The sequence below is a fragment of the Danio aesculapii genome, chromosome 14 (genome assembly GCF_903798145.1).
Source record: "Danio aesculapii chromosome 14, fDanAes4.1, whole genome shotgun sequence".
In the NCBI taxonomy this organism is placed as follows: Eukaryota; Metazoa; Chordata; class Actinopteri; order Cypriniformes; family Danionidae; genus Danio; species Danio aesculapii.
This window is the reverse complement of record NC_079448.1, coordinates 28,516,645-28,660,823: the sequence shown is the minus strand read 5'-3', so window position 1 is coordinate 28,660,823 and position 144,179 is coordinate 28,516,645. Positions and strand designations below refer to the sequence as shown.

General features: G+C 34.7%; 2 protein-coding genes across 3 annotated transcripts; both read right to left on the bottom strand.

The window, feature by feature from the left end:
- Positions 1–48,451: 48,451 nt before the first annotated feature.
- On the bottom strand, positions 48,452–113,821 carry arap3 (ArfGAP with RhoGAP domain, ankyrin repeat and PH domain 3). Of its 2 annotated transcripts, none has more exons than XM_056472238.1 (34): positions 113,690–113,821; positions 92,293–93,305; positions 89,924–89,970; positions 88,522–88,604; positions 88,369–88,430; positions 85,362–85,568; positions 85,018–85,087; positions 83,271–83,391; positions 81,307–81,491; positions 80,992–81,098; positions 78,887–79,086; positions 76,866–76,951; positions 76,600–76,782; positions 74,405–74,546; positions 72,995–73,099; positions 71,747–71,903; positions 71,559–71,661; positions 71,269–71,467; positions 71,074–71,137; positions 66,573–66,736; positions 66,252–66,464; positions 64,419–64,524; positions 64,191–64,338; positions 63,922–63,990; positions 62,812–62,886; positions 62,378–62,495; positions 62,124–62,252; positions 60,984–61,120; positions 60,671–60,753; positions 60,555–60,590; positions 59,161–59,224; positions 58,906–59,049; positions 56,266–56,304; positions 48,452–52,080 (listed from the first exon to the last, which is right to left on the bottom strand). In XM_056472238.1, the coding sequence occupies exons 2-34, from the start codon at positions 93,234–93,236 to the stop codon at positions 51,679–51,681; spliced, it is 4,992 nt and encodes a 1,663-aa protein (XP_056328213.1). In that variant the 5' UTR covers positions 93,237–93,305; positions 113,690–113,821; the 3' UTR covers positions 48,452–51,678. The 2 variants fall into 2 exon arrangements, with proteins under 2 accessions (XP_056328213.1, XP_056328214.1); XM_056472239.1 differs by having other exon boundaries at positions 71,747–71,900.
- Positions 113,822–120,479: 6,658 nt separating this feature from the next.
- Positions 120,480–136,517, bottom strand: stard15 (StAR-related lipid transfer (START) domain containing 15). Its single transcript, XM_056472253.1, has 6 exons — positions 136,156–136,517; positions 132,309–132,456; positions 128,926–129,029; positions 126,310–126,427; positions 123,800–123,852; positions 120,480–121,960 (listed from the first exon to the last, which is right to left on the bottom strand). The coding sequence occupies exons 1-6, from the start codon at positions 136,300–136,302 to the stop codon at positions 121,742–121,744; spliced, it is 789 nt and encodes a 262-aa protein (XP_056328228.1). The 5' UTR covers positions 136,303–136,517; the 3' UTR covers positions 120,480–121,741.
- Positions 136,518–144,179: the final 7,662 nt, after the last annotated feature.

The window sequence follows — 144,179 nt, the reverse complement described above, 5'->3', positions numbered from 1 at the left end:
CATTCATTCACACATATATTTAACATCTGTGCATAATACAACCAACACTATATTATTTTTAAACTTGTTTATGCAGAACATGCAATAATAAATAAAAACACATACACAAACCAGTCTGCATAATACATGCCAACTAACAATTGAAAAGATTTCTTCACATTTTAAAGCTCTGTATTGAATGACTTGAGTGATTTTATTTTTGCAGAGACTCGTATACAGTGTTTCCTCTAGGATTTTTTCCAGCTGTGGCGGCAGGCCTTTTTTTTTACACAGATCTACCAACCACCTGTGGCGTTATTTCAATGACAAATGTCGTGAGCGCAGTATTAGAAGTCGAGATCGCATTTATGTAATAGCCTACGAGCATGCAGATCTTTTTGCTTGCGCGCCGATTTCCTCTGGACGTGCACAAAACTTCTTGCACGCGCCCCTCAAATATAAGCCACTTCAAGAGCGCGCAGATCTTCTTGTGCGCTCTCAAATAAACGCTGCTGAAGTGCGATGTATGTAACGAGTATGTCTCCAGCCTTTATTAGATTTGCTAGAAATATTTATGAATGTCACCAATAGACCTACAGGGCTGCATTAATGCGTCCTGAAGTAAAGTGAAACGGCTATACGTCGTGTTTGCTGGCCTCGCGCACCTGTCACAGTCAGTCATTCAGTCAGCACGTAACCTTAAAGGGTTAAACAAATGATGCACGGCACTACTACGATTACAGAAATGTTTGCGCTATTATAATTCACTTACCCTTGAATACGTTTTAGTGCGATTATCACCCGGTATTAAAAAAAATGTAATGTTTTGAATGAGAAGCTGTAATGTAGCCGTGGTGGGATGAATTTTGGCGTGGCGCCCCGCCATGGAAGAATGAATGTAGCGGAAACCATGATATAATTACTGAAATCCTGCCCCACTAAATGCATCAATGTACAAAAATAAGCATTTTAACCATAGTTTTGCACAGACTGGACTAAATACATTGAAACCATGGGTCTGAGTTCTTAATGGACACAATACATTTATTTCCAATCACATGCTGACTGACCAATACACTCCAAGAAGAGACTTTTCAAAGTATACAATTAATAAAAGATCTGATTGCTAATCAAATCAAAATTGTTTTATGAGCATGCAAATACAAAATTACCACATTATTTTATTAAATGAGAGAAAAAAAAAATCGATCATGTTGATCTATAATGTATTGTTGGCTATTCCAACACAATCTCACGCCAATTCGTAACTTTTTTTTTAGTGGCTAATTCGTACGAATTCGTACGATCTAATTCGTACAATTTAGTACGATTTGCTCATCCTCCAATGACGGTTGGGTTTAGGGGCGGGGTTAGGTGCCACGCCTCCTTTTTAAAATCGTACCATTTCGTACGACTGAACTCGTACGAATTCGTATGAATTAGCCACTAAACTGTCAAAACGTAAAATACTTACGTTTTCTCATAAGATCAGGCTGGCTATTCCTACAATTATAGCCGTGCAACTTAAAGCTTTTTGTGGTACAGGGTCACACATACATTGAAGAATACTATGGAAGTCAATGGCTACTATTGTTCAACATTCTTCACAATATTTTGTGTTTAACAGAAAACAAAGTAACCTATAAAGCTTTGGAGGCACTTGCAGGTGAGTAAATAGTAATTCAATAAATATTTTTGGAATGAACTATCCAAGTAACCCTTAAATGCATTTGTGCATTTTAAAACAGACCTTAGAAAGATGTAGCTAAGCACACACATACAGAGATATATCTGTAAATAAAGAACTGTAAAAAAAAAGGGTTTTCAGACACAGATCCCCTTCATGACCACTTTTTTTTTTACTGTCTGATGGTCTCAATGGGCTCGGGCTATGGGCTTTTTATGAGAACTCAATCAGGGCATTGGAGGTCAAGCCCTCCTCCTTGTCTTCAACAATTACCATGAAATTCTTAATGTCCACACAGTGGAGGGATCGCCGAATCTGAGAGTGTCATCTAGAGGGCGAGGGCTCTGGCTGTGCGTCTCTCGCTCTGCCCTGATGCGGTGCAGAAGTTGAAGGTGCAGTCGGGCTCTAGCTGAACCCATGACCCCTGCAGACTGTGGAGAGCAGCAATTTCCAGGGCAATAAAACCCTCCATGGCAACAGAGATGCTGTCTGTGACTCATGGCCTTTAAGACCGCTTGATATCCGTAAAGAGGTTTTTTTTTCATAACCAAATGCTCATTTGCATTTGTGATTTTTATTTTAGCTGAAAAGCCTGACAGAAATGTGTTCTTTGACAAATGAAAACATTACATTTTGGCTATTCTTTATGTTTAGTTCATCATTCATTTCATTATTAATTAATTTTTGGACATAAAACAAAAGCAAAAAGCGCACAAATACGTCTTTTTAAAAAAATATTTGACTTATTTGCACAATAAAATTATTTAAAGCTCCTTCGCTTAAAGACTGCGTAATTAAAGTATAAAGAATTATGTTTATAACTTTATTTTACAGTCCTGTTGTGAGCATACAATGTATTTAGGCATTATATAAACTAAAAATGTGCTATCCCAAAATCTAACCTCATTGGTTGTAGTTATCTAATATAACCAAGTAATTACTTCTGTAAAAATAAAGTGCAAGCCTGATATGCCAGCCTGATCTCACGAGAAAACGTAAGTATTTTACGTTTTGACAGTTTAGTGGCTAATTCGTACGAGTTCAGTCGTACGAAATTGTACGATATTAAAAAGAAGGCATGGCACCTAACCCCACCCCTAAACCCAACCGTCATTGGAGGATGAGCAAATCGTACTATATTGTACGAATTAGATTGTACGAATTCGTACGAATTAGCCACTAAATCAAAAAGTTACGAATTGCCATGAGATTGTGTTGCATATGTGTAATGTCTTGCATAGCAGAAACAGCTACTTCAAATAAAATATGAAAACCAGACTTTTTTTTTTCTCCCAGCCGAGTGGGTTAATAATGAAGGCCATTTTCTAGCATATAAAATAAAGCTGAATCACTCCATTCATCAGCATGGTGCGTCTGGTTTCTGAAATTGTGTTTTTGTTGAAATGCACCATGAAGAAAAGTATAAATCAGACATTTAAGTTGGCCTGCTACATGGCAAAACAATGCCTCGTGGAGAGGAGATGAAGAGGGTAACGCCATAATGTAAAATAGTTAAAAGCTTATTAGAGCCATTGAAAGGCAGCGTGATTTCCACTTTGTTTCGGAACACCCTGAGCTCTGCCTTTCAAGTGATTGTGAAGGGGGCAATTCAAATCTCTTTGGGTCCATATGAATGAAGGCCTCTTAAAGCTCTTTTATAAGCCAGCAAATTCCCCACAGGCTATGCCCTTTAGCTCTATTACTGATTTACCAAAAGCATTCATCTCGAGCCTTCTGCTTCTCTTCTCCCATTGTTCTCTCCGGTCACCCCAGCACCTGACAACTCTAGCACCAGGCTTAAAACGTGCAGGCCAAAACAACTGCGAATATTGCTATATATCTTTGGAGGCCTTTGCACTGCTGCACATTTTACAACAGTTAAAAAGGAATGAGGACAGAGTTGGAGTGATTGATTCTGCTCACCCACAGGGTATAACATTCGGCAATGTTAACATAAATGGCTGAATGAGGCGGACTCCTCTCTGGACAGAAAGGGGAGGCCTGATCCCTTTCTTTTCTTTCTGCATAGAGAAAAAAATTCCAAGAGGGCCCATTGCCTCTATACTTAGATTAATTAGGCCCCCTTTAAGAGCCATTCAAGCCTGTTCTAAAATAGAGCTCAGAGTTACATTATGTAAAGTTTTCGCACTGATTTGCATTTGTTTGTGCGCCTGAGAGTTGTGTGGAAGAGCACTTGGAGAGAGACAGAGGAAATAAAAACAATGACAGGGGCAAAATATTCTTTTAATGGCTTTACAATGCTCTATGCTGTTTTTCTTGCTCATTGAAGTTAATGGCGCTCAGAAATAGAAGTGCTTTGAAATGGAATTGGATCGGAAAATTAGGCCTATTGTAGTGTGGAGGAAAGCACGTTCTGCTGTCTGGTGCAAGAAAATGTCCTTTTAGGCCCACATTTAGATGCATATGCAGTTTTTTTTCTATAATATATCCATTTTGTCAAGATAAATCCAGTATTTATGCAGTGCGAAACTTCTATTTTTTAAAACTGGGTACCAGACCAGATGATGCCAATGATGCCATAGCATTTTCGTGTAAACAGCTAATCCGTATATACAGTTGAAGTCAGAATTATTAGGCCCCTAAGATTTTTTCAACACATTTCTAAACATAATAGTTTAAATAACTAATTTCTAATAACTAATTTATTTTCTCTTTGCCATGATGACAGTAAATAATATTTGACTAGATATTTTTCAAGACACTTCTATACAGCTTAAAGTGACATTTAAAGGCTTAACTAGGTTAATTAGGTTAACTAGGCAGGTTAGGGTAATTAGGCAAGTTATTGTATAATGATGGTTTGTTCTGTAGACTATTGAAAAAATATATATATAGCTTAAAGGAGTTATTTAATTTTGACCTTAAAATGTGTTTAAAAAAACAGCTTTTATTCTAGCCGAAATAAAACAAACACGATTTTCTCCAGAAGAAAAAAAAATTATCAGGCAAACTGTAAAAATGTCCTTGCTCTGTTAAACATCATTTTGGAAATATTTAAAAAAGAAAAAAAAATTCAAAGGGGGGCTAATAATTCTGACTTTTTTCTGACAACTGTATATTGTGAAACTATGATGTCAAAAGCCAACATATGAATCATAGTCAGGAACTGCTACATCATATAAGAGCAACAAAAACATTAATGCTGCAGAAGCTTAATGTTTAAAAAAAAAAGCATTTATAGGCATAGAACATGCAAGGTTTATGCACTGTGCCACATACAGGTCTGGCATGTATACCATATTGTTTTTAGTTGGTTTCAGTAGTTTGATGTGTAAGGAGACATTTTTGAGGCAAGGCGATAAAAGATTGGATAGGGAACGTGAAAATCCCAATATTCAATCACAATATTTTAAGTCTGTCAGAGCAGAGTTAATTTCAAAATTTATATAATACAAGAATGTAAGTTCAAGAAAAACAAAGGAAACTGTTGTTTTAGGGACTGAAACATGATTTGATTATGAACCTCATTTTAGCTGCTCAGTTTGACCAAATTATTTATTTATTTAAATACTTAATATTTATTTAAATAATTTAAAATAAAAATTCTATTCAGAAAGGCCACATTAAATTGATTGTAGTGACAGTAAACAGGCAACATTCCTATTTTTACAAACAAAAATAAAAAAATTAAAAAACTGTTCTTTAGACACTGGTGTTCAGCAAATCCTAAAAATCATTTTCTATTAAAAATATTATATTTGAGATGTATTACAATGATTGTGACTGAACAATGACTGACAAATATGCCTGGAATAAATTCCATTTTATAAATGCGGCCTGGTCAGTTGCCATTTCTGTGTGAAGTTTGCAAGTTCTCCCCGCGTTGGTGTGGGTTTCCTCTGAGTGCTCCGGTTTCCTCCACAGTCCAAAGACATCCAGTTTAGGTGAATTGGGTAAGCTAAATTGTCCGCAGTATATGTGTGTGAATGAGAATGTTTGGGTGTTTCCCAGTAATGGGTTGCAGCTGGAAGGGCATCCGCTGCTTAAAACATATTCTGGATAAGTTGGCGGTTCATTCTGCTGTGGAGACCCCAGATTAATAAAGGGACTAAGCCGAAAAGAAAATTAATGAATTTTTCTAATGCCCGTCTTGAATTTGTTTCATTTTATCAGTCATTTACTCATTTATTTAATGAATAAAATTTTTTTTAATTTACCCAATCTTTCTCATTTCTGGGTTGCGGCTGGAAGGGCATCTGCTGCGTAAAACATGCTTTGGCGGTTCATTCCGCTGTGGCAACCTCCGATGAATAAAGGGACTAAGCCAAAAAGAAAATGAATGAATGAATTTACCCAGTTACTCATTTCATTAGTAACTTCTGTAAATGTTTGCAATGGACATAGATTATACATCATCATCATCTGCCAATAAATAAATGATTATTTATTGCTTACCAAGCAAACTCTTTTATTCTTAATTCATAAAAGAAGAAACATTTGGCCATTTAATGCACAAATGTCTGCAGAGTTGCATTAATGTTTTGCAGCATTGCATGTGCATGTTGACCATCCACAAAGTTGGATAAGATTTGACTACTTGTTGGTCTGACGAGCCCCCTTTCTCGGTGTCTGCGGGTACACAACTGGCACGTGAAGCGACATGGGATAAGCCTCTGTCCGTGAAGGAGGGCCTCTCAGGCAGGAGAGGGGCAGCACGCAGCCCAGCGGACGGGGGTGATGCGCCTGTGTCTAACAAAGCGCCAGGCCTGTGTGTTAGTAAGGGGATTGGCCTGCCAAGGCTGCTTAATACTGAGGAACGATTAAGAACACAAAAGAGCAGGATGAAGCGGTGTGAAAGGGAACCGTGTGTCCCAGATCACATAAGGGTCTTAAAGCTGGGGGATGGATTAAGCTCTGAGTGAAAGTGTCTGGAACGGAGAATGAGAAGGCAGCCTCTTTTAATTGCATTTTGTGTGGAGCTATTGGTGTGCCAGGGATGAGCCCAGACTGGGCAGAATCTCAAAGCAAGGGTTAAATCAAAGGAGACCAAGCACAACTTTTTACTCTTCACCTTGCTGCTGAATGAGACACAATGATGGGTTTAGTTTGGGCTTTTGGATTTGGGAAGAGCCAACTGTTGCACATTTGTTACTGCGTGTTGCGGCTGATGTCGGGGATTGGTGGCTTTTTTGATTTGGCTCATAATGGAGAAGTGTGTGACACCTGCTTCTGTCACGATCCTTCCTCAAACCGCTGAAACTCAGCATGGTCACTCCACTTACATGTTTACATGACAACGTGTGAAAAACTTTTTCCTTTGCATTATTAAAAGTCTTGTGTACAGAAAAAAATGGTGTCTAAACAATCCTTGTTGACACAGATCAACAAAACAAACAAAAAAAAACGCTGTATTCTTCATATCAGATCAGTATTTGGAAACGTCAATTTTTAAAGAACAAAACACACTTGCACACAAACATTCCTGTGGTCCTGCCATTGTTGTTTTGGTTGTCAAGTACTCACATGTGTCTAGACTAAACATGTCAATAAACCAAATCAAAAACTTTGTAGTTTAAACAAAGACGATAATGGTATGAGTTTGGAAAAACAGTTTTTAAAAGTGCATTTTCAGCTTCTCAAATGCAGATCTCAAAATAATGTTGTTCATTCATTCATTCTTTTCAGCATAGTCCCTTTATTAATCTGGGGTCGCCATAGTGGAATGAACCGCCAACTTATCCAGCACGTTTTTACGCAGTGGATGCCCTTCCATCTGCAACCCATCACTGGGAAACACCCATTCACATTCACACAAATACACTACGAACAATTTAGCTTACCCAATTCACCTGTACCGCATGTCTTTGGACTTGTGGAGAAAACCGAAGCACCTGGAGGAAACCCACGTGAACACAGGGAGAACACAAACTCCACACAGAAATGCCAACTTACCCAGCCAAGGCTCGAACCAGCAATCTTCTTGCTGTGAGGCGACAGCACTACCTCCTGTGCCACCGCGTCGCCAAAATGCTGTTGTCTAAAAGAATATACTATTGTTTTCTTCAGATTTTTGATATCAAATTTGTTAATGACACAGTTACTTACTTGAGTATCAGGAATTTTGCTATTCTGTGATCGAAGAATTAAATGCAAAATCAAGCGAATGTCACAAAATTTAGTTCGAAATGCACACTCTGAGAAAAAAAGTGACATCTTTACCATCAACTGGTTAAATTTATCTACACCTCTGTGTGCTGCATACAAGAGGCTTGCACATTGACTGAACGCATGAAGGAGATGCAAATGTGAATCCAGTCTTTGACATCAGGAAGCTTGCTTCTGACATCACTTCTCAGATTTTACATGTGTTCATATAGCCAACAAGCAACAAGAAAGACCCTTATTTTAAAACATTTGGTTTCATTTGAACAATTAAATCTGGACTAAAACATTTAATAATAAAAATTATAATACTTGATAATGACCCAATTAATACACGTTGAGAATATGAGTGGGGAGTATCAGTGCACAACATCTGAAAAGGACAATTGCTGATATCTTTGACTGGTTTGTAAACTACCTTTAACAACCCAACACATGCAAGCAGTGAGAAGTAATACATAGGATCATGCAAGTGACAAGACTTTAAATGCTAGCTTAAGTTCTAGCCTGATCTCACAAGGTAACAACTATTTTAATGTTTTGTCAGCTTGGTGGCTAATGTCTGGTGTGTGACCAACTAAAGTGTGAGATAGTTGTTCAAATACTTTTTGTTGCCCCTCTAATGTCCTGATTACATTACGGTACCATACAGTATGGTAATGTACCATGATATGTCAAGTTACCTTGTATTGGTAAGTGGCAAGATGTGTCAAATTGGATTGTGGCTAAAATTTACATCCTTTTAATTTTTCTGCCAAATCCATGCTTCTCATGAAAAATCAGTCGACATTCGTTCATAGATGACCATGGAAATGTATTTTTAAAGTTTCACCATTATTACTCAAGTTCTGACAATAAAGCAGCATTAAGTATGTGATAATGCTCACACACAGCTCCTTTAAATTGAGAATGTGGGTTAAATTCAACATAAAAAATGAGTTGAATCTTAGAATATACATAACACCAGCAAACCTGATTTGAAACATTGTAAGTTGTGCAAAAGGAAACATTCAGTGAAATATAGAGCACATTTTACATTCAAGCTCAGAATCCAGATACTCTCAATCCTGACTGAATTGACTGAAACTCTTTTCATTAATATAAGAGAAGGATATAGAGGCACAACACAGTTGCACAAGGAGAAGTAAGACAAAGAGAGAATAGGCACTGTGTATTAGAGCCTTGCAAAACAAGGAGGTCGCCTTGTGGACATTAAATCTTTCTGCTGCTCCGCTTCTCTCATGTGTCCGATGACAACTCCCCTGGTTCACCTTTGTGCCGGGTCCTCACCCCGACCGCTCCTTGGGGAATGGCGGTCATGCGAGTCTGAACCTTGCTTCCCTCGGACGACAATACAGAACGCCCAAGATCCCTCTCCATTTCCTTGAAGGGCTAAGCATGTCCACAGTGAGGTCAGAGGGGGCATCCCAAAGTGGATAACAAAGCTTTGAAAAGCTTTGCCACTTGAAGATTGCCTGACAGAGCTGCTGCTCCCTTCCCCCCTGCCATCTGAAAGTGTGGGCTGTCAGATTTGCCCACCCTCAGATCAAGCCCTGGAGCTCTCTCTGTGGCCGTCAGTGATACAAAAGAAGCCCTCGCTGCGAAGAATGAAGCCACTTGTCTATATACAGTACATGCTGTAACAACAGACGTGGCAGGACTGATGAATGAACAAGTGTTCGCGCTCTTGTTATGGTAACTTTTGCAGCAATGGCGGAGAATGGCTTGAGGTAATTGCCCTGTTCCAATGTGAATGCCAGGACACTACCAACAAACAAATTCAATTCATTATGCTATAATTTCATCAAATGCTTCTTTGGATGTCACTTTGACTGTTTCACTCAAATAAAATTATTTGACCATAATTCATGATATAATTAATGAATGCTTTTTTGAAAGAATGTCCTGACATACAGTATATGCATATATAAGCATTCTGTTTTTCTTAGTGCAAGGTTTTCAACTCAGTTTATGCACTTGTTTGGATGTTTCATAATTAATATTCTTTAAAAAGTACAAAGTGTTATCAGAAATCACTGTCAGGCCAGTATCTGAGTCAGACTGTACAGTTATTATTCAGTTTTGGGTTAGTTTTGAAATTTGAAATCTGCCATAAAATTTAAATCTATAATAATATACTCATCCGTCCCTTGTTTAAAAGCTCTTTGGCATTATATCTTCTGTTGAACACAAAATAAGCAGTTTTTAAAGAATGCTTGTTGATGGTACCCATTGACTTCCATTGTATAAGTTTACCTACTATTGAAGACAACTGGTACCATCAACAAGCATTTTTAAAAGATCAAGATTGAAATGATGTTTTGAAATGAGAGAAAGTAAATGGTGAACTATGAATTTTTTTGGGTGAACTATCCCTTTAAAGGGTCAAGACACCCTGGAGTACTGTTAACATTTTAACAGGTTTGTGTTGAGTGTGTTGATATAACAAATTGTGGTTATACATTATATGAAATTACAAATAGCCTATCGTATATGTAACAGAATTAAGTTACTTCCTGTTTATTTCTTTGCATTTTAAGTTTGTGAACTATTAAATCATGCGTCTCCTCACATTCTTTATTGGATTTTTTATTTATCTTGAGCTGGTGAGCCAACTGACAAAAGCCCTTCTTTTTCCCCTGCTCTGCTGGCCACAACCACTCCTCCCTATTCTCACAGTGCTCCGCACCCATCTCGGAGCATTTTTTGAAAAAATTCTGAGGTAGACTTGAACTGAAAGAGGGGGTGTTCATGACTCTTTATCAGTGTGTAATATACAATTAAACAGAAACAACTTGTTTATTCCTTTACAGTAAACAAAATGTCATTTTGTATATTGATCAAAGGTTTTGTAATGCTCAAAGTCCCCATTGGGGACGACTTGAAATATTCAAAAAGCTGAATCTAAAACCAGAACTGGAATGATTAACTATATTTTGGAAAACAGTACCATCGCTGTAGAAACTACTAAAATACAGTTTTGTGAATATGGTAAACACATGCATGTTACCATGTTCAGTCAATATGTGTATTTATATTATGTGTACAAAGTGACATCAACAACTACTGGCCTGGCATGTAATAAAGCATGTGTTTGTTGTTGATTTAAGAGATGCATGCGAACAGGGATTGTTTTGACTGTTGTTGCCTGAATGCAACCTTTAATGTTTTTAGTACACACTGTTGTTGTTTAAAGGTCATTCACACCACACAGATGTCAAACGCAGACAGTTGCCAGATACAACAGCACAACTTTATAAGAACTGACAAGCACTGATTCATCAGCATTTTCAATGGATGAAGATGAGAGATGCTAAGCTAAGGCTGCGCACACAGTACAATCTAATCAGCTGTTTTTGAAATCCTAGGTACTGTCCCGATTATCTTTAGTGCTTCTAAAGATTATAGAATCAGATTTTGCTGTGGTGTGTTGTATGTTCTGATATTGTGTTGAACTTGTTGAATATTTGCGATCAGAAATCCTGATTTGTAAGGGAAATCTGAGGACAAATGTGCATACGAGCTGGATGAAATGAAAAATGTCAATCGGTAAGCAAGCTGACAGGAGACAGAAGCATAACAAGCATCGTCATGGTGCAGCGCAAACTGAAATGGATTTGGACAGCAGAGATGGAGGGTCAGCTTGTTGATGTCTCCATGACTTCACTCAAAGCCTTTCCTTTTTTTCGTGAATTATCTGTTAAAATCATTCCAAACCCTCTCATCTTTTCTTTCTGCCTATTGTCTGTCATATACAGTATATTGTCAAGGCTTGAGAGATTTAGTGAGATTTCCTGTAACTTCACATTTGTAACTGGTTTAAAATCTACTGATGTGCGGTGTGCTGTCTTTGAATTTTAGGACTTTTTTTGTCCTTATTTTTGTGGTCACTATCATTTTAAAAATCTTTACAAATTATTTTAATGTGCACCCAGCCTAAGGAGGGTGACATGCTGATCTGGTGACAAAAATTATGAATTGTTCGTTTCCACCTTTCAGCATCTGTTGGTGCATTTGTCTGTGCATTGTCCTTTAAATGTACCATTAAAAATGTATGAATGTTTTTGCTTCAAAACAAATCATTAACTTTAATGTGATGAGCTACACCTTTGGATACTCTTCTAGATTTCTGAATTTGCTTTAATAAAAGAAGTAGTTTTACAATACAATAGTAGTTTTAGTAGTTTTAGTGAACCCATTTGAATGGATATCATTTTGATCCCTTTGCTGTCTACAGCGGGAAAATGAAAATAAATATTTAACACGTCATCATTTTTCTCAGAAAACATATTTCTAAAGGTGCGGTTGACTTGAATTTTTCCCGAGATGTTGGTAACAACCAATGACATACAAGGGCCCTATCGTAAACCCGACGCACTAAGGTGCAAGACATGTTTGGCATGATTTGTTGCTATTTTCAGACCAACGCAACCCTAATTTTCTTGCTTTGCGTCACGTTGTGTAAATAGTAAATCCATTTGCACCACTTTGTGGACTCATGGATGTTTCGGTCTATAAGGGAGGTGTGTTAAGGCACATTGTTGTGGGTGCGGTGCTATTTTGAGGAACTAAAATAAACTGCACAATTGACAAGCGCAGAGTGCTTTAGTTGTGCGCCTTAAACGAGTACACATTGCTTAATACACACAATATGTACAGCAATACGCAAATATCTTTACAAATAAAAAAGAATAAAAGGATTAAAATAACAAAAATGATTATTTTCAACATAAAAATAAAAACCATTACCTCCATGCCTTTATCTGGGGGGGGGGGGGGGGCTTTTTTCAGTTTATTCATGACAACTTGCTTTTGGATGATATTATTCATCAATTCATTTTCTTTTTGGCTTAGTCCCTTTATTAATCAGGGGTCACTACAGCAGAATCAACCGCCAACTTATCCAGCATATGTTTTACACAGTGGATGCCCTTTCCAGATGAAACCTATCGGTTTCAATTTACGCAGTGGATGCAACCCATCACTGGGAAACACCCAGACACTCATTCACACACTTACACTACAGACAATTTAGCTTACCCAATTCACCTACACTGCCTGTCTTTGACTTGTGGGGGAAACCGGAGCACCTGGAGGAAACACGCCAAACAAATGGAGAGCATGCAAACTCCACACAGAAATGCTAACTGACCCAGCCGAGGCTCGAACCAGAACCTTCTTGCTGTGAGGCGACAGCGCTACCCACTGCGCCACTGTGCTGCCCAATGTTGTTATTATTATTATTATTATAAGTTAATTATTTATAAGTATAATTATTTATTATTTGCATATTAATATTTGTTTTAATACAAAAAAATGGTTTTGGGGACATATGCATTGCCCTATGGGGCATAAGAGTAGGATGTGTGTTTGGATATAATTCAGTTTTTTGACCACACATCGTTATTATTGTTCATTTATTATAAGTTCATTAATTTTGCAGCAAATTAGAACTGAATTTAGAAATTGTTTTGAAACAAATCTTTGCACTTAAACTAAATTAAATATATAGGCTGATGGATGTCTTCAGTGGAGTGTGTACAACACCGTCATCCACGAGAGTAAAGTAAATAGTATAATTAAAGTAAAGGTAAAGAGGCTGAATGGAGGAGGCTCATTCTTAATCCTCGCGTTGCAGATGGTCTGTTTAACTTGATAGTGAAGCATTCAGTTTTTCCACTTACAAAGTCCACCATGTAAATAACAAATGCACCTGACTCTTAAAGGGAATTGGAGATGAGACTCTGATTGCTCAAAACATACCCATAATGCATTAAGAGAATAAGCACAACCTTGTTAGACCATGCGCTGGGGCGCAAAGCATATTTTTTCATCTTTAAAAAAGCAAAAAATTGAATTTTGCGCCTAGATAATTAAAAAAAAGCCCCATATATGCAATGAAAACAAATCTAATTAGTTTACAATTTAAATTATGTGTAATAAAATGAAATGACGCAGGGAAAAAAGTATTGAGCACATGAAGAAAGTGAGGTGTAGAAAGGCAGTGAAAGCCCAGACAGCAGCTGAAATCTCTCAGTAATTTTTCAGCAACCCTCTGCACTTCATCATTGTACATTAATATTAGTTTCTTCAATCCAACATCTGCATTAGCAGGATGATGAGGATGAAACCAGCATTTCAGCAAGACAATGATCCAAAACACAGCCAAGGAAACTCTCACATGCTTGCAACATCAAGCTGTAAAATGGCCCAGCCAATCACCTGACTTGCTCCCAATGAAATACAAATTAAAGATTTGATAGACGAGACCCACTGAACCATTAGGATTTTTACACTCAGTTGAAGTCTGAGAAGAAAGTCACATCTGAGTCCATATGAGAGACGTATTTAATCTGCCATCACCAAAACAAACTTTTATATAAAGTATTAAATAATTTTCAGTAGTTCAGTACTTTCTCCTTGTGTCATTCTACTGTTGTTACACAACTCATATTTCAGAATTTTTGTGTTGTTTTATTTTCATGTTTGTATTGTTTGTACCAAAATCTGGTTCCATTCCATTTCAACAGCTCCTTTAGAAATATTATTCCCAGGGAAAAAAAATGACATGTTCAATACTTATTTTCCCAGCTATATATAAAAAACTCTTCAAATTCTTGTTGTCATAAACATACACTTATTTTTGTTTTTTGTAATCTATGAAGTAGCATTAATGCATGCAACTTGAATGTCCATAATGTCAGAATATCAAAGTATCGTGTCATTTTCATATGAAACCACTAAATTATTGTTAGATCTTTTGGCAGCATATGAGGACACATCAGTCATACCCTTAAGTGACCCAACACTGCAGATCTGCAAAATCTGATATACTGCCTGCATATTCAGTCTAATCAGTCTAAGCTGCACAGAGTTGTGCATATGCAGTGGTTCAGTGCTCAAACGCTAATGACATGTCCTCTGTCCATTAGCATCACCTGTAGCTGTGACCTCAGAGAACCGCTGATCTGCTTTTGCACGGGGGGCCTCTCGATGTGCACCAAGGAGAGCTGGGGGGCTGAAGTGTGCCGTCCGGCTGCCAAAAGACTCTGTGAATGGGCATGCAGGAGATCAATGCAAGCCCCTGAAAATCCCATTAGTCCCAAAGGCACTTGTTGCCTTGGCTTAGACCTTTGCTAGCCATCCTGCCCAGGGCTACATCTTTCTCTTTGTCTACCTTGTCTTTTTCTTAGATTTTATCACATTAGTTCCAGGGGAAGTTAGAAAACGGCAATTATTGCAAGTTCTGTGATGCTGGCAGGAATAATGGGAGGAGGGAGAGATCAGGGCAAAAGGGCACATGAAGCAGGGGGCAAACGGTACATGGTAAAATTGGAAAGGCATCTCTCTTTTCCACAGTTAAAAAAGTGGAAAATGAATTGAGACCACATATCATGACCAAGCCCAGCTTTCTTTGTTGCGGTGCAGGAGATTTGTCACACTGAACCTTTGAGTTGAAGGTTCTAACAGAAGACAAATAAAGACTCTGTTCTTCAACCGGATCAGGGATTTAAAATGTGTTTGTTTGTTTTTTTTTCCCCTGTGAAGATTAAGAAATTATTTTTAAAATGACATAGATCCAGCCATGCAGACAATCTATAGTTAGGTGTGAACAAAATTATGGGAGCATCGTGTAAACGCACTTTAATGTAGGAAAATCACATTAAGAAATGCATCTTCAAGATGATAATTTGGTGAACAGATGTTGGCTAAATTAGATGCTGACAAAAACGTAGATAAAACGGTTGCATTTTTATAAGAAAATCCTCCTCATTTTTGTTAATTAAGGTGCAAGAACAGCTGTTTTTAACTCACTGGCGTTACACTGATATCCATGCGGTTTAATAACGATGTGCATTTAGAGTGCAGATCTGGCAACCCAGTACGTGTTACTGTTAAAGAGGTGGTCCACTACGATATCATATTTTAAACTTTCATGTGTAATGTAGCTGTGTGAATATAAACAACATCTCTGAATGTAAGACGTTTTTACAGAGTTAGCTTAGCAAAGCCTCCAGCGAAAAGCGAAGTTTGGGGAATACAAAAAATACATCTGGGTTAGTGAAATCACAAACGCTTGAGGTTACGTGCATTCACCATGTGCACACACCCTGCACAGTGAAGGGGCAAGGCCAGAAAAGCTGTAATGTTATAGCAGAGAAAGCTAAAATGCCGTCCAAACGCTGCTATTTCCACAGAGCTCGTTCTGTTTCTGTATTTGGGTTTCCAAAGGACACAACAGAGAGAAGCGCTTACAATTTAATTTTAATTGTGTTTCAGAGAATTATATAAAATATATAGTTAGCGTTTGACAAAGGAGAGCTTCCAGAATCTCTCTCTGTTCCGTGCTGGATTCGGCTAAAAATTCCTCAAAAAAGGAGCAGCTCCAACCATGATAGAAGCAGCTGTGGATTGTGGGCCACAACATGAAAGCATTTTTATTTGTTAACATTTTAGCTACAAATTCATATTTATCCGTCAAATCACTGTAAACACCCACAATTTTCCCCAGCACTGCAGCATCTCACTGTGCGCCTGTTTTCAATGTCTCTCTATGCGGAAGCTTTCAGTGTCTCTCTATGCGGCTGCTTTCCCCGCAATCTACATCTCAAATAAACTCGGAAAAGATATGTGAACTTTTCACATTACTTACACATGCTTATAATTCAAACATATGTGAAAGACACTTGTTAGATTTTATTTTAAAGAGCAGGCTTGAGGTTCAGCTGTGTCATTTTCTGTCTGATTCAGGCATGACATATTACTCAGACTGACAGTATTTACACAGCAGAGGTAAAGCGCGTGCTTGTGGAGGTGTGACACTTTTCCTTGTGACGTGGAGCCGATCCGCAAATCACAGCACATTATGTTAGCTGACCAATCAAAGTCCCTCGAGGGTGGGCCTTTTAGAGGAACTAGGAAATATAGGAGTCGTTTTCATGTTAACTGAGTAGCAGTATATAGTCAAAGTAAGATATATGATATATGAAATCTAAATAATTAGATTTTTTTTTTTTTTTTACAAATGAAGCATGAGCACACATTTGCATCTTATAAACACAACCAAGCCTTAAAAAATACACCGTGGACCACCCCTTTAAACTAAAAAAACAGTAACAGATTTGATCTAGCATCTCTAGGAACAAGCCATGAGCCTCAATTATGATTACCATATCACGTAAGACCATACTGCCAATTTAATAATTAAGCTGAAAGGAATAATGCTTCTTTAAATATAACTGACATGCAACGAAAACATTTGCATTGGTCATGTTACATTCTAATTCCTAATTTTTGTGTTTTATATTACATTAATTTTACATGAAATACTGTTACATGTATCACCACATGTTACCAGTATGTCATTACAATCCTTCATGAATTCATTTTTGAATATCCCAATGTATCACTGCATCATACTATTGTGCATGCTGATGTGTTGACAAAGTGAAACTGTGCATGTGTCACATTAATTTAAAGATTATTGTTGCTTTTACTAATGTTTTGAAGTGATGACCTGAAAGATTTGTTGAATAACAGTGTAAATAACCAATCAGTTTATGTTAGAGTGGGTGGAGTTACAGCAATGGGAAAGATTATTGCTTATCACTTTTAAGTGAGTCAATATTTGTGCATTTTTTACTATATTGTAGTGTAATTTCAGTGGCAGTACTTACATTCAAAATGTAACAAAAGTAGCAGTAGAAATTAATTAAAATATTAAGATTATTATAATCAGATTAAAATGGATTATTAAAAAGAGAAAAAACACAGGAAGGGGTCTTGGTCCTAAAAATCATTTGTTGTCTGCACAAAGGCAGAAATGTATGAAAATATAGTTAATTGTAAAAAAGAAGCAAAGTTTAAGCAGACTAAATAGTTCAACACAGGCATATATATACATACAGATATAGATACATACCTCTGTTAATTTCTAGAGACCATGTAATATGTACCCAGAGGTCTGTAAAACATATGTTATGCGGCAGTATGACACCGCTGACAGTTTCAACTACTTTTTGCGTATTACTGACCGCTTACCTCCGTATGGACGGCTTTTCTGGTGTTACCAGTTTTCCCAGTAGCTCGCCACGTATGCTGATGGACTTGGGATGCTGAGCGGAGTTGACAGTGACAGTTAGGTTCCAGTCTGGCAAAGAACGTTTGCAGAAACCAGGACAAAAAAAAAAAAAGCAAAAAAGTTAAATAAATAAACAACCAGTTGAAAACGTGGTGAAATTATGTGGCCGCGACGGCTTTTTTTTTTCTAGATTGCTTTTGAAAACACTTTCGGTTGGGTTTAGGAAAGGTGGTTGGTGGGTCAGTCAGTTAGTCAGTAGACTGGCCTGGTTGGCTGAAGTGTATTTTGTTGAAGTGTATTTTTCTGGTAGTTTTATGCGAGAAGAGTACACACGATTGAAATTTGAAATCATCAAAAAACATACACAGTGGCCTCTGTTGGATTTGCAAAAACAAAAACTGTGAGCAGACGTACCTCCGGTTACGTATTACGATGTCCCCAGAAATGTAGACCTGGGTACGTATCCACAATGAGCCTTGGTTGAAATAAATGGATTGATCCAGCATACTGTACATCAGAGAGGGCTGTCATTTCACAAATGCCCCTGATTAGGTAACACACAAAATTCTCAAATAAATGAAATGTCCCATAAAATTAAAAGAAAAAAATTTGATGTTAGTTTCAGTCTGTTCATTTTAAGGATATCTTTTAGCTAGTTTGCTCCAAAACAGTGACAAAATTCAAGTTTAGATAATATAAAACTGATTTAAACATCCAAAGCTTACAGTTCGGCCTAAATCCATCAACAGTTTTTATTTCACGTCACCTCATACGTCAGTTTCTCATCAAATCTTTACCAATCTAACATGCCCTGCCCCTTTAAGAAACTTCTTATTCTCAAACTGACTTCATTTATATTTGTTTTATAATTGACATCCATATTGATCAGCAACCTTATGTTAATAAGTGAAGTCAAGGTTTGGATTGTGACTGTATTACTATGGTATTACTGCATTTTATATTACAATATATTTTTTGTTAATTATACATGAACCAGAACAAGAATATATATATATACCTATGGTACAATATTTGTATACGCATTGTTCATGTGTGTTTTGTTTAAAAATATTATTTTATGCTTTTTTTTAAGACTGTATAAACTGTAATGCATCAGTAAAAAAAACAAAAAACACACACACTGGATTTATTAATTTATTAATTAATATTAATCAGATAAAATAATAATGCATTTTTTTTTGCATGCATTATTTTTTAAACGGCTTTATCTCTTTTGTTTTGATCTGAATGAAAATGTATTCTGTGGGTCTCCAAACAGTTTTATTCCTTTACCCTTAACATATACAGTTAAAACACTGCAGTCTGCCATATATATGGGACAAGCTAGATATTAATCTCAGACAAATTTACACATAATTTGTCTCTGTCAATGAAAAGTATTGGCATGTGTGAGGATCTTCAGCATTTTTATCCATAATTCCTTTTCAATAGTTTGTTACTTTGCTGAATCCTTGTGTCTGTGATTTAAAACAAAATCATACTACTAAAAAAACATGTTTGTTTAAAAAAAGGTTGAAGGACACATCTTATTTTATTACTACTTTAAAATCCATGTAAAGCATGATTAAGATAGGATATATAATGAATTATAATTACTGTTGAATATAATAATTACTTTACTGGGCAGTGCTAATATTGCACATATATATATATTATTCTTCAGTTACTTTAATATTTTGTTAGATGCTATTTTTTCTATACCTTGTATTTGCGGTTTTCTTGTTTGAATTGTTTGATTGATTTCATTTACATAACACTTTTGTTGCATATTCTTTTTATCAACATACATGTTTCTTGTTAATTCAAACCCAAAACTAAGTGCTTCACAGCATTTAAATTGATACAAATACAAAATAAAAAAAATCTAAACATTCTACGGCCTCCTCATTTACATTAATTTTTAGTTATCAGCATGTCTAATGCATACTAAAGAGCGTAGTTAATCGTCCTGTCAGAGTGATAATGTAAAAGAGTCCAGCACTGGTGTCTGACGGTGGCGTAACGCCTCATCTGCCCCGCTCACTCCTTCAGACTGGAGCAGCAGTGGGAGAAATTATCAATAAAGCTGCTGATCAATCGCGCCCTCTCTTTTTCTTATTCAAGCCTGGAGATCCCACTCTGCTCTTGACGTAGCACTTCTTTTGCAATCAGGGCTTCCTGTGCTCATTATTGTAAAGGCAGAGGAGATGCTGATGTCTCCTGTGGAAGCTCAGAGAGGGGTGAACATCAATCACAGGGCCAGAAGACTCGACACTCAGGCTTTTGATAGGTTTCTGCCAGTGCTCTGTCAGAAGAATGATTAACCTACTGCCAAAAAACCCTTTCCGACCTAACTAGAGCTGTGAGTGCTCATTCACAGGGTAATGGACAGCAGTCATCACTTCCATAGTCTGTCTGTGTCACGCTGCAGATGAGGATTTGCATGATACATTCAAAATTTTAGGGTCAATTTAGAACCTGAAACTGACTTTATTTATATTTGTTTTATATCGACATCCATATTGATCACATGATCAGCAACTTTCTGCTAATGAGTGAACTCAAGGTTTGGATTGTTACAGTTGTACTATGGTATTACTGCCTTTATCTTTTTTATAATAAAAAATATTGTTTATGTATATGTATATGTATATATATATATATATATACACACACACACACACACACACATATACATATATATGTATATATATATATATATATATATATATATATATATATGTATATATATATATGTATATATATATATATATATATATATATATATATATATATATATATATATGTATATATATATATGTATATATATATATATATATATATATATATATATATATATATATATATATATATATATATATATATACATATACATAATTATTATATATTTTTAATACATATGGTAAAAATACATATGGTACAGTATATTTATATGCATTGTTCAGTGTTAATGGATATTTTATTTAAAAATATTATTTTATGCTTTTTAAGAGACTGTATAATTTGAACAGTATCAGTAAAAATCACAATGGAATAAATAGATATTCCATACAATAAACAAAGATATAATATTACTAATAAAAGACTATCGTTTTTTTTTTAAATGGCTATATTTCTTTTGTTTTAATCTGAAGGAAAATGTATTCTGAGGGTCTAAAAGTTTCATTTCCTTACCATTATGTTTTAATAAACTTTACATGTCTCCTCTCAATAAAAAGGTGTATGTATTGTGAGCACTACATACATACATAGATACATACATATGTACAGTGCTCAGTATAACTGACTACACCCTATTTTGAAAATAAATATTTTTATCCATTTCTCAGTGAATATAGGCAATGTATTTTGGTGCATTTAAACAAAATGGATTTATTAAACAGATATATTTATTAAAATAATATTTTAGTCACCAAACATACTGAGAAATTGAAAAATACAATTAAATTCAAGCAAAATATTGCACAAATAAATTACAACCTACAAAATTTCAACTAAATTTTTCTATTTTTTTGCTTCTCTTGATATTTTGTCTTTTTAAAAAAAATTATTTAATATTTTTCTATAACATAAACTTGGGTGTACTAGTTTTTGGATCGTTATCGTAAGTTATTTTGTTAGATAAGCTCCAGATTTGCCTTCAGTATTGACTAATCTAATGTATATTCACAAATACAATATTGTATAGCTTCCTATTAAAAATATGAATTTAAAAGAGAGATTTGTGGGGTGTGTACTTATATATGCTGAGCACTGTATATAAAATAATTACTGTTTTCATGTGATGTGCTTATGTTGATTGCAATAAAACAAACAATATTGGATGTCTAAGCAGTGAACGAATATCTGATCAGTGATTTGCTTATTAAATTATAGTCTATTATGTTCTAATTTCCCCTTAGGGCTAAATTTCATGGTTCTAATCTACTGTAATGTATTTAACACATAATTGCATTAATTAAATTTATGTTAATTGGACTTGTAATGTAATATAGAAAATATAGTGCGAAAAAATGTTTAGTTTTTTTCCTCTGGCATTTTAGTAGTTTATCAGTTAATTAATCATTTTAGTTTGCCTGCATCCTTTTATATCTTAATACTCTTTATTATAAAAGCCCAGAAATGGCAAAGTCAATATGTCGGCATGAAAGAATTATAGTAGAGAAAAGGAAAGTGTCATATTTATGATTCCCCTTTACCCCCTCTAACAATTGTGGACTGCCTTCGCAGGTCAGGTTTATCTCCTGAACTTCTGAACCCTTTATTTGGACCACAAAGCACAAACTATTCTGATCCCATGGAGACACCAATATTGGTTATGTAATGTCTAAAAAAGTTTAGTTGATTCATTTGGTTTTGAATTAATTTCTACAACACTAGTAGCATGAGATGTTCAAAACTGGAATATCACCCAGAATGCTACACAGTATGAAAAAAAAAACTGTAAATGCAAAAAAAAAGGACTGTATAAAGTGTAACAACATAATTCATTGTAAATAAAAGTATAAGACAACACAAAATTATCAATGTAATACAGCAAACTTTACTATATGCATATTTTTATTATAGATGCATTATAAAATTAAACTGTAATTTATTATTAAACTACAACCCCAAATCAGAAAACATTAGGACAGTTTTGAAAACGCAATAAAAAAGTAAGTAGTGATTTCCAAATTTAGTTTGACTTATTTCATTTCAGACAACATGAACACAAAATATTTCATGTTATGTCTGGGCAACTTCATTTCATTTGTTAATATACATCCTTTCCTGTCGTTGTAACACATTCCAAATAAGGTTGGGACAGGAGCAGTTTAGGGCTAGTAATCAGGTAAATTGGTTAAATAACAATGTGATTTAAAACAGGTGATGTCAACAGGTGATTGTAATTATGATTTGGTACAAAAGCAGCATCCAAGAAAGGTCTAGTCCTTTAGAAGCAAAGATGGGCGGAGGATCGCCTGTTTGCCAACAAATATGTGAGAAAATGATTGGAATGTTTAAAAATAATGTTCCTCAAAGACAGATAGGAAGACATTTGGATAGTTCACCTTTAACAGTGCAAAAGATAATTAAAAGATTCAAGGAATCTGGAGGAATTTCAGTGTGTAAAGGACAAGGGCACAAGCCTAAGTTGAACAACTATGATCTCTGATCCCTCAGGTGGCACTGAATCAAGAATCGTCATTCATCTATAAGCGATATCACCACATGGGCACAGGACTACTTTGCCAAACCTTTGTCAAGTACCACAATAGGTAGTTACTCACAAATGACAGTAAAAACTGTACTGTGCCAAAAGAAAGCCGCGGAGGCATCTGGCATGGACCATCACACAGTGGAAACGTGTACTGTGGTCGGATGAATAAGTATTTCAAGTATTTTTTTGGGAGAAATGGACACTGTGCGCTCCTAAGCAAAGAAGAAAATTATCACCCAAACTGGTACCAGCAACATGTCCAAAAGTCAGGGTCTGTCATGGTATGGCAATGTGTCAGTGCCCTTAGCAAATGTAGCTTCCACTTCTGTGATGCACCATTAATGATGAAAGGTACACAGAGATTTTAGAACACAATACACTGCCTTCTTTTCCAGGGACGACTATGCGGATCCTTGACTAGCCTGTCTGCAGTGACAACCTGTCTCCAACAGAGAATGTGTGGTGCATTTTGAAGCACAAAACGCTACAACGAAGACCCCGTACTGTTGCCCCCTTAAGACTTGTTTGCAGGAAGAATAGGACAAAATTACACCTGAAACACCTCATCACTTGTTATCTTCAGTCCCTAAACATATTTTTAAGTGTGAAAAGGAATGGCAAATATACAAAGTGGTAAATGCTTCCAACTTTTTTTGAAATGTGTTTTAAGTACCAAAATTGGAGTATTATCATGACGCCATGACTAAATGTGAGTGTCTACGTTAAATCCTATGGGACCCCTGCAGAAATTATGCTCAAGAATGAGCTGAAGTATTCAAAATTTAGGGTGTGTGTCCACCAACGTGTTTTTTTCTTGAGCTAAGCATTTTTTTTCTGTTGTTGTGAATAGTAGTGCTGCATTTTCTTAAGTAAACGTTATTAAAAGTTGTTAATATTCAACTTTAAGAGCAGAACATTCAGGTTGACCAAATTAAGATTTGCGGTTTCAAGTTAGATTCAAACAAAAGTGATTTAATCTCATTGGTTCAAAATTAATTTTGCACTAAATTAAGTTGAAAGAACATGATTTAAATGTTTGAAAATAATGATAATTAATTTTAGATATATGCTTTTTTCAGTGTGCTTTCTTTTGTTTTGCTTCACAGGCAATATCCGAACACACTGATCAAACGAAAACTGTAAAGCATTCAGTTTTTAGCCGTCCTGGCTGATTCCTGGCGATCCTGGTTTCCTCCAGTGAAACCTGACCTGTGTGCATTGGTCCAGAATGCTTGGTTTTATTCTGCAAGGCTTCAGTGGTGCCACCTTCTTACCAATCTATTGTGTGTTCAGAGAGGGAAAGGATTATGTGGTCATGTTTTAAAAGCTGGGGAAACAACTCCCCTTTGCGAACTGCTTAAATGGTGGCCATAGAATGGGATCTTGCTTTTTTCAGCACTGGAGAACACTGGGCTTCAACCTACAGGTTGCTGGAGTCACCTGGTGTCTTTGCCACCCAGCAGGACACGCTTTCATCTTTTGTTGAGAAGCAGGGAAAGGGGCGGCGTTTTGCCATGCAGCTGGTTGAGGCCGCCAGTTCCCAAACCTCCTTCCACCCCATGCAGCCAAAGCAACCTCCAATATTCAGCCAACAAACATCACACGAAATCTTACACTGCAATAACAAAACCTCAGAAAGATCAATAGAAACAGGAAACAAACAAAGACTAAATGCAGTATCATTCATTATCCTTCAGTCTTCCAGTATCCAGGATATAAAATAAAACACAAACGCACATACACACACAATCATATACATAAAACTATATCGATTCAGATGCAAAAGTCTTCTTAAACTAGCATTTTTCTCATGCTCATGTGTGTAGGTTCAGTCATTTCACTTTTATGGTGGCGAATAAGTTCTTTTCATTACTGTTAAAGTGAAATAACTGACCATAAATATAAGAGGGAGAGGAAAATGCTAATTTAAGAAAACAAATTCTGATATTTCAGATCATTTTAAACTACACTAAAAAGTTTAAGACAATTATTAAAACAATTATTTAAGACAAACGTTACTAAAAAAATTACACAGCTAATATGTGTGTGTCTGTGTGTGCGAGTATGTGTTTTACAGCATTTTAAATCATATAAATGTACTCTTTCTGAAAATATTTTCAAAAACTTCACCATCTTCAAACTTCTTGAATATTTTCGTATAACAATACGGAAAAAAAATCAAATCAAAACAAAAAGCATAAAAGTTGAACATAATTGCATCTCAAGTGTCCAAAGACCCTTCATGCCACCAACATCTACCTCCAACAAGCTACGGATACAGAATGTGAGTCTCTTTATTGGATAAGTGGAGCTCTTTTGTGCTTTTGAACTGAAGATGCCCGTTGGGATCTTAATCACTGGCTTTCGGAGGTAACCAGTGTTCAGAGGCGCAGGATAAAGAAGCCGCAGCCATTCAAGGAGCTGTTGATCTAGACCTCATTGTTCTCAATACTATGGCTTGAGTAAGCAAGGTAAATAAATGGCAAACAAAAGGCGGTGCTTCACAGTAAAGCGGGCTCTGTGGGGCTTCACTGGGCCTCCATTATGAGTGCCAGTGCCACTCGCACCTATGAAGGCGGCTGTATGTCCCATTTGTCCCTCGCCAGACGCCTGCCGGTCTGAAAGTGGCACAATTAGCACTACTCTCTCCCTCGATAACAACACCTGTAGGAATACAGACTTAAAATGTGCTAGTCGTACTCCTTAGACTTTACAGTAATGAGCGCTTATTGTTTGTTTAGCATATAGTGGATAAGAATTATGTTTTTAAGTTATGTGGTTTAAAATTGATGTATTTCATCATATCTGAGACTCAATATCAAGCCAAGTGATAACTGTGGTTCAATACTAATAAGCTGGTCTTTTAACTGGATGGCTATTAAATATATTTTAAATATAATACGTTTTATTACTGCTTGGTTAGAACTGGCTGAATTGTTTTATCTAATCATATTTTTAGTCTTCATTATAATTATTTGTACTTTTTACATTTAACCTTTGATTTCAGTTTTAGACTTACTTTATTTTGAGTTTTTACTTATTTACAGTCAAGTTTAAAATCTTATTTTCATTTTTTACAAGAAAAAAAAACTACTAAAACACAAAAAGGTACAAAAAATACATACACTGTAAAAAAAACTATTCAACTTTTTTTTTCTTAATTTAAAATGTTAATCAGTTGTACAAAGCTTAACTTAATATTTTTGTCAGTTCAATTGATGTAAGCTGAGATCACCAGAAAAGTTTATTTGAGTCAACAAAAAAAAGGCGAAAATATTTTTTTTACAGTGTACATTTTTAAAGCAACATTTAAAAAAAAGACTTTTCCCCAGTGATAGGTTGCTGCTGGAAGGGCATCCACTGCGTAAAACATATGCTTGATAAGTTGGCGGTTCATTCCGCTGTGGCGGCCCCAGATTAATAATGGGACTAAGCCGAAAATAAAATAAATGAATGAATGAATGAATTGGCTTCTCTTTTTATATTCTCAATTTTTATTAGAATTTTAACATTTCTAATTTATATTCGATTGTAATCAATCATTCATGGTGTCTTGGAGCGGTAAAGTGACCCAGTCACAAAATCTTGCTACCGAGTTGCCTCTAGGCTCTGTTCTAGGGCTGCTTCTCTTTTCCATCTTCCATCTCTTGAGTGTGTTATTTAGAAACACAGGCACATTGCTTTTTCTACCATTGCTATGCTGATGACACCCAACTTTACCTCCTATCTCTGCCAGACAACCTGACAACTGCTGCACAAATATCAGCATGTCTGACAGATATCTCTGGTTGTATGATGGACCACCACCTTCCGCTCAATGAAGACAGATCTGTTGGTAATACCGACCTCACAATCCAGCTGGCCTCAGCCATCACTCCTGACAGGATTGTAAGAAACCTAGGACTGGTTCTTGATGACCAGTTGACATTTACTGACCTCATTGCTGCAGTTGCCCAGTTGAGCAGATTAGCTTTGTAACATTTAGAAAATCAGACCCATCCTATCAGAACATGCTGCGCAACTGCTCTTTCCAAGCCCTTGTCCTTCAGGCTAGACTACTTGAAATGAACTCTTGGCTGACCTCCCATCCAATACTATCAAGTCATTGCAGCAGATTCAGAATGCAGCAGTGAGAGTGGTCTTCAACGAACCTACAACAGTGCATTTCACGCATTTATTCATCAATCTATACTGGTTACCAATCACTGCTCACATCAAATTTAGGTCACTGTAATTTGCCTAGAAAACAGCTGCTGTCTCTGCACCCCTTTACCTGAATCCACTACCTCAGGTGTATTTGCTCAGCAGAGCTTTGAACACTGCTGCACTCTACACCGAACGTCGCTTTGTGGTCCCATCCCATAGGCCCATAAAAATCGATCACAAATACTTTTACCTTTAACGTCTCATCCTGTTGGATGTACATGAAACAAATACTGTTAAGTATAAAAAAAACAGAAGTCTATAAGAACCCTCAACACAGAAGGCTTTCCTTACAAGATGTGCATGACAAGAAAAGTGTTTTTAATTGCTAATGCAATTTTATGTGAATTTTTTATCCAGCCCTAACCCCTAAATGTACTATCCCATGTAACCACAGGAGAGGAGTTGTAAATTGAAGTGATGTAACATATTGTAAGTGATAATGTAGGTCATGTAAAAGGACAACATAGTCGATGTAATACATCTGAGATTTTCATTCACATTATTCATATTCATACTATAGATCATACACTCATTGGCCACTTTATAAGGTACACCTGTCCAACTGCTTGTTAACATAAAATTCTAATCAGCCATTCACATGGCAGCAGCTAATTGCATGTAGACATGGTCAAGACGATCTGCTGCAGTTCAAACCGAGCATCAGAATGGGGAAGAAAGGTGATTCAAGTGACTGAACGTGGCATGGTTGTTGGTGTCAGATGGGTTGGTCTGAGTATTTCAGAAACTGCTGATCTACTGGGATTTTCACACAATACCATCTCTAGGGTTTACAGAGAATGGCCAGAAAAAGAATAAATATCCAGTGAGCGGCAGTTCTGTGGGAGCAAATGCCTTGTTGATGCCAGGGATCAGAAGAGAATGGCCAGACTGGTTCCAGCTGATAGAAAGACAACAGTAACTCAAATAACAAGTTACAACCAAGGTATCCAGACACACTTCGGGCCCATTAGTACCAATTGAGCATTGTGTCAATGCCACAACCTACCTGAGTATTGTTGCTGACCACATCCATCCCTTTATGACCACAGTGTACCCATCTTTTGATGGCTACTGCCAGCAAGATAACATGGCATATCATAAAGTGCGAATCATCTCAGACTGGTTTCTTGAACATGAGTTTACTGTATTCAAATGGCCTCCACAGTCACCAGATTTCAATTCAATAGAGCACCTTTGGGATGTGGTGGAATGGGAGATTCACATCATGACAAATCTGCAGCAACTGCGTGATGCTGTCATGTCAAAATGGACCAAAATCTCTGAGAAATATCTCCAGTTCCTTATTGAATCTATGCCACAAAGGGTTAAGGGAATTCTGAAGGCAAAAGAGGTCCAACCCAGTACTACTGTGGGAAGGTGTACCTAATAAAGTGGCCAGTGAGTGTATATTTAATGGTCACAAAAAAATCGAATTTAAATGTAGTATAGTACCTACTCAGATACTATGACACTCGAATACACAGCAAGTGTTTTAATAAAAACTAAGCTCTAAATAACTAATTTCTAAATAAGCTTTAAAAATGTGATTTTGATGTTATGAATATGTATATGTTAATGCATACACAAGTACTTTACAACCAAAACAATAATCTCAAGCAACATCTGAATAAGTAGGGATGTAGGAATGTTCTTCTAGAAATTCAACTAAAAGGGTTGAAATAAATAAACTGAAACATTTCAGAAATTCATTCATTCATTCATTCATTCATTTTCCTTTGGCTTGGTCCCTTTATTCATCAGCGGTCACCACAATGGAATGCACCGCCAAACTATCCAGCATAGGTTTTACACAGCGGATGCCCTTCCAGCTGCAACCCAGTATTGGGAAACATTGATACACACTCATCCATACACATACACTACAGTCAATTTATTTTATGCAATTCACCTATACCACATGTCTTTGAATTGTTAGGAGAAACTGGAGCACCCGAAGGAAACCCACGGCAACACGGAGAGAATATGCAAACTCTACACAGAACTGACCCAGCCAGGGCTTGAACCAGCAACCTTATTGCTGTAAGGCGACAGTGCTAACCACTGAGCCACCGTGTCACCCCACTTCAGAAATACAAATTACTTTTTTCCTTTTGTTTAAAAAATTTGGCATGGAAAATATTGTATTTTTGTCAACATTTTTAAACTCCTTTTGGCTGGGTTGATGCTGAAATCTTTTCTATAAATGTGTATCCGAGTTTTCTGATGAACTGCATCTTGGATGGAAATTAGCCGCGCCCACTTATTTACATTTTGAGGTATACACAAAATAAAAAACTATTACAGCTGACCATTTATTGCAAATTATGAATATGCTCTACAAACATGTCTACTTTCATTCTATATAGTAGAAAAATGTAGAAAACTGTATATTTTATCTGCCAGATTGGGGAAATTAAAAAGCTTTTGTATGGATAATTTGCATTGGTATCTAGTTACTGTGTGTGTGTGTGACAGGAAACTCTGATATATGGCAAAAATGTTGCTGTTTTGATCTATGCAAGTAACTGACAATGATAAAACGTACAGAAAAAAACCTAGCAATCATTAACAATTTGTATTGGTACCTAATTACCTTACCTTTTCCGAATTAGATTGTAATGCAAAAATGTGCACCTTTGAAACAACAATTATTGTGAAAAGCACCACACAAATAAACTTGAATTGAATTGATTAAAACAACATGAGATACATAAAAATACAGATTTTTTTATTTTTATTTAACCAAACCTAAATTTTTGAACAGTGTATAAAAATGTGTACAAAATAAACAAAAGCAAAGTATAATAATGTTGGTATTATATAACAGTGCTATCCTAATCTAATAGAATCTGATTACAGTGAAGCTATTTTATTAGATAGTATAAAGCGTCATTACTGCATTAATTTCATGGTTTATATTTCATCAAAACTGCATTCATCACAAATATCATTAGTCTAGCCTTAGGCGACTTCATCATATCACTCCTAATAAATCACTGTTTAAATGGATTATGATGCTACCTGTGGGGGTTTACTAGAGCTGCAGTGGTTATGAAGCCTTTATTTGTCAATTACATCATCCAATAAAAGGAATTAAACTGTGCCATCTGCTAGTGCCAGAGTGCTAAAATCACAAATATGAATGCCAAAAAAGGAGTCACATGATGAAAAGCCGTGTTTGAAGAGCAGCTAAGAACAGCTAATGAGCTCATTTAGGGTGTAAACACATTTTGAACCAGTGCACAGATAATTTGTCAAAGTTTGAACGAAGTTGGGAAAGAGGCAGATTATTGATGTAATTAAATGGATGCCACATCTTTTATACTGATGGAAACCCTTCACAGATGGCAGAGATGCAGTTTGCAAAAAAAGGCATTCAGTTTAATACAAAGGCATCTAATTGAGAACAAACTGTGCCTTATTTAGAAAGGACCATGACGAAGGGCCGAGCTCCAGTTACTGTGTGTGTGTGATAGGAAGCTCGAATATATGGCAGAACTATTGCTATTTTGACCTATGCAAGTAACTGACATGATAAAACCTACAGAGAAAACCCTAGCAATCATATAGAAACTTGCTATAAAGGACTCACAACCAGAGTTAGGAACAAGTAACACATTCAACCAGCCGCCATCAGTCGAGTAGGAGTCAAGTCTCAGTTGCACACAAAGCAAAGCAAGTCAACTATATATATTTCACCATTAACATTTATTACTTCAAGTTATTCTGTAGTTTGGTACAATGTGGTCCACTTGTAATCAGACTGATGAAAATGACCCTTAACCATTCACCCTTGTGTATTACTAGAGACTCTACAGTTGACAAATATTGCTGCTTTTGGACAAAAGAAAAAAAAATTACTTTTGAGGCTTTTTTAGCCAAGAATGTAGTTGTTTATATTGCAACTGTGCAGTTTATTTATAAGGATAGTGCCTATTTTTAAATATTTATAATTGCTGAGAGACAGCGCGTCGGCGGCCATTAGTCTGTCATTAGGCAGAGAAAAGACAGTTCACAAAAACAGGTAAATTACATTCGAAGTCAATCTTTCTTTTTTGTGCTGCAGTGCTGTATTTATACCATATAGCTGTAGTGTATGGAGTCTGAGATGGGACTCGCATATCTGCAATGTATGTATTTTGTGCCACTGTTTGTATAACCCTGACTTACATTTTAGTTTGGCCATCTGCTTGTTTCTAATGAGTCTCCTGTTTTCGTTACTGCAGACTAGTTCAGTAAAAAGAAAGAAGAAATGCCCGCATGTGTTTAGTGTTTTTCCTTATCGCAAACACAACAGTAATCTTGTAGTGATTGCGCTGCTTTGGCTTTTTTGGGGTTAATTATTGTGATCTCCCGATTGCAACAGAGAAATACTGGGAAATGTCTGTAGACTGATCCCATTTCATGCCGTTCAACCTTATAATTTTAAAATTTCAAAAATTTGTTTGTCATCACTTTAGATATTATGCTAGAGAATCATTCAAATATTAGCTCTAAAGTGATGCTGGTGAATTAGCAATGGTTTCTTCTGTTCTGATATCAGCTGCAGATGTGACTGAATGGCGGTAGAAAGTAGTTGCTCATACAAAAGGTTTCTGAGACTCTCAGTGTTTGATTTTATTTATTATATACGCGATTTTGCCATGGAACTGTTGTATAAAAGCAATATCAGACTCTTAGCAGTGCAATGTGGCTGTATATCATCACTGGTGGGACACTAAGTCACTCGGCCAATGCACGCCTTCCACCAGTGCCGATATACAGCCACATCGCTACTTGTGTGATATTGCTGATATTTTATATATCCTAATTTATTTAATCATATAATACATTTGATCTAGCATGCTGTGCAACAGGTTTGCTTTACACACATACTGCCAACTCTGAGCTGCACAAAAACCCAGAGGCAGAGCTGACTGAAACCTCTGACACGATTCTACCTGTCATTTACACAAATTTTTGCACACAATCATAATATATTTTGAATTAGATTTTAAATAAAACGAAGAAAACAAGATCATCTGCACCCATGAACTGACACAAATGCTCACTGAACCCTCCATAATAAGGGTTTGCACGGCTGACAGTGGCTTCACTCATCTCACACCCTCATTTTAGTTGAAAGACAAAAAGTCAAAAAAAAATAGAAAGAGCTTTGTTTGACAGAACAAAAGTGGTCTCTCAAAATTATGAAAATGCACAAAAAAGGGAGTTCCCTTGTCTTCCAACAGACCATCAATCATTCCCAACTCTCAGTGTCCACTCCAATGCAATCTATGGGCATTTTGGAGTGGAGATGTCAGTCAAAATGCCTGTTCTCTTCATCTGTCACTTGAAGAGTAATTGCCCTGTCTGTCTGTTTTTGCATGTAATAAAGGTAACCTTCTATTTGGACAGTCCTCTTTTTGTTGGCTTCTTTGCAACTTCAAAAGTCACTAGAATATTAGTAAATGGTCTTCTCAATATCTGCTAACACACAGACATTTTACTGACCCTGAGTAACTTTCATGTCAGTTAGTTGTAAAATTATGTAAACGATCAACAAAATGTCTAAAGGGAAGCACCAAAAGAAAGTGTAACTGAATGTCATTCTCTTTGAGAACTTCTGAATATATCATCTCTGAAGGAATAATAAAATAAAAAAAGCCATCTGCATTTGCTCCCCTACAATGTGGAAATAGCCAGACTCGGCGCAAGTCCGGGGGGAGGCCGCCCGTCGCCTGCCTTTGGCCGAGTGTCACACGACCCATTGAGAGGATTTATGCTTGTGTACTTTATTTTGTTTTGTATAAACAACGGCGCTACGCACTACCTTTATCGGCCGCAGCGCGTTCTGATTATTCCTCCCTAAAGTCCTCCCATCTGTCCCCGATTCTGTAGCCCGAGCCTCTTTCAGAAGCCTGACAGGGAGTAGCGCTGGAAAAAAAGTAAACTGGTAGGGGGCCCTCATTTCACACCAACCCTCGATTGTGCCCTTCCGAAGCAAAGCACTCTTCTATAGCTTTTTGATAGGCTTTCAATCCCAGCCCCACTGACAAGGTTTTCTTTAGGAGGAGTAGGAGTTGTGGCTTTTTTTGGCTCTGGGGTAGGGGGGCTTACCGCAGAGACTTAAGCGAGAGCAGAGGTGATTTCTTCAGGGAGGGAGGGGGCGCCGGTGGAAAGGAAAAACTGCAGCAGATGGGGCTGATTGTGCTCCCTACGCAAATTAAGGAGAGAGACATCTGCAGCCGCAACATACTGGTGGTCCGAGGCAATTAAGGCAGGGGTATGAAGTGAGTGGGGGGGGGCAGAGGACAGAGGAAAAGACAGTCCTGCCTGCCGGTGCATAGAGATGAAGTCAGGCTCACATTACAATGAGCCGAGCTACAATAGAGGGAGCCGTCCAAGAGGAGATGGGGAGACGAGCGGGGGGTTGAAGATTAATGTACGGAGAAGCCGGCAACAACACTTTGTGCAGCCAAAATAAGAGGTGGGGCCTTCGGGGCTGAATTGAGCCTGAGTTATAAAGTGTGTCCTTTTCTGCTGTCTTCCCTATTCGAGGCCTGAGGTCATTTACAGAGGTGACAGCTTAGACGTGCACTGTTGTGGATTTAATGTGGAGCGTTTTCCCCCATTTTTCTCCCCACCCGTCCCCCTTCAGCTCTGGAGAGGTGACGTGACAAAGCGGGGTCATCCCCAGGATTAGACCCCTTTAACGTTGCCTTTATTTGTCGGCTGGGTGCTGAGGGGGAAACTCGGGCAGAGGGAAGAATGCCGCCATGGTGTTTACAGGCTCATCCCTCCAGGGATATATGTGTGCAACAATGCAATCGCCATGCAGATTTGCATAACTCAGGCGCATCTAAACAGGCTCAAGTTGTTTCAAATAACTGGGGCAACTAACAGGATGCAATTGTTTTGTGGGGGTTTTGTGTTCTGTCTAACTAAAGACAAATCGTACTCTCATTAGTGAGTGGGCATGCCGCGATCATGAAAAATGCGCAGGTGCACTTTTTCAAGTTCACCTAAAAATAGTCAACAAAGTCACTTGTTTTATCGTTAAAGAGCCATCAAACTGGGCATTTTCTTAAAACTATTTGTTTTTGCCTTATTATTTTTATTTATTTTTTTTGCCTTAAGACAAGGATTGGGAAACGTCACTGACTCAAACCCAAAGCACAACCAAGCTATATGATGGACTGCTGCCTATGAGGCTATTGAAAAGTCTGCATGCTTTAAATTCAGCTAAAAGGTCACAATATAATTTTGCAGGGTTCACGAAACTTGAACTTTGGGAACACATCAAAATGCATAAGCGTGCATTTCTGATCTCCAAAATTTGCATGCTGCAAAAGAATGCAGATTAATATAACATTAAGTGTATAATAAAGCATATATAAAGAATTTACATTAAAAAAAAACATTTTGAGCTGCACCTTTATTATGCTATCAGTGCAAAAAAAAAAGTTTAAAGTTTTTCCCATGCTTTGCAAGGAAAAGTACATGAAATATTTTGTTGGAGATTATTAGAGTTCTTTTATGAACTGTATGGACTTGTCAATGTTGAACAACAAAGTACTCACTTGATCTCAGCCTGCCACACATTTAATGAGAGAATTGAATTATTATGTATGCAGCACTTCTACAATGGCATCAGTACTAAATGACCCAGTAGAAATCCTAGATGACTTTCATTTTTCTGAAATGCCTCTCCAAAAGCTTACATTCCATGAACCTCTGAACATTAATTCAATTGAATAAAGCATATCAACTAGCAGCAAAGATAAAATGTATGAGAAAATTAACTGAAACAATTAATAACATATTCATTTGACTGACTAAAGCATATTATTCTACAAATCTGTAACGCTGGTTAAAACAATACGATAGCAGGCAGATTTTAGCACAATCCCTCTGACATACAATATTGTAGTGATTTATTTTCAAATGACTGGCATTGGGATTCAAAAAAACTATTGTTAGATAATGTGCTCAAATAACTGATGCTCAAAAGGAATACCTTATGATGTCTTGACAGAAAGAGTAGTATGTTTCTTTCTTTGGATCTCTCACATAGCCCAGAAGCTCCTTGTGTCCTCCATTATATAGAATGATCCAATGATTTGAGACCAAGGTAGCCAGGTTTGCTAAAAAATGCATAATGGACAATCAGAAATAGCCCAATATATATATTTACCTAATTACCTAATATATAGTCTGGTTATTATAAGTCTAATATCAAAACTCAAAACATTTCACTCTTATGTTAATTGTGCACCATCTCTACAATGTACAAGTAATCATTAAAATATAGTGATGTAAACAGCATATACATAAGTTAATCTATATGGAAAAACTCATCATCTAGAAAAAAAAAGTAAAATAATAATATGAGCTAAATAGTTCAACAAATATTTCAGTCTAATTAAATGTGCTATCTTTTTAATGCAGGACACAAAACAGCAAAACTATAAAGTAGTGGAAAAAACAGAGATTTGTCAACCCTGTCTTAAGGCAAGGACACACTAAGCCAAATATCGGCCATTGGGCAGTGTGGACTATCGGTCAGTGTCAGTCCGGCTAGTTAGTTTGGCGTGTACCACACATCGCCTCTTGTTGGGTTAACATCAGAGCTTGTTGGACTGACTCAGCATGTAGAATCTGGCTGGTTATTCAGCAATGAATCAGAGAGCAACATAAAAAACTACAATAGAGTGTCGTACAAGTGTCATAACCAAGAAAACAATTCAAGTTAAGAAGGAACACACTGAAACGGCTGTAATTTCGCTGCATTTCTCAAATATTTGCGAACAGTGTGGCTTATTAAGTTCCGGTTTCCCTTTGTGGAACAAGAAATCGGACTACTACTTTCCCATGCAGGTGGAGAAAAATCACATTTTTTAACGCAGGTGCAGAACACATGCTCTTGTTTCAGTCTGCTGCTGTCCATTTGGGGTGTTCATGGGCAGTTTTTGGGTCCAGATTGGACCAAACAAAGTAAGCCAACAACACAACTGGTTTTCATCCTGGCCGTTGGTCCTCACTGAAAATCTAGGATTCAAAATAAATTTTTAATCTGAGCTTTAATTAGAACTTTTACTCCATTACTTAAATCTATTTAGTAAGTATGTCATATTTGTCAACCCTGACAACAGACTTTTGAACGCTGCTTTATGTATGTGTAGTAATATTTTACTGTTATAATCACGTCATGTCATCCAAAATGAGTCGGACTGTACTCCAGCCAGGGTCATATTAAACGAGTGCTAAGGGTTTGGTTTGTGACCATCTAATTCAAATCCTAATTACCAGGCCAAAGGACAACTATAATGGTGGTTATCCGAGAGGCTCCCTCGCCTTTGAAGAAATGCTACTCAGACAAAAGTCCCAATTACACCCAATTGTCATGGGGGCTCGGAAACAGGCAGTGCCTCCTCAAGACTGAAACAAGATCCTGTTCTGTGGCAAGCCTGCGGTTTCTTCACCTTTTTTGTAGCTCCTATCTCTCCATTGGGTCAGACACCCCGAGTGTGAGGCTTACTCCAAAAACACAGCTAAATGGGTGTAGAGTCCCCCTTCAGATTCACATTGAAGGAGTCTGCTTTCAAAGACACACTAGAGGCTCCTTTTGAAGAGCCAGCGGCCCGAGGTTACTCATCCATGGACTCAATGAAGCCTTTCAGAGCGGGGTACTCATACACAGACAGACTCAACAATAAGTGTTTGCTCACAAGAGGGTGCCCAGTGCAAGAAGACCGAGCAGTGTCATCACTCCACAACTGTCCATCATCTCAACACTTGCTTTCAATGCGATTCCGCAGGCCAAAAGAGAAAGAAACACTTGATAACTGGAGACTATAGAAGCATTCAAATGATGACGTGTTGCATTCGTTTAATAACTATTGTTGGTCTGAACTGAGATATTGCTTGCTTAGACATGATTTTTGTCCCTTCGGCAAATAAATGGGCAGTTCTCAAAAAGAAATTAAAATTCAATGTCAATTTTCTCACCCTCAGGTCATCCAAGATGTAGGAGACTTATTTCGGTCAGGAGCATGTACACTACAGTGCAGTACTACAGAAAGCTCCCTGTCACATAACATCAAATTATATCAAATATTAGAAATCTGTGAAATGTGAATTGTCCAGGGGTGCGTTTCCCAAACAACGACCTAACTCGCGCCTGAACTATCATAGTACGATGCATCGTTTGGGAAAAGAACGATGTAGTGACGAGTGTTTCTCTGTCGCAGATTCATTGTTTGAACCACATTAGTTATAACGTAAAATGCCCATAATGATGCTCTAAACGGGGTTGAGTAACTACTTCTTTAGAGAAGAACCCTATAATTTCTTTGTGCAAATTATATTGTTTTACATGCACACGCTAGGGTTGGGCTAGCCAATTGTCGACCAATTTGACATCGTACGATGTCTAACGTGAAACATCGCGATGGACGATGGCATCGTCGTCATAGGCGGAGGGGAATTAATTATTTTTGAATAATTATTTAATTCATAAAGAATTAATTATTTGTACCCTACCGTTTCAACTACCTGACCCGCATTTGTTTTACCCATAAACAAATCACAAATAAATAAAGAAAGGTTACACACAGATTACCACCTGTCAATAATTTTTTCCACGGGACTCTGGCATGAATAGGCAGAGCGATTTGTGTCATTGTAATGGTGTCGACAAACTTGGTCGGTAAAAAAGGTGCACAACCAACAGGAACCAACCAACCAACAGTATCTGAGGTTTTCGCTAAAATTACTAAGCACAAGTGTGAAAGTGAAAGATTGAAGCAGTGTGTTGACGCTGTGACACATTACATGATATATTCAAAAGACAGAAGAGTCGTTAGATAGAGACCAGATTAATTAAATATCACGTTTACCAACTAGAGTGGTGAGACGCAATCCAGCAGTACATCCTTGATGACCTGTCAGACATGCACTGCTCTCTGGAGCTCAGACGAGCGCATGACATCATGTGTGGCTGTGTGTGTGTGTTGTCACGTGATGTGCATTTTCAGCGGACGGAGGGTTGTTCAGAAATGCTAGGTAAAATAGTGTGGATGTGGATAATTTTCATTCTAAAATGCCATTTTAAAACTAAGACCTATGAGTGTAAATGGGGCCGGAGTGTGTATTGTTCTCGAACGGGTTTGCGACAGGGGCAAGGCGGAGAATTGTCGATGCCGGCTCAGCATCGCGTTGTCTATCGGCCCAACCCTAGCACACGCATAAAAAAAATCCAATTTTAGTTTCGGTAAAAACATGCACTCGTTTTCCATATTAGTTGAAATGTATGTAAATAGCACATATAGAGCGTATGTTTGATTTACAAATATTATTAAGAACATTACTTATTCTCTTCTGAAACATAAAATCACTTAAAAGCTAACACGTATTCTAATATCATATATAAATCATATAAATAATGAGACTATTTATTAAGAATGAAATTTAATATTTATTATTTATTAGGAAATGAAAAAAATCCCACTTAAAAATAATATTAATAATAATAATGATTATTATTATTATTATTAATAATAATAATATTATTAAGTAGGATATTGTTTATTAAAAAATTTTTTTATGAAAAGTCTGCTTTTACAATTAGACATGCAAACCACTGCAGAAATATCCTAACCAACAGGACCATGTCATATACAGTACAGATACTTAATAAATAACCTACTATACAATAAAAGCATTAACATATGCTCTGTTTTTGTTTTCACAAGCTTTGGAGCAATGACTGTAAAAAATATACTAGCTTTGGAGACGTAACATAAATTCCGCTCATCTGTGTTAAAAATGACATCAATGTTTTTAAAGTGCACTGGGAAGGGAGCGCAATTGTAAACATGAGGATTGCTAAAACTGAACTGTAAAAATACTTTAAAAGCAAATTACACCTAAGAAAGATGACTTTAAAACTTTTTTTTTAATAATTCTAAGTTTAAATGTTAGAATGTTCTAAACGAATATGGCATAGGGGGATAACTGGGAACAGAACATGGCCAGGAACTATGTTTCCAACTACAGCTCTAGAGGTGTAGTTGCAAGTGCACAAGTTTGCGACGCAGTTTGCGAATGTTTGTTGGAACGACGGATTTGGGAAACGCCAAATCAATGAACTATGTTTGTAATAACGAAACTTGCGACCTTAGTTGGCTAACGATGGTTTTCGGAAATGCACCCCAGATTGAGACTGCAAGTTGTTGACATGACATTGCATTTACACTGTCACATATGACAACATTTATATTAATATTGTCATTTAAAATGCAGCAAATGGTTAAACATTTCTGTCTTCAATGAACCTCTTGTTATGTAAAAAGAAAAACACTGAAAAAATGTATAAAGTTAGAGACCCCTTATATTTTCTCAAACATCAGACTTTAAATTAAATAAATATATCAATTTGTTCTTCAAAAATAGTGTCTTACAAAAAACGTTCTACCGTCTATTTGTCAACAACCCATATAAAACTCATGTTACATTTGATCATATTCAGGATAAGCACAAGTACCATATTGATGAACATTACAACATGTGCATCCTCTATCTCAAAGTAAATAAACAGTATCAGCTCACCTATGAGTTTGTTTCCACTCATACATCATTATGCGTCAGTGAGTTGGCCCTCCAGACTGGTGAACATGCTCATGGCTGCGTGCCAGAGCTGTAAAACAAAAGGCAATAATGTTGAAATGTATGTTCAGCTTCTTGCACAAACTGATGTTAGTGCATCATAAAACCTTAAACAATCATCAGGAGCCATGGGTATTAATTTCTTTCTTTTTTTTTTTTGCTCTCTGAAAGGTATAACTGTTGATCCACATTTTATAAATCACCCAAGACCACAGTTTAATATTTAAAAATAGGGTGACCAGATTTCTCTGTGTAATTCAGGAAATTCATATAATCTTTTAATTAAATATTTATGTTTCTACTCCAATTCCCTTTTGGAATATTATCTGAACAGAAATGGAGGCTATCATAAACAGACAGATTTAATTAAACATTGCTAACCTTACATCCCTTATAACATTCAACCATCAGTGTTGCCAACTTAGCAATTTTGTTGCTAGATTTAGCAACTTTTCATACTACCCTAGCAACTTTTTTTTTTTTTTTTCAAAAAGTACCTAGCAACAAATTTAGCCATTTTTAACATTCATTTGGCTACTTTTAGCGATTTTTAAAAAGTGACTCAAAAGAGCTGTGGCTGCAGGCTTCACTCAGTAGAGTAAATTGCTAGCTCAGATTGTTTTTCATAACTGTTAATTTACTGATATTTGTTAACATGTATAATTGTTGGTAATTTAGGTTGCAATAAATTCCAATAGTGCTATAATTGTTCTCACTTTCACAAATGTGTCAATGTCACAAGTTAAAAAGAGTACTAAGTACACAAACTGTGATTGTTTAAAAGAATGTAACTGTTCATTATAAGTTTTATATTTAAAATAAAAAATTCTTATCAAAAAGTGTTACTTTTACAAATAGTCAACTATATTTTTTATACAGTCAATTTGAGAAAACATTAATTATTTTGTATACTTTGTAAACATGTAGTTTTAAGTTGTGATTATGCAATGACATCATCACTCAAAGTAATATGTTAATAAGAACCTATTTATTGTGCATCTTGATGTAATGTTTTAATATAATATAATACACGGCGCCTCAGAGAGTAGACATGACGGGCATTTTTTTTTTAAGAGTTTTTTTTTATTGTAAATATGTACAAACTTAGTACCAGAGAATAAATCTCACAACAAATATGAACAAAACAAAAACAAATAAATTAAAATGACAGAAATTATCTAAGTAATACAAAAGTATAAATAGGTATAAATAGATGCCAGGGGTAAAGAAAAAAAAGTTAAGATAATATTAATTAAAAAATAAAACTTTTATTCAATCAATTGAAAGTTACTTAATGCTTCATATGTTTTTTCTGCTTTTCTGTTTTTAATGTTACACAATGTAGTACCGTATTGTTTAATCTCCTTTATAAAATGTTCAAAATTTGGCTTAGCTTTGGCCCATTTCTTGACATGAATATGGTATTTTCCAAGTAATATTATCAGTTGTATAAGAAAATATGTTGTACTTTTTGAATCAATTCCATCTTGTACTAAAGCAAATATGACATCATATAACCCAATTTGTATTTGTGTATCAAATGTCCTTGAAATAAAGTTAGAAGCATCAATCCAAATTAGTCTTGAGTAAACACATTGAAAAAACAGATGAGTAACAGATTCTTTAATACCACAAAAATCACAAGAGTTTTCACTTTCCACTCCAAACCGTTCAAACAACTCTTTTACAGGATAAATTCTGTGTAAGATTATAAAAGATAGCTGTCTTACTTTATTACTTATAAAAGACTTATTTGTTAGTAACCATACTTTCTTCCACTCAATGTTTCCAAATTTTGATGACCAGAAGACTGTTGAAGATGGTATATGATTCTTTTTTTAATACATTTCTAATACATCTATTACATCTATTACATGTTAATATCACCAATAAATAAAACATCATCACTTGTCTTTGGCTGCTGGTCCACTTTGTGCATGGAATTACGCAACAGTGATGCCACTTTACTTGATATTGCATCAAAAATAATAGCATAGTCTTTTGGTTTTACAGGAACTTTAGAGTGAGATATTGATGTATTTTAGAAACAAAAAAAAACTGTTTCTGCAATTAGATGAGACATAATACATTTCAGAAATGTGTACTTTCAACATACCTTATAACGTTCATATTTGTTGTTGTTGTTGTTGTTTATAACAAAAATGAATGCTTTCTCATCCAACTTGATCTCTGCGTTCTCCCCTGAAACCGGATACTCTACTCAGGATCCCGCCTTCACTGACTTCAATCGTTAATCGATCTGAAAATGTGATTGGATGATAAGTTTGCCCTTCAAAAAATACTATCACGTGATTGGCTACTACAGATTGAACACTCAATTATTAGCGCTCAGAAATGACGGCATTTTTTTGAAAGATTTATTTTTGAAATAAAATTATTTATTCGTACACTGAAAGTAGAGGTGAAATGTGGTCATCCTAACTCAAAATATTTTAGAAATAATGGGGGAGGGGTGATGGCTAAAAACGACTTAGATGAGGCTGAGAGTGAGTATTATACCATCGATTTTTATTTTTGTGATGAATTATCACCTAATGTGTGGTCACAACAACAACATTTCAGATTTCACTCACACATGAGGCACTTTTAAGTTATTCAGGATTTCTGTTGGCCTTATAATGTTTAAAAACATGCACGATGACCAGGGCCAAACAGTATCTGTGGACATTTCTTGCTATTTCTTTAGAGAAAAATCAAGATATAAAAAAAGAATCACTTTTAAACTTTTATTCAAGGTTAACAATGCAAATCAATTTAGAACTTGTAAACAAAATAAGTCTTTAGTAACTATAGGCCTACTAATAGAAAACACTAAACTCTATTGTGCTTCAATCATTCAATTCAATCCATGTTTATTTATATTGCGCTTTTACAATGTAGATAGTGTCAAAGCAGCTTCACATGGAAGTTCTTGTAAATTGAAACTGTGTCAATCCAGTTTTCAGAGCTGAAGTTCAGTTTAGTTCAGTTCAGTGTGGTTTAAATTTCACTGCTGAAAGTCCAAACACTGAAGAGCAAATCCATCGATGCGCAGTCCCAAACCAACCAAGCCAGTGGCGAGAAACAAACTTCACCAATTGGCAAAAGTGAAGGAAAAATAAACCTTGAGAGAAAACCAGGCTCAGTTGAGCACAACCATTTGTCCTCTGGTCAAACTTCTTGTGCAAAACAATTGCATTTTATTCAATATTATTACTGAACTAAATATAAAAACTGAATAAATAAACTGTAAAACCCAACAGTCAACTTTATCAAATGAAATGAGTGTAGTTAACTCAAAATTTACTGAAAGTTTATTCTACTCAGTGATGAGCTATGAGAATGCAGATAAATCTGTCTGGTGAACTTTTTTCTGCTTTTGATCAGACAAATTCCCATGACTTTGGATTTTGGATTTCGCCCACATTGCCGCACCTTTAGATTGACAAAGTTGACATCAAATCCTCATATAATCTGCTTTATTGTACAGAAAGAAGTACAGAAGTGCCTCTTTGGAACAAAGGCTCGCTAAGGATCTTCTAGACTCGTAACATTGTTCAGCTACAGGCCGAGCAGCTTGCGTACAACTTCATGATTTAGAGCTTTTTTGTCCCCTTGCACTCGATGAAGGACTAAAACCCTGAGGATATTTTTCCTCCTGCTTTTGGAGGAGCTGATGTTTCTTATAATTGTTCACTGAAGTGAATCAGCCACCACAAAACACTGCAGCACATTGAGAGCACTAGCAGAGGGCACAGGGAAGGTGACGAATTGGCAGTGAGAATGAACTTAATCCCCTAAGCTCTTGTTGGGGCTTGTCTTTGCTGTCCCTTCTTCCCTAGAAAAGACCCCGCACTCACAAAGCAACTCAAACAAGAGCTCCTACTCTGAGCCTGTTGAATGCACACAGAGGAGGGAAAAAAATCATGTACATATCTGTGCTTTGTGCCAACTGTGCGGGGAATGAGCCTGCAGCTGCAACTTTTCTGTCAAAGTCGGAATTGATAATGTCAGAAAAGCAATGCCAGAAAAATTGTGAAATTTATGAAGAACGCAAGATAAACAAGACCTGAAGGAATGAAATTGAAGAGTTTCTCTTTTTCAGGTTAATTAAGTTTTTTGCCATTATATCTAAGAACAAAAGTTGATCATCAAACTCATTTGCATGATTTTTGATATTATATTGCAGTATATACTATATTATAGTGATAAAGAAATATCGAAATAGGCACGCTGAAAATATATACATTAATGCAATCTTATGAAACAAAATTTGTTCATAAATCTGTCTCAGCACATTCGGGTAGCTTAGATGAATTCTTTGAGGAAGCCAAAGATGAAATGAAGTCTTTGAATATAAATACATAACATAAAATGACATAAAATAAAGGATGTAGAGATCCACCAATGTGTTAAACAGCAATATTATCAGTCAGTTTTTATATTTTTTATCTTCATGATTATAACATGAATTTAATGAACCAATTATTCATTAATTACCTGAAATAATTAAGTACAATATCTATTGCAATCAAACATTTTTGATGTGAAGTAATTAAATAGTTCCCAAATCAAAATTGAAATCAATGCCTGTTTTTTAACTTTTTAAAACACAATCAAATCAGTAATCAAATCAGTCAATCAATCAATCAATCAATCAATCAATCAATCAATCAATCAAATCAGTAATCAAATCAGTCAATCAAGCAATCAAATCAGTAATCAAATCAATTCATTCATTCATTTTTCTTCGGCTTAGTACCTTTATTTATCAGAGGTCGCCACAGCGGAATGAACCGCCAACTTATCCAGCATGTTTTACACAGCTGCAACCCAGTACTGGGAAACATCCGTACACACTCATTCACACACATTCCCTACACTCTCAGAAATAAAGGGACGTGAGCTGTCACTAGGGTGGTACCTTTTCAAGAGGTACACATTTGCACTTAAAGGGTACATATTGGTACCTCAAAAGTGTATATTAGTATCTAAACATTTTAAGAGGAAGACTTTTGTACTTTTAAAATACAAATATGTACCCTTGAGGTATTAATATGGACCTTTTAGGTACAAATGTGTACCTTTTGAAAAGGTACCACCCCTGTGACATCTCTCGTACCTTTATTTCTGAGTGTACAGACAATTTAGCTTACTCAATTCACCTATAGCGCATGTCTTTGGATTGTGGGGGAAACCGGAACACTTGAAGGAAACCCACGCGAACACGTGGAGAACATGCAAACTCCACACAAAAATGCCAACTGACCTACCTGGGACTCGAACCAGCGACCTTCTTCCTGTGAAGCGCCAGTGCTAACCACTGAGCCACCATGTAGCTATCTTTAATTTAATTGCAAATATTTTCAAATTTTTTATACGGTAGAAAATTGTAAATGTTTAATTAGTATTTAAATCAGTCAGTAGTTGTGTGTTAAATTTAGGATAGGCAGAGAAAATGAAGCCTAAACGAATAGACTCGGCTATCTAATATGAAAGCATTATTGTTAACATGAGTGGCGTATCTAGCAGTTCCTGTGAGAAATAAATCATTCATGTTTCTGTAATTAAACAAAAAAGCTCCCAGGTCATGGAAAGTGCTTCATAGTGCCAAATCCCGGTCAAGCATTTGATTTACCGAGCCAAATCCAAATATCAGATTGCACTTTCCATGAAACTGGTGACATTTAATTGTTAATGTTCTCATAAAAGACTTCAGTGTCTTACTAGCCCATAAAAATGCAGCTTTCACTTTTAGCTGCAGGAAAATAGTCATCTAAGTCAACTATTTAAGTTTCAGAGATTTCCAAAAAATCTATAATTTATACATGATAACAGTAGTACAAATGATGTTCTCTTGTTTCCGTTACTCATGAGAAACAACACATTAATGCAACAATTGACGCCAATATTTGGCTGATTTGGATATGAAGAGAGAGATTACGTGAAAGGAAATGAGTGGCATCCTTTTCATGACAAGGTTACCTCAGAGGCGTCCTGGTAAAAGCCTGGATAATAAGATTACTCTCCTCAGAGGACACTTTTGATTGACTGATCCTCAGCCAGGCCTGCGTGCTTGCACTCATAACCAACAACAATCCCTTTTTACTCAAACTCCTTGTGTTACCACCTGAAGCGGATGTTTCACACAGATTATCTTGATATTGATGCTACTGCATTTACTTTTAGTTACTAAACTAACAGATGCTGGATAAAAGTGCTAAATAAATTCACCTTTCTACTGTAAAAGCTATATATACAGTTGAAGTCGGAATTATTAGCCCCCTTTTGAATTTCTTTTTTCTTTTTTAAATATACTCCAAATGATGTTTAACAGAGATGGGAAATTTTCACAGTCTGATAATATTTTGTCTTGTGGAGAAAGTCTAATTTGTTTTATTTCAGCTAGAATAAAAACAGTTTTAATTTTTTTTTAAAACATTTTACGGTCAAAATTATTAGCCCCTTTAAGTTATATATTTTTTTATATTTCGTCTATATATTTCGTCGTTATACAATAACTTGCCTAATCACCCTAACCTACCTAGTTAACCTAGTAAAGCCTTTAAATGTCACTTTAAGCTGTATAGAAGTGTCTTGAAAAATATCTAGTCTAATATTATTTACTGTCATCATGGCAAAGATAAAATAAATCAGTTATTAGAAATCAGTTAATAAAACTATTATATTTAGAAATGTGTTGAAAAAAAATCAACTCTACGTTAAACAGGAATTGGGGAAAAAAATAAACAGGGGGGCTAATAATTCAGGGAACTAATAATTCTGACTTCAACTGTATATTATACATATGAAATTGATTTTATTATTAAATCAAGAATATACATTATAGAGCAGCAATGAATACAGTACAGTTGTATTATACACTACCAGTCAAAATTTCAAAACTTATTTTTAATCTTTATTTAATCACAATAGAGTTCATATAGATCATTTATATAATTAAATATATTACATTTAATTAATATATTATTGTTCATATAACATTAATATTGGGAAATAGTCTTCACATTTAGAATGACTGTTTGCTTTGTGAATATATTCATTCATTTTCTTTTTGGCTTAGTCCCTTTATTAATCCAGGGTCGCCACAGCGGAATGAACCGCCAACTTATCCAGCACATGTTTTACGCAGCGGATGCCCTTCCAGCCGCAACCCATCTCTGGGAAAGTGAATATATTTCAAAATGTTATTTATTTCTGTATCATTATTCTAGCCTTAATCACATGACTCTTCTGAAAACATGTTTATTTGCTGCATTGTTTTTCATAAATGATTATTGTTTTTCCCATTTTTTTCTTATTATTGTGAAACAAAATACATTTTACCTATCACAATACTTGCTGAAACCATTGAGTGGTTTCCTGTATTCTCTAAATCATCGTCTTTTCTAAGAATGTTGGAGACAGACACTCATCGACTCCCATAGTAGGAAAAAAAAACATTATGAAATTCAATAGCAAGCGGTTTTTCAACATTCTATAAAGTATCTTCTTTTCTGAAATCAATAGCAACTGATTTCCAACATTTTTTAAAGTATCTTTAAGTTGGAAACAGGTAACCATTGACTCCCATATTACACAAACAAAATATTAAGAAACCAATAGCAACTGATATCCAACATTCATCAAAATATCTTTTCTAAGAAAGTTTTAATTATTATTATTTTTTAATTAAATATATTACATTTAATTAATATATTATTGTTAATATAATGGTCTTCACATTTAGAATGATTGTTTGCTTTGTAAATATATTCCAAAATGTTAATTATTTCTGTTTACTTATTCTAGCATTGATCACATGACCATTCTGAAAACATATTTGCTGCGGAATTTTATAAATGATTATTGTTGTTCCCATTTTTATCTTATTATTGTTAAACAAAATACATTTTACTTTCCACAATACGTTTAGAAAAGTATAAAACAAGGTTCAAAACAACTGCGTGTATTTAAAATAATTGCACAAATATGTTTGTAGCATTATAAATGTTTCTTTGTGACTTTTGCTTAATATAACATCCTTAAAAATTGTTTTGAGAGAAAAAAAACCTGAAAACTTTTACAGTTTTCCACAAACAAATGAACTTTTTTCAAAACATAAAGCTTTATTTAGCACCAAATCATAATATTTTGATTTCTGAAAGATATTGTGAAATTAAAGACAGGAGTTGTGATTAAACCCCAGGAATAAATATTATTTTAAAATATATTTACATAGAAAACAATAAATACCATTTCACAACACTAGTTTTATTCCATTTTTAATCTGTTTATCGCAGCTTTAGTGTCCAGAAGAGACTTTCGAGGACTATTTGAGTTGTTTTTATATTTATTTTATTATTAATATTATTATTATTTTGCTTTTCAAGTAATGTTTACGTATTTGGAAAACAAGACAAAAGTCCAAAGTATATAGAAAAGGGACCAAAAACAACGGATGCAGTACATTTTGTAAAACTTAAGATACACAGACTAAAACCAGAAGGTAAGAACAGATTTATTTAGTTATGAGACTTTATACAACTGTACATGCCTTTAATAAATGCCTGTAAAGGGAGAAGTGAAAACGTGCACTCAAGAGGCTTTTGGATTGTGGGGATTGTATCTGCGCTGTTTCTACACTGCCCTCTACTGTTAAAACACTGTGCCTCCAAACACTGACAAATATTTTGAGAATTATTCAAATAGTCTATATAAATAAATTAATAAATATCATAAACTGTATACATATAAAAAGACCTGGCCAAGGTCCCAGGAGAACTGAAATGCATCCATGCAGTATTTATTTAATCCATCTGCAGTCCTGTGAATATTTCCGCTGCTATTGTGTATCACAGGCTGCTTTACATACATGCATTGTTATGATTCATTTCTTACTGTTATACAGAAAACACATCAATACTGAGCCAAGAAATGGATGAAAAAAAATAGCACATGAACTGAACTTCAATTTTAACTTTAAAGTACAAATAAAACAACAATAAAATACAATTATAATTGTATTTTATAATACAACAATGAAATAAAATGATTTTTCTCATGTAAAACTGTATAAAATGATGAGAGGTCGGTCAGTTTTAGTGTAGCATAGAAACAAATACAAAAGCCTAAACAAATTTACTCACTCAATTTATACAAAAAAATAAAAATCTAATAAATTCTAGCACAGGTTCAGACTTGGTGTTTCTCTTTTCAGTGACTGCTTTGGCACTTTACATTTAAAGTAAATGTTCACCAAAAAGTCCAAATTTACTCACCCTCAAGGTTCCAAAACCTTAACAAGTCTCTTACTTCAATTGAATGCAAAAGAAGATATTTTGAAGAATGCTAAGACCATTGAGTTGTTTCCTGTATTCTCCAAATCATCGTCTTTTCTAAGAACGTTGGAGACAGGCATACATTGTCTCCCTTAGTAGGAAAAAAACATGGAAATGTTTTCAACATTCTATAAAGTATCTTCTTTTTTTGAGAATGTTGGAAATCAGTTGCATTTCACTCCCATAGTAAGAATAAAAATACAATGAAAATCAATAGCAACCCATTTCCAACATTCTCTAAAATATCGTCTTTTCTAAGAATGCTGAAAATAGATAGCCATTGATTTACATAGTGGAAAACAATATGATGGAATCCAAAGCAACTGGTTTCCAACATTTTATAAAGAAACTTTCTAAGAAAGTTGGAAACAGGTAACCATTGACTTCCATATTAGGAAAATACTAAGGAACCAATAGCAACTGATTTACAACATTCTTCAAAATATCGTCTTTTCTAAGACTGTTGGAGACAGGCATACACAACTCCTATGGTAGGAAAAAAAACATTATGGAAATCAATTGCAACAGGTTTTCAACATTCTATAAAGTATCTTCTTTTCTGAGAATGTTGGAAATCAGTAGCATTTCACTCCCATAGTAAAAGAAAAATACAATGAAAATAAATAGCACCCATTTCCAACATTCTCTAAAATATCTTATTTTCTAAAAATGCTGGAAATAGATAGCCATTGATTTACATAATGGAAAACAATACGATGGGATCAATAGCAACTGGTTTCCAACATTTTCTTAAGTATCTCCTTTTCTAAGAAAGTTTGAAACAATTGACTTCCATATTAGAAAAAATACTAAGGAACCAATAGCAACTGGTTTATAACATTCTATAAAGTATCTTCTTTTCTAAGAACGTTGGAGACAGGCATACAGGACTCCCATATTAGGAAAAAAACATTATGGAAATCAATAGCAACAGGTTTTCAACATTCTATAAAGTATCTTCTTTTCTGAGAATGTTGGAAACCAGTAACCATTCACTCCTATTGTAATACAAATACTATGGAAATTAATAGCAACCCATTTCCAACATTCTCTAAAATATCTTATTTTCTAAGAATGCTGGAAATAGATAGCCATTGATTTATATTGTAGGAAAAATACTATGAGGATCAATAGCAACTGATTTCTAACATTCTTCAAAATATCTTCTTTTCTAAACATTTTTAGAAACAGGCACTCATTGAGCCCCATAGAATCAATAGCAACTGGTTTCCTACATTTTCTAAAGTATCTTCTTCTCTAAGAAGATTGGAAACAGGTAACCATTGTCTTCCATATTAGAAAAAATACTAAGGAACCAATAGCAACTGGTTTACAACATTCTTCAAAATATCTGCTTTTCTAAGAACATTGTAGACAGGCATACATGACTCCCATAATAGAAAAAAACAAGGAAATCAATAGCAACAGGTTTTCAACATTCTATAAAGTATCTTCTTTTCTGAGAATGTTGGAAACCAGTAGCCATTCACTCCTATAGTAAGAATACAAATACTATGAAAATCAATAGCAACCCATTTCCAACATTCTCTAAAATATCTTCTTTTCTAAGAATGCTGAAAATAAAAATTGATTGACATACATAGTAGGAAAAATACTATGGTAATTAATAGCAACTGATTTCCAACAATCTTCAAAATATCTTCTTTTCTAAGAAAGTTTGAAACAGGTAACCATTGACTCCAATATTAGGAAAAATACAATGAGAATCAATATCAACTGCTTTCTAACATTCTTCAAAATATCTTATTATCTAAGAATTTTAGAAACAGGTACTCATTGACTCCCATAGTAGGAAAAAAATCTGATGGGAATCAATGGCAACTGGTTTACAGAATTCTCTAAAGTATCTTCTTTTTTTAAGAATGTTGGAAACCAGTAGCTGTTCACTCCCAGAATGAGCAAAAAATACTATGAAAATTAATAGCAACTCATTTCCAACATTCTCGTGTAAAATATCTCCTTTTCTAACAATACTGGAAATAGAAACAATGCATTGACAATAGCAACCAGTTTCCAACATTCTTCAAAATATCTTCTTTTCTAAGAATTTTAGAAACAGGCACTCATTGACTCCCATATAAAAAAAACCCTATGTAAATCAATAGCAACTGGTTTCCAACAATCTCTAAAATATCTTATTTTCTTAAAATGCTGGAAACAGGTAACCACCGACTGCCATTGTATGAAAAATACTACTGGTTTCCAATATTGCTTTGCTTTGCATTCATCAGATGTAGTTCAAGTGGAAATGATATGAAATTGGTTTTGGGTGGACTGTCCCTTTAAATAAACAAACATTTAATACTGAATTCTTCCTAGCCCATTTCAAAACAAAACAACAACAAAAAAGCGCACATCATTCTGAAGCTCAGGTGAGGTTTTCAGCCTCATCAGACTCTGGTTTCTTGCAGAACATGGTTGACAGTTCCTGTAGCAGTAGTTCCTGTTGTGGGCTGCACGAGCGGTGAGCCCTGTGATGACCTGGGATGGGCAGAGAGTCAGAAGATCCATCGTGGCTCAGAGCGTCCAGAGACTCACCTGAGGACACAAATGGCCTGGAGCCCAGCATGCGGTCCAGGGACGTAGTTTTCCTCTGTCCCAGGCTGATGGGTCGCATGGGCACCTCCTGTGTCTCTGCATGGCCGCTGGACAGAAAACTGGTCTCCAAAGACTTGAGCACCTGCAGGCCAAAGTCTCCCACCTCCTCGTATAAAGGCTCGGGGATTTCAATGCGCTCCTCAAATGAGTCCTGCTGCTGTATCTTCATGGGCTGAAGAGGACAAATAGGGGACAACAATGACATACAGTACTGAGAGGTATGAAGAAACAGGTGTAGATTTTAAAAGACTATATTGAACTGCATTGTGTTAGGTTACTAATCCAATAGCAAAAGTTCTTGTAATGGCTTTCATTAAAATAAGGCCGTTCATTATATTATTACTTATATATAAGTCTTTACTTAGTAATAGCATAGCAAAGATAGGAAAAACATACTAATGGGTTGAATTAAATTTAAAACAGCAGTATGAGAAACTATCATTCACTAAATAGCAAAAGGACAATTTTATATTAAGAGGGAATACATTATTTTAAAATAAAAATGTACATTTAATTATTATATTATTAATGCATTATTACTGATATTGTTATTAAAGATAACTAAACTGTTTTATAATTATTATTTTCATTTTTGTTTGGAATTAGGAGCAATATACAAACTATACTGTAATATATTAAATAATGTTAATTATTATAATTGATTTAATAATATCCTTTATATACTTCTAACTTTAATGTAATTATTGTATTGTATGTACGTTTTATTATTATTGTTATATAATAATATTGTTGCAGAAGTCAAATATGAAAAATACACTACCTGACAAAAGTCTTGTCGCTTATCTAAAATTAAGGGAATAACAAATAATAACTTGACTTCAAGTTGATCATTTGGTATCAGAAGTGGCTTATATGAAAGACAAAGTCCTCTAGATTACGCTTTTTACTCAAGTAAAATATGATCATGACTTGATTTTTAATTATTTAATTAGGACCATAATGTCTGACATTGCTTAGACAAAAGTCTTGTCACTTAACAGAAATAATGCACAGTATAGAATATAAAGTCATGGTGCAGTGGAAAAAAAAACTAATACTGCAATGAACTATGACTCCCATTAGCTTGGAGGACTGCATCCACACATCTCTGCAATGACTCAAATATCTTATTAATATAGTCATCTGGAATGGCAAAGAAAGCATTCTTGCAGGACCTCCAAAGATTCTTTGGATTCATCTTCAATGCCTCCTCCTACATCTTACCCCAGATATGCTCAATAATGTTCATGTCTGGTGACTGGGCTGGCCAATCATGGAGCACCTTGGCCTTCTTTGCTTTCAAGAACTTTGATGTGGAGACAGAGAAGGAGTGATAATCTGCTGAAGAATTTGCCCTCTCCTGTGGTTTGTAATGTAATGGGCAGCACAAATGTCTTGAGACCTCAGGCTGTTGATGTTGCCATCCACTCTGCAGATCTCTGACACACCCTCATACTGAATGTAACCCCAAACCATGATTTTTCCTTCACCAAACTTGACTGATATCTGTGGGAATATTGGGTCAATGCAGGTTCCAATAGGTCTTCTACAGTATTTGTGATGATTGGAAAGCAGTTCAACAGATGATTCATTGGACAAATCTACCTTCTGCCACTTTTCCAAATGATCAACTAGAAGTCAAGTTATTATTTGTTGCTCTTACAACTTGGCTCAACAACAAGACTTTTGTCAGGTAGTGTATTATTTCATATTTATATGATATACACTCAATTTGTTCAAACTACTTAATTAAAATGAGCTGAAAAAACACAATTCTTAAGCTTTTTGGGAGGCAACTTAATTGTTTTATGTTCAACCAACTTAAATTTGTAAAAAACTAATAAGCTAACTTAATTCCTTCATGTTGTCCCAACACAAATTGATTGTGTAGAACTCAGCCTTTTTACAGTGTATAGCATCCTATTCAATAAGCTACTATCATTATTATATTATTATTATACACTGTAACTCAGATGTGATTGTTGATCTACAGAATTATATTCTAACAGTAAATAAGCAATAATGTAGTAGTGAATATAATATTACATTAACCTTATATTATGCAACAATAACAATGACAATTTGAAAGGATTTTGTGAACCCAATGGTTCTTGAGATCAAAAAAGGGAATGTTTTACAGGATTGTTGTGTATTTTCACAGCAAAACACAACAATGGAAGCAAATAATAGCATAAATTTAGAGTAAAGGTCACAAAATCAGTCATTTTAGCTAACAAATATAATCCCCCTGCAAAAAATCAATCCAAAATATTAAAATATACTATATATATATATACTATACTAAGTACAGATGAAATCAAAACTAACAAAGTTGATTTTGTTAGCTCACATTGCTAGTTTTGTGGTGAATTAAGGGAAAAAATCATTTGGCCTTGTAATCTAAAATTGAAATCTGAAAATGCTCTTCTTCGATTACGTCTGAGGTATTGTGTCATTAATACTGTTTGACAATACAAAAAAAACTCTAGTTCATGCAGACTTTAAATGAATAAACTACAGTTGAAGTCAAAATTTGATGTTTTTTTTATTCTTTATTAAATATTTCCCGATTGATGTTTAACAGAGCAAAGAAATTTTCACAGTATGTCTGATAATATTCTTTCTTCTGGAGAAAGTCTTATTTGTTTTATTTCGGCTAGAATAAAAGCAGTTTTAAATTTTATTAAAAACCATTTTAAGGTCAAAATTATTAGCCTCTTTAAGCTTTTTTTTTTTTTTGATAGTCTACAGAACAAACACCAGTTATACAAACTTGCCTAATTACCCTAACCTGCCTACACTGAAGAAAATGATTCAAAGATGATTCCTTGGATTTACAATTTTTTTAAAGTTAAGTGGTTGTAAACAACTTATTTGGGCTGAATTTAAACAAACAAGTTGAACATTGCTCCGTTTAATTTGTTTAAATTCAACCCATATAAATTGTTTGCAACAGTTTTGCAGACAACTTTTTTTTTCAGTGTAGTTAATCCTTTAATGTCACTTTAAGCTGTATAGAAGTGTCTTGAAAAATATCTAGTCAAATATTATTTACTGTCATCATGGCAAAGATAAAAGAAATCAGTTATTAGAAATGAGTTATTAAAACTATTATGTTTAGAAATGTGTTGAGAAAATCTCTGCGTTAAACAGAAATTGGGGAAAAAATAAACAGGGGGGCTAATAGTTCAGGGGGGTTAATAATTCTGACTTCAACTGTATATAAAACTATAAAATACAAAATAAATGTGAAAATGTACTTTAAAATATTAGACTATTGTTTCTCTTTTTAACATCACTTATTTTTTTGGTTTAGATATTTGTATTGATTTTCAATTTTCAAATGAGAAACAACAACAATACAAACCCCAGACCCATACCAACCCAACAGCGGGATAGCGCTCACTTTAGCCAAAAATAAACAAATATGCAATTGTACATGTAGGTTTAAATTCAAATACAAGGAAATAATAATAACAATAAATAATAATAATAATAAAAATAATAATAAAATAAATAAATTTAACAAACATATAACCATACATACCATATGTACAGCAAAATCTACATCACTTATTTTTTAAATAGAACTTTATAAGCTATAAACTTCATCCATACAAGTACCCTTGTCCACACAAAGGAGCAAGTCCAAGCAAATCCGTCTCCTGACCACAAACAGCATGTCAAAATCAGCATTTTAACCACACAGCTCTTAGACTCCCAACACACAGGTGACTATTATCTCACCAAAATACGTAATCATACAGACAACCTGGCTAGATGATCTTCCATTATGTGAACAAAAGCAGTATTTGTGGTGACGCAGAGCGAGCGAAATTCGCCCCTCGACAATCACTTCCTTTTCTGAGTTGAAACTTTTGTCTCACTATCAGAGTGACAACATCAAGATAATTGCCGAATACACTGAAGACAAAGCCAGAAGCCCGCAGACAATTTGCTTAGCGAAAGCTTCTGGGCAGGAACACACACCAGAGGCCTGAAAAACACAACCCTCCCTCAAGGCTACAGTTGCAGAACAATGCAGAAGCGCCTTTCTTCCTCCAAATGCATCCTGTCATATCAGGAAAGCCACAGGAACGGGGGGAAGGACCGAGGAAGTCAAAGGGAATTCCTCTAGTAAGTACAGGCTCTTTTGTAAAGCGCACTTCTAAAACTCGTTCCATGCAAAAGTCATTTGATACTTTCCAAACCTCCTACTTTTTACCTTCTGACCAGACACTGTAATCGGAGTAATTGTGGCTAAGTTGTGTTGAAGAAACAGCAACAATTTTGTGGGCAAAGGTGCGATAATTGAACATTAAACACATATAATCTCCAGGTGAAGAGAAATACTTACAAAAAACATGGAGAGTGCTCTTCTTGTGTGAAGCTTCCTCTGCAAAAACAAACACACACAAAGTCAAGAAGCTAAAGCCCAAAGTGCCCTGCAATTATTCCTTTTCTACACACAAGTGTTTTCTGTTTATTTACGTTTGTGAATTGCATTATGGGACCTTGATCTCTGCTCTGTCGACTTTTGATGTTGAAAATTCAACTCTATAGTTAAAAAAAAAAGTGACTTTTATAGACATTTTTGTAGTTTGAAAAATAAACATAATATTTATGGACAAATAAGTCTGTAAGACAGCTGAAATGTACTGGCAGATTATTACAAGGTTTTGTACCATAATATACAACACCAACCCAAACAATATATGACTTTAAACTGTTAAAATGTTAGTTAACTATTAAAAAGTCACTTTATCAAACTTTTCAAGGTTAAAAGTTGTTGGAAAAAAAGATTAAGGTGCCATAATGCAAATATTGAGAAGCATAAATGAAAGAGGAAAAATAAACATAAAAACATGAATCTCAAAATAAGGAAAACTGCTAATTTAGATTTTTTTTATCGTGCATGTGTGTTAAAGATTGTGACCAGTGCATGTGACATGCTGTGCTGAACTACTACTACAATTATGTATGTAAATATCATGCCAATGCATAACTATCTTGTGGTTTGGTAATTTAGTAGCTAATTCATATGAATTTGTACAGTCTTGTAAATACACTTTCTTTCTAAAAAAATCATACAAATTAATAAATTATCCACTAATTTAGCACAACATTAAGTCGTTAAGTTTTCCCATTTTTAACATTTTGTCATCTAAATGCCGTCTAAGATCGTTTAAAAGTAGTAGTTGTGACATGGGACGATAACTGTTTTCAAGGTATACCGCGGTCAAGGTTTTAAATCCGCCAAGGTTTTAAATCCGCCAAAGTTTTCTGGTATACCATTCCTAAGGTATATGTAAGTTTGTTGTTTTTTTTAAACATGTTTTTGTAACTATTTTCTTTCGTTTTTTCGGGCAACAGTATCTCCAGCAGAAAACGAACCTCTACATCAAAAGCTACTGGTCCATGTTTCTTAAAATAAAATATACTGTGTTCAATGAGGGGAAACAGTTATTTTTTATTCAGATATTCAAAAAGAACTTATTTTGGAGCAGTGGTTATAATACCGTGATATTTTTATCCAAGGTTATCATACCATCAGAATCTTATATCGGCCCATGCCTAGTTTTGAATGTGTTTGTTGCCTGCATTTTTGACTGTGCTTTTGACTGTTTTTGCTCTCGTTTCTACTAATTCATCCACAAGATGTAAACACTAAATCCAGCCTTTGTTTCACAGACAGTAAAGAATATGAGGACAGTGAACTATGGCAAGTTTGAAAAGTTTGCTTTAAAAATGTTTTTAAATTTTAATGTATTAACACAAACATATATATATATATATATATATATATATATATATATATATATATATATATATATGTATGTATGTTTGTGTTACCAAATTATATATATATATATATATATATATATATATATATATATATATATATATATATATATATATATATATATATATATATACTACCGGACAAAAGTTTGGGGTCAGTAGGATTTTTAAACGTTTTAAAATAAGCTTCTCCTGCTCACCAACGCTGCATTTATTTAATCAAAAATACAGAACAAAATGTAAAGTTGTGAAATGTTCTTGCACTATAAAATAACTGTTCAAAAGGAGTTTATGATTTAACTTAAAATTTTATTCCAGTGATTTTAAAGATGAATTTTTAGCTTCATTACTCCAGTCTTCAGAGTCACATGATCCTTCACAAATCACTTTAATATTAATTATTATTGTTGTTATTATTATTATTATTATTATTGGTAATAGTAATAAAAGCAATAATGACTGGAGTAGTTTTCATTTTAAACTACACACAATAAGAAAGCAGTTATTAATTTTTTTTTATAAATATTTAACAATCTAACTTTTTTTTTTTACATTTAATAAATGGCGCCTTGATGAACAGAATAATTTTCTTAAAAAAAAACATTTAACAAAAACTGACCCCAAACCTTTGACTGGTAGTGCATGTGTGTATATATATATGTATATATATATATATATATATATATATATATATATTTTTTTTTTTTTTTTTTTTTTTTTTTATATATATACATTTTTTAATACCCCACGGAACAATTTAACTCATAAAGGTTTGAAAGCAACTTGAGGGAAAGCAAATATTGAGTAAACTTGTATTTGTGGGTGAATTATCTCTTTAAATTTTAAACAGGCTTGCCGTATTGTTTTAGTATGGCACCAAATGACATGTTAAAAGACCGCATGTTTCAAGACAAAATCTGAGACAGTCCTCGCTGCAGCCTGCAGCTTGATGACGTACCGGGTCAGGTCCACTACATAATGGACGATCACTTACACCTTCCCCTAAGCTAAACCCAACCGTCACAGTAGCATGGCCGTTAACCTAGTGGCCGATACAATGCCCACAACACAGTTGACTTGGTCCTGTATGTCAATGTGGTTACAGACTGCAAGTAAGACATCTTGTAAAATCTCAAAGCAACAACAAGCATGTGTCACATGCCCTGATCCACTAGAGGGCGGCAGTGTGCTGTACCAGAGTCTGATTGGCAGAGAGCATGGTGGAGTTGGTGTTGCTCTCCTCTCCTCTGATGGGCACGAGCGGCATGGTGCCAAACTTCTGCTTGGAGATGTCCGAGGATGAGTGCCGTCTCATCACCGGCGGCCGCAGATCATCATTCTGAAATGATGATGTTATCAGAAAATGTTATGTTCATTCGCAGTTATGTTCATTCGCAGTTGGAACTATTACATAAACATTCACAATTGTTTAATGTAAAGCAGGCCATACCTGTGCTTTTAATAAATTGGTCATCCAGTCCCATAATTCAGTTTCACAGGAACAGCTGAGATACCTGTGAGGTCAAATGATTTTGATCTTATAACAGACATTACAGATAGATTACAAAGAAAAATAGTCTATTTACGGTTTAAAATTAGGACTCATCAAGAACAAAATGAAAGTGAAAATCATTAATTTATTAAATTAATTAAAAAATAGAGTAATTTAATACAGTTAGTTACAGTTGAGGACAAAATTATTAGCTCTCCTGTGAAATTGTTATGTTTTCCAAATATTTCCCAAGTAACCCATAATAAATGTTAATAACTAATTTCTAATAACTAATTATTTTGGTTTTGCCATGATGACAATGCATAATTTTTACTAATATAATATAATATAATATAATATAATATAATATATAAACATCACTTGGGGAAATTCACAGTTCACAGGAAGGCTCATAAAAATTAAAATGAATGAAAATGATATATGTTTTAGAGCGATTATAAAATCAGACCACATTGTTATTAGATAAATTTATAATCTGATGAGCAACTCTGATTATCACTCACAAGCAGCTTAATATTTCATGTTTATAAAGAGGTTTTCGTTCCTACCAATTATTGCAATACAGCTTAAAATTGTTTGTTTTTATCTATACACACTTTCATACATGCATTCATGTATAAATAAAAGTTATGATGAATTATTATGTACATTTTTTTTAAATAATAAACCTTTAATATTACACATTTTGTTAATCAAATAAAGCACATACAGTTTCATACATCATTAGTAAAGCAAGCGGCCACTGGCAGGTGTGGGAAAAATGGGTCTTAAAGGCTGCATAACGCTAAATGAGATTAAATCTACAGTTTAATGCTTATTATAAAAGTACTTCAAATATCTATGTGGCGTCTTACAATTGTAATCACAATTATTTATATTGATATAACCAATTATATTGGCAAATTATAAGGCATCATAAAAAACAGTCCTTAAAGTGAATTTTAAAAAGCATAAAATTTTATCACTATTTATTCTCCCTCAAGTTCCAAACCTTTATGAGCTTCTTTATTCTGTCGAAGACAAAAGAATATCTTTTGAAGAAAGCTGAAAACCTGTTCCCATTGACTGTAATAGTAATAAAATATTACAGAAGTCAATGGTTACAGGTTTCCAGCTTTCTTCAAAAGATCTTCTTTTGTCTTCGACAGAAGAAAGAAACTCAAACAGGTTTTGAAAAAGTGACGGGAGAGTAAATGATGACAGTATTTTCAGTTTTGAGTGAACTATCCCTTTAAGAAAGTATTGTTTTCTTATGGATTCATTCTCTATCAAATTCTAATGGAATAACAGATTTAATTCTACAGTATAACACATATACATATAACACTCACAATTGCTGCTTGTCCAGCAGTACTGTTAATCCCCATCTGCAGGAAAGCACAGTCATTATTTATAACAAATACTTTATGTCAACTGACAAAAAAGGAAGTGAAAACAGGCATCTTACTTAGTTGGAGGTTTTAGCTTCTTTCTGATCCCCATGTAAATCTTTAAAGTCTTCAGTTGCCATTCTTTCTCAGGCTTGTTGCTCTGTAAAATGGGAACAATGAAATGCTTTACAACTTTTGTTTTCAGTTCAGACTGTCTGTTTTTTTTTTTCTACAGAAGCCTCGAATGAAGAACTGTATTATTATTGCTTATTATATGGACACCAATACAAATAAGTTTTGTTTTTAACCTTTTACGGTGTTATCCTTGACGAATGAAGTCTATTCACTTAATTTTTCCTCAAATGTAAAGAAAAAAGAAAGAATACACACTTTTTTGTCCTTCATCAGGAGTAATTTGTGGTCTTTAATTTGGAAAGATCGCTCCTGGAATTTGTTTCCTTGTAAGAGTTTGGGCGGCTCTTCACGACACTTCAGCACTCCGGACTTGACGATTTCACTCTTATAGGCTGTGAAAGATACAACAGGTCAAAACCAGAAACAACACAGAGAAGAAGAGTTGGTTTATTTGATGCAACAACAAATAGTTTTAGAGTTTTAGGTTTGGATGTTGTCTAGTAATGGCGGGGCAATTCGCTGTGGCAACCCCGGATAAATAAGGGACTAAAGCGAAGGAAAATGAATGAATGAATGAATGATGTGTAACAATATTCCAATATAAAACTATTTTATTTTACTTTTTGTTATTAATTCATTCTTTCTTTATTATTATTATCATCATCATCATTATTATTATTATTATTATTATTATTATTATTATTATTATTATTGTTATTATTGTTGTTATTATTATTATTGGCTCAATCTCATTCAGTTTGAAGTCAGATTTCTTTCTCTTATTTGAATGGAAGAGAGAAATAAAACACTTTTAAGGTAACAATTAAGGACATTTAAGTTGTTACAAAAAATAACAAATACATCTTTTTGTTTGAAACTTTCTATTAATCAACAGTCCTGAAGAAAGAGAATTTTCACAGATATATATTAAGCAGAACAACTGTTTTTAACATTGAAAAGAATCATTTCCTGAGTACCAAAACAGCATATGAGAATGATTTCTGATAAATCACTTGACACTAAACTGAAATAATAACACTAAATATAAGCTTTACCACAAGGATAAATGACTGTATCTTAAATATATTAATATTATAAATATAATAAATTATTTAATAAATTCAATTAAATAATAAATCTAATTGCAAAATTTGACTATATTCAAATACATAATCATGAAGGATTTTATCATCTTAAATTAAAAGAGAATGAGACTGTATAGAATATTTGAACTTATTTTTAAAATTGTCATAATAAATGTAAATATATATATATATATATAAACAAACTCATAATTGGGTTCAAACCATTTAAATATTCATGACAACATGACACTTTTTAAATGACAGACACTTTTTTCTGGAAAGAAATCAGCTGAAATGAAAGTGCTTTCACCTGTGAAAATGTCTATAGCTTCTCCTCTGGGAACTTTCTTGACCACCAAATATGCTGAACTGGGATCAGACATTTTACACCATTGTAGAGCTTGTTCCAGAACCTTCTCTTTGGGGTGAAGAGGCCGCTCTGCACAAATGACAATAAATAACACAGCTTTTTAAAAAAAACTGTTAGACTCTAAAGTGTGAATGAGTTTTAATTCAGAAGTGACTGAAGTGATTCTGTGTGAATGAATGTGTATTTGGTTTTACCGAGCTCTCCTTCCTCAATGGCCTCAAAGGTCATCCACACATCCTTCTCTCCTGCAGGGATGTTCCTCATGTACAGCACCTGATTGGTCAGTTCCTCCGCACACATAGTGGGAGACACCTGTGGGGGAAAAAATACAAATAAATTTACACAAGTGGTATGCAATAATGGCTTGAATCTACCACCAAGTGCTTATATTGTGGAATAGCAAAGTTGCATCCAGCTATAAAACAGACAACACAACTGTTTTAGGAGATGTTCATGTTTCAATGTTTTTTTTTTACAATGATAGTATCTTTTTTATATCTTAGCCATCTTTGAGGTTATCTATGTGCTGGTGTGCCCTTTTGTCAGACATTATTGTGCATAAATTAACTATATATAAATTTTACAGTTTCAACAGAAAATGTTTTGTTGTTTTCCCTTGGACGCTTACCTTCAGAGTGATACAGCAATCTGGTATCTTTTCTTCAAGATAAACTTCAATAATCAAGTCTCCAGCCTGTGAGAGCTGGAAAAACAACAGAAACAAATATTAATATATATGGATAAAATGAAAACTCTCTAAGTCAAATGACACATGGTATTATCAAAAGATGAGTGCATTGTAATTAAAGATAATTTACATTCATGCATAAATTAAAGTCAAGTAATTTAACACTTAAATAATGAAAATATATTTGTATTTTTGAACATTTTTTATATTTGTAGGGCTGTTTAATATTTAATTACAACTAACAACTAACAGACTGATCCACGCTGAATTAATTAATGCAAAAACATGGCAGACCAAGTACCGAGTGCTTTACATGTTCATACTGTTCAGTAGTCCAACATTTCTGTTAAAAATCCTTTTTTAATTGGCCATAAGTACTATTTTAATTTTCTGAGATACTGAATTATAAGGTTTCCTTAGCTGTAAGCCATAATCATCAAAACAAAAAGAAATGAACACGTATAAACTATATCAATCTGTGTAATATAAATTTATATATAATATTCAGGTTTCACTTTTTGATTTGAATTAGTATAGTAACCAACGTTTCAATGACATTCTAATTTATTGAGATGCACCTGTATGTAATATATGGGTTTACTGTTTATATTTATGTAAATACACATACATGTATATAGTTTTTAAAATATTTAAACATATTTTCGGGTCTATATATAATTTTATGTTTTAAATAAACAGTTTATAAATAAATATCCTATAAATTTCCTATAAATCAATTTAAATATACATGGATGTGTGTATTTGTAAAAACACATAATAAATATACATGATACACACAAAATGTTAATTAAACAAACCTTTATTTTCTATACGATTAGTTACGATTAATCATTGAACAGCACTAAATATTAGTTTTATTCATGGATGTCATTTGATAATGAAAAGATTGTCATTTTTCAGACATTCTGAACAGCTGTCACTTTGTGAAAAAAATGCTTTGAAAAAACGGATTTTCTAAAAGAAATATTGATATAAATAAATGAACAATATAATTCCAAACATAATCAGTATTATAAAGCTATACTGTACCTGTGTGTCTCTCCATGTGGTTATCAAACTGATTTCCAAATCAATCTGCGTTTGATGTTCTTCATCAACCTGAGCAAACACACAAAAAAAACAACGATAAAAAATTACAAGCAAAAATGTTTCACATTTAAACTTGATGCCACAAATATTTGACAAAATATACAAATGTCGATAGTATTTCTGTGCCACTTACTGGTATCATGATATTCTGTGAATAGATTCTCAATTATACACTATAACATCATGCAATTTTGAAGTTATCCACTTACATCAAATATATAGAGATAGTTATCAATGAGGTCTTCTATGATTTTGACCTCATGTTCCCCTTTGCCATCAGTCTGAAACAGGCTGGGTGCAAAAAGCAGGGACAGGTTTTTAGTGCACATCTGATTCAGATCCGCACACTTCTGAACCCTATAGAGAGCGAGAGAGGAGGAGTGTTAAAGGTGCTATAATTCGCAGAAAACCGACGCAAGGGCAATAAAGTTACTCACCGGTACAAATGACTGATGAGCGCTGCTAAAGTGGTTCTGTTGACCCGTGGTAAACCTCGAATCAGCTCTTTGTATCGATCCAAACGCTGTGTCTTCAGAGGGATCTCTGCGTAAAGTACAAGAAATCACTGAGACACTCTGAAAATTCAGTGTTTGTTGTCACTTATTTGAATATTCTGGCTCATTTTCTACATCACAACTGTGGTTATGACATGCATTTTTGTATTACTTGTGCAATTAAAAATGCAAATACATTGTAAATTTTTATAATTGCAAAACTGTTAATTTGTAAATTAATTATAATTTAAATGATGTATTATAAAAAAAGTGAAATTATAAAAATAAAATCTATTTCAAATTAAAGTTCATCTTAAAAAAGCCCTAAAAAAGAAATAAATAATTATATCTATTTTTATATATATATATATATATATATATATATATATATATATATATATATATATATATATATATATATATATATATGTATATGTATATATATATATATATATATATATATATATATATATATATATATATATATATATATATATTAAGCACACATTAAAATATTTCTTATTGGAAATGTTTCACTTTATTAATGTAAATTCACCATTATATCATTATGGTATCTGAAGACTCACGTGACACAAAAGACTGCAATAATGATGCTGAAAATTAAGATTTTCCACCACATTGATAATGTCAGGGATTTTACACCTTTTACAACTTCAACTTCCAGCACAAAAAGGAAAAAAAGTTCAGTTATTGGCTAAAGTATCTTTTTTAAGTTTGGTCTCTTTCTATCTAAAGCTGATATCTCAAAAACGACCTCACAGTCAGATTTTGTTTGGGTGTAGTACCAAACTTTCAAGACCAGTTGTTTATAATATTTCATGTGCATTGGTATTCAAAACTCAAAGTTAAATCCTTGTGAGCCCGAGAATCTAAAATTAATGAACTGTTCCTATGTCAACTGTTTTGAAAATCAGTCACCAACTGGAAACCATAGTTTGTAAGCTTTCAACCATTCATTCATTTTCTTTTCGGCTTACTCCCTTTATTAATCAGGGGTCGCCACAGTGGAATGAACCAACTTATCCAGCATGTGTTTTACGCAGCAGATGCCCTTCCTAGCCAACACTTAGAAACACCCATACAATCTTGCATTCACACACATACACTACGGCCAGTTTAGCTTATTCAATTCACCCAATGTCTTTGGACTGAACATGAACACGGGGAGAATATGTAAACTCTACACAGAAATGCCAACTGACCCAGCCAGGAGTCAAACCAGAGAACTTCTTGCTGTGAGGAGACAGCGCTACCCACTGAGCCACCGTGTCACTCTAACAGTTTCATTTTTGCTGTATATCTGATCACAATGATTAACAATCATAATAAATCATAATAATCATAATAAAATCACAGTACTGTTTGCTTTCATAAGCATGCCGCAAATAAATTTAAAGGGATAGCTCACACAACAAATTAAAATGGACTGAAAATTAATCCAAATTCATTAGTTTCGTTCTTCTGTTTAACAATAAAGAAGATACTTTGAAGAAAGCTGAAAATCTGTAACCACTGACTTCCATAGTAAGAAATAAGAAAAAAATACTAATGGAAGTCAATAGTTACAGGTTTTCATCTTTTAAAAAAATATATTCTTTTGTGTTTAACAGAAGAAAGAACGTCAACAAGTAAATGGAGACTAAATTAGAGACAGAGTTTTCAGTTTTGGGTGAACTACCCCTTTAGGAGACATTATGCTGAAAACAGCCCATAATATTTACATTTTTTGAACACTGAATTGAATACTGTACTTACTAGCAGCTTCCTTCCAGAAGGGGTGGAGGTCAGCCATGAATATGGGGTCATCAATCTCCCGAAAGAACCTTTTCAGAACATCAGTCACATCCTCAATGAAGTTATCTCCAATACGGAGCTTCACGTTCCGGGCGTCCTTACGAAACTCTTCCATCAAAAGCTTGATTCTGGACTTGGCACCATTTTTTCTGTAAATACCCTCGTGACCCAGACCTGTGGCAGAGTGTGAAATCAGCTGATTATCATGTTTATGTAATATAAGATTCAGGCAAACAAGAAATCTAAATAAACCAGAAGTAATGAATCAGTCTCTCTTCTCACCATACTGGGTTATGAAGGCAATGCAACTGTCCACTATGATGGGAATGTCGTTTCTGCTGAGCTGCTGATCCTTCAGGGTGTTTCCTTTCCCCCCTGCAGCCTTCTGGATGTCCGCGTACCAGAGGGAAAAATCAGTCCTGCCCATGCCCTGCAGATGAAGAGTCCTGCAGACAGACATTCAATTATGATGAAAAATTAGTGCAAGTTCTCCTTTGTTTGGAATAGAATCAGAAATAAGTATTGAAGTGCCCCTATTATGCTATTTCAAAGGTTCCTTTTTTTAAGTCCCCAAGAAATCAAGACCAACCATATGATTTTGTTAGCTCAAGTGGCAAGTTTTGTGGTGAACAATTCATCTGTGCATGTCATTAAAAAAAAAGGTTGCTTTTCTAATCTTTAATCGAAATCTGAAACTGCACTTCATGTGATTTTGAGCTAATGGGCATGGCTAACATACTTAACCACACTGGTTCACCTGTCAGTTTTGACAACAAACAGAAATGGTGAGCAGGAGGAGTATGGTAGGTTGTAATAACACTTCTAAAACTCCTTTCCCGCTCTTTCTGATTGAAATGCCAACTTTACTACATCCATTCAGCCCGTGGTAAAAAAACAAGCCACACCCACTGTTTGCTCACCTACGAACCTACGAAAAAAATTATTGCAGCTTTTGATTCATTGGGACTTTAAAAGTCTCCAATAATAGGTTTATAATCTCCTGTTTTCTTTCTGTGTCTGAAATGGTTTGTTCGAAAATCTGGTCTCTATAAACTCCTCAATTATGAGAGCGTAGTCTCCCCTGATTTGTCAGAACACAAACCAAACTATTTAGGCTGAAATGACAGTGCTTGAAGACTAAGTAGTTATAGTAGTCACAGTTTGCAGGCAGAATCATGATAATAGCATCACTTTCAAACACTGGGAACTTTAAAACACGTTTTGTTTTGTTTTATTTTGCATTTTCAGTCCACAACCACTGCAGCTGATGTGTGAAGAAATGGCCAACACCCATTAAAACATATCAGTTTTAAGTTAAAGCTCCCTAAAAGCCATTTTCACTAGCTATGTTTCAATCCACATATTTTGTATGTGCGTTTTGAAATATAGCATGAAAAAGGAAATGGAAATGCAAAGATCAATAAGTTGTATTAGGTTTTTTTATGTGCATTTTCAAAACTCATGCACATCTTTGCATTTCCGTTAAGCATTTTTGTGCAATATTCCAAAATGTGCATAAAAATATGCGGATGGAAACACAGCTAGTGTTAAAAGACTTTTTTGTAGAGCTTTTATACTAGAGTATAAAACGGAGTATGATTAAAGAATATTCCAATAAGAAAATAATTTGCATAAATTATGATGGAAACACATTTACAGAATAACTTCCAGCATCCTCATTGAAACAAAGTTATGTGATTTTTTGTTTTAACACAATGTGATAACAAAAATAGGTCAATATGAGATGTGGATTGCACATGTTAAATGTTACTTTGATCATTCTAAAATTCCAAACTGCCCTCCCTAAGAGGAGTCTTGCAGTCCCAAAAGCCAGTTATGAATGTGTTTATTGAGCTTTGTCTTTGTCTTCTGGGACCATGTAATTAATTAAATAAGAAAAAGGGTCTACATCTACTGCAAATTCTATTTTCCTTTTTGATATTTGGCACTAGTTTATCAGAAAGTAAAAAATTTGGTTCTCTTTGACTCAATGGAAGGAAACGGTACTTTATTCGTGAACGTTGATGAAAACATAGCAACTGAGTGTGATTAAACTGTGTGAATGTATGACTCAATAACACTCTTGAATCAAAACAAAAGACTCCTATTGAGCTATTCACGTCAGGTGCAATTAAAGGAATTTTTTTTTACAAGCCATCTAGTTAGATCTGAGCTTTAGATCATGTGCCTGGAGCTGCTGCAGTTGGTGGCGCTGTAGTACAGAAAGCTTATTTGAAAACCTGTGTAAATGCCAAAGAAAAGAACAGATGCCAATGGTGCTTCCAGTGAGGTACATCACCCCGTAGGGCACTTTGGAATTAAAACAATCATGGCTGCCAAATTAAAGTGTCCGTCCAAACCAATGTGCTGAAAACTGCCCACTTAAAAGGGACCTTTGGAATAAAGGATTCTGAAGGGCACAACTGATGGACACTTCAGGCCCCCATGATCCGTTGTGCGGGGAAGTTGTTTGCAGTCAAACACCATGTTTCATTCAGAAGGGCTTATTCCTATGCTATACTATGCTCATTCCTATGCTTATGACTAGGTGTCAAAATTGTCAAGGGTCATAGGTTCCTGGAGGGCCACAACTTGGCACTCCATGCTTGTTTGAAATAGGCAAGTGTGGTGAAGCAGTATTGGAACTTAACTTTGCAGGGATGTGGCCCTCCAGGAGTTTGACACCCCTGCCCTAATCTCTTCGATGCAGTCACTCCGGAAGGTAAACCCATCAAAGGGATTAGGGCATAGGGATGAGCCCTACCGAATGGAATGTGGTGCAAGTGTTTGTTAAGTTTGATATCTGAGAACAGAGAACTTCCCGATAAAAGGTCACAGCGACCACAAAAACATCAGCAAAAGCAGAAGTTATGTGGCAAAGAACTGCAGATAAAATTGGACTCACTGTTAATATTGGTACATTTATTTCTTAATGATGGTCATTTTTATTAATTTAATTAATTAATTAATTAATTATTATATAAATGATTAGAATTATTCATTATAATTATTTATAGTCGTAAGCATGATAGATAGCTTGTGTTTGTAGTGTAGGGACATTTTTTACTTTATTTACTGTTGTTTATTTTGTAGTATAGTTTGTGTTTTGTAGTAAAAGCCAAATGGAAAAAACTGACAAGGTACTGTACATACATAAGGAATAAATAAATAAATAAATAAATAAATAAATAAATAAATAAATAAATAAATAAATAAATAAATAAACAAATAAATAAGGAGGAGTCCCGCAGGATACTGAGCAGGCTGACAAAAAAACGCATTGTTGTCGTCAAGGGTTTTTGCATATACAGACATGAATTGGCTATCAATGGCTAGCAGTTTCCAACATTCCTCAAAATATGTAATTTTTGTAGTTTTTCAGAAGACAAAAAGTGAATACATTTTTTGCGTGAAAAAAATTTCTCCTACATTCAAAAACAGCTCCATTACACAGCACATAATAAGTAATATCTAAAAAAAACTCATTTTAAGGGACACTTTAAAAAGGTCATTAAAAGCATCAAAGAGGTTATGAACTACCTCAGCGTTTTATTTTGTACTAGAGGTCTGCATTCCTGCAGAGGTGTGGAACCTGACCAAATTTCTTGCTGCACGGGAATACATTTTGAATAAAACGCAGTAGCGGTCGGTAACTCTGGTGTAATTTGAATGGGAGCGGATGGTCTAACAATATAGCGTTCCAAAGTTCTGACATTATTTAGAAACAGTATATCTGTGATTTCCTCATTCTTATTAAGCACCGCAGCCAGTGCTCACGGCTATTACACATGATGAACACATGAGCAGTGCTTTCTGCATGTGATGTTTCACAGTCTGTGCGCGCATCATCTGCATAACGGTCCTCAGAGCGAGCTTTACCAACATGGGAGAGCAAAGTGGAGATGCGCTGTCCTTCAGCTTGCATTAGAAAACGATCAGTTTACTGTTAGAAAACCCACATCAGTCTGATGTGCGGAGTCTTTTTCAAGCATCATAGATGCAAATGGAAAAAATTACCCTTTGTGCAGTGTGATAATACCTCAAAGTTTTACCCTTTAGCAGGCACAAGACTGGAACCTCAGGTTTAAGGCGGCACTCATGTCTCATCACTACTGGGCAAAAAAACTGACATTTAGCCCACAATCCTTGCACAAACTGCAGTTATATCTATCATCTCTCTCTTTTGGAAGTACCCAATTTAAATGTGAGATTTTGAAAACCAGATCTAAAGTTAGCGAGAATGGTCGGGTCGGGTAGAAAACGAGGTGGGGCAGGCAGCGGGTGAACAAAGGCTGAATATATGGCGGAAATGGTCGGGTGCAGAATAAAACCGGCTCAGACTCTATTTTGTACTGTTCTCTAAATTCCACTTATAATGTTATCAAGAATTTTACATAAAAAACATAATTAGGAAGTGATTAACTATATTCTAAGCTGTTTTTGACTCCCACATCAGAACACTATTTAAATGGACGTGGCCAAGGGTAGACAGTTTTGCATATTAACATGACTAAACAGGCAGTAAAGTAGAAGCAGACATGGTTCTTCTGCAGAGGCGGAGCTTATCCACCCTAGTACATCACAGAGTGGAACATTCCAGAACCTGTGGTTTTGTCAAACAGGCTTCAATATATGTTGATTTTAGAGGAACCACAACGTACTGAGTTCCAAAAACTTTCAGGAAATTTTTATAATGCTATGAGCTAATATATTTTAAAAAAATCAAGAAAGTTTTGTTTTTTTAGTTCATGACCCTTTTAAATGATTTAAATCAAAGACATACCTTCCTTTCTCAACAAGAACCAGAATGTCCTTCTTCTCATGGTTCTCCATTTCTGATGCAATACCTTAATTATTAACCCAAGGAAGAAACAAAAAAGTACATATTTCTTTTATTAATCCCCGAGGGTAAATTTATCAGCATGTTTTTCTCTGAAACACTGTGTCAGTGTCACAGTGATTGAGCAAACAGACTCACTGAGCTCCTGTAGGCGTTTCAGGTTTATAATATCCTCAGCGGCTCCATCATTTCCAGGGCATATGAACAGGTTGGACTTCTGGAGAACAAAGAAGCCTTCTTTCCACTGCTGTGGGTCTAACATGGCCTTGTATCTCAGCACACCCACCCGCTCGAACTCTCGCGCCAGCAGGCAGTGACAGCTGAGAGGAGTAGTGGCCTGCCAGAGATTAAAACCGAGGTGAAATCTAATGCACCAATGCGACTGTTTCCTATGCGTATAAAACACAGCTGGACTGATTCACATTTACCTTCCCTATTGCTCTCGCCCAACTGTGCAAAGCATCTGGAGTCTCCAAGCCAAACTGGACCAGTTTATCAGACGTTAGGTAAAGTTCAAAAGTGTAGCGAAATCTGAGAAAAACATCAAGAGTAAGATTATTAAAGGTTTTTTAATGTTTAAATGTCCTGAGGGATGTTGGTTTGCAGTGGCTCTCACTTGTCAATAAAGCCGCTGTTGTTGCTGGAGTCTGGCCTGCTGACTCCTAAACAGATGATGTCTTTAACATCGATCTTCATACTGGGCTCATGACATCTGTCAGACTCATAAAAGAGAATAGACTTCTCCACCGTGCACCAGTATTTTTGGAAATCTGCTGAAAGAGTAATAAAACAATCAAACAAAATAAAAACTACAATATCTGAATGTATTAGTATTTGTACGAAGTCTTTTTATGAATGCTTTACATCAGATGAAAGTACTAAGAATGAGACCAATGTTGTTTTAAACCAAGTCGCCATCAAGTGCCCTTCTGACTTTATTATATCTTTAAAGTGTTTATAAAAACAGTAAAATTGATAATACTGAAAATTCCTATTATAATAAAATAAATAAATTAATTAATTAATTAAAAAAATAATTTAAAAAAATAAAAAACACACATATACATACATACATACACACATATATATATATATACATACATACATACATACATACATATATATATATATATATATATATATATATATATATATATATATATATATATATATATATATATATATATATATATATATATATATATACACACACACACACACACACACACACACATATATAGTTTGATTTTTAAAGGGTTTTCTGCTCGCCAAGGCTATATTTCTTTAATCAAAAATGAAAAATAAAATGTATAACCAAATTTAAATTTAAAATAATTGTTTTCTATGTGAATATATTTTAAAATGTAATTTATTTCTGCGATTCAAAGCTGAATTTTCAGCATCAATTACTCCAATCTTCGGTGTAGCCTTCAGAAATCAATATTCATAATAATGAAGAATGTTTCTGAGCTGATTTAATATTTTGTGAAAACATGTATGCATATTTATAGATTATTTGATGAAGTAAAAAGAAAAAACAGTATTTACTTTAATAGAAATTATTTGTAACATTGTGAATCGTTGAGAAATGTTTGATCATTCTATTGCATTTTTGCACTGGTATATTAAAAAAAAAATCTAACCAATCTCAAACTTTAAAATGGTTTAAAAAATAAAGTAAATAAATTATGAAGAGCACTTTAAAAATATCAAATCCATTACATTTTCACACAAATGAATGAATTCAAAACATTTTGTATGATTTAACATTTTGAAACATTTCGACAGATTTATTTGTAACTGAAGAGCTGCATTTTATTTCTGAATATCTTCCAGCACTTGTTTTTGCTATATAGTCTCCTACCGTCTCTGGTCCTGCGTGATAATGTCCCTTTGTTCAAAGAGCCTGACTTGTAGAGGAAGCCGGAGTACAGAATGGGCTGCATGATCTCATCATACACGCAGGAATCTGAAAAGATTTAGCTCGTATTACACTTGAACAGAACATTTTTATATTATATAACAGTGAAATAAACTATGAATTAAATCAAAGGTGAAGGATCGAATTTCTATTGTAGTAAATGTAAGAAAGTATAGCAAATATACAGTATTCCAAAAATTTGGATACAGGGAGACTTGTTCATTTTTCTTTTTGAAAGTTGCTCACTCAAAATACAAGAAATATTAAATTAATTATTATTTCAATTTAACTTTTCTATGTGAATGTTTTATGATGCAATTTATTATGTGAATAAAGATGAATGTTCTATACATCAGTTTGCAGTGTCACATGATACTAAAAGCTAATATTGGTTCTTATTATGATAAACGCTGGAAATATTTTAATCAATTTCTTCTGCTTTATTTTGTTGTGGAAAAACAACCCTGATACAATTTACTTTTCAGGAGTCAGTAGAGACATTAAGTTTAAATTAACAACATATATCAAACATACATTTTTCTAACATTATAAATGTCTTTAATTCGTTTAATGTGTTTAATTAGAATTTGTGTTCTAGAAACAACAGATAATAATATTATTAATAATAAATACATTACAATTATAATCAAATTTTGTCCCCAATTTCTGTTTAACAGAGAAATATTTTCAACACAATTCTAAACATAATAATTTTAATAACTTATTTCTAATAACTGATTTTTGTTATCTTTGCCATGATGACAGTAAATAATATTTGACTATATATTTTTCAAGACACTTCTATACAGCCTAAAGTGACATTTAAAGGTTATTAATTAGGTTAACTAGGCAGGTTATGGTAATTAGGCAAGTTATTGTATAATGATGGTTTGCTCTGTAGACTGTCGAAAAAAATTTTTGCTTAAAGAGGCTAATAATTTTAAACTTATAAAAATTTAAAACTGATTTTATTCTAGCTGAAATAAAACAAATAAGACTTTCTCTAGAAAAAAAACAATTATCAGACATACTGTGAAAATGTCCTTGCTCTGTTAAACATCATTTGGGAAATATTTAAAAAAGAAAAAATAATAATAATAATTCTGCTAATAATTCTGACTTCAACTGTATATATGTATTTAAAAACATGCTAAAATCTACCTAACCAAATTAAACCTTCACCATGTCAACCAGATGAAGAATAAAACAAACATAATGGTACTTTTTGGGTGCTGATTAGATTAGATTAGATTCAATTTATTGTCATCACACATGTACAAGTACAAGGCAACGAAATGCAGGAATTGATTGACAAACTTCTCCTTTAAGCAGTAGTGAAGTTCTCCCTCATACCTGCAGACTGTGCGTATGAGTAATGCGGTGACACACGCTTATCGTGTCCATTAGCGTCAGCGAGTCTCGCGGCCTCTGCCTCCGCAAAAATCTGAGTGACTGTTTTCAGCAGGTTCTGCTCGGTCACGGCGGTGCACAGCGCCTACAGGAACCAAACATACACACTTAAACCAATGCAGCGCTAATGGACCATTCAGCCAAAGGACATTCAAAGCTCTTCCAAAATAAAAGCCTTTTATTATCTTTCTCAATTATTCACAATTCACAGCACTGCCGTCGGCTAATTCCAGGGGTGCAGGAGGTAGACTGGATGCACAAATGATAGCCTTGGTAAAGAATAATACACACTAATCTTGGCTTGACCGCCGGCATAATACTTAGATGGCTCTGGCTATATTAAGACGCGGTGTCCTGTCAGTGCCGACTGATCTAAAAGTTTTCTTTTGAAGCAAAGCTATTATTTGAGAAACAGCATCTGCAATAGAGCTTCTGATGTAAGGAAGTGTTGTGGGTATTTCAAAATGAAGTGTCGGTTGCAGAAGAGGTAGAGGAAACGCAGTTATTGTGCAAAAGTATTGAGATTATGAGGCCCTGAAGACTTCGGAAAAAACATTAGTCAAAACATTACTCCGTGTTATCAGATAAAGGTCTGTGTAGATCTGCACAGAGGCTTCAAACACTGCTGTTGGCAAGAATATAGGCTTTTCTACACTTTCTCTTTCGCATCTCGTCATATTGTTCATTACTGAGATCAATATTTATTTACAATAGAAATTGAAATAACTTTAGATTTTAATTCAATAATAATACTATACTGTATTAGATTAGTTTAATTTTACAACTGTTAATCATTTTTTACAACAACAAATTTATTAATAGTAGTCACAGCAGTATTTGTAGACATCAAATTTAGCATCATTGCAATTTATTTCTGTTATTCAAAATGTACATAATTATTATTACTATTATTGTAATTTTAATATTCGTAGTACAAGATTTATTTTATTTTATATAACAATTATACAATTTAATTTAATTTACTGTGCATTTACAAATAATAATAATAATATTAATAATAATAATGATAATAATATGAATAAATTATAATAATAATAATGATAATGATAATAATATTTGATAATGATGATAATAATAATAGTAATAATAATAATAATAAATAATAATAATAATATAATGATAATAATAATAATGATGATAATAATAATGATGAGAACAATAATACTACTACTACAACTACTACTAATAATAATAATAATAATAATAATAATGATAATAACAATAATAATAATAATAATATTTATGATAATAACAATAATAATAATAATAAGCTATTTTTATATTTATTAAAGTGCTAAAATTATGCATTACTGTCATTTATTAGTAGTATTGAAATAAGTATTATTATCATCTTTATAACTACATTCCTTTTATTGTGCATTTTTAAAAGTTAATAATTGTATTCAAATTTTACATGGTTTTTATTAGTAATAGTACTATTTATAGCAGCAGCTCTTATATTTGAATTTTTTTTTTTGAAAAAATAAGTTTTTGAAAATGTTACTTAATTTAAATAATTGGTATTTTACTCAATTCATAGCATATTTGTTTTATTGCATTTTAAATTATTATTATTACTACATTATATACAATATTAAATATTATTATGTATAGATCTAGCATAAAAACATTATTTCAGTGCTCGACAGTGTGCCCATTTCATTCACATTTGCAACAAAAAATAGATGCGTGTAAACTGGAAAATTTATTTAGTCGCACATAAGCTTCACTGATGAATTCACTTGGTCACATTAAAACAACGAGTTCTTCACTGTTATGGTGTATTACATTAGAAATCTATTGTGACTGTAGCACACGTGGACGCGGTCGACAACAGCACATCTCTTATATTGTATTACTTTATTTATTCCATTATTTGTTTATTAATTAATTTACTATGGCTATAAATTATTTCCCGATAATAAGAGCCTGATACTAAAGCCACAATTATACTGTAATTTTAAAATATTGATTTAAAGTAAGTTCAAAATTAAGCCCGTTGAAGTAAAACCCAATGTTAAAACAGCAATACTCGACACTTTTGATGCATTTGATTTTCATGCCATGATTCTTTTCATCTATGATTCATCTATTCTTCAAACCCCTTTCTCCTTTACCTTCAGCAGTTCCTCCTGGCTGCTAAAGCTAGGATGTGGGTGCCTGTATCGGCCCTCTCTGTACTTGTGGCTGATAAACTCTCTGCGCTGCTCTGGAGAAGCATCACAGTCCAGCTCTTCGGACACAGGAAGCCTGGCAGCCCAGAATTCATTGGCTCTATCATTGCCAAGCATTATGAAAAGCTACAACACATAAACAGAAGCATTACTATACAACACGTTACACTAAAATGTGCAGAAATGCAGCTGTAAACACAAACCCTAACCTGAACGATCTCATTGCTCCACACGCTGGTGTCCAGTTTCAGACTCTGCACTTTAGACACCATTGTGCCCAGACCTCGATGTTGGCCTGCGGGCAGACAGAACAAAAGAGGCAGCACATCACTCTCCACACACCATTCATTCACTGTGTTTGGCCTACAAAGACTTCCTGATATGGTGCCTCTGAGCCACTTTTATCTGCATGGAGGACCTCGTGTGAACTCTCAAATGAGCTTACAAACTCTTAGCACCATCTGGATCAACCGAGACGCTACCATTGCTGCTTAGTCACTGTTTGGAAAATGCAAACCGTCCCATACCAAGTTAGACTTCATAGCTGTGGAATTTAATGGAGTAAACAATTAACTAAATAAATAAATAAATAATGGTCATCAACTTTATTCTCCATGTGATGGATCGCATTTGAGAATTTCAACCATTATATGTAGCACAAATTTTCTAAAACGTTATCTGCAATTATGCAAATGAGGTATTATTTGATGATATGTAATCATTTGCATATATTTTTAGGACAAAAACAGTCTAAACACTGAATGAGGTCAGGTTTTCGACATATATTACAGTCAAATAAAGTTACAGAGATACAGAAACATTGCTCGAAACCATTTTAAAAACCAACCCAGTTCTTAAAAGTTAATATAGGTGTAATTTACTCTTTTATCTCCTCACAAAATCTAACTTCAGTAACAAAGTCGAAACAACAATGGGAAAATGAACTTGAGTTGATTCTCTCAGAGGAAATTTGGCAAGATATTATAAATAAGATTCACTTAACTTCAATTTGTTTGCGACATACAATTATTCAGTTTAAAGTGGTCCATCGCCTTCATTGGACAAAAGCAAAATTATCAAAATTTTCACTAACTATAAATCCCTAATGTAGTAGTGACCATGTTTTGGTCATGTTCTAAAATTACCAAGTTCTGGCAATTATTATTTCGTTGTTTTTTTTTCAAATGTTTTGCATGTAACAATTGACCCTTGCCCTATTATAGGAATATTTGGTTTAATCACAGATCCCAGTTTAGACAATAATACCAAAAATATGATTTCTTTTTCAACATTAATTGCTAGACGTCTTGTTCTGCTTAAATGGAAGGACAAATTTCCTCCAACTTTTAATCAATATATTAGGGACCTTATGTACCATCTTACAATGGAGAAGATTCGGTACTCCACCAGAGGTTGCAGTCAAAAATTTTACCTTATTTGGCAGCCAGTGCTGACCTATATAAAACAAATGGATCCAAACTTAATATTTTCAGTTTGACCTTTGTTTATTTGTTTCTCACATTTTTTTCCTTCCCATCATCTTATTTTATATATAAATTATTTTATTTCTTTAGTTTACATTTTCTAAGCCTATTGTGACTCGATGTGTGTGTGTATATGTACAATAGATGAGTGAACATATAATGTAACTTTTATCTACTTGTATGTATGCATTTATATATCATGACATGATGTAAAACAGATTTAAAATAGGCATAACATATTGTACAGAAATGGTGCAGTGGGGTGGGGGGCTCTGTTGGAGCAAAGATAATTTGTCTCTGTTTTTCAGACACTTGTAAAATTAATATTAACTTGAAAATGTTAATAAAAAGATTTGAACAAAAAAAAAATAAAGGTACAGAGAAAATTCTGGAAATATTGTATACAGCCAGGAGAGAAAAAACTCAAATAAAAAAATAAAATTTTGTATGTAATCTGCAAAATTATGTACGAACATATCCCTCTGTTTAAAAAAAACCCCTTCAGAATATAGATATAGAATATATTTGGTCTATTAGAATGCTGCAAAGGTGAAGATTTACCCCTTAACTAATTGTAAAATAACAGCCTTTGTGTTTACAGTGTTTACTCGGCATTAGGGTGAGGATTTACTGCATGAAAAGCCAAAAGGCTTAAATGTTTTTGCTTGCAACTGAAATTGTAAATGCCATCAAGCTGTTAAAACAGTCTGTTAAGCTGCCACACACACGCACACTCACACACAGACCTGCGCAGTTTTTACAGATGACCACACAGAGGTTGATTGATGCCCAATCCGGATTGATGGCTTTGCAGTCTGCGCAGATCTTGTTGGACCTGTTGGACCAGATCTTCTCGGCCACCTCGTAGTCAGACAGTGTTTCGGCTATAGATTCCTGCAGGGCCTCCATCCAGTCCCGCTTCTCACGATCCGTCTCTGCCGTAAAGCTGTAACGGTGCACACGACACTCTTAATGCTCTACCTGCACAGATCTTATTAAATGCCTCTAGTCTGTGGAAATAAACCACTGTGTGTCTTCTGTGTGTGTTTGTGTGTGAGTGTTTGTGTTTGTTTTATAGAATATACAATTAAATGGACTTTTTATGTTTATTTATTGTTTACAGACCTCAAAACTTTAAATAGTACTGTATACATTTTTTTAAATAAATAAATAAACAAATAATTAAATAATAATTTAAACTAATGTTGTATTTTTTTAATAATGTAATATAGTATGATTTTTAAATAATGTAAAATTTTTATTTAGTATAACTGCATAACATGACATAACATAGTGTAATTTAATATATATAATATTATATCGTCACCTTGGAATTATAAGGTTCTATTTGCGTTCTAAAGGATTTTGAGATATTGAGCTTCAAAGGTTTTGCTTATCATATAGCAAACAATATGTGTGTGTAACAGTTCTCTTTCATACATCAACATGACAAATACCATAAATGTACTCTAAATGTAAATTATAAACTCTCTTAAATTTGCAAATTGGGGTAAAAAAAAAACAGGCAAGGACCTTCACATTCTAAAAAGTAATTTTCTGCTTGGAATTATAAGGTTCTATCAGGCAGATCATTGATTGAAGCATTGCTTATCAAGAAATATAATCAATATGTTGATATTTGAGAAAGTTCAATTATTGCTTTGTGTAACATTTACTTAATGTTTTAGAATGAATATTCTTTCTTGTTCAAATTAAGCATACAAGACTGTGCTAAACATTTTATCCAGTGCATATGTTAATTTTACGTAATTAATAAGGTCATATTTACTTAATTTTATGCTTTATATGAACTATTGAATTATATTTATTGAATTATATGCCCCATAAACTAAATTTGTCTTTGCCCTTTGAGGCAAATACACTATAAAAAAGACTTTAGAAGAAAACAGACAATGAGAAAATGAGTTTAATAAACACTGTAAAATGTTTCCCTGACTATATATATATTTATTTATTTATTTATTTATTTATTTTGATAATTTTTTTTTTTTTTTTACATTTAATGTTTAACTTTTTTTTTAATAACTGTTGCTTTTTCAGCAATGTAAATTTGACCAGTTCATCTCATTGTCAAAAATTCTTCTAAATCATCCCATTTATACACATATTTTCAGTTTCAGGTTTCTTGTGTGGCGCGGCATTATTTAGTTGACTCCGATTTGTCTTTCTTTCTGGTCTTTCCCGCTGTCAACATAGAAATACACGAAATGGCAAAGAAAGCTGATCCTGATTGGTCCTCGTATGAGCATTCGAAATGCTGGTTGGCTCACAGAAAGAACCCTATAGAGCCAAGCTAGAGTTCGGCTTTGTAGATAAAACCTTTTTAGTTTAAAAAAAAAAAGCCTTAAAATGTAAATAACTTATAAAAAACATCACATGATGTAAATAAGTTTTATCATTCATTTAATAAGAATATGTGAATAACTCAATTTTGACAAAAACGTTAGATAGAACGTTAGAATTAAATATAATATAATATAATATAATATAATATAATATAATATAATATAATATAATATAATATAATATAATATAATATAATATAATATAATATAATATAATATAATATAATAAAAATTTTAAAAAGTAAAAAAATCTAACCCATTAAAAACATCAACAACTGATCAAAAATGCAGATGATAATAATTTATATTAATGCCTTAACCATTTTGTAAATGAAGGGTGTAATAAATAATGAAAGCATTATTAAATACACTACAGACATAAATATTACACATTAAACAATGCTTTTGCAGTGTTGTAAATAGCTTAAGAGGTTAAACATGTACAATCTTCTTAACAAAAGCATAGCGTGACTTCAGCCGTTTACCTGAAGGTTTTATAAGGTGTAATGAGATCAAAGCTCTTGCCCTTCCCATCACGAATTGTAGCACCTCTCGCCTCAATTACAGTAATTCCAATCCCATTTTTAAAGCACTGTGAAACACAAAAGAGTCGGCTTTTATGTACAAATCACTAATAAAATAACTTGAATCAATTTTTGTTAAACTGCACATATTATTTGAGAAGTTTAAAAGGTTTTAGAAAACTTCAATTGCAAGTGTAAGGTAAAGCAAATGACTGGTGTTAAATCTAGAGCAGTATGGCTATAACACAATTAACTATAACATGATTAACTAATCACCTGCTCACTCTTGTACAACCAGATCTGCTCCATTATAATTGCGGTGTAGATCTTTGACTTGGTTCCTTTGAGCTCCAGGAAGCCGCTCTTTTGGCAGTGACTGCCGGGGCCAAAACGTGGGCGACCAAAAACCAGCTGTTCTTTGACCCGCTCCTGCAACGTGCTGCACCATTTGCTCCTCTGGACTACACAAAAACATAAAGCAGGCTTCTAGTAAAACTTCAAATAAGCTGTAAAGCGCTGTTCTACAGATGCATTGTAGACCTTTTTCCTTTGATTTTTTTAATATTGAGCCACTATGTGTTAAGGACAGGTCATATCAAAACCACATCATCCACAATGAAAAATGCTGACAAGATCATCTGCAAACACAATGACATTTTTGGTTATGTCAAAAAGCTAAGTAAAATACAAGGAGTTATCTATTTGTGGCTCAAGCAAAAGAACAGGGTGTTAGCAACATGGTTGTGGGTTCAATTCATGCATGAACTGATGAAATCAACACAAATGAAATGAGTTATCTTGAATGACAGTGTCTTCAAATATAAAATATTAAATTTAAAATCATAAACTTCATCAGTTTATCAATGTAAATTGTCAATGGGAGACTGCATGAACTGATGAAATGTACTCCTTAAATGCAACACAAGTTATGTTAAATAAAAGCATTTATCTGCTTGTGGCTCAGCAAGAGCGCTTGATGTTATCGACGGTATGGTCATGGGTTTAATGGACTATATGCACACAGACTTTTAATTTCAGCCAGGGCCAAGCCCAAGGGCTTCCAGTGAACTGTCTTTCCATTACAAATTTGTCACGTTTAAGATCTGATTTCTTTAAAAATCAGCAATCTTCACTGCCTGTTAGACATACGATATGAAGTGGGTCTCAGATCGGACAAGAAGCACTTAAATTACATTTCCCCCCGCCATTTCTTTAAAATATGACAGTTTTTTTTACCCCAGTATTTTCAATGAAATATCTGCGCTATCCTGTTGCTACTGACAGCGCTAATGGTTACAACGGTCTTTCATCTCCTTTTACGCTTGAACAACTAAATGAATGCTTAAGTCTATTTAACTGAATGTTTTGTAATTACATTACAACATCGATGCTGTAAAAACAACCTTGTGAAATTGAAAATAGTCACATTAAGCTTTAACCGAAAGTTTATTGATGGCTTTAAAACTCTAGCTGTGCATAGAGCCCATTCCCGAAGAATGCATGAATATCTTGAATGCAACATGTCACCTCAGCAAAGTAGAGATCTGCATGGGACTAAATTTTGAATCTCGCTCCCACCCGCTACCGCCAGGTTTTGGTCCAAACCCAACCGCTCCCGCTTATATTCTGCGTTTTTTGTCCCGTTGCCCAACCGCCCCATTTTCTACAAGCCTATAAGCCGAGTCCAGACAGCCTATAACAAGCTGTCTGTATAAACACACACACATAAGCACCAAGCAAGTGACACACACAGACAGCATCACTCTCTCTCTCATTCACACACACACAGACAGCACAAAGCTCTCTCTCTCATTCGCACACATACACATAACGTTAGCAACAAACAAGCTAAATGCACTCTCTCATTCACACACATACATACGCGTGCTCGCTCGCTCGCTCGGGAGTCGGGAGCAATATTGTTAAACCGCCCGCTCCCCCTAAAAATTACACTAGTTACCGACCGCTCCCACGATTTATTTGGAAATTTATTCCCGCGCCGCAAGCAATCTGGTCGGGTCCTGCGGCTGTACCTCTCCTGCAAGTGCTAGATGTCAATGCAAAAAAAGGGTTTCTGCTTGTAGCTCAAGCAGGAAATCATGCTGTTATATACAGTATAGTAATGAATTGATTCCCAAAGAATGAAAGCACTGATAAAATAGACAACTTGAGAAAAGGTGAAGAATGTACGAAATTAAGTAAAGAGATTTATCTGCAAGTTAAAAAAGTGCAGCGCTTACCATCATTATCAGCTCGGAAGACAAATGTCCGGTGACTTGTCACTATCTCAAATTTGTTGTCTTTGGCTAGACGGGCCATCTGTATGGCAGCTAAAGGAATCACACCTTTGGGATAGGCATCCTGAAGGAGGAAAAAAAGACCATTTGTGTTAGGAAAAACAGTGTTGCAGCAACTTACAGATCATCAGGAAGACTGAACTGCATAAAAGGGTCACATATCACGATGAACCAGTTGATAGTAATAAACACAGGCTGTACTATAAATTTGGGAACGATAAACAACATACCCAGCCCGAAAGACCATTTTTTGGAACTTACAAGTATCAAACAGTGTATCATAACATCTGAGCTAAGATGAAATGCATAGAAAAATGCATTATGACTAAATATCAAGATAACTTGTTCAGCAGTTCTGCATGTTAAGACTTATGCCATGAACAAACGATTAAATGTTGTGGTAGGTGAGACTATTCTAATAAGACCAAAATAATCCATTTTGATCAGCATGACATAAGCAATTGATAATGTAGGAAACAGCAGAGAATTGCACATAATCATTTGCATGGATGTACGCAGGCATTTGCGACGTGTTCAAAGTAATGAGAAACTGCTTTTCTGATGTGTGCAAGTAACACAATGATGTGAAGATTGAACAGAGAATTTTGAGAATTTCAATTCTGATCTGAAAAATGGACCAAAGCGATTGAGAAAAACTGTAATTTGATGATGTTGATTTATTACATATTTTATACATATCTAAAATGCTTTGGCGATACTGTAATAAATGTCACGTCAAAGGTCTGAATGGGTCTGATTGGTCTGAAAATACAATTCAGGTGTATAGGAAGGGCCAGAGCCGCATTCATGTATTAAGACGACTGAGGTCCTTTGGTGTGTGTCAGATACTGTTGAAAACTTTTTATGATTCTGTGGTGTCTTCTGTGATCCTGTATGCTGTAACCTGCTGGGGAGGGGGACTGTTGGAGAAGTAGAAAAACAAATTAAATAAGCTTATAAAAAGGGCAGGTTCTGTTGTGGGGTGTGCACTACCTACCATAGAAGAGATTGCACATGATCGAACGCTGGTCAAATTTGTCAGTATAATGCACCATGATAGTAATCCCCTTTTTGATACAGTCCAAGCGTGTGCAAGCTCTTTTAGTACACGATTAATTCAACCCCGGTGTTCCAGAGAAAGATACAGGAGGTCTTTTTTACCAACAGGGATCAGATTGTATAACCAAAGTCATACCAGATGAAATTGTGCTGAACTGAATTAGATATTAGATATGGACAAGTGTTTACTCGTTGTTTTTGGAACTAAGGTGTGCAGTATGAAATGTCATTTTATTATTGTTTTTATATATATGTAACTTATTTATTTTTAGTATGGAGAGCTCTGCTGTGACATGTGAATTTCCCTTTGGGGATTAATAAAGTCAAACTACAAAGGTTGTGTCCGGCTACCACCTCGAGTATATTTCAAACCTGTGGGTAGCACTGTGTTCAGACACAACAACAACTGACACAACTAAAAGTTATTCTACAGTTTTACACAACAACAGTATTTGAGGAATCTAAACTTCCAACTTTTGAAGCCAAAGTGCAAAATTGAAAATGGCCCTCTTACCATACGTCTACAGAAAACAAGTCTTTGTAAGAAAATAAAAAATCATGAATGCATGATATGACTTATGAAATCCTAAATTGTCATGACAGCATTCAGCCTGTTCACACACAATCATACCTTTTCGCTCCCAAAGTACATCAAGTTCTTCCCGTCAAATTTCACATATCGTTTCTGGAACACGTAGTTTCTAAAATAAAACAGAGACGGCATTAGAGACAAACAACTACACCAGAGGTCACAACTGTCCCAATGTAACTGGTCTGAAATAAGGTCAGAGGGAAGTGAATCTAGACACTGGCAGCTGTCAAGCAGAGGACAGGAACAAACAGCAGGAGCCACAACACACAAAAGTAATGACAAACCGGCTATAGAGGACAGACAGGAAGCAGAAACTGAAGCCACTGATGGAGACGCAGAGACGGGAGGAGATCAGGAGCAGGAGGCCCGGTGGAGGCTCGTACCCTTGAGGAGAGAGTTTGTCCAGCCAGCCGCTCAGGATTGGCGCTGCACGCTCGGACAGGGAGGTGAAGCTTGCGTAGGGGGAGATGATGTCCTCGTCTGCTTCACTGGAGCACAGGTTGTGAGGGAGAGAGAAGGAGTGCGAGGATTCACCTACTGTACAGTAGCCTGGAGAGTCCAGACGCTTCAGCCATGAGTGATTGTGATGCCTGTGGGGAGAGAGAGAGTGGATACAGTACTGGAGTTCCATTGTGTTCCAAAACATCCTTACAACAGCTTACAGTTAAAGTCGGAATTATAAGCCCCCTCTGCATACATTTGTCCTTCATTTCTGCTTAACGGAAAGAATATTTTTTCAACACATTTCTATACATAATAGTTTTAAAAACAAGTTTCTTTGCCATGATGACAGTACATAATATTTGACTAGATATTTTTCAAGATACTAGTATTCAGCTTAAAATGCAATTTAGAAGCTTAACTAATTATGGCCCGTTTCCACTGAGTGGTATGGTTCAGTACGCTTTTATGGTCGTTTCCACTGTCGAAAGATACCAAAAAGCGAACTGTATCATACCACTTTTTGGGTGCCCTTTCAAAAAGGTACCTAGCATAACAAAAGTGAAGGGTCTTCCTGCACAACTGGAGTGGCTGCACTTTTAGGACTGCATTTCTAGGACGGCATCTGTAGGACCCTAGTTTTTTCTGACATCGCCACCTGCCAGATTCAATTATAGATGCTTTATAAGATGGACGTCATGGATGGCAAGGAACGTGTGAGTACCAACTTTGTATTAAGTTTTATTTTAAACTGTTATATGTGTTATTTTGTTCTGTTTTATATAGTTGATCTGCAGTTATAATCAAATCATGTTCATAGAAAGGTTAGTAATGAACATTTACACACAAGTATTTGTGTATAAAGCATCTGTTTTGTGAGAAGTGCTTCTCATATGATGTGAACAACCCATAGAGCTTTACTTTGACATTTCCTCAAACGAGAATGACGTCGACTGAAACTTTCTGTCATACACCACGCCCATTGTTACCCTTTTGGCAGTGGAAGCGCAAGCCTTAAAAAGCTGACCCGTACCGTAACACTCAGTGGAAACTAGGGTTTGGCGATGTCGACCAATTTGGCAATGTACAATGTCTAATGTCAAACATCGCGATGGACGATGGCATCGTCGTTGTAGGCGACAGTGAATTAATTATTTATGAATAATTAATTAATTCATAATAAATGAATAATTTGTAGCCTACCGTTTCAACTACCCGACCCGCATGGTCTTAGTTTTACCCATAACCAAATCATAAATAAAGATAAGTTACACGCAGATTGCCACCTGTCAATCTCTTTTTCCGCGGGACTCTGGCATGAATAGGCAGAGTGATCTGTGTCCTTATAATGGCGTTGACAAACTTGGTTGGTAAAAAAGGTGCACCAACCAACAGTATGTGAGGTTTTCACAAAAAATTACTAAGTACAAGCGTTACTGAAGTTGTGACACGTTACCTGATATATTCCAAAGGCAGAAGAGTCGTTAGATAGAGACCAGATTAATTAAATATCGCGTTTAACAACTATAGTGGTGAGACGCAATCCAGCGGTACATCCTTGATAAACTGTCCGACATACACTGCTCTCTGGGCTGACTGCTGGAACTCAGATGTTGCAGCGCATGACAGAGTGTGTGTGTGTGTGTGGTCAGCGGTATAGACTAGTGTGGAAGGAGGGTTTTCTCAGAAATGGTAGGTGAAACGCCAGTGTGGATGTGGATCGTTTTCGTTCTAAATTACCATTGTAAAACTAAGACGAATTAGTGTAAACAAGCCCTAAGTGTGTATTTTTGGCAAGCAGGTTGCTGTTGCGACGAGACGGAGCGGAGGATCGAGATGCCGGCTCAGCATCGTGATGGCTATCGACGATGGACGATGGCATCGTCTATCGGCCCAACCCTAGTGGAAACAGGCCATTAGGTTACTATGCAAGTTAAGGTAATTAGGCAAGAGTTTCTGTAGACAATCGAAAAGAGACTCTGTTGAGAATTTAAAAAAAATAGCTTAAAGGGGCTAATAATTTTGACAGTAAATATTTTTTACCAAAAAAACTGCTTTTATTTTAGCCTAAATAAAACAAATAGGAAATACTGTAAAAATAATTCCTTGATCTGTTGAACATCATTTGGGAAATATTTAAAAAAGAAAAAAAAAGAAGAAGAAAATTCACAGGAGGGCTAACAATTTTGACTGCAACTGTGAAGGTATAGTTCACCAAAAAAATGAAATTTGAGCATATACTCACACTCATGTGGTTCTATATTTCTTGTTCTATGGATATCTTACTGTTGTCATACGTGGCTAAGTGGTTAGCACTGCCGCCTCACAGAAAGTTTATGTGGGTTTCCTCTGGGTGCTCTGGTTTCCCCCACAGTCAATGAATTGGATCAACTAAATTGCCACCAGTGTGTGAATAAATATGCTGCCAATGGGGAAGTTATGTGAAACTGAATCATAATATTTAAATAGTTTGTTATTGGAATAAATTCAATATTAACTTTTTTTTAATGAAGAGAAATTTTTTCATGTTGTTCAGTTTATGTTAACTAAAAGAACTAAAACTAACAATTAATCAAATTAAAATAAAATGATTCATATATATTATATACATTTATTATTAACATTTTATTAATTTCTTATTTTCATATTCTAAAGAAACTGCAGTATAGCACATTAGCCATTTAGACAACTTATTCTGCAGTTTTCTGCAACTTTCAGGCTTGAGAGCGTCCTTCCCCATTTTCAATTTAAACAACCAGACGAGCTGGAAGATTCTGCTATAATTCTCTGATTCATGCATGGTAAACACTCAGAGTCAGAGGGTTTTGAACAACATGAGAGTGAGTAAATGTCAAAATTCTCATTTTCAAGTGAACTGCTCCTTTAAAACACAATTTTAAAAAATCAGCGAGCTTTAAACACATTAGAGAAATGCCAAATCATGCTTACCCATGATCTCTCAGTTTATCTTCTTTATTCAAAGTCTTTTCTTCACTTTCGCTTCTCTCAACCTGAACACATTCAACCACATATGCATGCAATCTATTTGAGTATGTAACGCATAAAGAAAAAAACATCTAAAATGAACTGTTGGTTTCTCACCTCTGAATGCTGATATTGCCGCTTACTGTGGAAAACAGTTTCACAGTACGGGTTGATCATTTCATCATCTTCCTCAGCAGATGCTGTACAAAAATTGTAGCATAAGATAGATTAAAACACAATGTTAACATCAAGTTTAATAGCCATGTAAAACACACTCAACTAAAGCCAGTACATTTCATCAAAATCTTCCAGTCCAAAAAATCTCTCATATCTTTATGGTATCTCTCATACCTTATTACGGCATTGTGCACACATGGGTGGAAACTTTTTAGCACATTGGTTTCACGTGTACAGTAAATGTTTCCTTTTTTATTTTTTGAGTGTGAATAAAGATAAAATGTCTTTGAAAAAAAGACTCTTATCTTAGCCAGGGCTACTTCATTAATTTCAGCAAGAAATCCAGTAAAAATTGTAATACTCTGGTGTATTAATTCAGTTTATCTGAATTGTTTATCTTTTTAAAGATGTTATTAATTCCAGATGTAAAAACTGTAAAAAGAATTTCTGCATCATCACTCCAGTCTTCAGTATCACGTGATGCTTCAAGTCATAATGATATTCTGATTCGTTGAACAATACATACAGTTGAAGTCAGAATTATTTGCCCCCCTGAATTATTAGCCCTCTGGTAATTTTTTTTTCCCCAATTTTGTTTTTAATGGAGAGAAGTTTTTTCAACACATTTCTAATCATAATAGTTTTACTAACTCATTTCTAATAACTGATTTATTTTATCTTTGTCATGATGACAGAAAATAATATTTGACTAGGTATTATTCAAGACACTTCTATACAGCTTAAAGTGACATTTAAAGGCTTAACTAGGTTAATTAGGTTAACTAGGCAGGTTAGGGTAATTAGGCAAGTTATTGTATAATGATTGTTCTGTAGACAATCAAAAAAAAAATTTGCTTAAAGGGGCTTATAATTTTGACCTTAAAAGGGTTTTTAAAAAATTAAAAACAGCTTTTATTCTAGCCAAAATAAAAAAATAAGACTTTCTCCAGAAGAAAAAATATTATCAGACATGCTGTGAAAATTTCCTTGCTCTGTTAAACATCATTTGGGAAATATAAAAGGGGGGCTATTAATTCTGACTTCAACTGTATATACAATGGAAACTGTGAAAAATTTTGTCAGGATTCAACAAAAGAAGTGCAAATTGCACCATTATTTACAACAGTTTTAACATTTGCCGATATTTAAAATATAACATCCAATAGTCATTACTGTAATTTAGATGAAAGAAACACATACTTGCTTAATACAATTATTAATTTACTTATATACATATAATATACATATATGCAATTTCATACAAATCTATAGTGTACTCGTACTGTACATGTCAGGACATTTTAAAAACAAAGCACAAAATAAATGGTGAAAATTAACCTACCAGACGTTCTTTTAGATGATTCACTTGAGTTAGACTTTTCTAAAGTGCTAGAGAGAGAGAAACATTGTTAGTCTGAATGATAAACAACATTTTTGTCATAGTAAAAAGAATTAGCATAACATAAATTAAATGCTGCACAAAAAGTTTGTTTGCCAGTAAATAAATTTATGCACACATACACAATATTCAAAATTATTTAAAATACTTTAATTGACTTTTCTTTAACTTTTAAATGTATAACCAATAGATTAAATTTAATCATTAACTTCCTTTTTCAGTTCATAAACATTTAAGAAACAGTAAATTATATAAATGTAAGCTTTGTAATTCATTCCTACTGACCAGACTGACTTACTGCAGATAATGTTTTTCTTATATGCAGCTGCCAGAGTTCTTACCAGGTCTAGAAAATTTGATCACATCACCCCAATTTTATCCTCCTTACACTGGCTGCCTGTTAAGTTTCGTATTGAATTTAAAATATTGCTTTATACCTACAAAGCTTTAAATAATCTAGCTCCTGTTTATCTAACCAACCTACTGACTCGCTACAATCCAACTCGCTCTTCAAGATCTCAAAACTTAGGACTTCTGGTTGTACCTAGAATAGCAAAGTCATTTTCCCTTCCCTTCTATTTTATCAATTTGTCTTTTAATAAGTTACATAATTATTAAAAAAAAAAAACGTGCTCCTGAATGATTTTTACTTGTTAAGAGCAGAAGTACCCTAAACAACCTTAGTGTAAAGAGTGTCAAAAAAACAATGGGCTCTATCATAGGTCTCAAACTCGATTCCTGGAGGGCCGCAGCTCTGCACATTTTTGCTCCAACCCTATCAAACACAGCTGATCCAAATAATCGATGTGTTCAAAAGAGTCATGAACACCTTCATTAGTTGCATCAGCTGTGTTTGATCAGGGTTGGAGCAAAACTGCGCAGAGCTGCGGCCCTCCAGGAATCAAGGTTGAGACCTATGGGCTATATGCACAGAGACTTGGAATTTTAAATAAACCCACTCAGTGACTTCCAGTGAAATGTCATGCCATTATAAAATCGGCATTTTTAAAATCTGGTTTTATTAAAACCAATGATCTGCACTGCCTGATTGAGACATGACAAAGAATAGCCCCTTTCACACGATATATCCGAAAATGTTCTGGAACGACTATACTGGTAGATTAAAAAAAAAAAAAAAAAAAGCGCTGTTCACACAGGCAAGAACGTTAAGGATTTTTTCCTAAAACGACCGTTCACACATCCATTCCAAAATACCGGTAAATTCTCACATCATTAACCACAAATTAATTGCTACGCTTGTATTTGTAAACATTTGACTACATTACAAACTCTGTGGACGGATAGGTATTATGAACAACTTCGACGAAAACATAAGGAGGAACACTTTCGCATGTTAAGATGTACATAATATGTGTGTGTGTGCGCTCACTGGCTGCTTCAAGTGCACACGCGACGCGTCAAGCAACTGACGGAAGCAAAGTTGAAGGTAAACAAACAACGGCTTATCATAAGCATCTTATCGATAATTATTTACACAGTTGGCATTAGGAAGGAACATAGAAACGTTATATGACTAACATCTAGCAGCTAAATGTGTCTGGAAAAATATTCAATGGCTTTTATCTTTATAAACAGCGCAGATGTGAATGCGTCTGAGTGTTCTGATTAGCTAAAGTAGATGTCCCACGTCAGCGCGTTCTAGACGTGAACACACTCTTTTCGGCAATCTTCCTTCTGCATTCACACAGTGCAGCACTTCGGCAAATTATCAGTAGTTACAACTTCTCTTTCCGGAGCCTAATTAAGCCCTATTTAAAAAAGGGCATGTTCACACATAAATATTCCGGAAAGGTCTGTATGTGTGAAAGGGGCTAATGTCTCACACCTGACAAGAAAAACTCCATTAAATTCCAATGTTCTGCAGCAAGTCTTTAAAAAAAGGGAATGTATATTGTACCACAGTATTTTCAGTGGAGTTTTAGCGCTTCCCGCTGCTTCGGGCAGCACTTATGTTTAAACAGTGAATACGAATCTGGTAGTACGCTCAAACAACCACATTAATGCTTGAGTCTATTTAACTGACTATTGTTTAATTAAATAATACTATGATGCTGTAAAAGAAAATGTATGAAATTGAAAATAGTCTCATAAACCTTTAACCTGAAGTTTATTGGTTGCTGAAAAACACTTGCTGTGCATATAGCCCACTGCTTGCCCAAGAATGTGCACCATCTAATCAGAATCAAGCATTCAGCAGAACCATTGTATAATATGAAATAATTATTTGTCAGTCAGTGAGACACAACAGTATAGTATCAATTAGTATCGAACATTTAGCAAGAAGGCTGTACCTATGATTTTCAGTGGATGGACTGGGCTCCTGGCGTGGAGGGGGGATGGGTACAGAACGACTCCAAAACACATGCGGAGTGTCTGGTAAAGTGCCACAGTAGATTTCATTAGAGACCATCTCTAGCCCTGAGCAGGGTGGACTCGGGGGGGATCCAGGTGTGTTAGTGAAGGGAGAACACTGATAACTGGATGGCGAGTCTGGAGGGGTACAGAGCGGCGGGGTGCTTAGACGCTCCTGTCCCGACATCCTCCTGAACGTAGATGGAGGAATCCCTCGATTTAACCTGGGGGGAACTGGAGGTAACGGCCCCTCAGTCTCTGGAGATAAAGCAGTAGAGCTGAGACTTGGCTCGTAATGGCCCTTTTTAGATTCAGTAGCTGTTTTAACAGTGTCTGTACTGCATGAAATAAAGGATGAATCGATTACATTATCCTGAGATGACTTTCGGTGTTCGTGTTGCGTCGCTAGAGAGAATTTGTCTCCTCTCAGTTTGTGGAAGACAGTTCTTGGTTTTGGTACCGGCTTTACAACACTGGTGCTGCGCTCCGAGAATGAGCGCTTGACTTGTGCACAAAGATTGGGGGCAGAGCTGTTGCGTAAGGCTTGGAAAGTGGTGCCAGGAGGTTTTGAAGGAGAAAGAGGCTCGGCTTTGACAGGAGTCACATCGTGAATGGCGGACTCTGAATTACAGCGATCTAGCGAGGGCTCTTTGCTTTGATGTTGGCAGATCAGCTGAATGTGCTCCACCAGTTTGAGGATCCGCTTCCTGTGGCCGGTGGCAGCGACTCCGACCCGGTTCAGAGCAGCATTATCCACATGACAGAAGTCTCGAGCGAGGAGAAAGCCTGCCTGACGGAAGTGGTCCAGATACCTCTCCAGGTGGATGGAAGCCAACAGGTCCTCTGCATCTGAGCACGGACCGATTGTTGCCATAGTGTGCATGAGGGCTCATTAGGCTGCATGCGGAACAGCAGCAGAATCAGCCAAGAGAAGATCACACCAGTCCTTCATCTGAGATATCAGGAAGAAAAGAAAAACACAGTAAAAGCATGTGTTAATGGTTTAATTGCACACAAAACCATTTCTCTAAACCACTAATAGTTGTCTACCCTTTGTGTAGTAAATGAATAATGTGCTGAATAAAGACTAGATTTTTTAATACAAATAATCACACCAACAACAATAATACATATTTAATTGTTGTTACTAACAAAAAACATGAGTAATAATAAAGCTATGAACCTTCTCTTTTATTTATATTCATTATTTATTTATTTATTTATTTATTTATTTATTTATGTTGTTAATGAAATGCAACAAAAATGTTTATTTTTTATTATGCATAATCAATTCATTCATTTTCTTTTCGGCTTAGTCCCTTTATTAATCCGGGGTCGCCACAGCGGAATGAACCGCCAAGGCGCCAACTTATCCAACACATGTTTTTACGCAGCGGATGTCCTACCAACCACAACCCACCTCTGGGAAAATTATGCATAATATTTAATATCAATATTGTACAGTTTGTTACTGTATTATTATATTGTATTTTAATTAAATCTTCATTATAGTGTATTGTTAATTAATGCATTTTAATAATATGGAAAATTATTACTTATTTTATATACAATAATGTATTTATTATTATTATTATTATTATTATTATTATTATTATTATTATTATTATTATTATTACTATTAAACAGCCAGTAATCATAATTAAATATAATATTTTTATTTTGACCTTAAAGCAACACAGACCAATATAAAAAGCAACAACTATAAAGACAGAAAAGGCAAACAAAACAAAAAAAGAAAAAAGATGGAAAAAATAAAGGTTTTAAAATCAATGTTACATCAGTTCCTCCAGTTTTATACACTGGTTAACACTGTTATACATGTATTTCTAGGTCAGTGGGCACAGGCAATATGGTAATCTTGCAGACAGTAACAGAGTCATACCTTTAAACTGTTATCCTTGACATTTGACAGATAATTAATAAAGGGTTTCCAGGTGGCTTTGAAGCCAGCAATGCTATCAGAAAGATAGTGTCTAAAGGTGCATCCCAAATCACATACTTATACACTATCATACGCCATTTATTCAACCGGTAAATAGTAGTGTGTAATGTTGGGCACATCACACACTCAATGACTGCATCTTTGCTCTTGTAGCAGAAGGGGCGGAGCTTTAGGGCGCTCATGTTGGATTACTTTGGGTGCGTCCGAAATCGCCTACTACTCAGTTTGAATTTGAACTACTGCATTTGAATTTAAACATACTACTCAGTCGTTAAAAAAGTATGTTCTAGACAGTATGAATGTGACCAGTATGTATAAAATGTACTACATCCACCATTTTGTCATGATCACGTGTGTGATCATGACCTACCTGTGTGCGTTGTGTCGCTTCACACTCATTCATAAATTCTCTCACGGGGCATCATGGGATAGTGTAGCATCCATCGGATGCCCACCTCACAATCTTGCCGGAAATAGTAGGTCATCCAGGTACTTCTTGCATACTCATTTTTTTATTCTATAAATTTAAACATACTATTTGGCTCGCATTCTGATTTTAGCGTACTATATACTATGAAAGTACGCAATTTCAGACGCAGCCACAATTTATTTTGGAATGTGAAAGCAATATTCTCCTACAAGAATGATTTTAGCACCTTCCGGTAGTGAATGCAGTTATACTGGCAGGTATTATTTGGTTTGGTAATAGTTTGTTAATTTATTTCACTAATTTGGCGACCGTCAATTGTCATCTGGTTTGAATTTCTGCTTAGTAAAAAAAACTGTTAGCGTTCCATTTGGGACGACACTACATACATATACTATGCTGTTGAGTGTGTAAGTACATAAGTACATAGTGCATAAGTGCATAGTGTATAGCGTGCTATTTGGGATGCTGCTTAAGTCTCTCTAGATGTGAAGTGCAAGAGAATTCTGAAAGCCAGAATTCAAAAAAAAAAATGTGGTTTTGATTACTTTCTCATAGTCAAAGAATAATTTTTCAGCTATCATCATTCCATATTGGACAGCTTTTTTAATTTGATGACTGAACCCACAAAGTGAGTCAGACCAACCAAAAACAGCGATTGCTGGATCAGAGAAGTGGTGAAAAGATTAAGCCTCTGAGGAGAATCTATAAATGTTACTCCAAAACTTAAAAGGTTTTGGCCATGATCAAAAAAGATGGAGCCTTCTGCAGATTCACATTTGTTACATTTAGAAGAGAAGGAGGGGGTACATTTATTAAGCTTAACCCTAGAATAACATAATTAAATCTCATAAAACTACTAAATGGGTATTAGGTGATAGGGTAATGGGTAATACCTAAATTTGTAATACCTAAAAAAACTTGAAATTTGACAAACAAAAGACATGGCTGTCGGACTCATAAAGGATTTTATGACAAAGAGCATTTTCAGCAGGCTGAGGCTGAATCACCCTGACATTTCCAGACCCCTCTGCCCTCTCATAGCCTCCTAAAACCACAGAACTGAAACAAAACAGTCAAACAAATCTTTATAGCCTCTGAAACTGAGCAGTCGGGGTAAAAACACAACTACAGAATCAAAAATCATGATAAGCTGCAGCACACAGAGAACATGCAAGACCTGACACAATGAAGCCATATTCCATGTGGCTATTTTTAGAAGTCTCCATTCATTGAGGGAATGCTGTTGAAAGCATGGTCCACATGAGGGAACTAGCAGTCAACTCCACTAGGGTGGGCCTTAGCCAAAATCCTTGTGGGTGGGGCAAAGTTCCTTCAGCTGGGATGGCATAACTTTGCAGTGATCCTGTGTGAATGCTTTCTATAAACATTTCTGACACTTTCCTGACTGCTTGTTTGTGATATTGAGAACAGTGGCCTAGCAGGAATCTCAGGGCTTCCAATGGCACACACGACCAAACCCAGGAACAGAGAGCTGCTACATTCCTTGACCTCCGGCATGGGCGGAGCCTGATGGGTGGGTGTGATGATTGGATAAACTCTCATTGCATCTCAAATCCACAAAGGATGCACAGTGTTCTCCATCAAGGGCATCTCAAATAGTTGAGCGTGTGTTCAAATCACAATCACTCAATTATAAAACACAATAAAAAAGTCAGAAATGTTTAAAATGCCTCGATAACGTCAACAGGGTCGGTTTCACTCAACAGCTCTGAGTCGAAAAGCAGACGTTAGAAGGCTGTTAAAAAAGGTTGATGAGTCATATCCTCGTCTTCCTTTGTCTGGACTCTGGATGCTAACCTTTGGCTCTGATTCACCGGATCCCATGGCGAGGGGGGAGGCAGGAAGCTTGTGAGGCGGACTGATAAAGTGTGACCTGAGGAAAGGAGAGAAACGGGTCCGGGTGTTGTCTTTTCCCCCTTAGTAGCAATGCAGTAAAACTCCTTAAAGCAAGACTGTCATCATGAAGCCAAAGCAGTGGCAGCACATTTGGGGCTATGATTTACTAACAGCTTGCACCAGCACAAAGCATAGTTTATAATAAAAAAACTATTGTCAGGAAATAAAATAATAAACTGACATTTTTTTTCAAGAAAACTACCTTTCAGATGCAAAGTTATTAGTCAAAAAACGTGGTTTATTTGTGGTACAGGTGTAACGATAAATCAAAATATTGTCACAAAATAAACAACATAAAAACAAAAAAGCCGCTGTACAGCTGAAGTAAACAATATGACTCATGATATTGATGGCTTGGAATAAAAAATAAATAAATAAAAACTATTGTCAGGAAATAGAAAAAAAAAAATTGACATTTTTTTTCTGGTTAAACCTTTCAAGAAGTTTTCCATTCAGATGCAAAGTTTTTAGGCAAACATTTGTGATACGGGTGTTACAAGAAATCATAATATCAAGAAGTTACTAAATAAAAATGTTATATAATGATATAAACAATACAACTTGCGATACTGAGTTTGGTTTTTAAGAGTCAACTTACTGCATTTATAAAGCTATAATTCACCCAAAAACATCAATTACATCTTCGTGTATTATGTTGCAATTTGACGTTTCATAGCCACGAAATTGCATGTGAGCTAATGCACATGGGGGTTTGTTTATCACAGAGAGAGTGATAAAGAGAGAGTATTATAGATTATAATATTATAGTTTTTTTTTACCATAGCATACCCTTTAAGAAATAAAAATAGTAATACTAATATATTACACTCTATTCTTATAGCACACAATATAGTGTTGGGCGATCTGGCCTAAAATCATATCTCGAATAATTGAACATTTTAACTCGATTACGATTAATTAACAATTTTATTTATTTATTTATATATATATATATATATATATATATATATATATATATATATATATATATATATATATATATATATATATATATATATATATATATATAGATATAGATATATAGATAAGTATAAATGCTTTTTTTTTGTCCTTTTGCCCTCATAGTTCACTGACAGGTTTTGTACAGTAAATATGCTCACATATTACAGGTGAAAGTTTTTTGAATTAAGGGTGCATTATTTGATTTAAAAATAATTGAAAGAAACACACTATCTATTATCTAAGATTATTTATTGAACTTCAGCTTTGAACAAATGAAATTAAAACACCTATTGCCTAAAACCAACACTTCTTTTTTCTTATAAAAAAGTGAAAATAAATAACTTGCACTTTTCAAAACAAAATAAATTATTTTCAATGTTTTTCATATTAAAAGTAGAAGGTATACGCGTTATAGTATAGTAGGGTATGCGACCGCGCGAAGGCTGCAACGCAGAAGTATAAACCAGCCAGAGAAGACTCCACACACGGTAGAGAAAGTAATCGAAAAAATTGACCTGGAAAAATTATATCAATTATAGGTTCTGAATGTCGATTTCGATTACTTTTCAATTAATCACCCAGCCCTAACACAATATCAAGATAATATTGTTTTGGGAGTTGGGCGTGTGTTATTACACCCCTAGTTTGTGGTGGTCAGTTTACTGGTGTTTGTAGAATTGTTTAATGCCACAATCAGCATTACTAATCACATTGTTCAAAGTTGCTTGTTTGCAGCTCTACAATATTGATTGAGCAGGTCATTATAAAAAAAACTGGTGTTTCTTTATTCCATAATTTGTATATTGTCAGATGAAGCACCACTTCTATCAGCAGCACATTAATGGAATTGTTTCATTCTTTCTTGTCACGTTAAGAGTCGGGGTATGTATGTCTGATAAGGACTAACAGAAAATAATTTCCTTTGCAAAGGTTCACATACAGATGACTGACAGCTAAATGCTCTATTAAACATGTTAGGCCAGTAGTTGGTGATGTCACTTTGTAAAGAAACACTCACACCTGCACACTTGCAGTCCTGCAGTACAAAAGTGTTGTTTTAGTTGTCAAGTACACTGTAAAAAAAAATTTTAAAATGTAAAAAAAAAAAAAAAAAAAAAAAAAAAAAAAAAAAAAAAAAAAAAAAAAAAAAAAAAAAAAAAAAAAATCGCTGTGATTTCAACGGTAAAAAACTGTAAAAATGCTACAGTAAAAATCCACAGTCTGGTTAACAGTATGTTTCCTTAATATATACGGCGAATAACCGTAAATTGACTTTCCCAGAATTCCCTTATGGCACATCACTTTTTATGCTTTTTGTTGACATTACTATGGATCTTTTTAGTTGTTTCCCCATCAGTTATGTACATTAGAGATTTATGTTACATCTAATGTTGATAAACAATGTTTATTTCATTAATTTGTTGTTATGCGTGTTACCCTACTGGTGTTTAGTAGCTGTGTGAATGACACTGAGCACCTTCTATATACCGAATTGTAATGAGCATTGGTTTATTATGTAACTTACTCATCACCACCTGCATATGGCTGTGTTAACATGTCTAACTGTGTAACAAAAGATGTGAAGATGTTGGTAATTCAAAATACAGACATATTACCTCTATAAATGAATGAAATACAGTAGTTTACCGTAAAAATGATAAATTACTTTTACGGTTTGTACCGTATTTTTAACGGTAAAGTACTGGCAACCACAGCTGCCATTTTTTTACCGTAAATTTTACGGATTTTTTTTTACAGTGTACTCTTCCTTTAGACTGAATGCATAACATAACATGCATGAGCATGTCACCATTTTAACAAAGTCTCGTTTTTATTCACATGGAGACAGTTTTGTTGGTAATACTTTACAACAACTAGGCTTGTGCCGGTATTCGGTAATGCGATAAATCACGGTAATGAATATGCACGATATTGTTATCGCGGGCACTTCAAAATACCGTGAAAAATAGATCCGAATTTATATTATATTTATATTTATATTATATTTATATGCTTATTTTCCATCAACCGCTTGAAGAAACACTGCGTATATGCTGCGCAGAACTGATGCGCACTCTGATGTAAACAATCCCCACATGTAGAAGCACTGTGTGCAAGCAGTGCGCGCCGCCGCTGCCACCGCACTATAATCCTCTCACAAAGAAGAAGCATGGCGGAAGGAGGAACGCTGCCGACAATTTATCCCCCTTTAGCTTATTTTCCATCAACCGCTTGAAGAAACACTGCGTATATGCTGCGCAGAACTGATGCGCACTCTGATGTAAACAATCCCCGCATGAGAAGCACTGTGCGTGCGCCGCCGCTGCCACCGCTCTCTAATCCTCACACGAAGAAGAAGCATGGCGGAAGGAGAAACGCTGCCGACAATTTATTCCCCTTCAAAAAAAAAGTCAGAGGTTTGGAAATATTTTGGGTTCCAAAAAAATGCAGAGTGATTGCTGATCGAAGACGGTTTCCCTTTGCACATTCACTTTGATATAATTGCTCAAGTTTACTTTTATATTGTGTATTGTTTTATTTACATTTATTTGTATTTAAATGTTTGAAGTACTTTTAGTTAATTAAAAAGTTATTAAAGTTACTAAGTTGACGAAACTGAAGTTTTTTGTGTTTTTTAACCTGTTTCTCTAGTAAAATTACAATATCGTGATAATACCGTATACCGTGATAAAAGCTCAATCAATTAATCGCAGCATGAAAATGTGATACCGGCACATGCCTAACAACAACATTCCATCAGTTAATGTCACTTTATGTATTTACTAACATCAACAAACAATGAACAATACATTACAGTATTTATTCATCTTTTTTAACGTTTGTGAAAATAACGTTGTTTGTTTTTAGTTCTTGTTAACTCAGTGTGCATTAACTGAACAACTTTGTATTTTAATAGTGCTCTAGTGAATATTGAACTATGATTAATGCTTGCTGCACAAGCATTGGTCGTTCATAGTTAGTTAGTGGATACATTAACATTAACTAGGGAAACCTTACTGTGTAATTGTTTTGTTTTCAAAAGCTTGCATTTTCAAATCCATTTGGAAAAGTTTGCATTTTCAATTCAACTTGTTTATTTCTATATCACATTTACAGTGTAGATTGTGTCAAAGCAGATTCGCATAGAAGTTCTAGTAAATTAAAACAGTTCAGTTTTCAGAGTTGAAGTTCAGTTTAGTTTAGTTCAGTTCAGTGTGGTTTAATTTTTATTACTGAAAGTAGAAACACTGAAGAGCAAATCCATCGATGCACAGCTCCACAAGTCTCTAACAAGCAAGCCAGTGGCGAGTAATAAACTTCACCAATTGATAAAAGTGAAGGAAAAAAGCCTAGAAAGAAACTAGGCTCAGTTGGACACCAGAGGCTGGATTTTCAGGTAAATAGACGAAATAGTGTCATGCACAACCATATACATGGTGTACAGTGGCGTATATTGCCGAATTGTCACAAACATTGAGTGTTGAGTGTCATGAAACTAATATGAATGTAAGAATTATTAAGCAAGTCTTCATTAATTTAAACAAAAGTGACAGCAAAAATATTTGTAAGAAGCAACTTCCCCTTCTGCAGAGTATTTCTCAAACTCTCAAACAAAATAGCTACATTTACACATTTCTGATTGACATCAGTCACACAACACATTAAGTAGTACATTTATAGATTCCCAGTGTTCATTTTAGCTTATAGCCATCTGTACTACAGTTGTGTGGTTAAGACTGGGACTATTTTGTAAGAGAAAAGGAAGCCATGAAAAGTCAAAACCACAATTAGACAACTGATTGTTAGTTAAAGGTCAAGATTGTAACCCAGCTATTTGTTCTTTATAAGCATATCACACATAAGCTATCTCCTCCCCAAAGAAAGTCAACACTGAGCCTCCTGGGCACCCTCAAAACAATTTTAGTGGTCCTCTCAAATCTATCAATAACTTTCCTGTTCAATCAATAGCATGTATTTAAGGCATGGCTACTGTAGAAGGTAGGTTGAGCCAGAGGGTGATTAAATGCTGGGACACACCAAGCTGACAGTCGGTCTCCTGGTAGCATTGGGCTGTCACAGCTTCTGCCAGGCTAGTTTGTTTCTTGTATTACACATGTAACCTCTCGTAAGGCTCACATCAGAGAAAGTATGATCGATGTAGAAAGGACACCAGATGCAAAATAGACACATAAGTTGCTTCTGCTGCTATACCAAGTTTACGTATTTAGGCTGTTTGCTTGTTTGTAGGTATTTTGTGTTTTGGTACAGCACTTTGGTTGAGTTGAGTTCTTCGTACTGACACTCTTATTTATTACATCTAACAAGTATCCAACAATAACAGACAGATTTCTCTCAAAGCCCGCAATAGCACATTGTGCTGCACAGCTGATAAAAAGTAACAGAACTGGCACTGGCAGTGGTTGAAAGAGAATGCTCTGATTGGCCGTTTAGCTATGAATCAGAACATGAGAGCAAAAACTGAGGTGATGAATCTAAGCAAGCAATGCCAAGCAAAGTCAAGAGGAAACACAAAAAAGCAGATTGTAATTTCATTCCATTTGGTATATATTTTCAAATCATATGGATTATCAGATTATCAATCATATTTGGATGAGCGAATCCCTCTGTGGTGAGTAACAAATGAAAATGTACGTAAACGCTGCCTTGTTTACAGTGGAATGTCAAGAAAGTATAGAAAGGTACATCCTCTCACGCAGTTGCATAAAGCATGTTCTCCTTCCAATTAGCTGTCATCTGTTTATTGAGTTCACAAAAAGTGCAGCTTTTTGGTCCAGATGGGACCAGACACAGCTGATGTGAGGTGACAACACAGTTGGTTTTCCTTATTGCCAATTGTTTGATGTTGGGTTGGTGTGCCCCGGGCTTAAACTTTAAAGGGCACCTTAAAAATCATTTTTTGTAAGCTGTTTGGACAGAACTGTGTGTAGGTATAATGTGTCCACAGTCATATTGGGGTGATAGAAAGACAATAAGTCTCTTTTTTTTAATTTCCTGATGTTAAAATAGGATCCAAATCCCTCCCATTTTGAGGCCCACCGCAATATGACAATATGACATAGGAGTGCCCCACCTAAATTGTATTTTCCCCGCCCACGAATTGATTGACACCCCTATATTAACATGTATTCGTAGTAACACATCTAATCATACCAACAAGACAGGATGTGCGCAAAGCAACTGGAATTAAAAGATCTGTTCAGCACGCTGTGATCATCAATCATCATCAAATGTGATCAAGAATGAGTTTTACAAGTTTAAAACTTTTTTACAACAGTGCATGTTTGTAATGAATTACAGCGATTTTACCGTCTACTGTACAATTATAAAAGAAGATGCTTCAATCTCTGTTTGTGGATGTTAAATCAGGTTTATTTTGTACATTAACATAACGGATATCCATGCAGCAGGGTATATTAATATGTATCCTGTCAGATTTGCAGTGCAAAAACAGTGCAAAGTAAATTTTCTCACAAACATTACATGAGATCTGCTTCCTTCATGTCTGTCACTGTGCTGTTTATCTGACGGAGATGAGGACACACTCTGACAGGCACAAGAGAACGGAGGGCGGGGAGAACTAGCATTAAAGGAACAGGTAACAAAAACAGCTACATTGTGTTCAGAGCAGAAAATCACAACATTTGTAAAGGTATAATAAATAATCTGATGAGTGTTTTGAGCTGAAACTTTACAGACACATTCTGAGACACAAAAGACTTCTCTTTGATCTTGAAAAAGGGGTAAAATAGGTGCCCTTTAAGTATACTTCAGCCCTCTACATTGAGAACAGTGTGCATGCAGTAAATTTGATATAATTTTCATCAGGAGTCTCTGCTGATTTTTGTACACAATGCAAGCCTGCATGCAACCCAATTTTCCTTTCTGCCCTATAGTCCATGTACAACAACGCAAACAACAGCTGCTGAATGCAGAGACAGAACAAATCAACTAGGTGCACACATTAATGCACATTAAAATTCTAAATCTTCCATCTTTGCATAAACATATTTTGAAAGCGGTCCAGACATGGCTGTGCATGAGATAGCTGAATACAAAAAAGAAGAAGTTAGCATTACATAGGAAACAAAAATTCTTCTAAGAAACTAGTAGCACATAGAGATATTACATTTTGGCTACATCTAAACTGCAAGTGGTAGCAGTCAATTCTGATTTATAACAACTGTTAAAACTTTTGGAGTGACTCGTTTCAGCCCAGAATTATGGCAAATGTCAATTTAGACATGTACAAAACCCCAATTACAATTCATAAATTCCAAATATGACTTTTTTGACTGGTTGTATTACAACAACCATATTTGAAAGTGGCTTTATTTGGAATCAAAAATAAAACATTCCATGAAGTTTGTGCTGTTTAAAATGTCATGAATAAAAAGATCCAAGTTACATATGGATTAAAAAATGAGGGTACAAAGCTAACAGTAAATGTGAGTATGCATGGGACGATAACTGGTTTCAAGTTTTACCACGGTTTGGAAAAATCGAGGTATTAAAACTGCAAAAAAATTATGATATACCGTTCCTATATTTAAAGGTATTTTAAGTGTTTTTATGTGTTGTAAAGAAAACTGTGTTTTTGAAACAAATATAGATAGCAGAAGTCAATGATTTATTTGAATTATTTAGCCTGACATGTTTACCGTTACAAAATATTTTAAATGTTTCCTAGAATGAAATATATTGCATTCAATGGGGGGGAAAGTTGTTGTTTTTTTACGAAGACATTTAAAAAGAACTTATTTTAGAGCAGTAATCACAATACCATGATACCGCGGAACTGTGATATTTTTATTCAAGGTTATCATACTGTCAGAAACTTATATCAGCCTATGCCTAGTGAGTACAAGCTCATTTTAAAAAATACAACCATCCCAAACACTCAGTGTCATGAAAGCAATGGAACAGTGCACTATAAACGGGGCAGTGTTTGTCTAATGACCGCATTCCCACTACGGTGTGCCCTGGGGATGCCGGGGGAAGGGACGCCTGCAGATAAGAGCCTTGAGGATTGGGGAGATGCTCTCGGGCAGGCCTGTTCTCGTAAATGAATGTCTAGAGAAGGTAAAGATGGTGGCTAAAACCGGCAGGACACCAATCTGCAACATATCTGTATGTTTAAATCATCCTCCACATCTTGACTGAGGTGGTAAACACAAAGCAAAATGACCACCATATCAAGCAAACAAACAAACAAACATGTATTTTGGTGGGAAAACCGTGCCCTGCTCTGCTCTTTCTGCCCCGCCCCAACTATATTTATCTTGATGGCCGATCTGGGTTTTCTCCGAACTACTGAATACACAGGATACAGCTGTCCCTCAAACAAAACCCTCCTCCTCTGTCCCGTTCTAGAGGAAAACAGATAATGTGCATGATACATGAATCTGAAACTATGAAAAGGATTGGAAATCAGAATAAGCCTGTCATTCCCAGGGTTGTCAACTATTACATTGGGTTTATGCAATAAAAGAGCCACCCATTTTAAAGAGACGACTGGCTGTGCGTTCATGCAAATTTCCTGTACCCGTTTGGAACCAAATTGCCACACAAAGCCAGGGATGACGCATGTTTCTTGAGTAAAGAAGACTTGCATTAGTACACTAACATAAACCATCATCACGTATGGAAAATTACATGCATGTTAATTACCGCACACATACTGTTGAAGTCAAAATTATTAGCCCTCTATGAAATTTTTATCCTTTAAAAATATTTCCCATGTGTTGCATCATGACATAATATAAACATATTTAATGCTACATTAAACATATTAGGTTTAATTACCAATTTCTAATAACTAAATTCTTTTGTCCTTGTCATGGTAATGGTACCATGGTGACCGTGTTTTGCAAGACACTAGTGCTGCGTCCCAATTCGCATTGTAACAGTAAACTACACAAACTTTGCCACATGCTGCATCCTCATTAACAGACCATTATGGTCATTATGGTGCATTTACACTGCACTGTTCAAGTGACTTAATTCCGATTTTTTTCTCCAATGTGGCACAGATCGGATATGGCCCGTGTAAGCAGAAACAAATCACATGGATGCCGATTTACTCAAATCAGATTCAGGCCTTGTTCATATGTGGAAATTTATCCGATATGAATCGGATCTGTGCCCTGTCTGCAGTGTAAGCAGGTAGATCGGATTTTCACCTGTCAATGCGAGTCGCGCGTCATTAAAACTATAACGGATGACGTCAAGTCTGACACTTTCTACAAGTCTGACTTCAGCCGAATCCCAAACCTTAAATCTCACACACGAGGTCTTAAACAGCTTTTATATTGTCATACAGCACAGGTATTTAAGCATGTTAGCGAGAGAGAGCGCAATGTCCGCCACGTAACCAATATAAACTAATATAAAACCATGGACATGACATTAAGACGCCTACTGGTTTAAAAAAAAGCCTATATATCAAAAAAAGATGGACAAATAAGAACCTTTCTGTCATAAACTATAGTAAAAAAGCTTGTCAAAAGCTGCGAACAGATTACATACAGGAGGAATATAGAAAAGAGCACTCTTTAATTATCAGCTGTTGGTCAGCGCCCGCTCTGTTTTTTCCTGGTCATTGCGCCTTTGCCGTGTGCTGTGTAAATGCAGACGATCAGATACGAGTCACTTTTAAAAGATTATGTAAGCAGGTCATCAAAAAAAAATAATCGTATACAGTCACAAAATCGGAATTGACCATCAAGATCTGCAGTGTAAATGCAGCCTATGATGCTTAGCTACATCCCGTCATCATCATCCATCAATCATCTCGACACATCACCCACATTTCTTTCATATTTAATTAACTACCTTATTGGAGAAGCAACAGCAGGTTAATCTGCCCTTCATAAGTCTTTCATTCAGAGAAATATCCTCAGATCTTTGGATAATTATGCACTTAGATGTTAATTTCCAAACACATCTTTATACAAGTTCACATTGTTGTCGTAGATTAAATAGAACACAGAAAATGGCATTTTAATATGTTCCAGTGGGCTAAATATTAATTACTAGTAATTCAAACAACTTTAGCGAAGCCTCTCTACTTGACGATTGGTCTCGCACATCTGCCATGTTTGTAGTTTATTTACACTTATTCCCCAAGTTTGTAGTTCTAATCGAATTTACATCCAAAAGCAATATTTTGAGCAAAATTAGAAGTTAAGAGTATGGACTGTTCTACACTTCGAATTTCTAACGGAAACAGTATACTATCCAGGAACCTTCGGCATACTGTTTTTAACATACTACATATGTTGATGCTAATTCTATTTTTGAATGCTATTTAGGATGGATAGTATATGAATTGGGATGCAGCATATTCAGCTTAAAGTATTATTTAAAGACTTGACTATGGTATTATGTTAGCTAGCTAGGATAATTAGGCAAGTTATGGGATTAGTGTTTTTTTTTTCTTTCGACAATAAAGATATATAGTTCTTAAGCATTCTAATAATGCTGACTTTAAAATGTTATCGCATTTATTCCAGCCAAAAAAAGAAAAGATTTTCCCCAAAATAAATTTTTTTTTTTCGTAATTGTACATGTCCTTGGTCTGTTCAACATCAACTGAGAAATATTTGTAAAAGAATTCAAATTTCACAGAAAGGCCAATCAGAGCTTTGTCCTAGATGGAAAGCAGATAGAGGGACTCTCCTACATATGCTGTGGTCTTGCCCTGACTTAGAAAAACATTGGAAAGAGGTCTTAAGGGAGTCGCACGCCGAATGCGCCTCCTGGCAACACACCACACCACGCAGCGCCATGCATTTTAGAATTCTAAACACAGATTTCTATCAGGGTTCACAACCTGTGCCGCAAGTCGGCGGCTGTCCGCGGCACCCAGCTACGATTGAGGACACTGTTCATATTTCTGCCGTCTGGTGTGCGATACTTCCAACTGTCATGTGTGTGCTGTGTCGCGGTGTTGAGCGGCACGTCTGGTGTGCGACCCACTGAGATTATTGCCATAGTTGTAGGTACTAATGTGCCTAGAGAGCCTAGACTTACTCTCTAAGGAGATACTACACTACCTGATCACCAAAGCATTAATCGGAGGTTAGTCAGACTAGCCCTAGCAGTCTACTAAAATGTATAACTTTGAGATGGAAGGATTCTAAACCACGCTCGACTTGTTGATTAAAGAAGTGTCATTTTATACGCCATTGAAAAAAAATGCCTTTTGTTTGAAAAAGCGGCAAGATGTCTTTGTCAATTACTGGGGCAGCTTCATTTCTTACTTGGGTAAAACAGGACAGCAGGTATTTATTTTATTATATAAATTATTCTGTAATTTGTTGGAAAAACCCAATAAACATAATGTTCAAAATCATTTTGACTTCAACTGCATCTAGCATTACCTTCACAGTTTTTTTTCTCACATTTAAAACCTGTTATAGTTGGGTCTCAGTACAAAACTCATGTGTCTTTCCTGTTATACTTCATTTATCTGAACCATCTAGTGTTAGTTCAATAAAAAAAATATTCTGTCACAATTTAATTATTTTCAAATCCAAAAGACATCTTTGTAAAGCATGAATTTATGCCAAATCATTATCATTTATGTCAATTCACTGAAAGTCTCTGCAGGCAAAATTTGCAGGTTCAAAATAAAAAAAGACCATTGGAAAAGTATATGAACCAAGAAAGTGCGCTAATGTAAGAAGACATACAACGGTTTTATATGATGCAAATTTAATTTAAGAAAATAGCTCAAACACTATACAACAAATAAGATTCAAATGTGGAATGATGGAATCACTTGCTTAACACACAACACTAAAGTAAACAAGAAGCAAGCAGGTATCTTTAGAAACTTTGGATTAAATTGATGCTTATTTATTTTATTTATTTTATAAAGCATCAAGAGTTGTCAATATACTTTCAAGGAAGGAATAAAAAGTTCTCAGGTTTTATTTTAAAAAGTCTTTATTTGTGTTCTAAAGATAAAAGAAGGTCTTGTAAATTTAGAACTACACAAAGATGAGTAAACGATGACACAGACATTTTATGTGAACAGTCCATTTTAGCTCTCTTAAATTAGCATGTCTGCAAACTAGATTTATTCCTCTAGTCTTTCTTTTTGCCTGAAGACATTTTGGCGGGTCTCCCAAAAATCAAGTAACTCAAGCAGGACATGCTGTAATTTAAATTACACATGTTGAGCATGCATGCTTTAAATTTTTATTTATTTATTTTACATAGATCATAAGGCCTACTAATGCCAAGCCACACATAAAGAAAAAAAAGAAAAGCAAAAAAAGAAAAGAAAAGCAAAGCAGTTGGTTATATGGTAATTTGCACACTCTTGTTTAGGCATGGGCTGGTATAAGATTCTGATGGTATGATCATTTTGGATAAAAATGTCACGGTTTCACAGTATTGTGATTACTTCTCTAAAATATGTTCTTTTTAAATGTCTGGATAAAAAACTACTTTTTCCTCTTTAAACACAACATATTTTATTTTGAGAAACATTTAAAATATTTTGGAGCAGTAAACACATCAGGCTAAATAATTCAAATGAAGCATTGACTTCTGCTGTCTTCATTAGTTTCAGAAACACAGATTTTTTTGCTATTTAAAATGGCATCTTTGGAGATCTTTTCTGCTGGAGATACTGTTGTCCTAAAAACAAAAAATAAAAATGTAAATAAATGTTTTTTACACATACCGCAGGAACGGTATAGCAGAAAACTTTGGTTTTAAAACCTTGACTTTCCAAACTGCGGTATACCTTGAAAACGGTTATCGTCTCATGCCAACTCTTAATGCACTTTATTTTCTCTCAAGTTTTGAAGTTTCAGTAAGGTTGGTGAGGGTCACCTACAGTATGTAGTTCGCATTATGCTGCTATGTTCCTAAACGTGGTTTCAATTCCACCCTTTCAATTCATAGGAAATTCATTTGAAAAAACTGTGCTAGCTAAAACCACAATGGAACGGAATGGAGAATTTCCCTAGAATGTAAATGGACAGGAAAACATTTCCATGACAGAACAATCCCGAGTTGCTTTCTAAACAGTAAACAGCATTGAAATTACTATTTGCATTTCAAATTATTTTCAGCGTCTCGAGTGGTTCAAAAAGCCGCACTTTGGAGATTCTGAACATCTAGGCTGTATATGCAACAGGAAATGAAGGCATTAGCACATCATCCAATAAATGGCACTAACACATAAATCAAATAAGGCCTCAGCTAATGTAATTCATTCTCATGAGAGGACAGTAAAAGAATGCGGTTCAAGTGAGCAGTTCTCTTTACTTGTAGTTGTTCTGTCGCATGACCACTTGTTGTTATTTTCATAAATGCTTTATGACCTGTTGATTGCATCGTTCTGTAGGCTATGACTCTGCCAAAAGAGAAAAAAACATCTCCAAACATCTTTCCCTCTCATATCCTACTCAAACATCCCTGGGCTTCCAGAATGAACAATTAGTGGAAGCTGTAGAGTCAAAAGCAATTTGTGAAACGCAGGAATCAAGGAGGCTTTTGGGATGCAGTGTGCTGGGGGGTGTGTATAAATAACAGTGAAGCACTATTGTGTGACACAATACGTCATTGTTCACTACTGGTGGAGGCCGCGTAGCTGAGATGACAGAACACACTTGTGTATTAATATGACGGACCCTCGCTCAAACACATATTGAGATCTCAGTAGCCTAACTGGATTGAAACCGCACTGGTGTAAGATAACATTACTGCCTTAGCATTTAAGCCATGTCAGATCTCTTACTGGCCAACAAAAATGGCTAAAATAAAAAGTCTACACATGCAATTGCATACAATAATATTCAACTAAATGTCTCCCTTTTCATATTTTTACCCCATTTTGAAAATGAATATTTTTATCCACTTCTTAGTGAATATGGGTCATTTATTTTGGTGCATTTGAACAAAACAGATTTATTAATCAGATATGTTTATTAAAATAATATTTAGGCCGCAAAACATCTTCAGAAATATAAAGACAATATATGCTCATGACAATACTAAATATTCATATGAAATATTGGGAAAGAAAATTACAAACTACAAAATTTCAACAACATGTTATACATTTTTTGTTTCTCTTGAATTCTGCCCTTCTTAAAAATTTCATTTAATATTTTTCTATAACATAAATTTGTGTGTACCAATTTTGGACCGTTATCATGAGTCATTTTGTTATAAGCTCCAGATTTGGCTTCAGTACTGACAAATCCAATGTGTATGTACGAATATAATATTGTAAAGCCTACTATAAAAATATCTAAATGACAGATTTGTGTGGAGTGTACTCATATATGCTGAGTACTGTATGTTGCATTTCTGTAAAAGTCGGCGTGTGTTTTGCAGTCTGTTCTGTCCATCCTGTTTTATTTTGGTGAAGAATTAAAAGTGTGTCCATTTAGATTTCCTGTACCCTTTGTGAACCATATTTGCAAAATAAAACCCGTGATAATAATGATGATCATGATGCATGTTTCTTGAGTAAAGGAGACTTGCATTAAGATGTTAACAATATCCATCACAACAAATAAAAAACAAATATGTGCAAATTACTTATCACATCAAATTACGTTTATTTATTTTTACTACTATTGTACAGGTTACAAGTTTTATTCTTTGTTTGTATATAAAATGACGATTTGAAGAATTTAGAGGCATGTTGTGCATAATAGTACTTGTTTACATGTCATCTGAAATAATTAATCCAAAATATAAATTGAAAGTATTTGTAATTAGTACGGATGCTCCGATCACGATTTTTGCAGCCCATTTGGATACCGATTCCTTGTCATTAAGATTAGTCGATACCAAGTCCCAATTATGATGATTGAAGCTTTATATAACTTTGACATTGCATAAGCACATTTTCCCTCTATGTATGAGATCTCACCTTACCTAAGATAATAAATTAAGGATGTTGCATACATGTAATGGTCAGAAGATTAAAGAAACAGATTTTAAAAAATGGTAAGAAAAATTACTATTGACTATTACTATTAAAATAACATTGCACACATGTTGTAACGCTGTGGATGTATAACCCAGGTTGTAAACTCGTAAATAGACACATGAGATCAGCCAGATCCGCGAGTACCACTAGAATCGTGAATTGTGATTATCGGTCTATACCGATTTCCGGTCGACTAGGAGCTTACCTTGTGATTAGATAATAACACATTTTAACATTTTATGCATACATTGATTATAAATTTTACACACAATTCTCATTAATTCTTCTTTTTATCATTTAAATTCTCACTTCTAAAAATCATTCTGTGCCATATTGTAATGCGTTGAATAATCATCAAAGTACGGTGGCCGAGAGAGCGCGTTTCTTTAGTTGTTTGTGTTGTGACAAAATGCAGCGCGTTTCTACAGTTGTTTGTGTTGTGACAAAATGCAGCGCGTTTCTACAGTTGTTTGTGTTGTGCCAAAATGCCGTGCATTTCTTCAGTTATTTGTGTAGTGACAAAATGCAGCGCGTTTCTTCAGTTGTTTGTGCAGTGACAAAATGCAGCGCGTTTCTTCAGTTGTTTGTGTAGTGACAAAATGCAGCGCGTTTCTTCAGTTGTTTGTGTAGTGACAAAATGCAGCGCGTTTCTTCTGTTGTTTGTGTTGTAACAAAATGCAGCGCGTTTCTTCTGTTGTTTGCGTTGTGAGAATTTGCAACACGTGTGCTATCAATTTGAAGAAGATTGTTTCTTAATTTGCTGGTGTTTTTGTAATTGCACGTGTTTTCTTTAATTGCAGCGCGTTGAGCTCTCTCGGCCACCGTACCAAATAGAATGACCATGCTGATTTTAATAAAATAGCATGAAATAAGTAAGTAATCCAAAAGCACTCAGAATACAGAATATCAAAAATAAGTCATCTAGATTACATTACTGACTACAACGTCTGAATAAAAACGCCAGCACTCCACAGCATTATAAATAGTCATGTTACTATATTATAAATATATTATAAGTGACTATTATACATTATAATAATCAATTAATTTTAAACTTGATAATAAAAAAACATTAAAAGTTATGCTGTGTATACTACATTATATTATATCAGGGGTTTTTTTTTCTTTACCATCTAAAAAAAATAATCTGATTAACCAGATAAAGTATATGTCAGGAATACTTTGTGAATAATCACACAAAAAAAAAAAAGCTGGGTTAATTTGTCATCCCGAAGGCAAAATCTCCACAACATTTGAGAAAACTTCCCATCCTCCAAGTGTCTTAAAAAGCACTGAGAGAAATACAGGTCAGATTATGCAACAAGAGATTTATCACAATTAATACACTCGTCCATGTCGTGAGAACTTAATCTGCATTTGGGAATCTGCTCAGACAGACATATGGCATACATGAGTTTAATAAAAAAATTACAACTTTATATGTAGGCTACTATAAAAGTGGTGGGTGTGCATGTAAAGATTCTCCCCATGTAAGTTTGCTGAATGGAAATGATTTCTGCAGGGGCCTCCAAAATGGCATGTTATTCTAGCAAATTCCCCGGTGACTCCCACAGTTGTTGTGTCTGTGAGGAACTGGCAAATTATATCTGGGTGTTTCTAATTCAGTTTAAACCAAACTGACATTCAGCGAGTGTAAAGCCCGTGGATATCGGATTCCTCAGTGAGTAAAAACACACCCTGCCAATCTCACACACACCACAGTACAGTACAGTACAGTACATGCTGGCTACATGACTGCTGCTGATCCTGAAACGAGAATCAATGCAGTTTCATCTGAACAGTCAACAATCCTGGCTAATGGTTAAACTCGCGACCACTACCAAAAAAAAGTTCATGACACCTTCTGCAATATAACTTCTGCACAAAACCTGGGGTACTTTTAGAACACCAATTTATATCGTTTGCAAGAAATTAGTGAACTTATAATAATAAAATGAAACTAAAAGTTGAAACACCTCAATACACACTCTGGTCAGGGTTTAGATGGGAATCTAACTCACCGCAACGCGATATCTAGATGTCAATTGGAATGTAAAAAGATTGTAAATAGCACCTTACCGTAGCTGTTTCGCGTTACATATTCCCGTGTTTTGTCGCTGTGTTGATGCGGAGCGTTGTAAACTCCAATAATGTGAGATGTGGTGGAGAAAGTTTGAGTGTTGAGCTGCTGATAGTTGTGTTTGTTATACCGGAGGTTTCAGTGCACGGCGCTGCTCAGCACTATGAGCTCTTAAAGGGACAGTGTTCAGCCGACAGTTAACTGATCTCCGCTCAGTCGCCGGGCTCTTTAGAGCCACAAAACCACAACAAATTGCAGCGGTTTAAAATGTTTTTCTTAATCTATTCTACAAAGTATATTGTAAAATAGTGTTTTTACACTTGCTGCTTGCACGTGTTGGACTTCTTTAACGTTACCTGTTCAAAAAAATTCGTTCTCCTGATTGATAAAACAGAAATGTATTTAATATTGCTATAATTATGAATACATTTGTTTAGGTGAGCAAACGGTTTAACTTTACTTTCATATTGTTCTAGTTATTTGCCTATTTCCTTATTTTTAACATGTGAGAGGATGCGTGCATTTAGGAGAATGCGCGGGACTTCCGTTGTCACCAGCTGGTTATTTTACCTGTACAGAAACAGTACATTGTGTTGCTTCATTTTAATGGTAACGTCTAGATGGGATACAGCTGTGGATACTCACATCAATATAGCATATTTTTTGTGACACTGTACAACAGTTTATATTTTTACATAACTGTCTGTGATGGTTGGGTTTAGGGTTGGGGTAGGGGTACGTTATTTAAATGCAATTTAATGTGTAATATAGCAAATATTAGGAATAATGCTGGCTGTAATTACTTTTAAGGTGGCACGGTTGCGCAGTGGGTAGCGATGTCGCCTCACAGCAAGAAGGTCGCTGGGTCAGTTGGCATTTCTGTGTGGAGTTTGCATGTACTCCCCGTGTTTGCGTGGGTTTCCTCTGGGTACTCAGGTTTCCCCCAAAGTCCAAACATGCACTATAGGTGAACAGAATGAACTAATTTGGCCTTAGTGTATGTGTGGGAATGAGTGTGTATGGGTGTTTCCCAGTGACAGGTTGCAGCTGAAAGGGCATCCGCTACGTAAAACAGAAGTTGGCGGTTAATTCCGCTGTGGCGACCCCAGATTAATCAAGGGAGTAAGCCAAAAAGAAAATGTTTAGGGTTGGGGTAGGGGTAGTATATGTTAATATAATTCAATTTAAAATTATTGAAAAAATAATATAAATAATTCTCATTAACTTTCAGTCGTTGCTGTATCCCTTCTAGCAACAACTCATTTGAACAATTACCAAATAGGGATTGGAAATAAGGTTTAGTGCAAATAGTTTTTTCGGCTACCATATAGATACCTATACCTATTCAATGTGTGACTCTATATATATATATATATAGGCGACGCGGTGGCGCAGTAGGTAGTGCTGTCGCCTCACAACAAGAAGGTCGCTGGTTCGAGCCTCTGCTGGGTCAGTTGGCGTTTCTGTGTGGAGTTTGCATGTTCTCCCTGGGTTCACATGGGTTTCTTCCGGGTGCTCTGGTTTCCCCCACAGTCCAAAGACATGCAGTACAGGTGAGTTGGTTAGGCTAAATTGTCCATAGTAATGAGTGTGTATGGATGTTTCCCAGATATGGGTTGCAGCTGGAAGGGCATCCGCTGCGTAAAACGTGAGGGGCGGTTCATTCGGCAGTGGTGACTCCAGATTAATAAAGGGACTAAGCCGAAAATGAATGAATTTTTATACATATATATTATTTTACATTTATATTAATTTATATTACATTTATATATAGGGGATATTAGGGGCTAATGAATCTACATTCACAGCAAATGGACTAAGTTGCAAAATTTGCTGGATTGTAGTTTAGTTCAGTCTTTAAAAACACTGAAAGCACTTTCTAGTTCCCTTAGGAATTTCCTATAGGCTTTTAGAATGGCCATTTCCGTTTTTGAGTGAAATTAAGTTTGTGGTTACCATTAGGCTAACTTCAAGTTGCTTTCATGTGCTTTTCATGTCCTTTCATGACTGTTCAATCCAGCATAATTTGCAATGCAGTCCCAACTTGGTTTTCCTGGACCAGCTAAAACCAGTTTGACCAGCCTAACCAGGCTGGTCAAGCTGGTTATAGCTGGTTTTATATTATATTTTGCTTGAATTTAATTGTATTATCTTTCAATTTCTAAATATGTTTGGTGACTAAAATATTATTTAAAAAATAAATCTGTTTAATAAATCTGTTTTGTTTAAATGCACCAAAATACATTGCCTACACTCTCAGAAAAATGGTACAAAGTTGTACCAAAGAAGGTACAAACCCTTGTCACTGGGGCAGTACTTTTTTATGGAACAGAATTTTACCTTCAAAAAAACTAATTTGTACCATTGCAGTTTGTACCTTTAAGGACATGATTTGTATCGTGGGAAACCAAAATGTACCTTTGGTTTTTAAAACCTGCAGATCCAATATTGTATCTTCATCAAAGGTACAAATCTCCACAGACAAGAGACTTTGTACCTTAACAGTGTCAAAAATAGTTACCAAACATTTATTTAAAATGCCTTAAATGTTTAGTTTACAATACCTATAGTTTTATGATTTGCCAGTTGTTTTGTATTATTGTTTTATAGAACTTAATAATTAATGTTTATGAGTTCCTTTAACATTTAAATGATGATTCATGTTTTAATATGGACATTATTCATAAATTACTTTGTATATTTATAGATATTTTAATAAAGGAGTTGTCCAACACTTATGTACCTTTTTATGAGAACACTTGTGCACCTTCATTTCAATTGTACCATAAAAGCCACAGAACAATATCATAAGAGGTCTTTTCTGTATCTTATAAGGTTTATCATATAAGGTCTGTATCATATATAACTTTTACAAATGTACAAAACTGCTCCTTAAGGAACATTATTTGTACCATGTACCTTTTTTCTGAGAGTATATATGCACTGAGAAATGGATAAAAATATTCATTTTCAAAATGGGGTGTATTAAATTATGCTGAGCACTGTGTATAGCCTACTAGATTTGATTATTTTATGCAAAATAATATGTTCAAATGACTAGACCTTAATTTAAAAATAGTAGGAAATGTTATCATAAAATCAAGAGATATTGAGAATTTTCAGGTGTTCTCTTCCATAGCTGTATACAGTATATGGGTCTGTGTGTGTGCTTTTGTATGTGCCTGCAGTATAAATCTCATACTGTCATACATAAGTGACGTCATTGGGGTTGACAATAGAGTGTGTTTTGAGGTTGAGAGCTGAAGATGAAGTGAAGACATTAGGCTTAATGTGAGAGAAAGCCGGAGGGTTCACTTGTGAAGTTTCCTCTTCTCCCCTACAGGCCAATCTGATTGATGTAGGCAGGAACTGTTTCAGATGGGAAGCAGGAAGTGTCTGAGACAATAGAGGTTTTGAGGAGCGGTCCACAGCTGTACATTTATGGATGAAGAAAAAGGATACCGTTGTGAATAAACTTTCCTCACTGCCAAACGACAGAGGAAAGCTTTTCTACTCTAAAAAACAAATCCTTAGAGCTAAAGTTATAAATAAAAAAGCTAAATATTTCTCTCTACACTATTTAGCTCACAGGCTTTCAGTTTTTAATATGCCATGGATGCATAAAATATGTTGCACTACTACTCCTATAACTTCTAAAATATGGTGTACTCCTCATCCTAAAATTTAAAACCCAATTTTTTGATAATTTATATTTTACTGCATATTTATATTGTATATTATATTTTTACAATTTATATTTAATTTAATTTGTATTTGTATGTGCAATATTGTGAAAAAATAGTACTGTAAAGTATTTGTAAAATATTGTTTTAAATATTCTTTTCCTTTACGCTACATCTATTGCTGTTTTATACATTGTACTGTATTGTTAGGGTAATTTAAAAATAAATTACTATTAAATAAATATTATAATAATTTTTCATTATTTCATGAATTATGTAATAGATGTTATTAAACAATAGTAAATTATCTGTTACATTTATTTATTTTTTATTTAAATTATATTTGAACGAAATTTGGAAAAATTTTATTCGTTTTTTTACTTATATATATTTATTATTTATTTTACTTATATATATATTTCCCAAATGATGTTTAGGGCATTTGAGCATAGAGCGAGGACATTTTAACAGTATGTATGATAATTTTTTTTCTTCTGGAGAAAGTCTTATTTGTTTATTTTTATTTTTATTTATTTATTTTTTTTTTCATTTTTTTAAACACCATTGTAACGTAAAAATTATTAGCCCCTTTAAGCTATATATTTTTTCAATTTTCTTCAGAACAAATCATCGTTATACAATAACTTGCTGAATTACCCTAACCTGCCTAGTTAACCTAATTAACCTAGTTAAGCCTTTAAATGTCACTTTAAGCTGTATAGAAGTGTCTTGAATAATATCTAGTCAAATATTATTTACTGTCATCATGGAAAAAATAATATGAATAAGTTATTAAAACTATTATGTTTAGAAATGTGTTGAAAAAATCTCTCCGTTAAACAGAAATTGGGGGAAAAAATAATCAGGGGCGCTAATAATTCAGGGGGGCTAATAATTCAACTATACATAAATATATACATATAAATAGTATATATATATATATATATAAATATATATATATATATTTTTTTTTTTTTAATTTTTTTTTTATTTTAATAAATTCAATTATTATTTGTATTATTATAATTAAAAAGCCATTTATATTTTAATAAAATCTAAAATTAAAAAATAAATAATTTGGAATAATTTTTGTATTTTATCAAATCAAATTTATTTACTTCTATTAATTTAATTATTCATTCATTCCTAAATTAAATTAAATTACGTTAAATTTTGGTAGAATTTTTCTCCATGTAGGTCCCTGGAATACAGTTGGTAACTTTTAACCTTTTACACTTTGTTTTGAGTAAAAAACACCAAGAACAACAACACTACTATTCATTCATTCATTCATTCATTCATTCATTCATTCATTTCCTTTTCGGCTTAGTCCCTTTATTAATCATGGGTTGCCACAGAGGAATGAACCACCAACTTATCCAGCATATGTTTTACATAGCGGATGCCCTTCCAGCTGCAACCCATCATTTGGAAACACCCATACACTCTCATTTACACACATACTCTACAGGCAACTTAGCTTATTTAATTCACCTATAGTCTTCTGTTGACTGTGGGGGACACTGGAGCACCCAGAGGAAACCCACACGAACATGGGGAGAACATGCAATCTCCACACGAAAATGCCAACTGACCCAGCCCAGGCACGAACCAGCGATCTCTTGCTGTGAGGCGACAGCGCTACCCACTGCACCACCACGCCGCCCACAACACTATTGTTACTACCACTAAATAATTAAAAAACAGTTTTATAAATACAAGAGCAAACGTTTTATTCTTAAGACAATGCATTAAGAAAAATGCCACTGAGTGAAAATCACACACAGAGATCCAAACCTAAACAGAGTTGATTTTTACAGCCCCTGAGGTCTTCAAGGCAGTGAAATACAGACTAAATCTCCTGAAGGAAAAAGATTGGTGCAAGTTCTTGCTATAAGCCAGTGTTTCTTAACCTTGTACCTGGTCAACCACGGACCACCAGCTCTGCATATTTTTCATGTCTCCTTAAACAAACACACCTGATTCAGATCAACAGCTCATTAGCAGAGACTGAAAGACCTGTAATGGGTGGGACAGACAAAGGAGACGTCCAAAACATGCAGTGTTGGTGGTCTCCCAGGAACGTGGTTGAGAAACACTGTTATAAGTAATCTCAATCAGGAAACCCTTACCTCAGACTACAGGGCAGAAAGGTGTGTTTTACCTGTTATTTACTATAACTGCCTGACACAGGAGTAATTTTGCAGTTTCGGGGGTACATACATTTGCACTGGGATTTGAAAATGTTGAGTACTAAAGTTATTACACTTACAGAATATTTAAGGTAAGACACTGCAGTCGAATAGGGTCCAAATAACTATTTGTCACCATCTATACTTCCCCTTTAATGTGCTTGATTGAGCACATTAAAGAAGAATTGCAAACATTTTTTGGTCACGCTTTATTTTGATGGTCCATTTGTTGAAGTTAAATTGCATCTACATGCCAACTAATTCTCATTAGATTATAAGTAGACTAGGTTGTGGTTAGGGTTTAGGTTGGGTTTTGGGTTAGTGTAAGTTGACATGTACTTGCAAAGTTTCTTATAGTCTGTTGAAGGAGCAGTATCAGCAGAAATTAAGCAGACAGTCTACTAATACTCAATTGGACCATCAAAGTAAAGTACTACCCATTTTTAATTACAAGTTTTCTAAAATGTTATAATCGAATATGCAAAGAATGCCTTATTTCATTACATATGTGCTAGTTTGCATACAGTACAATTCTAGCATAAAACAATCTCAGGATAAGGTTCAGAATGTCACATTTTACTACAAGTACAATTCTCGCTATTAACAAACCATTACCTAAGACTTTTAGTTCAATAAAGTACTAATTTGCTGCTTATTAATAGTAAGATATAATAGTTGGGTTTAGGTATTAGGCAGGATTACAAATGTAGAATAAGATCATACTTTATAATTTATAATACATAGCCAATGTCTTAATAATATGCAGGTAATAAGCCAGTATGTAATTAGCGTCAAATTTTTTTACAGAGGGGATTATTCCATAATACTAAAACTACCACAAACATGAAGAAAATAAAAATGTAAAAAATAAAACTTAACAACTTTTTTTGTAGAAGAAAATGTATGAACATATCCCTCTCTAATATTCTTCAAAATACCGAATTATATAAAACTGTGAAGTTTTATGTTTGTAAGAGCTAGTCACTTTCAAAAAATGGGCTCTAAAATGTGTAATGTAATTGAAATCAACAGATGCAAATTGATAAAGTGTGACAATATATATTATTATTATTTTATAAATGCATGAAGAAAGTGTTTTGCCTGCAGTGTCTCACCCTAAAGGGTTAGTTCACCCAAAAATTCTGTTATTAATTACTCACATTCATGTTGTTCTATAATCCCCTGAGACCTTCATTCCTCTTTGGAACACAAATTAAGATTTTTTTAGTTTAAATCCAAAATCTCTCGCATTAATGAAAACAAGGGTTTTGGAAAGAAACCAAAAACATTGTCAAATCATTTCATGGTGGTTCTACTGTAATCACATTTAAAGCTCCACATGTGTGGGGGCAAAGAACGTAAAAACAACTTCTATGTACTGTTTCCAGCTAAATCGGGTCCTGGTGCCTGTTTACTGTGAGCAATACAATTCTTATTGCTCATAGTACTCTGATGACCTGATGAGGAAAACCTTTACAGTGTTTTTAACTGTTTTTGGGACTACGAAATGCAGCCGTAAGTACTTCCGGCTACACAATTCGCGGTCTCCAGAAACATCCGCGGAACTACATTTTCGGTTGCGGCGGGAAAGCCCTCCACACGGAGGTAAGCGGTCAGTCGGCAAGCGCGAAAGGGAACTGCTACATAATTCGTGGTCTCCAGAAACGTCCATGGGACTACGTTTTCAGAATGAGCCTGGGTTGATAATTACTGTTGAACCACTGAAGTTACATGGAATTGTTTTTCTGTCGTTTTCTCAACTTTGAACGTCTTGTGATTGTTGCTGTCTATGGAGGATGAGAGGGCTCGTGATTGTTGCTGTCTATGGAGGATGAGAGGGCTCGGGATTGTTGCTGTCTATGGAGGATGAGAGAGCTCTTGGATTTCATCTAAAATATCTTAATTTTGTCTCCCAAACATAAAAGAAAGTCTCGGGGGATTGAAATAACACAAGGCTGCGTAATTAATTACAATTTAATTTTTTGGGGTGAACTAATCCTTTAATAAAAATCTGTAAGACGATCTGTTAACTTTGAATGTTTACACAATAAAAGATGACTACAACAGCTGTCAACCGAACTGTGTTGAGTGTATGGAGGTCTTGAAATCTCTGCAAAACACTATAATGTTAGTTTGTTCTGTGCCTGATCTCCAGGACGGATGTGAGAGAGCAGTTTTAGGTCTCGTCATCATCGCTGTGGTGCTGGGCTTTCTCCTCGCTGACGCCGCTCTCGTCAATGTTCTCCAGTGAATCTGCTCTCTGCACCGTCAGATCCGCCACGTTGATGCAGGGCAGTGTGTTCTGCTCCGGGAACCTCCACGGCTTCAGATTCGGTTCATGTTTTCGTTTCCACTCTGGATACTTCAGACAGGCCTTGTAAATCTTTTTCATTGCCTGCATGTGCAGAGAAAGATCGATCGATTCGGACCATTAGCATTTTTTGACATTACATCATGTGTCTATTGGTGCGTTCCAAATGGGATAAATTGGCCTACAAAGGGAACTTCAGAGTGAGAGCAATTATGGGAATAATGAAGTGTCATTTCACATGCTTAAAGGGACAGTTCACCAAAATTTCTCTTAATCATTTTTTCATCCTTCACTTGTTCCAAACCTGTTTTTTCTTCTGTTCAACACGAAAGAAGATATTGTGAAGAAATCTGTAAAGTGGTAACCACTAAGATCCTCAGTATTTGTTTTCCTACTGTGGAAGTCAATGTTTAAAGCTTTTCAGCATTCTTCAAAATATTTCCTTTTTGTTCCGCAAAATAAAGAAAGTCATAAATATTTAGAACCACTGGAGGGAGAGTAAATCTCTGAGTAAATATTCTTTTTGTTATGGTGAACTATAGATATCCATGGTAGGAAAGTAAATTATGGAAATTAATGGCTAAGAGTTTCCAATATTTTCCAGAAGATCCTCTTTTGTGTTCAACAAGAGAAAGAAAGTTAAGCATGTTTGGAAGAAGTGAAGGCTATGATGAGTAAAAAAAATAACAAAAGATGATAGAATACAAAAATTTCTGTGAATTTTTGCTTTTAAATTGAGATGTTACAGAAATGTTTTTTAATGAATAATGTTTGGTCCCTTTGACCCTTTATCTCTCTCTGTAAAGAGAGGGAGTAAAAGAGACATTCAGAATAGATTGCAGCATTTACACATAAAAAAATTGCTAATTTGTAACCAGCAGATGGCAGCAGAGGAAAACTGAAATGTGTAAGGTTGAGTTTTACTGACAGCAAAGCTGTAATTAGTTACATTTTTAAAGTATATTAAAATATAAATTTAAATAATACCATACTCAAAACTGATATATTTTTTACATATTTTATATAAAACGTACAATAATATTTTACAATAATTATATTCTACTTTTTAGAGCCGTGTTTCCCAACCCTGTTCCTGGAGGGACACCAACAGTACATATTTTGGATGTCTCCTTTATCTGACTCATTCAGGTTTTGGAGTCTCTTCTAATGTCCTGATGAATTGATTCAGGTGTGTTTGATTAGGAAGAGGTTGAAAACCTGTACTGTTGGTGTGCCTTCAGGAACAGGGTTGGGAAACACTGTTTTAGAGCATGCTGAATAAGTTGCACTAAGATTTTGTCAGTTATTTTATATATTTAGATTAAAGAAAAAAATATAATTATGTTCCAAAATACATGTAAAAATGTCATTTTTATAACACAATTTACAAAAGCTGTTTTAATATTTTACAATATTTTATGTAACTTGTCTGCAACCGTGTTGGTGGCTCAGTGGTTAGCACTGTTGCCTCACAGCAAGAAGGCCGCTGGTTTGAGTTCGGGCTGAGTCAGTTGTCATGTCTGTTTGGAGTTTGCATGTTCTCCCTGTGTTCGTGTGGGTTTCCTCCGGGTGCTCCAGTTTCCCCCACAGCCCACAGACATACGCTACAAGTAAATTAAATAAGCTACATTTGCCATAGTGTATGTGTGTGAATTAGTGTGTATGGGTGTTTCCCAGTACTGGGTTACAGCTGGAAGGGCATCTGCTGTGTAAAATATATGCTGAATAAGTTGGTGGTTCTTTACACTGTGGTGACCCCTGATGAATAAAGAGACTAAGCTGAAGGAATATGAATGAATGTCTCCAATAATATTTCCCAATAACAGTTTACACTTCTTTTTCATTTTTTAGTGTGTCATTCTCATGCAAATATATATAAAAATCAAAGGTTAAGAATAAATCTTTCCAGTAAATGGTTCTTACCTTTGGTGCCACAAACTGTGAGACCCTGTTCACTACCCACTTGGGTAAAGACCCTAAAAGAAAAAGCAAAGAAGAAGTTTTAAAATAAGATACTCCACTGTTAAATGTGTACTCAGTAGCACTACAAATCAGGTCCCGATGGTTAATGCATTATTTACTATAAGCCTTATTGACACTAATGTTGTCTAGGACAAAGTCTCAGAATAGCATTTTAATGTTGTTGATAAACCCTTGGCTTACTGAGGTGCGTTATCAGTCACCTTTGAAGAAATATTGGCATAACTGTCTCTTTCAATGTATAAAGTGTGGTTTGGATAGTTTTTTGGACTATTGGACCTAATGTCAGGAATAAAGAGAATATAATGTAATTCTAAAAAGTGTATACTCCTGGAAATCTCTGCAATTTTACAAAATAATACTTTTGTTTTCTACAAACCCCTCTGATAGACACTGTAATTTTGTCTCTGTGTCGTTGGCGTCTGCTGTAATAAACTGACTGTAAGTGTCTGTCCCACAGGTCACAAACAGCTGGTGCATCACAGCAACGGACGACATTAATAATCAAAGCCATCGCTTCGAGCAGCACGGAAAAGATGACATCAGCAAATTCATAAAATATGTGTAAAGCAGCAGTTTCAAAGGCTTCCTGGCTCTTCACTCGCAACAGCACCACATCGTACACAAACGCAGAAGAAAAAAGGAGACCATCCTCAACATGTTATGTAATTATTACACCACGAAACAGACTTTCAATCTAATCACATTAAAAAAAAAAACATCATGATGAAACCAAACTGCTCTGATGTACTGTTATTATGGCAAGCCGTTTAACATTTAGTCTATAAAACAATAGTATCTATTTTTATGCTATTAGTACTTTTTCTTTAGATAATCTGCTAGTATATTTCTCATTAAGTACTAGTACTTATTTATTAGATAGTTGTACTTTAACACAATACTTTAAATTCAACAACTTTGTTGAATTAAATCCATGTATTTCTTCTTAACTGTGTGCAGTGTTGGGGAAAGTTACTTTCGAAAGTAATGCCTTACAGTATTGGGTTACTCCACAAAAACGTAACTAGTTGCGTTACTGGTTACTTTTTATGGTCAGTAATGCATTACGTTACTTTTGAGTTACTATTGTGCTACTTTTTCTGACTAGGCTGAGGTTTGATCTCTTTCAGAACTTGCAAGGGTTCTTCTTTTTTTTTTAAATAGAGGAGATCTGCAATAAACAACACATTGTATGACCTTCATGTACCTTTAAAAAAATGTAAAAATGAATGTAGCATAATGTTTTCTTCAGAGAACTGTCTGACCCAAAGCTCTACATGCTGTATTTATGGATTAATGAAAGTTTAAAGCAATGTAATAGAGCCTAGTTTTTATGTAATAGATAATAGTATTTACTCATCTTATCTGATAGATACTAGTACTTTCTGATAGAGGTATTCATACATAAATATATATATTCGTTAGATGCTAGTAGTTATTTTTTATAGGCACTAGTAATTATTCATTAGACACTATTCATTCATTCATTCATTCATTCATGAATTTTCCTTCAGCTTAGTCTCTATTTCAGATGTCACCATAACAGAATGAACCTCCAACTATATGTTTTACGCAGCGGATGCCCTTCCAGCTGCAACCCAGTACTGGGAAACACCCATACGCTCTCACATTCATTCACACACACATACTCATAAACTATGGAAAACTTAGCTTACCCAATTCAATTCACTTATAGCATGTCTTTGAAACCGGAACTCCCACGCCAACACGGGGAGAACATGCAAACGCCACACAAAAATGCCAACTGGCCCAGCCGGGACTCGAACTAGCAACCTTCTTACTGTGAGGTGACAGTGTTAACCACTGAGCCACCGTGCTGCCCATTAGACACTATTATCTTATGTAATTATTAGTAAATGTAGAAAAAATTAGAAAATGTATCTTACTTCTCATGTCTTGTCTTGTACTCTTATGTTATGACTAGTCAAAATAGATACAGTTCAAATATAATAACTAAAATTATTACTAGTACCTAATAAGAGATATTGCTAGTAAACAAGCTATGTATTAATAAGAACCTAATATGTACCTAATATGTAAATGCTTGTATATAATGAATAGGTACTATTGTATTTTAAAAGGTGGCAAAGAATAAATACTAAAGAATAAGCTCTTTTAGATAATGAATAAGTACTAGTAGTAGTTGATGAAAAATATTCTAGTGTCTTAAAAAACAAGTACCGGTAACCTAAAAATGCATGTTTTATAGAATAAATGTAAAAATGGCTTGCCATAGAGTTCTTGTATAAACAGCAACAGCTCTGAAACTGTAAACAGTGTAAGTGTCATGTAAACACGTATATTCACAGTGTACTTTTCCACTTTCAAAGAAGACCCTCTGATGTTCTGAGCCCAATGGACTAACATTTCGAAGCCTAACCTTTATTTACTTTAGTTTTATATTTGCTCTGAATAAAATTAGGAAAGTTCACCTCGTGGGTCCACTTGTGTTAAATAGTAAAGAGTACAGCAGTTTGCTCCATTGGATTGGATCAAGTATCCAGTGAGTAACGACACAGCTCTGACATAATCCTTCTTTGGTGGGTATTCCTGAAAAATAGCAACAGCGAGAGCTTAGTTTCATGAGCTTATTTAAAGATTAGAGCTTATTGTAAGATTTGATCATTTACACAAACAAGCGTGACCATTATTTAACTAACCAGTTTTGAAATTGTGTAAAACCCAAAGCATACATGAATTGAATTGAATTGAATTGAATTGAATTGAATTGAATTGAATTGAATTGAATTGAATTGAATTGAATTGAATTTAATTTAATTTAATTTAATTTAATAAATACACAGACATGAAATATGTTTGAGGAGAGGTATGCAATATTGACTAGAGATATCTCAATAATTTGAGGAAACGATTTTTAAACAGTAATTTGCTTATTAGGGATGAAACTTAGTGTAGGCCTGTCAGATCAAAACATTAGCTATGCGTTATGTAAATAAAAAAAGCAGATTTTTTAGAATTTTTTTAGTTTCTATTTAAATAAAAATATAGTTTCTACTTTCTAATTAAAAATTCATAAAAACAAAAACAAAATCATAATTAAGTTTTGTAAGTGAGCAACAATAATTGTGAAGTTTAATGGCAGATTTTTGCTCTGGGGTGAACATTAAAGAAACCATTTGTCATTTATTGTTCATTTAAACTGCTCTTAACATGACAGACATGTCAGCCACATGAGCATTTTACAAACCTGATGTAGAATATTTATAATAAATATTTATTAAACTTTTAAATGTGTTACTTGTATTATTTCTTATACCCTGATTTGGAGGACATGAATCAAATGTACATTTCTGTTCAGTATAACAATAACACTTGTTCAAATTGTGTATAAATATTCTGATTTACAATTAAACTTGTTAACCGTAAAATCATCATTCATTTTTATCATCACAATCACTGGAAAAAACATTATGTTGTTTGTGGGTTCTATGATAACGTTATTCAACAGAATACATTAAGTATAAATACAAACGAAACAATGGTCCCTCGACTGATTTGAGACCTATCCGCAATTCTCACGAACAGATAAATAATCTGTGTGACGAAACGAATATAAACTAATGAAAAACATAAATGTTATAGTGAACATTTATTAAACATATTGTAGTTTTAGAACTGAAAAGAATATATTGATATAATCATTTTAACATTTTATCACCTACCCTTAATCACACCCAATTCATTTAAATAGAGAAAGTGGGACTGCAGCCAGCCACTAGGGGGCGACTGAAATGTTTGCGCTTCACTTTTGAGGAAAGGTTTGGCACAGCATGGATTTTTTTTCCATCTTTTAATATTTAAGACACTTTTTTTCTCACAAACTGTATTTCACAGACTATACAGTAGAGATGGGTGCAATTTTAGTGCAGCACCATCTTTTATGAATCAATGATTAAAGATGATTAAAGGAACAAAATGTTGCTGTGTTGTACTGACATGCATAAATTTAATGCATTGACTTTGTTTCAAACTATTTTAGTGGGTAAAACTGAGAAAACTTACAATGTCTCAAAATTCACTTAACTTTGTCGAGTTGCTGTATAAAATCTATTTCACATTTTCTATCACACTCAAGTTCTGATAAATGGCAGAAAGTAGTCAATAAAGCAATACGGACATTAACGAATAGCACAAAATCACTAATTGGCAATAGAGATTATGGATTACAATAAATGTAACAAATTCAGAGAGTATACACTGTAAAAACATTCATAAATTAGCAGTATTCCATATTTCGTCATTCATGTTAGGTTTTTGTTTTTGTTTTCATTTATTTATGCTTTGAATTGCATTATGGGACCTTGATCTTTCCTCCAAAACCTTTAGATGTTGAAAAACTGACATTTTTTATATGTTTAATAGTTTGAAGTGATATATTTTCTGTGTTTGTATTGTAAATTACGGTACAAAAATCTGGTTATAAACTGCCAGCAGTTTTTCTGTCATTTTACAGACTAATTTCTGTAAATATTATTTCTTAGAGTTAAATTTTCAACATTAAAAGTCAATAGAGCAGAGATCAATATCTTATAATCCAATTTATTTCTGTAAATAAATGGGAAATTCCTGTCAATCATACGAAATACGAAAACTGTTCATTACAGATATGTTTTTTTTACCCTGTTGAGCAGATACACCACACATCCACGGATGACGACCAGGACGATTAAATATCTAACTAGGACTGATTGGTATATTGAAGATTTGTACACATTAAATTAAGCAATCAACATCTTGTGTCAGATTTTCCATGGAGAAAATAAAGAAAAGACACAAGCCCGTTGACGTTAGACAAATCATTATTCATTACAACATGGGGATTGGATCACCCGACGGTGTATTTGATACCCCTGTCAGACTTTTGCCACCGATCTGTCCTCTTCTGTTTCAAGAGACTCAAGACCTGGAAGGCTGACCTACATACCGACTGACACACTGTGCTGGGACTATATTATGAGCTCTGCCAAAATGACTAATACAGTCAGAACTTCTACAGACCTAACAATCTGGACCAAACACAGACATACCGGGTGTTTGACAGAGTAGTTGATTATCAGATAGTCATTTCCAAGAGGAAGCCATGACCGCATGGTGACAAAGTCTCTGTTCTTCAGTGGAGTTGGACATTTCCCTGAGACAGTAAACAAAGATGTGGTTTAAAGCATGGAAATATAACAAGACAAACTTGCATCACTGATTAATAAATTATTAGCTATTTGCATTAAAAAACTGCCATGTGTACATAACAAATATTGAATTAAATATCCCCCTATCCCTGACTCACTAAAATCATGTTATTTGGCAGTCAGTTTTAGAGACTTTAGTTGATAAAAGAAGGCAAATTATTGATGCCAAACAAGTATTAGAGACACTAAATGGTATTTGTTATGATGATATCACACTGTAAACCCTACTGTTGTCTTTACTTAAACAATTAAGTAAAGTTGACTGAACATAACTTAAAATTTAGCATTTTGGTCCTATCACTTAAAAATATGAGTTGATTTAACTTATGTACCATGAAAATGCATAAACTTAAGATTTCAAGTGTAGTGAGCTCAAAATCATAATTAATCCTTTGAAAAAAAATAGGTCATTTCACAAATGTAGTCTTGACTGTAAAATTCTAATATGTGCAACCTTTTAAGTGCAAGGTTTTGTTTTAAAATCAGAAAACAAAAGGCTTCAGATATAACTATTCATCATAATGTGAATAAATGGCTACTTATTTTTTGTTTAAAATTTATTCAAACATTTTTTCATAGTATATTATTACACACTGAAAACCTAATAAGTTGACTGAAATAAATTAATTGAGTAAACTCGTTGCCTCAATTTAATTGAGTGATGGTCTCCCAAAACTTGCATAATTAAGTTTATTTAACTTGCCGGTTTTGTAGACTATAGTTAAATTAGTATAATCTACTTAAGTACTAAGTTTGGTGAACTGAACAATTTAAGTATAGTCTACAAAACCGGCAAGTTAAATAAACTTAAATATGCACGTTTTGGGAGACTCCATTACTCAATTAAATTGAGGCAACGAGTTTACTCAATTAATTTAGCTCAGTCAACTTATTAGGGCTTTCAGTGCAGGGGACAGAGACATGCATCATAGTTGATGATTTAATATTAATAGTTTCATAGACATTGCTTTGTGAAACAGTACCATTAGAAATTTCGAAATGACCGTCAAGTTTTATCCGCTGATTGTTTTAGAAATAAAGCGGCCTATGATAGTTGGTGTTAAATGCTTGTGCTTTTCCAAAGTAGGATGCATTCTGATTGGCTTTCCATTTTTTTATCATTCATACTCTTAAAATTAAGTTGTTTTGAAAATGAGTTCCAACAATCAGTGTAGTTCATCTGTGTCACTATATAGTGTGGCTATTTATTTTTTCACATTGAAATAATATTTCTATGCTTATGGTTATAGCATTTGGTGTAAAAGAGCTTTATGTCTGTAATCAAATTTCTCAAAAAATGTTTACTGTTGAATGCAAAATATATAAATTTATTAGCCCTCCTGTGAAATTTTAATTGCTTTTCAAATATTTGACATGAGATATTTAACAGAGCGGGGACATTTCACAGTATTCCTATCATATAGTATATTTTGCTTGTAGTTTTAAAATATTTTTTAGGGTCAGTATTATTATTCCTTAAGATTTTTTTTCTCAACTGGCTACAGAACAAACTACTGTTGTCCAGTGACTTAACCTAAATTGCCCAGTTAGACTAATTAGCCTAATTAGGCCGGTAACACTTGACAATAACAGTACATGAATAATGATGGATTAATATGTAAACTAAACATTACTTTATTATGAACTAATGATGAGTTAATGCACGCAATAATCATGAACTAACTCTAACTAAACATGAGTCACAAGAGTTCATGTGTGAATAACGCTACCTTAATTACTTGTTAGTACATGTTGTCAATTAATGTATTAACAAAGACTATAGAACACACAGACATGTCACTTGTATTGTTTTAAATGGAGAAAACTGTAACGGTAAATATGGCAAATAAACCCTGCCTTCTAGTACAGGAGCCAATTGTCGATCGCTATATGGCGAATAAGGCCCGCCTTCTAGTACAAGAGCCAATCATCGATTGCTATAGACTGACAACACTCTGGGGGAGGGGCTCAGACCAGACATGAGTTTCAGCAGATTTTGTGTAATTTGGATATTTAGAAATGAAACTAAAGAGACAGTAGTTGTTGAGTTTTATTGGTGATTCCTAAAATGAAATTCAATCATAAGCTCGGCAAGTAGTTTTGGAGAATATGATGTTTCCCCATTCAGACAGAATGCATTTCAAAGAAGGCATTTCGCAGAGTGAAATGACTTGTCTTAATGGGGCTTTGGTATTAATTAACATTTAAGTTTAAGCTAAATGTAACCAACCTGAACTCATGAGCTGTTAATGTACTCATGAACTCCTGTGTTTAAACTGTTGATGTTGACAGAACACTTTTCTATTGTTATTCAGTGTAAACACACTAGACGGACATGCATAAGGGATTTTTGAGTAGTTAAGAATGGGTTAATGATGATGTGACCCTTCAAGTAAAGTCATGATATAATTATACATGAACAGATAACAGATTATTATACATAACAAACAATCATGTACTAACAAGTAATTAAAGTAGCAGTTCACACATGAACTCATGTGACTCATGTTGTAGTTAAAGTTAGTTCATAATTAGTGTGTGCATTAACTCGTCATTAGTCCATTATAAAGCAATGTATAGATTATATATATTAATCCATCATTATCCATGTACTGTTATTGTAAAGTCTTACACTTTAAGCTGAATAGTATCTTGCAAAATAACTAGTTAAATATTAAGTACTGTCATCATGGCAAAGACAGAAAAAAATGTACTAAAAATATTATTTAAAAATTGAAAGTATTTGATATTCCACACAATTCCTTTATGTTTCACAAAACAAATCAATTAAGTTCACTTAATTGTTTTCAAATTTGTTTCCAAATTTAAGTGGATTGAACACAAAACAATTAAGTTGTCGCCAAAAAATGTAGCAATTTTTGAACTCATTTATAATAAGTAGCTTGAACAAGCAGCAAAGGTGGTTTTTGAATGTATTTGTTTATGAATGTATTTCTACACTAATGTATTTGTACATGATTTCTCTTGTAATGTCATTTTGAATTATTTTTATCCATGTCACATCATAAATTATTGCTGATACCAATGCAGAGTATATAGTAGAGCACCGCATTAGAGTCCTTCAACCATAAGCACTCGAATGATTTTCAACCTGAGCACAAATATTGGCTTGAAAATGCTTAAAAAGTGTACTGGTGTGCTGTTCCAGGATCAAGGTGGAAATAACAGCTCATTTCAGACAAGGAGACAAAGGAATGACTCACAGGAATAATATCCTACATCTGCATTAACTGTCAGCCTTCCAATATCGAAAGTGTCAATCATGTTGGTGTCCCATTTTTTCCGGTAGCTTGTGTCATGCAAGACGTCGTAGAGAGTCTCCGCTGTCACGTCCTTGCACACGATTCTCATCTAGGAAAAAAGACAGACACGAACTCATTCAAATGAAAAGAACTTTTCCATTACAGCTGAATTCAAACTGTGCTCAGCGGAGAAAAATCTCCTGTAGTTTAACCGTGATGAAGTGCTGACATTGTGCTGACAAAGGCCAGCTCCCATTTATACACAGATCTATTCGTTTGCTTATCTTTAAAAGCATTGCTTTCTGTGTGACTCAGCCATGTCAGGTCACAAAGAGTAAAAGTTGACACAGCAAACAGCGTGAATAATAGGATCTTCGGTAGAGTTAGAGATACAGTGCAGCTTCAAATTTAAACACGCTGGCCTACAAGCTCATGTGTCGAGTGAAACCGGCGTTTTGTTGTTTTTTTCCATGCATAAGGTAGCTACCTTATCCTTTAACTCTGCCTGAGTTGGGAGGAGGGTCAGGTAAGCATGAATACATCAAATGCAATGTGATCAGATATTGTATGGCTCCGAGTCGCCAGTAACCGTGTAACTCAATCAACTCTACCCTGGCGTCATTTAATAATTTATTCCCAACCCCCTTCAACCCCAGCTTGATCAGTCCCTCCTCATTTCCATCGGGCTGCTTGGAACAAGTTTTATTTAGTCTGTATGAATGGAATGTCGTCAAAGCCTACGAAGCTCAATTATTCATGAAAAGAACGCATCAGTGCCCCGGCGAGCTGCGTGAATTATTAAAGAAGGTCTGTCATCGCCTCCCTCGTTTTTGCAGCTGTAACGGGTCTAAATAGCTTCTTCTCACCTGGCCAAAAAATGGCCCTCATGCAAACAGCTTTAAGTCATTGGCATAGAGGTCAACAAAAGTGCTTTAACTTAAAAAGACCGAAAAAAGGGCCTGACTCTGGTAAGGCAGGAGGAGGGGCTCAGGTTTCCTCATCTGAGCCTGTCGCTACCACGCTTTTTCCGCTCTTAATTTTTCAGCACATCTCATGGGTGCAGTCTGTCCCTGAGAGACCAGTCTTTCATCTCAGAGACTGTGGATCATGAAGCAGTCAGGCCTGGCCGGCTTTACTGTATACGCTGAGTTTCCCCTGGGCAAATGGCCCATAACCATATCTCTGTTTGTTTCTCTAAGATTTTCTCTGAAATGGTCTCCAGTCTGTGAGGAAAGCTACTGTTCAAGATTTTAGAAGATATACTGTAGCGCTGTTTTTGCACCGTTAACGCTGATATACTGCTGTTCTACATTGTATATGTTTTCATTTTTGGTTCACATTCAGTTTCATTTTTTTAAAGAGAACATTTTAATGTTTTTTACAATACAATTACAGTTGAAGTCAGAATTATTAACCCCCTTTGAATTTCTTTTCTTTTTTAAATATTTCCCAAATTATGATTAACAGAGCAAGGAAATTTTCACAGTATGTCTGATAATATTTTTTTCTTCTAGAGAAAGTCTTATTTGTTTTATTTCGGCTAGAATCAAAAGCAGTTTAAAAAATTTTAAAAACCATTTTAAGGTCAAAATTATTAGCCCCTTTAGGCTATATATTTTTATGATAGTCTACAGAACAAACCATCGTTATACAATAACTTGCCTAATTACCCTATCCTGCCTAGTTAACCTAATTAACCTAGTTAAGCCTTTAAATGTCACTTTAAGCTGTATAGAAGTATATCTAGTCAAATATTATTTAATGTCATCATGACAAAGACAAAATAAATTAGTTATTAGAAATGAGTTATTAAAACTATTATGTTCAGAAATGTGTTAAAGAAATCTTCTCTCTGCTAAAAAGAAATTGGGGGAAAAATAATCAGGGGGGCTAATAATTCAGGGGGGCTAATAATTCTGACTTCAACTGTATCTGATGGCAGCTAAATTTTCAAGAGCCATTACTTCAGAAATTGTAATTTGTTTTTTTTTTTTTTTGTAATTTGTAATATTGCTTTTCAAGAAACATTTATTTTTAAAAAGTTAACTTTGGTGCAAATAACAGTGATTCTTTGAATTGTTATTTAAATGCTTGACTCATTTTGATCAGTTTATCACTAAGTTTATCGTCTAAGGTTTTAAATACCTGCAGCATTGTATTGTGAGTGAAATTGCAGGGGTTATCTTATTTGTATGAAATTTAGGTGTTAAAGTAAGCTCATCAGATTACATCTGACATGTCGCATTTTCATTTTGATTGATTTCAAACCCTTCCCTCAGGATCTTGATATAGGGTATCTTTGGCAAAAACCAACAGATTCAAATTTTCATTTGTTTCTCGCGCTATTGCTTTGCTAATTTTTAATGGAAGAGGTAGCTGCTGTTTTTAGTACTATTATTGTGTTGTTTGTCTTGTGTGTGTGGTAAATGGTGTAAATCTATTACACTGCAGTACAAATTTCCCCAACAGGGGACATTAAAGTTTACAGTAACAGTACTCATCTGAATAAAGCACACACTGAATAAAAGTCATAATTTTAAAAACAAATGTCATCTCAAACCTTTAAATAGTAGTTTATGTTTTAAGTTTTTATATGCTGTCTTTTTGTATTAGTAGCGTTGGTGGTGTGTATACCTATTTTTATTATACTTGTACTGTAAAACATGTTAATAATGTATGAGTTATTAGACAAAGCTATAAATTAATAGGGAATGGACGTAAACTTTCTAAAATGTATAGACCATAAAGCATTACATCAACATTTTAAACCCCACTGGAAAAAAACAAATGATGAAAGATAATTGTTGATATATATTCTAGAATCACTTTTCCTAATGTTACTAGTATGTTTTCTTACCAGCTCCTATTTAAAAGGTATTACACAGTTAAATACATATATTGACATTATTACTAACATTTCACCAGTTATTTTCACTTTCCTGTAAGAAAGATAAAAAGTCTTTTTTATGTTAAGTTTCTTACAAAAATTTACTTTAAACAACCAAAAGCCATTTATTGTAGTTAAACTATAGTGGTCACAAATTAGTTTTGCTACACTCCCCATATTTAATAATGGTTACTGTAGTAAATATTTAATTATACAAAGAAATGGAAAAAAGTACAAAAAAAGCACAATTACACTTTCACTATATGGAAAATCTTAAATCGAACAAATAAATATTTAAGAGCGACTCAATTTACAGTAAAAACTTGCATAGCCTACAAGTTATAAGTGAATTTTAATGGTAACACATAATCCAATTGGCTATTTAATAAATGATTAGACATACTGGTGAGTAATTGAACAGACATTATTCATTACTGGATTACTATCTAAACAGAAATAGAAGTAAAGGTTAAAACAGCGTTGCTACCTCACAATGCAGAGTTCTCCAACGGTGAATAGCTAGATCTAAAATATTTTACCATAAAAAGAAATATAGGCAGTGGTTAACACTTTAATTGTAATTGCAATAATGCTCCATAAGTTGATTTATCTACATGCATGAACAAACCACGAACAATACATTTATTACATTGTTTTTTCATGTTTCTTAACGTTTTTCTTCAAAAACGATTTCGTCATTGTTACCTCACAGTGCATTGACTAATTTTAACATGCATTATATGTTGTTGAACTATGATTAAGATGCTGTACAAGTACTGAAATATACCCACGGACTACAAAGAAGCAAAATTGTATGAAAATTGGTCAAATTTTAGACAGTAATATCGATGTGGATTGAAAGTAAAGAGTGTAAACAAACTAGTCGTCAGAGTCAATTGATCCGCATTGCAGCGCACTTGCCTTGAGTTTCTGCACACTTTTGCACTCCTCGTCTCGACACCAAACCGTCACTCCTCCTTTATTATAACGGCTGACCCAACCATCCTGACTTTCACATTGGTCTCGAAAAGATAAGAAATCGGTGTCGTCCGGTATCTGGACTGGCATCTTGCCTCCCGGTGCAGTGGATCAGACAGGGCTAAACTCTCCTTTCATAAATGCCCCTGATCCGCTTGTTTTAGCGTTGATTTCCACTTGGCTTTCGGAAGCTGACGAGTCTATGAAGCTGTTTTACAGGTTATCCTACTCTATCTGTTGCAGCAGTGGTAACTGTATTGTTGTATCTAATGTATGATGGAGCAGGTGTATTTGAGCATCCTCTTCAGTCCTGCATCAGTCCCATACTGGAGAGAGGCATTATATAAGTGGGCATCACGTTACCGAAATGTCGTTTTTCAGGTGGAGCAGTCTCTACAAGGGCTCATTTAGTCAGACTGACTGATGATCCATAGATCAGGTGTCATGTTTGTCAATTCAAAGGATTTCTTTTCCGTGGCTGTTTTGTTTAACCTGTGCAGGTGTGTAGCCTGAATCCAAGGTCTACTGTTTCGGACTCTATCGACTTCCCTCAGCCTCACTCCTTTCTATCAAAAATATATAAATAAATGAAGTCACTTCATTTATATAAAGTAAAAAGTCTGCTTATTAGAAGGTAAGCAGTTAAGGATTAATGTCCCAAATAGGTCTTTTGGGTTCTTTGGAAAGGTAATTTCTTCCAGACTCATTGATGTTTTGTCAGAACATACTTGGAAGCCAACAACATAAAAAATGTTCAAATGTAAGTGAAATATTTCTTTGAATGTCTTTAAATGCTTTGTCACAACATTCATACAAGCCAAACACAAAACAAAAATCCAATATAATTATAATAGTGTTCTTTAAATGTCAGATGAACTGTAAAAGTCATTCATCTGTCATAAAACAAAATGAATGTTGTGTTGTTTGGAAGTTAAGGGAACGTTAAGGGAATTTCCGATTTTAGGGAACTGCATTTTTTCTGAAGCTCAGAATAACAATAACATGGCCTTTTTGTGTGGGTTTAGTGGGTTTGGTTGAGACGTTGAATCATCCACATAAACCATTGGCCACCCTCAGTTGAAGCAGACACAAGTGTCAGTCACATGAAAGAGCAGCGGCAGTCTTAAAAAATCTACAGGAGGTGCCAATAATATGGGCTGTCATGCTTTCTTGGCCTTAAAGGAAGAAAACCCCCATCCCTTCTTAATTTGAAAATAATAATTGTATGTCTTGTTACAGCACTAAATTTTTGCTTTCATATTATTGGCCAAATGGATTATTGTCAATCCATTTTATTTAGTGCTTTTTATCAAATGTGTTGGTAGGCTTTTTGGCATTTACAGTTTTAGGAGAAAACAAAAAATGTTTGACCCTTTTACTCATTTACCATTTGTGACAAAAATACCAATACTTTGTGGATGTATAACCATAGGAGGGCACTAATGAACCCCTTAGGACAGAAGTTCCCAGCTAGATTTTAAATAGACTATATTTAAAACATTCACTATTCAAAGCAATGCATTTCAAATTTTAACAGTTTTACAAAACATAAAAATTAATTATGGAATTTTATGGAATATTTATAGCAAGCAATATAACAAGCCAGAACAACTCAAATAAAGTATTTATAATATTAATTTACCCGCTCAAAACCTTTTTTTAAAGAAATGATAAAGCATCTGGCGGCACGGTGGCTCAGTGGGTAGCACTGTCGCCTCACAGCAAGAATGTTGCTGGTTTGAATCCCAGCTAAACCAGTTGGCATATCTTTGTGGAATTTGCATGTTATCCTAAAGTTGGCATGGGTTTCCTCCGGGTGCTCCAGTTTCCCCAACAGTCTACTGTGTGTGTGTGTGTGTATGTGTGTGTGTGTGTGTGTGTGTGTGTGTGTGTGTGTGTGCGTGTGTGTGTGTGTGTGTGCGTGTGTGTGTGTGCGTGAATGAGTGTGTATGGGTGTTTCCCAGTACTGGGTTGCGGCTGGAAGGGCATCCACTGCATAAAACATATGCTGGAATAGTTGGCGGTTCATTCCACGGTGGCGACATCTGAAACAGAGAATAAGCCGAAGGAAAATGAATGAACAAATGAATGAATATGGCATCTAATTTCATGCTGAAGTACTTGAGGTAGCATACATTCTAGATCTTTCATTTGGCTATTAGAAAAAAAACAAAAATAAGTTCATTAAAATATTTATTCAAGATAACTGTGAAGTCATAAACTCATGTAAAAATGTAAGCCAATTTAGCTTAGTGTAACTTAGTATTTCTATATGTATAAAAACTGCACAGTGGAGGTGTATAAATAAAAAAATTTACATATATGTACACATTTAACATTCAAAATCAACTCAAACTAATGTCTCTCTCTCTCTCTCTCTCTCTCTCTCTCTCTCTCTCTCTCTCTCTCTATATATATATATATATATATATATATATATATATATATATATATATATATACACACAGCTACTAATGAACTAAACAAGGAACAGGTGGGCACAATCAATGAAACTGATTAAATATGAGGAAAAAATAAAAACTAAGGAAAAGACAGAAGGAACATGAACAGAATATGAACAGTATGTATTTTGCTTAAAACATTATGAAGCAACTGCATTAGTGGCAAAAATACAAACACAAAACTGTACATACACAAATCACCAAAGCAGTCATAAGCCCTCCATCACTCTGTTTACACTGAGATCATGTCAATCCCTGCACACCTCCACATTTTTTCGTACCCTGGTAATGTATGTGCTGTCAGCTGTCCAGAAAGGTTTGCTGTGTGTTGCAGGAATGTTTGGAAATGATCTCAGTCTCCTCTATGCGTCAGGGTCAGAAGATCACACACAGGCTCTCCTCTTACCTCTCTTGTAATGTGGCCTATACAGAGCTTCACTGTAGACTGATTCATTCCAACGAGGTCAAACCAGGGCACTCAGTATGACACGTCTCACACATGTCTAAACATCACTGGCACTGAAATATATTGTGGTTTGAGTTGAAGTGGTTATGGAGTGCATTAAATACTGAGAACTTCAGCTGGAGTTTTTCTCCAATGGAAGTACTATGATGACTCTTCTTGAACTTTTCCAAACCACTGGCAGAAACATATATTAAGGTAAATTCTGAGAGCAAAGGCCCACAAGAGCACATTATGCTGAGCTTTTCCCTTGAGGCACCAGTCCCAGTAACCTGATCCCTTTTCAGCTACAAAGCTGTGCAAACATCTTTCATTAAAACATGTCACATTCATTCATTCATTCAGTCATTCATTCATTCATTCATTCATTCAGTCATTCATTCATTCATTTTCCTTTAGCTTAGTCCCTTTAACATGTCATATTTACAATTTTAAAAGTACTGCCATATGTTTATTTTACTTTATACACACATATTGAGGATCTTTTGGTCTACATCACTTTGTCAGGCATGTCCTATTTAAGGCATAAACCAGAATTAAGTTATGCTTTAACAGGGGGAGCAAACCCTATTTCACACAGGGCTATGTATTTTGTTTTCCCCTTATTAATAAAAATCTTCTTAACTGAATGATGTGTTTACTTGTGTAACATGATCTGATGGTCTGAAACATTAACATTTGACAAACATGCAAAATAATAAGATATCAGCAACGGGCCAAACACTTTTTCACACCACTGTATAAATAGAAAAATCAAGAAAGTGTAATAAAAATAATTTCCAGACAGTAAGACCAGTTATGCACAAATATTACTAATATTTTGATCTTAAAATATTATAATCTTAAAAGTTTTTCTTAAATTTTTCCCCCATTGTTAATTGCTTTTACACTTTCAGAAATAAAGGTACGAGAGCTGTCACTGGGGTGGTAGCTTTTCAAAAGGTACACATTTGTACCAAAAGGGTCCATATTAATACATCAAGAGTACATATTAATACCTAAAAATTATGGACCCTTTAAGTGCAGATGTGTATCTTTTGAAAAGGTACCACCCCAGTGACAGCTCTTGCACCTGTATTTCCAAGAGTGTAGGCACATACTAAAACCAAAACTGGTTTCCATGATATTCATTTATACAGGTATAAAAATGCACTTTTAATAAATGACACTGTCATTTCAGGGTTTATTTTAGTTAATAGGACAGCCTATTTATCCAAACAGATGGAAACAAAATGAATGGCATGTCCACTACTCAGAACATTTTATTCCCTGTATTAAGGCCCATAATAAATGAGATTAAAAGTAATTTTTCTCCAACAACTGGCATAAACATAGACAACGTGTGATGATGCAGTCCAAGAAAAATGTGCAAAAAAGTACATTTTGATTCATTTCAGCAGCTTCATTCCAGCTGATCTCTTCATCCGGAAAGATGCTCTCAAATTGTTTATAGCAGGGATTCCACTCAACTTATGGGGTAACCATGAGAATTTGCTGCTATACACAAAGCCAGCTGTTATATCTTTACTTTAATGCCACAGATCCAGTTACCCAGTGATTCATGTCTTCATCTGAAAGCATTCTGTAATTTTGATTAGTCTTTTCCCAAATATCTGCACTGTAAACAGGATAATGTATAAATGTAATGACAAAAATAATACAGAAATATTTTTGTATGTTGCTTTAACTTATTTTAATAAGTAAATTAGGTCTCAACTAAATTTTACTTAATATTTTTAAAACTATTATGTTTAGAAATGTGTTGAAAAAGTTTTTCTATCTGTTAAACAGAAATTGGGGGAAAAAATAAACATGGTGGCTAATAATTCAGGGGGGCTATTAATTCTGACTTCAACTGTATATGTTTCTGGAGATTGCAAATTATGTAGCCAGAGCTATGTATGGCTGCATGTCATCTTTAAAATGAACGCTATGGGGCAGTATGACACCGTTCCTTTTGTCGCTTACCAGTTGACCGCTTACCTCTGTACGGAGTTGACCGGAACGACGGGGTTTGAGTCTGGTGAAGAACGGTTCCTCGGTCTAGAACGGTCTATCAGTGCTTTTTAAAACACTATTGGATTGGGTTTAGGTAAGGGGGTGAGTGGGGTATAAGTCGGTTGGTCGGTCAGTCCAACACAATCTCACGGCAATTCGTAACTTTTTGATTTAGTGGCTAATTCGTGTGAATTTGTACGATCTAATTCGTAAAATTTAGTACAATTTGCTCATCACGCTATGACGGTTGGGTGGGGTTAGGTACCATGCCTCCTTTTTAAAATCGTACATTTTCGTATGACTGAACTAATTAGCCACTAAACTGACAAAAAGTAAAATAATTACATTTCCTCGTGAGATCAGGCTAGTCAGTCAGTGAGATAGTCAACAACAACCTTTGGTGGATTTACGTGAGAACAGCAGGCGTGAATGGCTCTCGGGTGAGATATATGAGATCTGAAAAAGCATACACAGTGGCCTCTGGTTGCTTCGCGAAAATAAATAAATGTAGCTCCAGTATTTTACTCTCTCCATAAATGTATATAGGGGTATGATGCCATTGATTTCCATAGTATTTTTGTTGCTATTATCAACGTCAATGTCTTCTTTTTTCCAGAATTGTTTTTTGTTCAACAGAAGACCACAGTTAAAACCATTTAAGTGTGAATACTGTAAATGGTGAGGAAATTTTCATTTTTGAGCGATCTGTCTCTCTAAAGCGTGTGATTGTCGGTTCACTTCTGATGCCACTCTTTTTTGTCCACATGCTCCATAAATGTCAGGATCACAGCCTGAGTTTACAGAGAAAGTTGATGATCCAACATGGTACAAAAACTGAATGGATTGATTTTGTCATCTCTGTATATCCTATTTGTTTAGCCACAATGCACCACTACTCAGTTATACAAACCACTTTTTACACCCAAATGAAGACCTTTTCTTCAAATGAAATAGATTTTTGCCCTCAGTTACCTGATCTTCAAAGCAGGAAGTAACGCCAGACAGTAAGGAGACCATGGTACCCCAAGGAGTGTGGAAAAACACACTTAATTGTTTCCCCTTAAGGTAAGCCCTTCGCCAGTCTCCGCGGCTTGATATGGAAAGCTGCAGTGATACAGGATGTGGCACAGGCATTTTTCAGTCCATTACAATAATTCTATTGGATCAACAAAGGAAAGAACAAATAATTCAAAAAGACAAAGGGCAAGAAAATCACTGGAGCTGCAAAGAAAAGCTTGAATAGCTCACACCAAATTAGCACACAAAGGGATTAATATCAAATGTCTGAATGTGGAATGTAAAAACTGCTCATTTTCTTAGTGGGCAAACATTTAAAAGGTGAATGGGTATTTTTTTTCTTCTCTTGGTCCAAAAGAATGTGCTCTTCCCTGGCTGAAGCTGAGCTGAACATTAAACACTAGGCCCCATGGCAACCCCTGGACATGGCCATAAAATGTAATAGAAGAAACAGACCTCGACAAGCTAATGTGCCATATTTCATTTCCGACATGAAACAACAAATGAGAAATATTGAGTCATTTGGAACACCAGTCATTTCTGACTTTATTTCAACGATGATATTCTTTTATTAGACACTTTTTATTGGAGATTTTCCTATAGTTTGCCATTGCCTGAAATGGGATTAATGGCAGAGCATAAGGTTTGGATACTGTAAACTTGTGGGAACATGAAAGATTTATGTATATTATGTATTCAAAGAGAATAGAAGAAAAACAGATTGGGAGGAAGTTTGGTTAAAATCAGTATTAAATAATTCTTGGATACCTTGATCAGACTGTCAGTCCAAATTTGATTCTTGTGCATGCCTGATCTGATCATCTTTAGCGAGTATGAACAGTAAAAAAAAATCACATGAAATGTAGATTTTATTATTAAAATTATATTATAATTATATAATTTATAAAGATTTATATAATTTATAATTATAATAAACAAGTGTAAATGGCAAAATATTTCACACAAAATATGATTTTTACAAATTTGTTTGAAGCTTGAACTTCTTACAATTGTCAGTCCAAATCAGATTTTTGTGCATATCAATCAATCAATCAATCAATCAATCAATCAATCAATCAATCAATCAATCAATCAATCAATCAATCAATCAATCAATCAATCAATCAATCAATTAATCAATCAATCAATCAATCAATCAATCAATCAATCAATCAACCAATCAACCAATCAATCAACCAGCCAGCCAGCCAGCCAGCCAATCAATCAACCAACCAACCAACCAATCAACCAACCAACCAACCAACCAACCAATCAACCAATCAGTCAGTCAATCACTCAATCAATCAATCAATCAATCAATAAATAAATCAATCAATCAATCGATCAATCAAACTGATTACAACCAGGAGTCTGCCCAAAGTGTTTTACAGTAATAAAAACAAAATTAAAACACATAAAATTGTAAGAACACAAGAGTCAATAAAACAACAAAACATTCTGTTCTAATGAATATCAAAAGCAAGTCTAAATAAATAGGTTTTAAGTTTAGCCATATCTGTGATGATGCGAAAGGGAGAGATTTTTGTACATATGTAATTGGAATCTGAGAAACAAAAACCACCAAACAGACAAACAAAAAAATCACATGAATTGCCAATTTATTTCAAGCTACATTGAGCTTATTCAGACTCAGCCCAAATCCAATATGTGTGCACAATCCACATGGAATCTGATCAAATTTAACAACAGTGTGACAAAATCACATGATATATGATTAATCGTGATTTATTCAATTCTAAATAAAAAAGCAGAAAAGAAAATGAATAAATGAATGAATGAATGAATGAATGAATGAATGAATGAATGAATGAATGAATGTAAATACTGTACACAAGTGCATGTTTGAGGAAATCTCTTTATTCATTTCCTTCATTTTCCTTCGGCTTAGTCCCTTGAAATATCTTTATCTACAAAATATTTAGAAAATACAAATTACATATAAATATATTTGTATTTTGTTTGTATGTTTTTTTGTGTTTTATTTATATGTGTGTGTTTATATATGC

Excerpts from the sequence above, each read along its gene's own strand:
- arap3 (XM_056472238.1), bottom strand. The coding sequence starts at position 93,236 with ATGCACACTATGGCAACAATCGGTCCGTGCTCAGATGCAGAGGACCTG. Across the intron at positions 71,904-72,994 it reads ATCACGCAGGACCAGAGACG|CAGATTTCCAAAAATACTGG; the intron begins GTAGGAGACTAT and ends TTACTCTTTCAG. Across the intron at positions 62,253-62,377 it reads CATTGAGGAAGGAGAGCTCG|AGCGGCCTCTTCACCCCAAA; the intron begins GTAAAACCAAAT and ends TCATTTGTGCAG.
- stard15 (XM_056472253.1), bottom strand. The coding sequence starts at position 136,302 with ATGCCAGTCCAGATACCGGACGACACCGATTTCTTATCTTTTCGAGAC. Across the intron at positions 123,853-126,309 it reads AACACAAGTGGACCCACGAG|GGTCTTTACCCAAGTGGGTA; the intron begins GTGAACTTTCCT and ends TTTTTCTTTTAG. Across the intron at positions 121,961-123,799 it reads CACAGTTTGTGGCACCAAAG|GCAATGAAAAAGATTTACAA; the intron begins GTAAGAACCATT and ends CTGCACATGCAG.